General features: G+C 38.6%; 1 protein-coding gene across 1 annotated transcript; it reads right to left on the reverse strand.

Annotated features, from left to right (window-relative positions):
- Positions 1–10,048: 10,048 nt before the first annotated feature.
- On the reverse strand, positions 10,049–118,580 carry Adgre3 (adhesion G protein-coupled receptor E3). Its single transcript, XM_021149445.2, has 17 exons — positions 118,504–118,580; positions 107,998–108,088; positions 90,267–90,317; positions 89,326–89,448; positions 83,122–83,274; positions 76,700–76,740; positions 76,160–76,295; positions 73,594–73,695; positions 70,848–71,032; positions 68,929–69,096; positions 66,523–66,726; positions 55,998–56,233; positions 52,808–52,874; positions 51,317–51,408; positions 49,322–49,502; positions 20,237–20,332; positions 10,049–10,576 (listed from the first exon to the last, which is right to left on the reverse strand). Exons 2-17 carry the CDS (start codon positions 108,050–108,052, stop codon positions 10,397–10,399), a joined length of 2,070 nt encoding a protein of 689 aa, XP_021005104.1. The 5' UTR covers positions 108,053–108,088; positions 118,504–118,580; the 3' UTR covers positions 10,049–10,396.
- Positions 118,581–144,179: the final 25,599 nt, after the last annotated feature.

Raw genomic sequence — 144,179 nt, forward strand, 5'->3', positions numbered from 1 at the left:
TACTTTTTATAATTTAATGAAAATGACACAACATACCAAAATGTATGGGACACAATGAAAGCAGAACAAAGAGAAAAGCTCATAGCTCTGATTGCCTCTGTAAAGAAATTAGAGAGCATATCCAGGCTCTAGAATAAAAAGAAGCAAATACAACCAACAGTAGTAGATGGCAAGAAATAATCAAATTCAGGACTAAAAACAACCAAGTAGAAACAAGCCTTTCCATACAAAGAATAAACAAACCAGGAACTAGTTTATTGAAAAAAAAATCATCAAGATAGATAAACCCTTAGTTAGACTAACCAGAGGGCACAGAGACAGTATTCAAATTAGCAAAATCAGAAATGAAAAGAGAGGCATAACAACAGAAACTGAAGAAATTAAAAAAATCAGATCCTACTACAAAAGCCTATACACACCTAAACTGGAAAATCTGGATGAAATGAATATTTTTATAGACAGATACCAGGTATCAAAGTTAAATCAGGATGAGATAAACCATCTCAACAGTCCCATAACCCCTAAAGAAATAGAAGCAGTCATTAAAAATTCTCCCCCCCCCTCAAAAAAAAAAAAAGCCCAGGACCAGATGGGTTTAATGCACAGTTCTATTAGGCTTTCAATGAAGACATAATACCAATACTCTTCAAACAATTACACAAAACAGAAACTGAAGGAACACTACAGAATTCATTGTGTGAATCCACAATTACTCTGATACCTAAACCACATGAAGACTCAACAAAGAGAACTTCAGACCAATTTCCCTTATGAATATTGTTGTAAAAATATTCAAAAAATTCTCACAAACTGAATCCAAGAACAAATCAAAATGATCATTCACCATGATCACGTACGTTTCATCCCAGGGATTAGGGATGGTTCAATATACTGAAATCCATCAACATAATCCACTATATAAACAAACTCAAAGGAAAAAACCCCACATGATTATTTCATTGGATGCTGAAAAACCATTCGACAAAATACAACACTACTTAATGTTATAAGTCTTGGAAAGATAAGAAATTCAAGGCCCATAACTAAACATAATGAAAGCAATATACAGCAAACCAATAGACAACATCAAACTAAATGGAGAGAAACTTGAAGCAGTCCCACTAAAATCAGAGATAAGGCTGCCCACTCTATCCCTTTCTATTCAAAATAGTACTTGATGTTTTAACCAGACCAATTAGACAAAAAAGGAGGCCAAAGGGATACAAATTGGAAAAAAAGAAGTTAAGGTATTATTTGTGAACAATATGATAGTATACTTAAGTAATGCTAAAAATTTTACCAGAGAACTCCTTCAGCTGATAAACAACTTCAGCAAAGTGGCTGGATATAAAATTAACTCAAACAAATCAATAGCCTTCCTCTACTCAAAAGATAAATGGGCTGAGGAATTAGGGAAATGACACCCTTAACAATAGTCAAAGTAATATAAAATATCTTGGTGTGACTCTAACAAAGCAAGTAATAGGTCTGTATGACAAGAACTTCTACAGATTCAATGCAATCTCCATCAAAATTCCAACTCAATTCTTCACAAACATAGAAAGAGCAGTTCTCAAATTCATTTGGAATAACCAAAAACCCAGGATAACTAAAACTATTCTCAAAAATAAGAGAACTTCTGGGTTAATCACCTTCCCCGACCTCAAGCTCTACTACGTAGCAATAGTGATAAAAACCACATGGTATTGGTACAGATATGAACAAGTAGATCAATGCAATATAATTGAATACCCAGAATTAAACCCACACACCTATGGTAAACTTAACAAAGAAGCCAAAAATCATTCAGTGGAAAAAAGACAGCATATTCAACAAATGGTGCTGGCTTAAGTGGCTGCTGGCATGTAGAAGAATGGAAATTGATCCATTCTTATCTCCTTGTACAAATTTCAAATCCAAGTGGATCCAGGACCTCCACATAAAACCAGATACACTGAATCTAATAGATGAGAAAATGAGAAAAAGCCTCAAACACATTGCTATAGGAGAAAATTTCCTAAACAGAACACCAATGTCCCAGGCTCCAAGATCAAGTATAGACAAATGGGATCTCATAAAATTGAAAAAATTCTGTAAGGCAAAGGACACTGTCATCTGGATAAAACAGCAGCCCACACACTGGGAAGAGATCTTTACCAACCCTACATCTGATAGAGGTCTAATATCTAATATATACAAAGAACTCAAGAAGTTAGACTCCAGAGAACCAAATAACCCTATTTAATAATGGGGAACAGAGCTAAACAAAGAATTTTCAACTGGAGAGTACTGAATGTCTGAGAAGCACCGAAAGAAATGTTCAACATCCTTAGTCATCAGGGAAATGACACCAGTCAGAATGGCTAAGATCAAAAACTTAGGTGACAGCAGATACTGCTGAGGATGTGGAGAAAGAGGAAAACTCCTCATTTGTTGGTGGAATTGCAAACTGGCACAACCACTCTGGAAACCAATTTGGCAGTTCCTCAGAAAATTGGACATAGTACATCCTGAAGACCCAGCTGGAAACAACCCAGATCTCCTTCAACAGAGGAATAGATACAGAAAATGTGGTACATTTTCACAATGGAGTATCACTCAGTTATTAAAAAAAATGACTTAATGAAATTCACAGGCTAAATGATGGAACTAGAAAATATCCTGAGTGAGGTAACCCAGTCACAAAAGAGCACACATACTATGTACTTACTAACAAGTGGATATTAGGAAAAAAGGTTGGAATACCCAAGATACAACTCACAGACTATGTGAATCTCAAGTAGAAGGAAAGACCAAAGTATGAATGCTTCTGTCCTACTTAGAAGGGGGAACAAAATGATCATGGAAGATAGAGGGAGAGAAGGACTTGGGAGGGAGAGAGGAGGGGAAGGGAAAAAGGGGACAATACTAGGGGGAGGAGACAGGGGAGCTATACAGAGGGTCAGGAAATTGAATAGAGGTATGTAGCAGTGTGGGCAGGGTGTGGAACTGGGGGTAACCACTACAAAGTCCCAGATGCCAGGAAAGCAAGAGGCTCCCAGGACCGAACTCAGATAACATTAGCTGAAATACCCAACAAAGTTGAGAGAATCTGCAGAGATCATATTCAGAGGTTAGGCACAGCCCCTAGTTGAGGGATGGGGCCACCTACCCATCTCAAAAATAATGAATCAGAATTGCTCCTGTCTAAAGGAAATACAGGGATAAATAGTGGAGCAGAAACTGAAGGAAAGGCCATCCAGAGACTGCCCCACCTAGGGATCCATCCCATATACAGTCACCAACCCAGACACTATTGCAGATGCCAAGAAGTGCTTGTTGACAGGAGACTTATATAGCTGTCTCCTGAGAATCTTTGCCAGAGCACGACCAATACAGATGTGGATGCTTGTAGCCAACCATCGGACTGAGCATGGGGACTTCAATGGGGGAGTTAAGGGAAGGGCTGAAGGAGCTGAATGGGGTTGTGACCCTATAGGAAGAACAACAATATCAACCAATCAGACCCCCCAGAGCTCCCAAGGACCAAACCACTAACCATAGGGAGCACATGAAGAGACCCATGGCTCCACCTGCATATATAGCAGAGGGTTGCCTTATCTGACATCAATGGAAGGGGAGGCCTTTGGTCCTTTGAAGGATCTATTCTCCAGGATAGGGGAATGCTAGTGTTGAGGCAGGAGTGGATGGGTTCACAAAAGAACACACATATGGGGAGCATCCTTACACAAGCAGTTGTGAGGGGGGATGGTATAGGGGTTGGGGGAAGGGGTACTGGGAAGTGGGATAACATTTGAAATTTAAACAAGTGAAACAACCAATTAAAAAATTAAAAAAAAATTAGATCAATGGAATAGAATTGAAGACCCAGAAATGAACCTACACACCTATAGTCACTTGATCTTTGACAAAGGAGTTAAACTATCCAGTGGAAAAAAGACAACATTTTCAAAAAATGGCGCTGGTTCAAATGGCATTTAGCATGGAGAAGAATGCAAACTGATCCATTCTTATCTCCCTGTTCAAAGCTCAAGTCCAAGTGGATCAAGGACCTCCACATAAAACCAGATACACTGGAACTAATAGAAAAGAAAGTGGGAAAGAGCCTCGAGCACATGGGCATAGGGGAAAATTTCCTGAACAGAATACCAATGGCTTATGCTTTAACATCAAGAATTGACAAATGGGGCCTCATAAAATTGCAAAGTTACTGTAAGGCAAAGGACACTGTCAATAGGATAAAATGTCAACCAACAGATTTGGAAAAGATCTTTACCAACCCTACATTTGTTAGAGGGTTAATATCCAGTATATACAGAAGACTCAAGAAGTTAGACTCCTGAGAACCAAATAACCTTATTAAAAAGTGAGGTACAGAGCTAAACAAAGAATTCTCAACTGAGGAATACCGAATGCCTTAGAAGCACCTAGAGAAATGTTACACATCCTTAGTCATCAGGGAAATGAAATCAAAACAACCCTGAGATTCCACCTTACACCAGTCAGAATGGCTAAGATCAGAAATTCAGGTGACTGAGTTACTGATGCTGGTGAGGATGTGGAGAAAGAGGAACACTCCTCCATTGTTGGGATTGCAAGCTGGTGCAACCACTCTGGAAATCAGTTTGCTGGTTCCTCAGAAAATTGGACATAGTACTACCTGAGGAGCCAGCAATATACCACTCCTGGGCATATACCCAGAAGATGCTCCAACATGTAATAAGGACACATGCTCCACTATGTTCATAGCATCCTTATTTATAATACTTAGAAGCTGGAAAGAACCCCGATGTTCCTCAACAGAGGAATGGATACAGAAAATGTGGTACATTTACGCAATGGAATACTACTCAGCATTAAAAACTAAATTTGTGAAATTCTTTTTTTTATTATTTTCTTTATATACATTTCAAATGCTATCCTGAAAGTTCTCTATACCCCCCTCCCCCCGCTCCCCTACCCACCCACTGCCGCTTTTTGGCCCTGGCATTCCCCTGTACTGGGGCATGTTTGCAATACCAAGGGGCCTTTCTTCCCAGTGAAGGCCAACTAGACCATCTTGTGCTACATATGCAGCTAGAGACATGAGCTCTGGGGGTACTGGTTAGTTCATATTGTTGTTCCACCTATAGGGTTGCAGACTCCTTCAGCTCCTTGGGTGCTTCCTCTAGCCATTGGGGGCCCTGTGTTCCATCTTATAGATGACTGTGAGCATCCACTTCTGTATTTGCCAGGCACTGGCATAGCCTCATACAAGACAGCTATAATTTGTGAAATTTTTAGGGAAATGCATGGAACTAGAAAATATCATCCTGAGTGAGGTAACCTAATCACAAAAGAACTCACATGGTATGCACTCACTGGTAAGTGCATATTAGCCCAGAAGCTCAGAATACCCACGATACAATTCACAGACCACATGAAGCTCAAGAAGAAAGACCAAAGTGTGAATACTTTGATCCTTCTTAGAAGTGGTGGTGGTGGTGGTGGGGCAAAATTCCCATGGGAGGAGATACAGAGTCAAAGTGTGGGGCAGAGACTGAAGGAAAGGCCATCCATAGACCGCCCCACCTGGTGATCCATTACATATACAGTCACCAAACCTAGACACAATTGTGGATGCCAACAAATGCTTGCTGACAGGAGCCTTATACAGCTGTTTCCTGAGAGGCTCTGCCAATGTATGACAAATACAGATGTGGATTCTCTCATCCAACCATTGGACTGAGCACAGGGTCCCCAATGGAGGAGCTAGAGTAATGACCCAACGAGCTGAAAGGGTTTGCAGCACCATAAGAGGAACAACAATATGAACCAACCAGTAACCCTAGAGCTTCCAGGGACTAAACCATCAACCAAAGAGTACACATGGAGAGACCAATGGCTCCAGCCTTGTCGGCCATCAGTGGTAAGATAGACCCTTGGTCCTGTGAAAGCTCAATGTCCCATTGTAGGGGAATGCCAGGACCAGGAAGGGGGAGTGGGTGTGTTGGTGAGCAGGGGGAGAAAGGAGATAGGGGATTTTTGGAGGGGAAACCAGGAAAGGGAATAACATTTGAAATGTAAGTAAAGAAAATATCTAAGAAAAAAAGCATATTACTTGAAAAAAAGGACATGTTCAGAATATAAGGAATATAAATTTTGACCTGAAGGTTCTTGTTAAAACATCTTACATATTTTCCATGGATATGGTGTCCCTATGAAATGGCAACCTACTTATTTTGTTGTTTTAACACACATTTAAAAATTGAGTAGACATTTTCAGAAACAGTTTCCAGTGTGCCGATTCCCAAGTAGCTACAGGTGGATACTACATGGAGTTGTGAATTAGTATTTGAGTGGATCCTTTGACAGATTTGTCCCTGGAAGCCAACAGTTCTGTTGGCTTCTTTATCTGCTCTATAAGTCTCATTCAGTTTTAATTTAAAAAGTAAAATATTTTCATCTTAAAAGTTACAGCAGTAATCTAAAAAAAAAAAAAAAAAGGAAAGGAGAAAAAGTACTGTTATTGAAATATTATACTAATTTTTCATTTTTAAATTAATTATTTTAAGGGTTTTTCTGTATAGCCCTGGCTGTCCTGGAACTCACTCTGCAGACCAGGTTGGTCTCGAACTCAGAAATCTGCCTGCCTCTGCCTCCCGAGTGCTGGGATTAAAGGCGGCGCTACCACGCATGTCATCAGGTTTAATTCTGATAGGTGTGCCTTTATATGTTACTTGACCTTTTTTCTCTTTCTGCTTTTCATGTTCTTTCTTTGTTTAGTGCATTTGTTGTTCTGATTATTATGTGTCAGGAGGAATTTCTTTTCTGGTCCAGTCTATTTGGAGTTCTGTAGGCTTCTTGTATGTTCATGGGCATCTCTCTCATTAGGTTAGGGAATTTTTTTTCTATAATTTTGTTGAAGATATTTACTGGCCCTTAAAGTTGAAAGTCTTCATTCTTTTTTTTTTTTTTTAAAGATTTATTTATTTATTATATGTAAGTACACTGTAGCTGTCTTCAGACACTCCAGAAGAGGGCGCCAGATCTCGTTACGGATGGTTGTGAGCCACCATGTGGTTGCTGGGATTTGAACTCTGGACCTTCGGAAGAGCAGTCGGGTGCTCTTACCCATTGAGCCATCTCACCAGCCCGAAAGTCTTCATTCTTATCTATGCCTATTATTCTTAGGTTTGGTCTTCTCATTGTGTCCTAAATTTCCTGGATGTTTTGAGTTAGGATCTTTTTGGATTTTGCATTTCCTTTGATTGTTGTGTCCATGTTTTCTATGGAATCTTCTGCACCTGAGATTCTCTTTTCCATTTCATGTATTCTGTTGCTGATGCTCGAATCTATGATTCCTGATTTCTTTCCTAGGATTCCTATCTCCAGAGTTGTCTCCCTTTGTGATTTCTTTATTGTTTCTACTTCCATTTTTAGGTCCTGGATTGTTTTGTTCAGTTCTTTCACCTGTTTGGTAGTGTTTTCCTGTAACTCTTTAAGGTCTTCTAGCTGTTTACCTGTATTCTCCTATATTTCTTTAAGGGAGTTATTTATTTCCTTCTTAAAGTCCTCCATCATCATCAGGAGAAGTGACTTTAGATCTATATCTAAAGTCTGGTGTGATGGTGTATCCAGGACTTACTATGGTGGGAGAGTTTGGTTCTGATGACGCCAAGTAACCTTGGTTTCTGTTGTTTCTGTTCTGATTTTTGTCTTCTGCCATCTGATTATCTCAAGTGCTTGCTGCCCTCAATATATCTGATTGGAGCCTGTCCTTCCTATAATCCTGATTGATTCAGGACTCCTCAGAGTCCAGCTTTCTCTGAGAACCTGTGATTCTGGGATCCTGTGAACCTGAGATTCTGTTTGTTTCAGAGTTCTTGGCAGCCAACCTTCTTCTGAGACCCTGAGATCCCGGTGTGACCAAGCTCCTGGGATCCTGAAATCCTAAGATCCTGGGTGTGTTACAGTGCCTGGAAGTGGTATCTCCTCTGGGGACTGTGAGGCTGTCTGGTGTGTTCAAAACCAAGGTATACCAGCACCCATCAGAAGGAACCGGAGTCCTGTTGGTCAGACAGGATTCCTGTGTCCTTGATTCTGCTGTCACAGGCGATTGGTTTAGAACAGATGTCGTGTTCCATTCCCCAGTGATCCTAATATCCTGGGTGTGCTAGGGTGCCTGCGGTGTGGAGCTTTAGGTCCGGCATGGTGATTCCACCAGAGGTTCTTTTATCCTTGAGAAGAGTTTTTGCTATCCTAGGTTTTTTGTTATTCCAGATGAATCTGCTGATTGCCCTTTCTAATTCGTTGAAGAATTGATTTGGAATTTTGATGGGGATTGCATTGAATCTGTAGATTGCTTTTGGCAAGATAGCCATTTTTACAATGTTGATCCTTTGTGTAGAGAAAGGCCATTGACTTGTTTGAGTTAATTATATCCAGCTACTTCATTGAAGCTGTTTATCAGGCTTAGGAGTTCTCTGGTGGAATTTTTAGGGTCACTTATATATACTATCATATCATCTGCAAAAAGTGATATTTTGACTTCTTCCTTGCTGGCAGTGTGAGAGTCATCTTTATTTGAGTGTGGCTTTGGACAGATTTCCCATGATTCAGTGAATAGTCCTATTGACTTGCACATATGAGTAGCACGATTGATCTGTTTTTTAGAGTAGGACATGAGGAATTGAGGGTGATGTGGTAGGGAAACTGATAGAAGGAAGAAGTCAGCACTGTTCAATGTACATTATATACTTGTGTGAAATTTTTCCCAAATATAAAAAAAGAATCATTTTGTTCTAAGCCATGCCTGTCTGAGCATTCAGATGGATATTTCTTAGTTATCAATTGTGCCATGGTTCTTCCTGCTGATCCATCACTCCACAATATCTTTCCTAGGCTTTCAGATTCTTGCTCATCTTCTAAGATAGTTTGTAGTTTAAAAGTGTGTGAAGCACAGAATATAATAGTATGTATATTGGAACTAGAAGTTTTCAATATTTATAATAATTTCAATGATGTAATAATTTCTCTGCAACAATGTACTTCAAGCTTCTCCAAGTATCACTGCAGCCATAGAAACTTCTAGAAAGACCAGAGTCCCCAAAGATCAGGCTTAGACATTTCAGTAATAAGTACATATAGTTTCCTTTTATAATTTCACAGGTATGAGATAAAATTACCACCAATTTCAGTTCCCGTTCTGATTTCTTGAATGTAAATACAAGTTTATAGAATGTGTTTCATGATTTAATATTTTTCAAATTCAGGAATATTTAGTGAATTAAAGAATATACATTAACAGTAATATTCCTTTTCCCTTGGACTTTATTGCCAGTTATTAATTATACACAGTAGTATATTTCATCATGATATTTGATACATGCATATAAGAAATATTGATCATATCTAATCCTGGAAGACAAATAGTTCTTCTATGGAAGAAAAAGTAATAAACCAAGGTTCTAAGTTCTTGTTAAATAAAGTATTGCCAGGAAAAAATAACAGTCAAAGATGACACATACAGGGAAATATGTCATTATTCACTACAACAAAGCCAAACACCCTGAATATAAAATGGCATAATTAAACTGATCAACCCTTAGAAATTCAACAGACCCTATTCAGAACACGCAATAAACATGTGGATGATGTTCCCATAAAGGTGTATCAAGGTAGATACTTCCTAAGATGCATATAGGCTTTTATCTTAACAGTTTTGGGGCTGAACATTTTGTATTAGATAACCAATTAATGTGCTCTCCCCTGGGTAAGACAATTCCTTCAACTCAGCATTCCTCAGTTGCCTCTGATTCTTTGTATAAGGCTGAGGTCCTGTGGGCTTTCCCCTGTCCATGTTACCATATCTATTGTTGTCCCTGTCCTGAAAACATACTTAGAAGGAACATTATTTGGATGAAGTAGACTGTTTTCATGTATATAAGAATATATATTTATATTTATACATATATTTTACATATATATGTTTTGCATAAAATATATATGCATGTAAAAACAATAAAATAGACACCAGGGAAAAAGTATACAGGAGGATTGTGGGAAAGAAAAAAGGAAAAATGATGTAGCTATATTTTAACCTCAAAATTAAAGAAATAAAAATATTCCAGTGGTATACACTACACAGGAACTAAATACCAATAAAGGTTAACTGAAAAGAAAATAGTGATCTAGAACATTAAGACTAGAAACCCACTCAACTGAAGCTATATATAAACACAAGAAAGAGAAATAAAAATGATATAAAAAGAAAGCTAACTTTTGCAAGTAGAGATAAAATGAAATGACCATGGAATATGCAACAGTTGTTTTACCAGACCAGCAATTATGGCTTCATGTGCATGGCACAGTACAATGGAAAAGGTACTGTAAGAGGCTTGGGGAAGGAGCTGATTCAATCACTAATAGTTCTGCTCCAGTAAGCATGAGTATCTGAGTTCACATCCTCAGCACCCACGTGAGACCTGGGTGTGCTTAGATATACACCTGCTACTTCAGTACTTGGATGGATGGAGTCAGAAGGAGCATGGAGGTTTCCTGTTGGGCAGAAATTTTCCAGGTTCAGAGAAAGACCCTGTGTCAAGACAATGAAATGCAGAATGAGAGAGCAGAATATCCAACATTTAATTCTAGCATCCTCATGAATATGCTCATGGGCACATATATGACATATAATACCACAAATACACATAATAATAATAATAATAATGATAACAATAAATTTAAAACTAAATAATAATACAAAATACATACTCAATAATAACACAAATTATATATTGAAGCTCAAAATATGATTGATAAAGGTCAAACAAGTGCATTCAAAATCACAATTAATGCAAATAAATCCCTTGGCTACTTATAGACATGGGAATTACAAAACTTGTGAGATGTGCACCTGGATATCACAGTAGGGCTGGCCCTGAATATGGACACTGTGAGTGAGCCATCCTTATGGCAGACATGAGTGCGGTCAGGATAGCCAGATCTGGTTCTGCCTCTTGCGTGCCTGCTGTGTAATGCCTTCTTCAAGCCTTCACATACCACATACATACATGTATTTCTACAATCTCGGGAATAAACACGTGTATAGAAACACACACACAAAACATTAAGTAATCAATCAATCAATCTTATAAAATTATGGTCATAGCAGTGGTGGCACACACCAGCACTCAGGAGGCAGTGGCAGGTATATCACTTGGAGTTCTAGGCCAACATGTTCTACAGAGTAAGTTTCAGGACAGCCATCACTATACAGAGACACAGAAACACTGTATCTAAAAAACAAATAAACAAACAAATAACCCAACAACATACAACAATAACAACAGCAAAACAACAATGAAAACCAATGCATGGTCTTTAAGGCTATATACTCTTGGATTTGCTGATAATCTTTTTTAATGAAATATACATGAATGGCATAACACACATGAGTATGGTAGAAGTGAATATTTCAATTCATTTTCCAGAAGGGATTCAAGTTGTTAGGAGATGACATTAAAGACAAATTTAGCCTTGCCTAAATTTAAGCTATGGTTTCATTCTGAATAAGTCTATAATTTCTGGAATCACCTCCATCTTGCCACTTTTTGTTCTCTTTTCTTTAGCGTACATTTGGGTCTTTAAACCCAATATTTATGACTCTGTGATGTTTACATCATTTTATCAGGTACCTACCAAGGACACCTCTCTGGTCTTAGGCACAGCTTCATTTTTGTGCATTTTGGATAGAGTTATTCAACTCAGATGGTGATAAATGTATTCACTTTGTCTCAGACTTGATACCGGAGATGCAAAGAAACAGAATCTGTTTAGCCTTTGTTGAAAATTTTCTCATTTTGTTCAGGAAAGGCAATATTATTTACCACAGCATGATTGTGACAAATCCAGGAAAAATATAATTTATTGTGACACCTTTTTCAAGTTCTGTAGAAGATGGGAACATCTACTTCAGTGGGGACTTTGGGTCATCACTTCACAATACCAAGTCATTACTGATAGGAAGAACTTCATTACTGACTCATTCCAGGGGATTCTCAACATTATGGTGCAATTTCTGCTTTTAAAATTTTTGTAAAGAGAGTCATCCTTACAAAGTACCAAGAAGACATTTTTTCTTGCAAGATTTATTTTCATTGCTCAGTATCTAAGACTTCATGTAAATCACTAAAAATTATCCATAATCAGGTTCTTTTACATGGTTGCTCTGGTACTTTTTTTTCACAAGAGCCATGAATGGTGGCCGTTATCATGTATACAATCCTGTATATTCTATGGCCTACATCCTCCACAAGATATTTATTCAAGAAGACATACAATCAAGCAATTAAAATTGTAGACAACCCATAAAAGTCCTCCTGGAGGTTAATACGCTTTTATATGAATGGTTTATTGTGTCACCAAGATAATTTAACTAATATACTGTTTGTTTCATTTTAAGAAAATGTGAACTTTAATAATTTAGATTTTTTTCTTTTATCAATTATCATGCCCATTAAAACTTATACATCTCTTTTAGATGTATACCATAATGAAGAATATCTAACTGACAAGCTACAGTAAAGCAAATGAGTTAATTTGATGAGTGGAACCTCACACTATGTTTACCAAACTTAATAAATATCAAAATCTGTGGAGAGCCTCTACTTCTCTATAAATTAAAAGACAACTGGAAGAGCTATTTACAAGTCTCTTTAAACATTCCAATATTTTCTTCATAAGTTTACCATAGCTAAGAATTATCACATTATTCATCAACACACAATTTTAAATATATATACATATACATATATATACATATATATACATGTATATTATATGAATTTATTTTCTTATCAATTAACTGGATGGGGTTATAAAATTGCATTTAATATGATACAAAACTTTCATAAATTTCAGATATTTTAGTAATTATTAATATATGAATAATGTATCTGTATTGTATTTATACTTTTTGTGTCTCTCTAAATATGCATATACACTTATATGTGTATACACACACATATACACACACACATATATATATAGAAAGACAGAGAGAGAGAAAGAGAGAGAGAGACACACACACAGACACACAGACAGACAGACAGACAGACACACACACAGAGGGATGGACAGACTAATTTCTTTGGGCAGTGAAAGTTGTTCTGGAGTCAGGGAGATCTCTTGAAGAAAGAAGATATTTATGCTGTTTTGATTGCAACCTCTGAACAGAAAATGAAATTTCCAATGGTACAGGCAAGGACATACATTACTGACAATATATCCACCTCTGTTTATAATCTTTGCAATGAAGTAAAATGGTTGTACAAGAGAATTTCACAGACTATATTCTTAACACTTTATGTTCCACATTAACAGTCAAAACCAACAATTTAATTGCTTGAGATAGACAACTTTTGGTGCTTTCCATAGTAGCAAACAGTTTTTTTTGTTCATTTAATATAATTTTTTGTAACCACAAGAAAGTCTAAGTTTCAGTTCTGTCATAGAATTTAGCATATTTTATCTAGACAAATGTATCTCTGTCTAATATTTGTTGAGCTGTAAGAACGTTATGTTAAAACCAATATTCTAGTATATGGTCACATTCACAGAGTCTAGTGCTGTTCCCGAAATAGATAAAATATTAATAGACAGTATATTTGTGTTAAGAAATTCAGAAGTAGAAGAGATCCCTCAGTGACTAAGAGCACTGGTTGTACACCTAGAACACCTAGGTTTAGTTCTTAGCCCACATTGTTGAATCTGAATATTAGTAACTCTAGTCTCTGCGGATATGACAACATATTTTGGCCTGTGTGGACAGTAGACACATGTGATTCATAGGTAAACATTCATAAAACATATTCAAACACACAAGAAGTTAGATATTCATTGGTATCATATTTAACAATATGTATCATAAAATGTTCTCAACAGGAAAATTGTGTTTTCTGTTCTATATAATTCATAGATGAGTAAGGAAGAAAGTCCGTGGAGAAACACACTAGAGCTCAAAAATTGTGTTTACAAAGTCCTGGAGGATAAAGTAAGTAATGTAATTTTACATATATTTTGGGAAGGAAGCATGGACATTTAAATGCAATTGTACCAGAACATCAGATGAGCAAAGAATAAAGCAAATGGATTTTAGTACTGTTAGAAATTGTTGTCTTTGTGAAGGTATCACACCAAACCAAAAATAATCAAGCTAGGTGTAAACGGACACTTAAGACTCAGCAAAAGAAAAATCCACAAAGATGAAGTGTCAAATCTGAATATTGTGTGCCAAATACAAGAACAACATTTATAAAAGAAACTTTACTACAGTTCAAAACACATTAAAATGCACAAAATAATAATGGATGACTACAACACCCCACTTTCACCAATGGACAAATCATTAAAACAGTAACTAAAGAGAGACACAGTGAAACTAACAAAAATTTATGAACTAAAGACATTTAACTGACATCTACAGAACATTTTTACTCCAAAGCAATAGAATATATCTTCTTCCAGCACCTCATAGAACTTTCTCCAAAACTGACCTATAACTGGACACAAAATAAGCTTAAACAGATAAAAGACGACTGAAATTATCCCTTGCATTCTATCAGATCACAACAGACTATGTCTTGACTTCAATAAAACAAACAATCCAAAACAAACAAACAAACAAACAAACAAACAAACAAAAAACAGAAAGTCTACCTACCCATGGAAACAATAATTTCTACTCAATAATAACTTGGTCAGGAAAGAAATGGAGAAATGGTGGAATTTCTAGAGTTCAATGAAAATGAAGGCACAAAATATCCAAATTTATGGAACACAATGAAAATAGTGCTAGGAGAAAAATTCACAGCACTAAGTACCTTCATATGGAAATTGGAAACACTCTATACTAGCAACTTAAGAGCACACCCAAAAGTTCTAGAACAAAAAAGAAACAAGCATACAAAACAGGAGTAGGAAATGGCAGGAAATAGTCATATTCATGGCTGCAATCAACCAATTTGAAAAAAGAAAAGAGAGCAATAAAAAGAATCACCAATTGCAAACTTTATATGCCCCAGTACAGGGGATGCCAGGGCCAAGAAGCAGGAGTGGGTGGGTAGGGGAGCAGGGCAGGGGGAGGGTATAGGGAACTTTTGGGATAGCATTTGAAATGTATATAAAAAAATCTAATAAAAAATAAATTAAAAAAATTACCAAAACTAAGAGTGGGTTCTTTGACAAAAGCAAGCCTTTACCCAATTAACTACAAGGCACAGAGAAAGTACCAAAAATTAACAAAATCAAATGGCTGATATAACAACAGAAACTGAGGACATTCAAAAAATCATCTGATGTTACTAGAAAAACACTTGACATAACTGGGATATCTAGACAAAATGGTTGGGTTTATAGACAGATATCACTTACCAAAGATAAATGAAAATCAGGTAAACTATCTCAACAGTTCTATTTCTCTAAAGAAGTAGAAACAGTCACTAAAACCCTCCCTTCCAGAAAAAGCCCAAGGCTAGATGGTTTTTGTGAGGAATTATACCAGACTTTCAAAGAAAAGCTAATACCAATAGTCCTCAAAATATCCCATAAACTACAAACAGAAGGAATACTACCTAATTCATTCTAAGAAGCTACAGTTACTCTGATATCTACACCACAGAAAGACCCAACAAAAAAGATCACTTCAGACAAATTTCTCTTATGAACATTGATTTTAAAATACTTAATAAAATTCTAGCAAACAAAAATTGAAGAACACATCAAAAACATTCACCATTGTCAAGTAGGCATTAGTCTAAGGATGCAAGGATGGTTCAATATGCAAAAATCCATCTATGTGATACACTATATAAACAAACTCAAAGAAAAAATAAAAGCCCCTAATCATCTCATTAGATGCTGAAAATGCATTTGACAAAATCCAACACCCATTCATGTTAAAAGACATCAGGAACTTATAGCACATATCTAAACATAATAAGAGCAACAAACTAAAAACCAACAGCCAACATAAAATTAAATGAAAAGAAACTTGAAGCAATTCCACTAAAATAAGGAACAAGACCTACTCTCTCCTTATATATTTAATACAGTACTTGAATTTCTAGCTAGAGCAAGAAGGCAACTAAGTAAGATCAAGTGTACAAATTTGAAAGGAAGAAGTCACAGTATCAGTAGTCACAGATTATATGATAGTATCTACCAGAGAACTCCTACAGCTGATACACAACTTCAGAAAAGTGACTGGATATAAACTCAAACAAATCAGTAGGCTTCCTTTATACAAATGATAAATGGCCTCATCAAGAAATTAAAGAAATAACACCCTTCCCAATAGCCACAAATAATTTAAAATATTTTGGTGTAACTCCAATCAAGCAAGTGAAAATGTTATATGAGAAGAGCTTCAAGTCTCTGAAGAAAGATAAAAGAAGACCTCAGGAAATGGGAAGATATCAAGCTCATAAATCACTAGGATTAACAGTTAAAAAATGTCCATCTTAACAAAAACAACCTACAGATTTAGTGCAATTCTCATAAAAATGACAAAACTATATTCTACATACATGGTAAGAGCAACTCTCAGTTCCATGTGGGAAAACAAACAAAACAAAACAAAAAACAAACAAAACAGAAAAAAAAAACAATTCTGAACAATAAAAGGACTTCTGGGGAAATCACCATCCCTGACCCAGAGAGCAATTGTGAAAAAAATCATGGTACTGGTATAGAGACAGACAGATTGATCAATGGAATGGAATCCAATACATATAAATAAACCCACATGCCTACAGATATTTGATCTTTGACATTGAAGCCAAAACCACAGGTGGAAAAAATAAAAGCAAGTTGTTGAATAAATGGTGTGGGTATAACTGTTTGCATGTAGAATAATGCAAATAGAGCCATATTTATCACTCTGCCCAAAGCTCAAGTCCAAGAGGATCAAGGACCTCAACATAAAGCAAGATATACTGAATCTAGTAGATGAGAAGTTAGGAAATAGCCTTGAACACACAGACATGGGAGAAAATTCCTGAACAGAGACTGAGTACCAATGACTTAGTCTCTAAAGTCAACAATTGATAAATGGGGCCTCTTGAAACTTAAAAGCTTCTGCAGAGCAAAGAAAACTGTCAGCAGGAAGAATGGCAGATGATAGATTGGGAAAAGATCTTCACTAATGGTACAACTTACTGAAGGCTAATATTCAAAAATATAAAGAACTCAGAAAGTCAGACTCCAAATAAACAAGTAACACAATTAAAAATGTGACATAGAGCTAAACAGAGAATTTCATCAGAGGAATCTTCAATGTCCAAGAAAAAACACTTAAAGAAATATTTAACATCTTTAGTCATAAGAGAAATGCAATGCATAATGACTCTGAGATTCCATCTTACACCCTTGAGATTGGCTAAGATCACTAACTCAACTGAGAGCACATGCTGTTGAAGATATGGAGAAAGGGGGATACTTCTCCATATTTGGTGCAATTGCAAACTTATACAACCACTCTGGAAATCAGTCTGTCAGTTCCTCAGAAATCTGCAAATAGTTCTACTTGGAGATCCAGCAATACTGCCCTTTGACATATACACAAAACATGCTGCACCATAGCTAAAAGACACATGCTCATCTATGTTCGCAGCAGCTGTATTTGTAACAGCCAGAAATTGGAAGTAACCCAGATGTCCCTCAAATAAAGAGTGGATACAGAAAATGTTGTTCATTTATAGAATAGAATAGAATAGAATAGAATAGAATAGAATAGAATAGAATGGAATAGAATGGAATAGAATAGAATACTATTCAGCTATTAAAAACAAGGGCATCACAAGTTTTGCAGGTAAATGGATGGAACTAGAAAAATATAATTCTGAGTGTGGTAACTCAGTCTAAATAAGAAATGCATAGTTGAACTCACTGATAAGGCTTCAATCTCATTTAGAAGGGACAACAAAAATATCATGGGAGGCTGAGGTAGGGAGGGATTTGTGTGGAAGTATGGAGGAGGAGGAGAAAAAGGGAACAGGATTAGCTATTGGGGGACAGGAGAGAAGCCCAGAGGGCCAGGAGAATGTATGGAAATATGCAGTTTCTAGGTGGGAGAGATGGGGGACAGTCTAGAAAGTTACAGAGATCTGGGATGTGAGAGACTTCCAGGACTCAATAGGGATGACCTTGGGCAAAAATGCTCAACAGTAGGGAGATAGAACTCAAAGAGTCCACCATCAGTAGATAGACAGGGCCCCAAGTGGAAGTTGAAGATACCAACCAACAGTCAATGGTTCTGTCTGAAGTCTCAACTTACATTGCTCCTTGGCATATACCCAAAATATGTTCCACCATACAACAAGGACATGAGTTCCACTATGTTCATAGCAGCCTTATTCATAATACACAGAAACTGGAAGCCACCCAGAAGTCCCTCAACCAAAGAATGGCTACAGAAAATGTGGTTCATTTACACAATGGAATACTATTTAGCCTCTAAAAACAAGAGCATCATGAATTTTGTAGGCAAATGAGTAAAACTAGAAAATATCATTCTGAGTGAGGTAACCCAGACCCAAAAGGACATGCATGGTATGTATACATAGATAAGTGGATATTAGCCAAAAAGTACATAATACTTTTAGAACACCCCACAGACCTCATGGAGTTTAACAATAAGGAAGGCCCAAATAAAGATGCTTCAATCCCACTTAGAAGGAGGAGCAAATAATCATGGGAGGCAGTGGAAGGAAGGGACCTGGGTGCAAAAGGAAGGAGAGGGGCAGTAGAGGCAGGATCAGGTATTGGGATAAACAGAGTAGAAGCCAGGAGGACCAGGAGAATAAAGGGAGACATGTGGCAGTCAGGGTTGGGGAATGGGAGGAACCTCTAGAAAGTTCCAAAGACCTGGGATGTGAGAGTCTTGCAGGACTCAATGGGGGTAACCTTAAGAAAATGCCCAACCTTGGGGAGATGGAACCTGAAGAGAGCTCCTCTAGTATATAGACAGGGCCCACATCGGAGGGATGGGGTCAACAACCCACCTGGAATTTTTTTGACCCAGGATTGTTTCCGTCTAAAAAAAATTTCAAGGACAAAAATGCAGCAGAGATGGAAGGAAAGGCTATCTAATGACCTGACGAACTTAGGATTCATCACTTGGGTAGGCACAAAACCCTGACACTATTGCTGATTCTATGCTGTACTTTCAGACAAGAGGCTTGCATGGCTGTCCTCTGAGAAGCTCTACCCAGATGCATATACTCAGATGACATAATGCTGTGCATATAAGACCCTAACAAACCCATGAGAAAACTACCACCAGTAATAAACATATTTAGAAAATAATAGTACACCAACTTATAAAAAAATCAAGAGTCTATAGGAAAACTCCTGCAGCTTCAGGGACTGAGATGGTCACATGAGAGTATAATAGATAGGAAAGGCTGCAAAAATAGTAGGGCTGTGTCCTGATGGGAGTGAAGAGCATATCAGAGGATGGTCCATACCTTGTTAAGGAAAACAAAGACAAGTTATGTGTCTTTTCTCAAAGGAAATAGTTTGTAAAGTGCCAAGGTAAAAGGAAGCAAATATCTGAGTTCTCAACTCCACTGCAAAACTCAGTGGTGTCATTGATATTACTAGAGGCTGAGGTATCTCACATCCTGTGGTGTCTTACATAATTTTTCCATTGGTTATGTTAAATGAGTATGTCTTGAGTATTCTGAAGGAACTATATACCCAATCTTGACAATGAACACACAAAAAATGATAGATAGAAAGAGATTGGGAGATTAGAGAAATAGGGAGAGAAAGAGATATTCACTAGAGATATAAGTGGGATAGAGAGTGAAGTCTGTATCAAGAATGCAGTAAGAAGGGAGGAAGGAGAGAAAAAAATTAAGGAATGAAGAAAACTATTCTGCCAAATCTAGAAACCATGGCTGTGCACCATAGGCCAGATTTTTAATTTCTTTCTTTTTTTTTTTTTTTTTGGTTTTTCGAGACAGGGTTTTTCTGTATAGCTCTGGCTGTCCTGGACCTCACTTTGTAGACCAGGCTGGCCTCGAACTCAGAAATCCACCTGCCTCTGCCTCCCGAGTGCTGGAATTAAAGGCGTGCGCCACCACGCCCGGCTTTTTAATTTCTTCTATCAAGGATCAAAGAGGAAATTTATGTTTACACGTGGAAATGGATCAGGTCATATAAAGCCTTCCTGGAGAGAAGTTCAGCTTACCATTTTTGTGTGAGTAGTAGAATGAGACACTTCAGTGCTTTCACTTTCAACTTCTTTCCGCAGTCTATGAAACCACTTCTTATATTCCATCCGCACCTGGCAAAGAACAATTAGAAATATGGTCACACTTGAACTTGGTTCGAGAAAAGGAAATGTACCTAACATGAGATCCAATAGATATAAATGTAAACTGCTACTCTCTGTCAATCTCATTGCAATTCTGTATATAAATGTAAGTGAACTTGTTAATTTTATTTAAATTTAATTTCCTCAATTATAAAATATATCTACAATAAATACCATATAGGATGGATGATATTGTTGGTGGTGATAGTGGTACAGATGATGATAATGAAAATGTTGATAATTATTGCAATTGTATGATTGTGATATTGCTGAATGTGATAGTAGTGATGGTGATGAAGATAATAAAGGAAGTCCAGTCATGATGGTCATAATGATAATCATGGAAATAGTGATAATAATGAAAATAATGCTAAAAGTCATGGTATGGCTGGCAATTATGAATATAATTATTAAGCTATACGACTGGCAAAGTATGACAAGAGGTGCATCGTGATTGTGGTGACCACAGTGGCAATGTTGATGGTGGTGATGATGGTGAGAATGATGATAATAGTGAATACAAAGATGATTATGATAATTATTTTGATGGTGATAATACTATGATAATGGATGTGATATTGATGATCATGAACAGGATGAAGACTGAGTGATGATGATGGTGGTGGTGGTGGTAATGGTGGTAATGAAGATGAAAAGGCAGATGATGAGAGTGTGCTCTGGGACTAACAAATCTGGGAGAAATCCAGGTAGGTTGCCTGCCTGCCAACTTCCCCCCTCTCAGCATCTGCCATCCGTATACCCAGTCTTCCACCCTCCTACTTGCCATAACTCAGTTCCCAACTGTGTTGAGACTTCTTGTACTTCCAGAGACCAGCCTGGGGCAGAGATACCCCACTCTTTTAGAGAAATCAAAGACTGCAAGAAATCCATGTGGGCTGCCCTCCTTACAAACGTGAACTTTTTCACTATCTCAGAGACTGCCAACCCTATCCCAAGTCCCTTGCATTCCTAAGTACTGTGCCCCACGCTCCAACAGGTTCATTGACCCCTTACTCTACCAGAGAGCAAGAAGACTTCTAAGAGTTTAGAAAGAGTCCCTGTGATTAACCACTTGCATTGCCAACTCCTGGTCTCACTCTACTCAGCACACCATCCTCCCAATCACCATATCTTTGATCCCAACTGGGATGGAGACCTCCTGTGTCAGAGACTCTCTCCTGTATTAGAAACCCCACACACTGTAAGGTGCTCAGCCTTTGATGGATGCAAAGACACCATGTTCTATCAGAGATCAGAGATCAACTAGACTGTGAGAAGTACAAGTAGGTTGCCAGCCCATCAAATTCCACATTATTTGTTAATCTGCACACAAAAAACACAGAGGCTGGCCTTTTTAGTCACTATATTCCAATGCCAAACCAGGGTGAAGAATTTTTGCTCTATATGAGACCAGCCTGATGTGAAGACCTCTAGCTCAACTAGATCTCAGCTACTGGGAGAAGCTCAGGTAGGCTGTCCACCACAAAAGCATTTCCACTCTTACTATGCCCTGCACCCTCCTACTTGTGCCCCAGCTTCCAACATGGGCAGAGACTAACCACGCTACCAGGGAACAAAGTGACTGGGAGAAATCCAGGTAGATTGCCAGGCCATTAAAACACTACACTCTCTCAGTGGTTCCCCAACTTCCTCTAGTTTGCTACCATCTTCTTGGTGGATATCTCAGTCTCCAAATGGAACAGAGATTCCTAGCTCTAAAATAGACCTACCAATCTAGAACAATCAGAGCCCTCAATTGGGCAAGAGACTTCCCATTTTACCAGAGACCATAAAGACTGTGAAGAGATTAGGTAAGTCTGACCATTTGCCAACTTCTCGCTAACTCAGCATTTTTCTATCTTATCACCAGTCTTGCTTCTGTCCATGAGTCTTTCCTCAGGTTCCAACTAGGGCAGAGACTGTCTTCGATACCAGGGATGACACTTCATGTGAAAACCCAGACCACACAGAGCAAAAGATGAGAGAGGAAACAGAAACCAACCAACCAACCAACCAACCAAAACCAAAAAGACAGACAGAAAAAAATCATACAACCAGCAAAGGCAAATTTGGAAAGTGGTACTGAAACCTTTAATTATTCCAAATCCAGATCTAGATGCTAACATATGAACATAATAAAGAACTGTCAAAGCACAATAACAAAACTCAGATATTCTACCACAGCAAGCCCTGTATATTCCAATGCAACAAAAAAGAAGGAAAAGACCTTGAAAACAACTTTATGAAGATTATTGTGGCCCATAAGGAGGAATGAATAAATTCCATAAGGAAATTCAGGAAAACACAAATAATTGAAAGACATCAATAAATCCATCCAATCATCAAACAAACAAACAAACAAACAACAAAAACAGTTGTAAGAAATGAATAAAAATACTGAAGACCTGGAAATCAAAATAGGAGCAATCAGTTAAACACAAACTGGAGGAAAATTGGAAATAATAATAAAACTAGGTACATGAACAGAAACTACAGACACAATGTTTCACCAACAGAATACAAGAGATGGAAAACAGGATCTCAGATGTTGAAGATAAAATGGAAGAAATAGACACAACAATCAAAGAAAATGTTAAATTTAACATGTTTACGAAATACAGCATCTAGGAAATTATGAAATACTGAAAAGACCAAACTTCAGAATCATATAAAAGGAACAAGATTCTCAGCTTGCAGACCCAGAAAATATTTTTGCAAAACCAAAGAACAATAATTTCCTAACCAAAAGAAGAAAACACCTATAATAGTATAAGAAGCTTACAGAACACCAAAAAGATGGTAACAGTAAAGGAAGTACACATGTAATAATAATAACATTTAAAACATTAAATATTCAGAAAAAATGAACAGTATAAAGCTGCAAGGAAAAAGCAGCAAGTAACATATAAAGGCAGACCTGTTAGAATAAGACATTACTTCTTCTTTTTTTTTTTTTCTTTTTTTTTTTTTTATATTTTTATTACATATTTTCCTCAATTACATTTCCAATACTATCCCAAAAGTACCCCATAGCGCCCCCCACTTCCCTACCCACCCATTCCCATTCTTTTGGCCCTGGCATTCCCCTATATTGGGGCATATAAAGTTTGGAAGTCCAATGGGCCTCTCTTTCCATTGATGGCCGACTAGGCCATCTTTCGATACATATGCAGCTAGAGACAAGAGCTCCAGGGTTCTGGTTAGTACATCATGTTGTTCCAACAATAGGGTTGCAGATCCCTTTAGCTCCTTGGGTACTTTCTCTAGCTTCTCCATTGGGAGCCCTGTGATACATCCAATAGCTGACTGTGAACATCCACTCCTGTGTTTGCTAGGCCCCGGCATCGTCTCACAAGAGACAGCTATATTTGGGTCCTTTCAGCAAAATCTTGCTAGTGTATGCAATGGTGTCAGCGTTTAGAAGCTGATTATGGGACGGATCCCTGGATACAGCAGTCTCTAAATGGTCCATCCTTTCATCACAGCTACGAACTTTGTCTCTGTAACTCCTTCCCTGGGTGTTTTGTTCCCAATTCTAAGAAGGTGCACAGTGTCCACACTTTGGTCTTCATTCTTCTTGAGTTTCATGCGTTTATCAAATTGTATCTTATATCTTGGGTATCCTAAGTTTTGGGCTAATATCCACTTATCAATGAATGCATATTGTGTGAGTTCTTTTGTGATTGTGTTACTTCATTCAAGATGATGCCCTCCAGGTCCATCCATTTGGCTAGGAATTTCATAAATTCATTCTTTTTAATAGCTGAGTAGTACTCCATTGTGTAAATGTACCATAATTTCTGTATCCATTCCTCTGTTGAGGGACATCTGGGTTCTTTCCAGCTTCTGGCTATTATAAATAGGGCTGCTATGAACATAGTGGAGCATGTGTCCTTTTTACCGGTTGGGACATCTTCTGGATATATGCCCAGGAGAGGTATTGCTGGATCCTCCGGTAGTACTATGTCCAATTTTCTGAGGAACCGCCAGACTGATTTCCAGAGTGGTTGTACAAGCTTGCAATCCCACCAACAATGGAGGAGTGTTCCTCTTTCTCCACATCCTCGCCAGCATCTGCTGTCACCTGAATTTTTGATCTTAGCCATTCTGACTGGTGTGAGGTGGAATCTCAGGGTTGTTTTGATTTGCATTTCCCTGATGATTAAGGATGTTGAACATTTTTTCAGGTGTTTCTCTGCCATTCGGTATTCCTCAGGTGAGAATTCTTTGTTCAGTTCTGAGCCCCATTTTTTAATGGGGTTATTTGACTTTCTGGAGTCCACCTTCTTGAGTTCTTTTTATATATTGGATATTAGTCCCTTATCTGATTTAGGATAGGTGAAGATCCTTTCCCAATCTGTTGGTGGTTTTTTTGTCTTATTGATGGTGTCTTTAGCCTTGCAGAAGCTTTGTAGTTTCATGAGGTCCCACTTGTCAATTCTCGATCTTACAGCACAAGCCATTACTGTTCTATTCAGGAATTTTTCCCCTGTGCCCATATCTTCAAGGCTTTTCCCCACTTTCTCCTCTATAAGTTTCAGTGTCTCTGGTTTTATGTAAAGTTCCTTGATCCACTTAGACTTGACCTTAGTACAAGGAGATAGGAATGGATCGATTCGCATTCTTCTACATGTTAACAACCAGTTGTGCCAGCACCATTTGTTGAAAATGCTGTCTTTCTTCCACTGGATGTTTTTAGCTCCCTTGTCGAAGATCAAGTGACCATAGGTGTGTGGGTTCATTTCTGGGTCTTCAATTCTATTCCATTGGTCTATTTGTCTGTCACTATACCAGTACCATGCAGTTTTTATCACAATTGCTCTGTAGTAGAGCTTTAGGTCCGGCATGGTGATTCCACCAGAGGTTCTTTTATCCTTGAGAAGAGTTTTTGCTATCCTAGGTTTTTTGTTATTCCAGATGAATTTGCAGATTGCACTTTCTAATTCGTTGAAGAATTGATTTGGAATTTTGATGGGGATTGCATTGAATCTGTAGATTGCTTTTGGCAAGATAGCCATTTTTACAATGTTGATCCTGCCAATCCATGAGCATGGGAGATCTTTCCATCTTCTGAGATCTTCTATAATTTCTTTCTTCAGAGACTTGAAGTTTTTATTATACAGATCTTTCACTTCCTTAGTTAGAGTCACGCCAAGATATTTTATATTATTTGTGACTATTGAGAAGGGTGTTGTTTCCCTAATTTCTTTCTCAGCCTGTTTATTCTTTGTGTAGAGAAAGGCCATTGATTTGTTTGAGTTAATTTTATATCCAGCTACTTCACCGAAGCTGTTTATCAGGCTTAGGAGTTCTCTGGTGGAATTTTTAGGGTCACTTATATATACTATCATATCATCTGCAAAAAGTGATATTTTGACTTCCTCTTTTCCAATTTGTATCCCTTTGATCTCCTTTTGTTGTCGAATTGCTCTGGCTAGGACTTCAAGTACAATGTTGAATAGGTATGGAGAAAGTGGACAGCCTTGTCTAGTCCCTGATTTTAGAGGGATTGCTTCAAGCTTCTCACCATTTACTTTGATGTTGGCTACTGGTTTGCTGTAGATTGCTTTTATCATGTTTAGGTATGGGCCTTGAATTCCTGATCTTTCCAAGACTTTTATCATGAATGGGTGTTGGATCTTGTCAAATGCTTTTTCCGCATCTAAGGAGATTACCATGTGGTTTTTGTCTTTGAGTTTGTTTATATACTGGATTACGTTGATGGATTTCCGTATATTGAACCATCCCTGCATCCCTGGGATGAAACCTACTTGGTCAGGATGGATGATTGTTTTGATGTGTTCTTGGATTCGGTTAGCAAGAACTTTATTGAGGATTTTTGCATCAATATTCATAAGGGATATTGGTCTGAAGTTTTCTATCTTTGTTGGGTCTTTTTGTGGTTTAGGTATCAGAGTAATTGTGGCTTCATAGAATGAGTTGGGTAGAGTACCTTCTGTTTCTATTTTGTGGAAGAGTTTGTGAAGAACTGGGATTAGATCTTCTTTGAAGGTCTGATAGAACTCTGCACTAAACCCATCTGGTCCTGGGCTTTTTTTAGTTGGGAGACTATTAATGACTGCTTCTATTTCTTTGGGGGATATAGGGCTGTTTAGATCATTAACCTGATCTTGATTCAACTTTGGTACCTGGTACCTGTCTAGGAACTTCTCCATTTCATCCAGGTTCTCCAGTTTTGTTGAGTATAGCCTTTGGTAGAAGGATCTGATGGTGTTTTGGATGTCTTCAGGATCTGTTGTTATGTCTCCTTTTTCATTTCTGATTTTGTTAATTAGGATGCTTTCCCTGTGCCCTCTAGTGAGTGTGGCTAAGGGTTTATCTATCTTGTTGATTTTCTCAAAGAACCAGCTCCTTGATTGGTTGATTCTTTGAATAGTTTTTCTTGTTTCCACTTGGTTGATTTCACCCCTGAGTTTGATTATTTCCTGCTGTCTACTCCTCTTGGGTGAATTTGCTTCCTTTTGTTCTAGTGCTTTTAGGTGTGTTGTCAAGCTGCTAATGTGTGCTCTCTCTAGTTTCCTTTTGGAGGCACTCAGAGCTATGAGTTTTCCTCTTAGAAATGCTTTCATTGCGTCCCATAAGTTTGGGTATGTTGTGGCTTCATTTTCATTGAACTCTAAAAAGTCCTTAATTTCTTTCTTTATTCCTTCCTTGACCAAGGTATCATTGAGAAGAGTGTTGTTCAGTTTCCACGTGAAGGTTGGCTTTCTATTATTTATTTTGTTATTGAAGATCAGCTTTAGGCCATGGTGATCTGATAGGATGCATGGGACAATTTCAATATTTTTATATCTGTTGAGGCCTGCTTTGTGACCAATTATGTGGTCAATTTTGGAGAAGGTACCATGAGGTGCTGAGAAGAAGGTATATCCTTTTGTTTTAGGATAGAATGTTCTGTAGATATCTGCCAGATCCATTTGATTCATAATTTCTCTTAGTTTCACTGTGTCCCTGTTTAGTTTCTGTTTCCATGATCTGTCCATTGGTGAAAGTGGTGTGTTGAAGTCTCCCACTATTATTGTATGAGGTGCAATGTGTGCTTTGAGATTTACTAAAGTTTCTTTAATGAATGTGGCTGCCTTTGTATTTGGAGCATAGATATTCAGGATTGATAGTTCCTCTTGGAGGATTTTACCTTTGATGAGTATGAAGTGTCCCTCCCTGTCTTTTTTAATGACTTTGGGTTGGAAGTCAATCTTATCAGATATTAGAATGGCTACTCCAGCTTGTTTCTTCATGCCATTTGCTTGGAAAATTGTTTTCCAGCCTTTCATTCTGAGGTAGTGTCTATCCTTTTCTCTGAGATGAGTTTCCTGTAAGCAGCAAAATGTTGGGTCTTGTTTGTGTAGCCAGTTTGTTAGTCTATGTCTTTTTATCGGGGAGTTGAGTCCATTGATATTAAGAGATATTAAGGAAAAGTAATTGTTGTTTCCTGTTATTTTTGTTGTTAAAGTTGGCATTTTGTTCTTGTGGCTGTCTTCTTTTAGGTTTGTTGAGGGATTACCTTCTTGTTGTTTCTAGGGCGTGGTTCCTGTCCTTGTATTGGTTTTTTTCTGTTATTATCCTTTGAAGGGCTGGATTCGTGGAGAGATAATGTGTGAATTTGGTTTTGTCGTGGAATACTTTGGTTTCTCCATCTATGTTAATTGAGAGTTTGGCTGGGTATAGTAGCCTGGGCTGGAATTTGTGTTCTTTTAGTGTCTGTATAACATCCGTCCAGGATCTTCTGGCTTTCATAGTCTCTGGTGAAAAATCTGGTGTAATTCTGATAGGCTTGCCTTTATATGTTACTTGGCCTTTTTCTCTTACTGCTTTTAGTATTCTATCTTTATTTAGAGCATTTGTTGCTCTGATTATTATGTGTCGGGAGGTATTTCTTTTCTGGTCCAGTCTATTTGGAGTTCTGTAGGCTTCTTGTATGTTCATGGGCATCTCTTTCTTTAGATTTGGGAAGTTTTCTTCTATAATTTTGTTGAAGATGTTTGCTGGTCCTTTGAGTTGAAAATCTTCATTCTCATCCACTCCTATTATCCGTAGGTTTGGTCTTCTAATTGCGTCCTGTATTTCTTGGATGTTTTGAGTTAGGATCTTTTTGCATTTTACATTTTCCTTGATTGTTGTGCCGATGTTCTCTATGGAATCTTCTGCACCTGAGATTCTCTCTTCCATCTCTTGTATTCTGTTGCTGATGCTGGTATCTATGGTTCCAGATTTCTTTCCTAGGGTTTCTATCTCCAGTGTTGCCTCATTTTGGGTTTTCTTTATTGTGTCTACTTCCCTTTTTAGGTCTAGTATGGTTTTGTTCATTTCCATCATCTGTTTGGATGTGTTTTCCTGTTTTTCTGTAAGGACTTCTACCTGTTTGATTATGTTATCGTGTTTTTCTTTAAGGATTTGTAACTCTTTAGCAGTGTTCTCCTGCAATTCTTTAAGGGATTTTTGTGCTTTCTCTTTCTTGTCTTCTGCCTGTTTAGCAGTGTTCTCCTGCATTTCTTTAAGTGTGTTATTAAAGTCCTTCTTGAAGTTCTCTATCATCATCAGGAGATATGCTTTTAAATCCGTGTCTAGCTTTTCCGGTGTGTTGGGGTGCCCTGGACTGGGCGAAGTGGGGGTGCTGGGTTCTGATGATGGTGAGTGGTCTTGGTTTCTGTTAGTAAGATTATTACGTTTACCTTTCGCCATCTGGTAATCTCTGGGGTTAGTTGTTATCGTTGTCACTGTTTAAAGATTGGAGCAGAAGCTGTGTTCCACTCACCAGCAGTCTCTAAATCCTGCGGCGGGGGTCGTGGGTAGCTGACGGTACCCCGGTGCTGGTCCAGCCGGAAGAGGCCTGTGGTCCTACACAGGCCTTTTTTCTGCTTCCCTAACTAATGCAGTCTCTGGTCCCGCGTGCAATTGGATTGGAGCAGAAGCTGTGTTCCACTCTCCAGAAGTCTTAAGATCCTGTGGTGGGTGTTGTGGGTAGCTGGTGAGTGTCAGCCGACCCTGCGTCCCAGCTGCCCCGGTGCTTTTCTGACCGGAAGAGGGTTGTGGCCCTATGTAGGCCGGATTTCTCTCTCCCCAACCAGAGCAGTCTCAGGTCCCGCGTGATTGGACTGGAACAGAAGCTGTGTTCCACTCACCAGCAGTCCCAAAATCCTGCGGCAGGGGTCGTGGGTAGCTGGCGGGTGTCAGGCAACCCTGCGCTCCCGCTACCCCGGCGCTGATCCGGCCGGATGAGGCCTGTGGCCCTACTCAGGCCGGTTTCTGCTTCCCTAACTAATGCAGTCTCAGGTCCTGCGCAATTGGATTGGAGCAGAAGCTGTGTTCCACTCACCAGCAGTCCCAAAATCCTGCGGCGGGGGTCGTGGGTAGCTGGCGGGTGTCAGGCAACCCTGCGCTCCCGCTACCCCGGCGCTGATCCGGCCGGATCGACATTACTTCTTAATAGAAACAATAAAAGCCAGAGGGACCTGGACAAATGTCCCCCAAATTCAAAAGACCACTGATTAAAAACCAAAGTATTATATCCATCAATACTTTCAATGACCATAGATGGAGTGGTTGTGGTGCAGACTGGGAGGGGGATGAAGTCCAGACTAAAAAAAAGATCAAAGAAAAAAATAATAATGAATTTTCAAAAAGAAATATTCAGAAATTTAATTCAAACAAACAAAAATAATTTTTTCTCAAAATCTTCCAGAACTATTCCCAAAATGAACCACATATTCAATCACAAAGCATATATCAATAGATACAAGCAAAGTGAACTAGCATCATGTATCTTGTAACAACCTACACTATGGAACAGTGAAACAACAGAATGCCTACAAATTCATGGAAATTGAACAACTCTCTTCTGATGGACCACTGGGTTAAGAGAAATAAATAAATTAAAGACTTTCTGCAATTCGATGAAAAAGAGTGACAACACACTCAAATTTATGGGACACAATAAAAGCAACACTAAGGAAAAAGTTCATAGCACTGTGCATACACAAAAATGGGGAGATCGTTTTAACAAGTTAACAACACAAAAGAAAGTTCTAAACAAACAAACAAACACACAACCATGTGGAATAGATAGCAAGAAATATGGAAAAAGAGATAATGTCATCTCTAATAACAAAAATAACAGGAAGTAACAATTGCTAATATCTCTTAATATCAAGTGACTCAATTCCTCAGTAAAAAGACATAGACTAACATCAACAGGACCCAACATTTTGCTGCATACAGGAAACATACCTCAGTGTCAAAGACAAACACTACCTCAGAGTAAAGGGTTAGAAAACAGTTTTCCAAACAAAGGGTACCAAGAAAAAAAGCTGGAGTAGTCATTCTAATATTGAATAAAAAAAGAAGTCAAGCCGGGCACGGAGGCGCACACCTTTAATCCCAGCACTCAGGAGGCAGAGGCAAGGGGATTTCTAAGTTCGAGGACAGCCTGGTCTACAAACTAAGTTCCAGGACGGCCAGGACTACGCAGAGAAACCCTGTCTCAAAAAACAAACAAACAAACAAACAAACAAACAAACAAACAAATGAGAAGTCAATAAAATAAAAACAAAGAGAACAATACAAAGAATCAAGGAAAATCAAGAGTTAATTCTTTGAGAAAATCAACAAGACAAACTCTTCACCAAACTAATTAGAAGATAGGGAAAGAATATCATATTAGCAAAATTAAAAACAAAAATGGAACTTCCAGTTTATGTCTGTCCCCGGAGCTGATCCTGTGCAACAATGATCCTGTGCTATAGCTCTCCATACCCAAATACCGCTAGGAGAGAGCTGGGCTCTCAGGAGTGCTGACAAGCCTGTGAGCATAGGAGGGACAGGCAACAGTCAGAGAAAGCAAGACCAGCTAACACCAGAGATAACCAAGTGGCAAGAGGCAAGGGCAAGAACATAAGCAACAGAAATCAAGGCTACTTGGCATCATCAGAACTCAGTTCTCCCAACAGAGTGAGCCCTAGACGGCACAACATACCAGAAAAGCAAGACTCTGATTTAAAATCACTTCTCATGATGATGATAGAGGACTTTAAGAAGGACATAAATAACCCCCCTAAAGAAATACAGGAGAATACAGGTAAATAGGTAGAAACTCTTAAAAAGGAAACACAAAATACCTTAAAGAATTACAAGAAAATACAACCAAACAGGTGAAGAAATTGAACAAAACAATCTAGGATCTAAAAATGAAATAGAAACAACAAAAAAATTACAAAAGGAGACAACCCTGGAGATAGAAAACCTAGGAAAGAGATCAAGAGTCATAGATGCAAGCATCACCAATAGAATACAAGAGATAGAAGAGAGAATCTCAGCTCAGAAGATACCATAGAAAACATTGACACAACAGAAAAAAGAAAAGGCATAATGCAAAAAATCTCCTAACCCAAAACATCCAGAAAGTCCAGGACACAGTGAGAAGACCAAACCAAAGGATAATAGGAATAGAATAGAGAGAAAAATTCGCCACTAAAAGGGCTCATAAAGATGTTCAACAAAATTAAAGAAGAAAACTTCCATAACCTAAGGAAAGAGATGCTCACAAACATACAAGAAGCCTACAGAACTCCAAATAGATTGGAGAAGAAAAGAAATTCCTCCCATCACATAATAGTCAAAACACCAAATGCACTAGACAAAGAAAGAATATTAAAAGCAGAAAGATAAAAAAGGTCAAGTAAAATATAAAGGCAGACCTATCAGAATTACACAAGATTTCTTACCAGAGACTATGAAAGCTAGAAGATCCTGGGCAGATGTCATACAGACCCTAAGAGAACACAAATGCCAGCCCAGACTACTATACCCAGCAAAACTCTCAATTACCATAAATGGAGAAACCAAGATATTCCAAGACAAAACCAAATTTACACCATATCTTTCCACAAATCCAGCCCTACAAAGGATAATAGATGAAAATTCCAACACAAGGAGGGAAACTACACCCTAGAAAAAGCAAAAAAGTAATATTCTTTCAACAAACCTTAAAGAAGATAGGCATGAAAACATAATGCCACCTCTAACAACAAAAATAACAAGAAGTAACAATCACTAATATCTCTTAATATCAAAGGACTCAATTCCTCAATAAAAAGACAAAGACTAACAGACTGGCTACATAAACAGGACCCGACATTTGCTTTTCCATACAGGAAACCCACCATAGGGACAAAGAGATACTACCTCACAGTAAAAGGCTGGCAAACAATTTTCCAAGCAAATGGTCGGAAGGAACAAGCTGGAGTAGACATTATAATATTGAATGAAATCAACTTCCAACACAAAGTTATCAAAAAAGACAAGAGGAGCACTTCATACTCATCAAAGGTAAAAATCTTCCAAGATGAACTCTCAATTCTGAATATCTATGCTCCAAATGCAAGGATATCCATATTCATTATAGAAACGATAGTGAAGCTCAAAGCACACATTGCACCTCATACAATAATAGTGGGAGACTTCAACACCCCACTCTCATCAATGGACAGATCCTGGAAACAGAAACTAAACAGAGACATATTGAAACTAACAGAAGTTATGAAACAAATGGATTTAACAGATATCTACAAAACATTTTATCCTAAAACAAAAGGATATACCTTCTTCTCAGCATCTCATGGTACCTTCTCCAAAATTGACCTTATAATTGGTCACAAAACAGGCCTCAACAGATACAAAAATATTGAAATTGTCCCATGCATCCTATCAGATGAACACAGTCTAAGGCTGATCTTCAATAACAACAAAAATAATAGAAAGACAACATTCACGTGGAAGCTGAACAACACTCTCCTCAATGATACCTTGGTCAAGGAAGAAATAAAGAAAGAAATTAAAGACTTTTTAGAGTTGAATAAAAATGAAGCCACAACATACCGAAACTTATGGGACACAATAAAAGAAGTCCAAAGAGGAAAACTCATAGCTCTGAATACCTCCAAAAAGAAACTAGAGAGAGCATACACTAGCAGCTTGACAGCACACCTAAAAGCTCTAGAACAAAAGGAAGCAAATTCAGCCAAGAGTAGTGGATGGCAAGAAATAATAAGAGTCAGGGCTGAAATCAACCAAATAGAAACAAAAAGAACCATACAAAGAATCAACCAAACCAGGAGCTGGTTTTTTGAGAAAATTAACAAGATAGATAAACTCTTAGCCAGACTAACTAGAGGGTACAGGGACAATATCCTAATTAACAAAATCAGAAATCAAAAGGGAGACATAACAACAGATCCTGAGGAAATCCAAAACATCATCAGATCCTACTACAAAAGGCTATACTCAACAAAACTGGAAAACTGGGATGAAATGGACACTTTTCTAGACAGATACCAGGTACCAAGGTTAAATCAGGATCAGATTAATGATCTAAACAGTCCCATCATCACCCCTAAAGAAATAGAAGCAGTCATTAATAGTCTCCCAACCAAAAAAATAAGCCCAGGATCAGATAGGTTTAGTGCAGAATTCTATCAGACCTTCAAAGCAGACCTAATTCCAATTCTCCTCAAACTATTCCACAAAATAGAAACAGAAAATACTCTACCCAATGAAGGCACAATTAGTCTGATACTTAAACCACAAAAAGACCCAACAAAGATAGAGAACTTCAGACCAATTTCCCTTATGAATATCAATGTCAAAATACTCAATAAAATTCTCACAAACCAAATCCAAGAACATATCAAAATTATCATCCATCATGATCAAGCAGGCTTCATCCCAGGGATGCAGGGATCATTTAATATACGGAAATCCATCAACATAATCTACTATATAAACAAACTCAAAGACAAAATACCACATGATCATCTCATTAGATGCTGAGAAAGCATTTGACAAAATCCAACACCCATTCTTGATAAAAGTCTTGGAAAGATCAGGAATTTAAGGCCCATATCTAAACATAATAAAAGCAATATACAGCAAACCAGTAGCCAACATCAAACTAAATGGAGAGAAACTTGAAGCATTCCTTCTAATATCAGGGACTAGACAAGGATGCCCACTCTCTTCCTACCTATTCAATATAGTACTTGAAGTCCTAGCCTTAGCAATTCCACAACAAAAGGAGATCAAGGGGGTACAAATTGGAAAGGAAGAAGTCAAAATATCACTATTTGCAGATGATATGATAGTATATATAAGTGATCCTAAAAATTCCACCAGAGAACTCCTAAACCTGATGAACAGCTTTAGTGCAGTAGCTGGATATAAAATTAACTCAAACAAATCAGTAGCATTTCTCTACACAAAGGATAAACAGGCTGAGAAAGAAATTAGGAAAACAACACTCTTCACAATAGTCACAAACAATATAAAATACCTGGGTGTGACTCTAACTAAGGAAGTGAAAGCTCTTTATGATAAGAAATTCAAGTCTCTGAAGAAAGAAATCAAAGAAGATCTCAGAAGATAGAAAGATCTCCCATGCTCATGGATTGGCAGGGTTAATATAGTCAAAATGGCTATCTTGCTGAAAGGAATCTACAGATGCAATGCAATCCTCATCAAAATTCCAACTCAATTCTTCAGAGTTAAAAAAAACAATTTTAATAAACAAACAAACAAACCCCACAAACAAACAAACAAACAAACAAAAAAAGAAAGGGCAATTTGCCAATTCATCTGGAATAACAAAAAAACCTAGGATAGCAAAAACTCTTCTCAATGATAAAATAACCTCTGGTGGAATCACCATGCCTAACCTCAAGCTGTACTGCAGAGCAATTGTGATAAAAACTGCATGGTACTGGTACAGTGACAGACAGGTAGATCAATGGAATACAATTGAAAACCCAGAAATGAACCCATACACCTATTGTCACTTGATCTTTGGCAAAGGAGCTAAATCCATTCCGGTGGAAAAAAGACAGCATTTTCAATAAATGGTGCTGGCTCAACTGGCAGTTATCATGTAGAAGAATGTGAATTGATCCATTTTTATCTCCTTGTACAAAGCTCAAGTCTAAGTGATCAAGGAACGACACATAAAACCAGAGACACTAAAATTTATAGAGGAGAAAGTGGGTAAGAGCCTCGAAAATATGGGCACAGGAGAAAAATTCCTGAATAGAACATCAGTCGCTTGTGCTGTAAGATCAAGAATCGACAAATGGGCCCTCATAAAATTGCAAAGCTTTTGTAAGGCAAAAGACACTGTCAATAAGACAAAAAGGTCACCAACAGATTGGGAAAGGATCTTTACCAATTCTAAATCTGATAGGGGGCTAATATCTAATATAAACAAAGAACTCAAGAAGCTGGAGTCTAGAAAAATCAAATAACTCTATTAAAAATGGGGTACACAGGTGGAGCTAGAGAAAGTACCCAAGGAACTGAAGGTGTCTGTAACTCTATAGGAGGAACAGCATTATGAACTAATCAGTATCCCCAGAGCTCATGTCTCCAGTTGCATATGTAGCAGAAGATGGCCTAGTCAGCCATCACTGGGAGGAGAGGCCATTGGTCTTGCAAAGATTATATGCCCCAGTACAGGAGAATGTCAGGGCCAGTAAGCAGGAATGGGTCAGTTGGGGAGCAGGGTTGGAGGTAAGGTATAGGGGACTTTTGGGATAGCATTTGAAATGTAGATGAAGAAAATATCTAATAAAAATTGTTTAAAAAATGGGGTTCAGAGCTAAACAAAGAATTCTCAACTGAGGAATACTGAATGGCTGAGAAGCACCTGAGTTCAACATCCTTAATCATCAAGGAAATGCAAATCAAAATAACCATGAGATTCTACCTCACACCATTCAGAATGGTTAAGATAAAAAATTCAGGTGACAGGAGATGGTGGCGAGGATGTGGAGAAAGAGGAACACTCTTCCATTGTTGGTGGGATTGAAAGCTTGTACAACCACTCTGGAAATCAGTTTACTGGTTCCTCAGAAAACTGGACATAGTACTACCAGAAGATCCAGCAATCCCTCTCCTGGGTATATACCCAGAAGATGTTCCAACTTGTAGTAAGAACACATGCTCTACTATGTTCATAGCAGTCTTATTTATAATAGCCAGAACCTAGAAAGAACCCATATGTCCCTCAACAGAGGAATGGATACAGAAAAATGTGGTACATTTACACAATGGAGTACTACTCAGCTATTAAAAACAATGAATTTATGAAATTCTTAGGCAAATGGGTGGATCTGGAGGCTATCATCCTGAGTGAGGTAACACAATCACAAAAGAACATACATGGTATATACTCACTGATAAGTGGATATTAGCCCAAAAGCTCCAAATAACCACAATACAATTCACAGACCACATGAATCTCAAGAAGAAGGAAGACCAAAGGTTGTCCATTTTCTCCCTATCTATTCATTATGATAATCATCAAAATTCTAGCTAGATCAATTGTACAACAAAAGGATATCAAGGTAATAAAAATTGGAAAATAAGAAGTCAAAGTATCACCTTTTGCAGATGATATGATAGTATATATAAGTGATCCCCAAATTTCTAACAGAGAACTCCTACAGCACATAAACAACTGTAGTAAAGTGGCAGGATATAAACTTAGCAAAAGCAAATCAGTAGCCTTCCTTTATTTAAAAGACAAACAGGCTGAGAAAGAAATTACATTCCCCTTCACAATAGCCACAATTATTGTATCTTGGTGCCACTACTACTGTAGTGGCTATTCCTGGTTGTCAACTTTACTATACCTGGAATGAACTACAATCCAGATTTGGAAGGCTCACCAGTAATGAGCCTTTCTGAAGGCTGAGAGATACAAGTTTCTGACCTGGATCTTGGCATAGAGATCTTGAGGCATAGTGGCTATGAATTCCAGAAGATTAAGGAGATACTGAGGCATAGTGGCTATGAATTCCAGAACATTAAGACAGGAAGATCTCTGAGTTCAAGGTCATCTGGGATTAAAGTCATGGTGGCACACACCTTTAATCTGGGCTACACCTGCTGAAGACCTACATAAGGACATTGGAAGAAGGAAGTTTTACTCTCTCTCTTCTTTACCTGCTTATCGTGTGGGACTGAGTAACTGTTAGCTCCTTGGACTTCCATTCACAGCTGTTGCTGACCATTGTTGGGAGTTGGACTACATACAGACTGTAAGTCATCAATAAATTCACTTAGTATATTGAGACTACCCATAAGTTCTGTGATTCTAGAGAACCCTGACTAATACAATTACCAAGCAAGCAAAAGATCTGTATGACAAGAACTTCAAATCCTTGTAAAAAACAATTGAAGACCTCAGAAGATGGCAAGATCTCCCATGTTCATGGATTGATAGGATTCACATAGTAAAAATGGCCATCTCACCAGAAACAATCTACAGATACAATGCAAACCCCATTAAAATTCCAATATAGTTCTTCATAGACATAGAAAGAGCAATTCTTAACTTTATATAGACAAAACAAAACAAAATAAAACAAAACAGGACATCCAAAACAATTCTCAACAATAAAAGAACTTCCAGGGGAATCACCATCCCTGAACTCATGCTTTACTACAAAGCAATAGGTGATAAAACTGCATGGTATTGGTACATAGACAGACATGTTGATCAATGAAATAAAATCAAAGACCCAGAAGTAAATTCGCATAGTTATGGACACTTGATCTTTGACAAAGAAGGCAAAATCATACAGTGGATAAAAGAAAGCATCTTCAATAATGGTGCTGTTTTTACTGGTGTTCTGTAGGTAGGAGAATTAAAATTGATTCATGTTTATTACCTTGCACAAAGATTATGTACACATATATCAAGGACTTCAACATATAACCAGATACACTAAATCTAATAATAGAGAAAGTGAGAAAGAGCCTCAATCTCATTGACACAGGGGGAAATTTCCTGAACTGAACACCAATGGCTCAGGCTAATAAGATCAACAATTGATAAATGGAACTTCATGAAATTGAACAGCTCTTGTAAGACAAAAAGATACCATCAATAAGACAAATTAGTAACCTACAGATTGAGAAATAATCTTCACTAGCCCTACATCAGACAGGGGGCTAATATCTAAAATATATAAAGAACTCAAAAAGTTGTCATCCAAAAATCAAATGACCAAATAAAAATTAAAAAATGGGATGCAGAGCTAAACAGAATTCACAAAAGAAGAATTTCAAATGGTCAAGAAGCACTTAAAGAAATGTTCAAAGTCATTAGTTATCAGGAAATGCAAATAAAAATGACCCTGAGATTTCACCTCACACCAGTCAGAATGGTTAAGATAAAAAACTCAAGAGACAAGCTACCCACAACACCCGCCACAGGATCTTAAGACTTCTGGAGAGTGGAACACAGCTTCTGCTCCAATCCAATTGCGCGCGGGACCTGAGACTGCATTAGTTAGGGAAGCAGAAACCGGCCTGAGTAGGGCCACAGGCCTCATCCGGCCGGATCAGCGCCGGGGTAGCTGGAGCGCAGGGTTGCCTGACACCCGCCAGCTACCCACGACCCCCGCCGCAGGATTTTGGGACTGCTGGTGAGTGGAACACAGCTTCTGCTCCAGTCCAATCACGCGGGACCTGAGACTGCTCTGGTTGGGGAGAGAGAAATCCGGCCTACATAGGGCCACAAGCCTCTTCCGGTCAGAAAAGCACCGGGGCAGCTGGGGCGCAGGGTCGGCTGACACTCGCCAGCTACCCACAACACCCACCACAAGATCTTAAGACTTCTGGTGAGTGGAACACAGCTTCTGCTCCAATCCAATTGCACGCGGGACCAGAGACTGCATTAGTTAGGGAAGCAGAAAACCGGCCTGAGTAGGACCACAGGCCTCTTCCGGCTGGACCAGCACCGGGGTACCGTCAGCTACCCACGACCCCCGCCGCAGGATTTAGAGACTGCTGGTGAGTGGAACACAGCTTCTGCTCCAATCTTTAAACAGTGACAACGATAACAACTAACCCCAGAGATTACCAGATGGCGAAAGGTAAACGTAATAATCTTACTAACAGAAACCAAGACCACTCACCATCATCAGAACCCAGCACCCCCACTTCGCCCAGTCCAGGGCACCCCAACACACCGGAAAAGCTAGATACGGATCTAAAAGCATATCTCCTGATGATGGTAGAGGACTTCAAGAAGGACTTTAATAACACACTTAAAGAAATACAGGAGAACACTGCTAAACAGGCAGAAGACACTAAAGAGGAAGCACAAAAATCCCTTAAAGAATTGCAGGAGAACACTGCTAAAGAGTTACAAATCCTTAAAGAAAAACACGATAACATAATCAAACAGGTAGAAGTCCTTACAGAAAAACAGGAAAACACATCCAAACAGATGATGGAAATGAACAAAACCATACTAGACCTAAAAAGGGAAGTAGACACAATAAAGAAAACCCAAAATGAGGCAACACTGGAGATAGAAACCCTAGGAAAGAAATCTGGAACCATAGATACCAGCATCAGCAACAGAATACAAGAGATGGAAGAGAGAATCTCAGGTGCAGAAGATTCCATAGAGAACATCGGCACAACAATCAAGGAAAATGTAAAATGCAAAAAGATCCTAACTCAAAACATCCAAGAAATACAGGACACAATGAGAAGACCAAACCTACGGATAATAGGAGTGGATGAGAATGAAGATTTTCAACTCAAAGGACCAGCAAACATCTTCAACAAAATTATAGAAGAAAACGTCCCAAATCTAAAGAAAGAGATGCCCATGAACATACAAGAAGCCTACAGAACTCCAAATAGACTGGACCAGAAAAGAAATACCTCCCGACACATAATAATCAGAACAACAAATGCTCTAAATAAAGATAGAATACTAAAAGCAGTAAGAGAAAAAGGCCAAGTAACATATAAAGGCAAGCCTATCAGAATTACACCAGATTGTTCACCAGAGACTATGAAAGCCAGAAGATCCTGGACGGATGTTATACAGACACTAAAAGAACACAAATTCCAGCCCAGGCTACTATACCCAGCCAAACTCTCAATTAACATAGATGGAGAAACCAAAGTATTCCACGACAAAACCAAATTCACACATTATCTCTCCACGAATCCAGCCCTTCAAAGGATAATAACAGAAAAAAACCAATACAAGGACAGGAACCACGCCCTAGAAACAACAAGAAGGTAATCCCTCAACAAACCTAAAAGAAGACAGCCACAAGAACAAAATGCCAACTTTAACAACAAAAATAACAGGAAACAACAATTACTTTTCCTTAATATCTCTTAATATCAATGGACTCAACTCCCCGATAAAAAGACATAGACTAACAAACTGGCTACACAAACAAGACCCAACATTTTGCTGCTTACAGGAAACTCATCTCAGAGAAAAGGATAGACACTACCTCAGAATGAAAGGCTGGAAAACAATTTTCCAAGCAAATGGTATGAAGAAACAAGCTGGAGTAGCCATTCTAATATCTGATAAGATTGACTTCCAACCCAAAGTCATTAAAAAAGACAGGGAGGGACACTTCATACTCATCAAAGGTAAAATCCTCCAAGAGGAACTATCAATCCTGAATATCTATGCTCCAAATACAAAGGCAGCCACATTCATTAAAGAAACTTTAGTAAATCTCAAAGCACACATTGCACCTCATACAATAATAGTGGGAGACTTCAACACACCACTTTCACCAATGGACAGATCGTGGAAACAGAAACTAAACAGGGACACAGAGAAACTAAGAGAAATTATGAATCAAATGGATCTGGCAGATATCTACAGAACATTCTATCCTAAAACAAAAGGATATACCTTCTTCTCAGCACCTCATGGTACCTTCTCCAAAATTGACCACATAATTGGTCACAAAACAGGCCTCAACAGATACAAAAATATTGAAATTGTCCCATGCATCCTATCAGATCACCATGGACTAAGGCTGATCTTCAATAACAAAATAAATAATAGAAAGCCAACCTTCACGTGGAAACTGAACAACACTCTTCTCAATGATACCTTGGTCAAGGAAGGAATAAAGAAAGAAATTAAGGACTTTTTAGAGTTCAATGAAAATGAAGCCACAACATACCCAAACTTATGGGACGCAATGAAAGCATTTCTAAGAGGAAAACTCATAGCTCTGAGTGCCTCCAAAAGGAAACTAGAGAGAGCACACATTAGCAGCTTGACAACACACCTAAAAGCACTAGAACAAAAGGAAGCAAATTCACCCAAGAGGAGTAGACGGCAGGAAATAATCAAACTCAGGGGTGAAATCAACCAAGTGGAAACAAGAAAAACTATTCAAAGAATCAACCAATCAAGGAGCTGGTTCTTTGAGAAAATCAACAAGATAGATAAACCCTTAGCCACACTCACTAGAGGGCACAGGGAAAGCATCCTAATTAACAAAATCAGAAATGAAAAAGGAGACATAACAACAGATCCTGAAGACATCCAAAACACCATCAGATCCTTCTACCAAAGGCTATACTCAACAAAACTGGAGAACCTGGATGAAATGGACAAGTTCCTAGACAGGTACCAGGTACCAAAGTTGAATCAAGATCAGGTTAATGATCTAAACAGCCCTATATCCCCCAAAGAAATAGAAGCAGTCATTAATAGTCTCCCAACTAAAAAAAGCCCAGGACCAGATGGGTTTAGTGCAGAGTTCTATCAGACCTTCAAAGAAGATCTAATCCCAGTTCTTCACAAACTATTCCACAAAATAGAAACAGAAGGTACTCTACCCAACTCATTCTATGAAGCCACAATTACTCTGATACCTAAACCACAAAAAGACCCAACAAAGATAGAAAACTTCAGACCAATATCCCTTATGAATATTGATGCAAAAATCCTCAATAAAGTTCTTGCTAACCGAATCCAAGAACACATCAAAACAATCATCCATCCTGACCAAGTAGGTTTCATCCCAGGGATGCAGGGATGGTTCAATATTCGGAAATCCATCAACGTAATCCAGTATATAAACAAACTCAAAGACAAAAACCACATGGTCATCTCGTTAGATGCGGAAAAAGCATTTGACAAGATCCAACACCCATTCATGATAAAAGTCTTGGAAAGATCAGGAATTCAAGGCCCATACCTAACCATGATAAAAGCAATCTACAGCAAACCAGTAGCCAACATCAAAGTAAATGGTGAGAAGCTTGAAGCAATCCCTCTAAAATCAGGGACTTGACAAGGCTGTCCACTTTCTCCATACCTATTCAACATTGTACTTGAAGTCCTAGCCAGAGCAATTCGACAACAAAAGGAGATCAAAGGGATACAAATTGGAAAAGATGAAGTCAAAATATCACTCTTTGCAGATGATATGATAGTATATATAAGTGACCCTAAAAATTCCACCAGAGAACTCCTAAGCCTGATAAACAGTTTCAGTGAAGTAGCTGGATATAAAATTAACTCAAACAAATCAATGGCCTTTCTCTACACAAAGAATAAACAGGCTGAGAAAGAAATTAGGGAAACAACACCCTTCTCAATAGTCACAAATAATATAAAATATCTTGGCGTGACTCTAACTAAGGAAGTGAAAGATCTGTATAATAAAAACTTCAAGTCTCTGAAGAAAGAAATTATAGAAGATCTCAGAAGATGGAAAGATCTCCCATGCTCATGGATTGGCAGGATCAACATTGTAAAAATGGCTATCTTGCCAAAAGCAATCTACAGATTCAATGCAATCCCCATCAAAATTCCAAATCAATTCTTCAACGAATTAGAAAGTGCAATCTGCAAATTCATCTGGAATAACAAAAAACCTAGGATAGCAAAAACTCTTCTCAAGGATAAAAGAACCTCTGGTGGAATCACCATGCCGGACCTAAAGCTCTACTACAGAGCAATTGTGATAAAAACTGCATGGTACTGGTATAGTGACAGACAAATAGACCAATGGAATAGAATTGAAGACCCAGAAATGAATCCACACACCTATGGTCACTTGATCTTCGACAAGGGAGCTAAAACCATCCAGTGGAAGAAAGACAGCATTTTCAACAAATGGTGCTGGCACAACTGGTTGTTAACATGTAGAAGAATGCGAATCGATCCATTCCTATCTCCTTGTACTAAGGTCAAGTCTAAGTGGATCAAGGAACTTCACATAAAACCAGAGACACTGAAACTTATAGAGGAGAAAGTGGGGAAAAGCCTTGAAGATATGGGCACAGGGGAAAAATTCCTGAATAGAACAGTAATGGCTTGTGCTGTAAGATCGAGAATTGACAAGTGGGACCTCATGAAACTACAAAGCTTCTGCAAGGCTAAAGACACCATCAATAAGACAAAAAAAAAAAAAACACCAACAGATTGGGAAAGGATCTTCACCTATCCTAAATCAGATAAGGGACTAATATCCAATATATAAAAAGAACTCAAGAAGGTGGACTCCAGAAAGTCAAATAACCCCATTAAAAAATGGGGCTCAGAACTGAACAAAGAATTCTCACCTGAGGAATACTGAATGGCAGAGAAACACCTGAAAAAATGTTCAACATCCTTAATCATCAGGGAAATGCAAATCAAAACAACCCTGAGATTCCACCTCACACCAGTCAGAATGGCTAAGATCAAAAATTCAGGTGACAGCAGATGCTGGCGAGGATGTGGAGAAAGAGGAACACTCCTCCATTGTTGGTGGGATTGCAAGCTTGTACAACCACTCTGGAAATCAGTCTGGCGGTTCCTCAGAAAATTGGACATAGTACTACCGGAGGATCCAGCAATACCTCTCCTGGGCATATATCCAGAAGATGTCCCAACCGGTAAAAAGGACACATGCTCCACTATGTTCATAGCAGCCCTATTTATAATAGCCAGAAGCTGGAAAGAACCCAGATGTCCCTCAACAGAGGAATGGATACAGAAATTATGGTACATTTACACAATGGAGTACTACTCAGCTATTAAAAAGAATGAATTTATGAAATTCCTAGCCAAATGGATGGACCTGGAGGGCATCATCTTGAGTGAAATAACACAATCACAAAAGAACTCACACAATATGTATTCACTGATAAGTGGATATTAGCCCAAAACTTAGGATACCCAAGATATAAGATACAATTTGATAAACGCATGAAACTCAAGAAGAATGAAGACCAAAGTGTGGACACTGTGCACCTTCTTAGAATTGGGAACAAAACACCCAGGGAAGGAGTTACAGAGACAAAGTTCGTAGCTGTGATGAAAGGATGGACCATTTAGAGACTGCCGTATCCAGGGATCCATCCCATAAGCAGCTTCTAAACGCTGACACCATTGCATACACTAGCAAGATTTTGCTGAAAGGACCCAAGCTGTCTCTTGTGAGGCGATGCCGGGGCCTAGCAAACACAGGAGTGGATGTTCACAGTCAGCTATTGGATGTATCACAGGGCTCCCAATGGAGAAGCTAGAGAAAGTACCCAAGAAGCTAAAGGGATCTGCAACCCTATTGTTGGAACAACATGATGTACTAACCAGAACCCCGGAGCTCTTGTCTCTAGCTGCATATGTATCGAAAGATGGCCTAGTCGGCCATCAATGGAAAGAGAGGCCCATTGGACTTGCAAACTTTATATGCCCCAATATAGGGGAATGCCAGGGCCAAAAGAATGGGAATGGGTGGGTAGGGAAGTGGGGGGCGCTATGGGGGACTTTTGGGATAGCATTGGAAATGTAATTGAGGAAAATATGTAATAGAAATATTAAAAATAAAAAAAAAACTCAAGAGACAGCACATGCTGATTACCCAACTATACCACTCTTGGGCATATACCCAAAAGATGTCCCATCATACCACAAGGACATGTGCTCCACCATGTTCATTGCAGAATTATTTGTAAAAAACCAGACACTGGAAACAACCAGATGTCCCTCAGCTGAAGAATGGATACAGAATATGTGGATCATTTACACAATGGAATATATTAAGCTATATAAAAACAAAGACATCATGAATTTTTCAGGCAAATGAATGAAACTAGAAACTATCATACTGAGTGAGGTAACTCACACCCAAAAGTATATACATGCTATGTACTCACTGATAAGTGTATGTTAGCAAAAATGTACAGAATACCTAGGATACAACCCAAAGACCATATGAAGTTTAACAAGCAGAGGGCCCAAGTGAACATGATTCAGTCCCACTTAGAAGGGGGAAATAAAATAATCATGGGAGGCAGAGGGGTGGAGGGAGCTGGGCAAGAGAAGAGAGAAGGAGGGGAAAATGGAAACAGGATCAGGTATATAGGTGGAGGACAGGAGAGAAGTTCACAGGACCAATAGAATGAATGAAAATAAGCAGCCTCTGGACATGGGAGCTGGAGGGACCTTCTAGAATGTACCAGAGACCTTGAAGGTGAGAGACTTTGAGTACTCAATGGGGTGACCTTAGCCATTATGTCCAATATTGGGGAGAAGGAACTTGAAGAGTCCACCTCCTGTAGACAGATATGACCTCAAGCTGAGGGACAGGATTACTAACCCACAGTCAATTTTTCTGACCCTGTATTGCTCCTGTCTAAAAGAACTACAGGGACAAAAATGGAGAAGAGACAGAGGAAAGGTTACCCAGTAACTGCCCCAACCTGAAATCCATCTCATGGAGGAAAGGGCAACCAAGGCCTGACACTATTACTTATGCTGATATGATTACTGATAGGAACCTGTAATGGCTGTTCTCTGAGAGGGCCCACCAGCAGCGGACTGAGACAGAAGCAGATACTTAAACCCAACCATTGGAGTGAAGTAAGGGACCTCTATGGTTGAATTATGGGAAGGATTGAAGAATCTGAAAGGGAGAGAGACCCTATAGGAAGACTAGCAGTCTCAACTAACACAGACCCTAGGAAACTCCCAGATACTGACTCACAAACCAGGAACATACATGGTCTGGTCTAAGGCCCTTTGCACAAATATAGCAGAAGTCTGCCTGGCCATGCGTCAGTGGGAGAAGATGCACTTAATCCTCTAGAGCTTTTGGGCACTAGGGAAGGGGGAGGCCTCGTATCAGGGAGTAACTTCTCAGAGGCAAAAGGGAGGGGGAATGCGATAAGAACTTTGGGAGGGGGGACTGAGGGTGACAATGACTGGAATGTAAATAATAATAATAATAATAATGATAACAATAACAATGGCACCATATAATTTCCCAGCAAATGGATAGAACTATTAAAAAATCATTCTGAGTAAAGTAACGTGGACCCAGAATATACATGGTATGCATCCACTTATAAGTGGATATTAACTATATAGTAAACTCCACAGACCAGAAAGGCTAAATAACAATGAAGGTTTAGGGGGGGATGTATGAATCTCTCTTGGAATGGTAAACAACAGATATTGTGGGTGGACTCAGGGTGGGTGGAGATGTGAAGAGGAGGGATCATGTGTGATGAGAATGGAGGGTAAGAGTGCTGGGAGAGACAATTATAATAGGGGAATAGGTAATTTAGGGGCAGTGTAAAAACCTAGGGCAATGGAATCACTGTGAATCACTGTGGCTAAGATTTCTGGTTACAGATGATACAGATCCTGAACCAGCCATAGCCTATAACCATGCAAGACTTCCAGTGAAAGGATTGGGACACCCCCTCTGCCTCCCCCCAAATCTTGGTCTACAATTTGTCTGACTCCATTCTGGAGCTGGCTAACCAATCACTGGACCAGATTGAGATCTATGACATCCTTGACACTACCTGGAGTATCAGAATCCAAAGCCAGTACCTCCCAGAACCTTAGACCAGAAACAAACATGATTGGCAAAATAGAAAGTCCACAAAATAATTTATAATGATATTCTGCTATACTTGTAGATATGAGTCTGACATAATCACCATCAGAGAGTCTACATCCAGCAAGTGATGAAAATAGATACAAAGATATACAACTAGTGTCTGGGAATCCTGAGGAAGAATGAGTAGAAAGATGGTAGGTACTTGTGTTAGTCAGGGTTCTCTAGAGTCACAGAACTTATGGATAGTCTCTATATAGTAAAGGAATTTATTGATGACTTACAATCTGCAGTCCAATTCCCAACAATGGTTCAGTAGTAGCTGTGAATGGAAGTCCAAGGATTTAGCAGTTACTCAGTCCCACACGGCAAGCAGGCAAAGGAGCAAGAGCGAGACTCCCTTCTTCCAATGACCTTATATGGTCTCCAGCAGAAGGTGTAGCCCAGATTAAAGGTGTGTTCCACCACACCTTCAATTCCAGATGACCTGGAACTCAGAGATCTCCCTGTCTTAATCTTCTGGAATCTATAGCCACTATGCCTCAAGATCTCCATACCAAGATCCAGGTCAGAAACTTCTATCTCCCAGCCTCCAGATAAGTGTCACTGGTGAGCCTTCCAATTCTGGATTGTAGTTCATTCCAAATATAGTCAAGTTGACAATCAGGAATAGCCACTACAGTACCAGAAGGGTCAACAACACCACAAGAAAACCCAAAGAATCAACAAGCCTGAACTCAGGGACTCAATGAGACCAAACAGATGAACAGGGATCCTGCAGTTTTCTAGCCTAGACCCTTTCCGTATTTGCTATTATTTCTTTGGCTTGTGGTTTTTATGGGACTCCTAACAGATGAGCAGGGGCTGTTTCTGGTCTTTTTGTCTACTTTTGGGACCTTTGTCCTCCTACTGGATTAATTGGTACAGTTTTAATATATAGAAATGTGCCTAGTATTATTGTGATGTGATATGCCATGTTTGATTAATATCCCTGGGAGACTTGACTTTTACTGAAGGAAAAAAGAAGAGGAGAGAATGGAGAGGAGGAGAGGTAGGGGTAGGGACTGGAGAAAAGGATGGAGGGAAACTGTTGTTGGGATAAAATATATGAGAGTAATAAAGGTAAAACTTACATTTTTACTCCTCAACATGATTTAACAAAATCACACATACTGCATTTAATTTAAGTTGAAGTAATTTACTTGAGAAAGATTAAAGATTACCATGAATACTAGTCCCATTAAGATTACTGTGAGTCATTTATTACCAAGAGCAGTGTATTCCCTTGGAGGAAAATCTCTTGGAAGCCAACCAAAACAGGATAGTTTTTTTTTTTTTTTTTTTTTTTAAAGTTAAAAGGCTGCAATCATATCATACTAGTTGTAGGGTGAGGGAGCTTACCCAACACACTCTTCCCAAGCAGGGAAAGAAGAACACTTATATGTAAATATCACACAAAACTTATATCCTCAGAATTAAATGAACTGGAATTAATGAACTGTGATGATAATGTCCCCATTGTGTTAGCACCTTAGCTGTTGTTATTTTTACAGTCAATAGTAAACAAACAAACAAACAAACAAGCCACTAAAGGAGGTTACAAATAGATAATAAATTATAATTACAACAACACTAACAAAAGTAATGTGTGTGCTACTGATTTTCATTGTACTTTGTTATAGATTATGAGCCCTTCAAAGCCCTGCAAAATACTGCAATATTCCCAGAGGATAAAGTAGACTCAGAAAGAATATGCATAATCTTTGTAGTCACAAAACAAACTACTAAATGGAAGATTTGAAAGTGAGGGAGATTGTGCTGAATATCATTTTTCTCTCTTTAAAATATACATCACTATAGGAAATTATTCATCCCCTCCATGGTGAACTCAAATTTGATAAAAATGCCAACCAAAATCACTGTCAAGTAAAGTCTTTTTCATTTAATAAATATTAAGTCAATCAAATGTTAATTATATAATATTAACAAAAAACAAATCTTAGGTTTTTATGTCACCATGATTTAAAAATTGGTAATAAAGAATCCTTTGTTAATGAAGAATGATCCACCTCATCTTGACATGCCTCTAAGATGTATGCTTAGATGCTGACTAGATATGAAACCCATTGTATGCTTTATCTAGGCAAAACTTAAAACTATCATAAATAAATGAAAATTTCAAAATTGAAACATGAAAAAAGAATATGGTATCTTGTTCTAGACACATTTGGAGCTAGGTTTGTGAGATACAACATAGCCTTACCTGGCGATTAAGCAGACAATGTACCATAAATATCAAAACACCCTGCAAGACATTGATGATGGTGAACAGATAGGCAACGATCAGTCTCACTGTCTTCCCAACTTCAATGAAAATAAATAAGCCAATGCCCCAAGAGCATCCCAACACAAATAACTGGACAATGGCTTTAAATGTCATAACCCTGTAAGAAAACAATGACAACAAAGTCAACTACTGTCCGTCAGGCTTTCACTGCAAGTTAATTTAGATCGCTGGAAACTGTATGTTTTTCATATGTTATGTTATTACTTTTAAAATATACCTGTCTTACATACAAGATGTGCTGAAGTACTTGTGGTATAGAACTTGTGGATGTGGCCAACTTATGATTGGTTCAACTGAGTCCTACACCACAAAATGAATATTTCCTGGTTTGCCAAGAAGCATAGGTAGGACAGCTCAGAGACCCAGGATAGAACCAAACAAGACTGGCAAAAAAGTAAATAAAATATTTCCTAATGATTATCTACTGTTGTCATAGATCAGTATCTAGCCCAATTAGCATCAGTTGGGCATAATCTAGAAATTGAAGGAAGGAGATGCAGAGACTCACAGCCAAATACTAGGTGGAGTCAGTGGAGCCTCACCGAAGATATGGAGGAAGCCCTATTGGAGGAAGAAGGGTAGAGGACACAATGCAAATACAGCCAAATGAGTCAGTGTAACAGAACTCAGAGGGGCTCACAGAGACTGAAACAATAAACAAATACCCTGTATGATTCTCCACATATTGTTTTTGGCTATATAACTTGGTGGGCTACCAACAATGGAAATGGAAGGTATCTGACTCTTTTTCCTGATCCTAAGACCCTTTTGCTCCTACTGGGTTTCTGTGTCCAGCCTTGATATGAGGATTTGTGCCAAGATTATTGGGAGATTTTCATTTTTAAAGGAAACAGAGAAGTGGGTCTGGGGGCGAAGTGAGATGTGGGTAGGGACTGAGAGGAGTGTGGGGAAGGGATACTTTGGACAGGATATAATGCATAAAAGAAGAATCAGAGAAAAATTATAACAGTACACACTTAAATTTTGTATGTATGTACTAAAACTTGAAGTCTTACTATGTTGAAACTATAAATGTCTTTACAGGCTTTCGATTTGGACTGCATAGATGCTCCATTATGATATGGCTCTGAGGTTGTGAGGATCAGGAGTAGAATGTAATGGCATAAAAGTGAAGAGGTTGAGTATCAAGTTAATAAGGATGGAGCAGTGATGCATTCGATGTCTACTTGGCAGAACCCAGAATCAATTAAATGGCCTGCTTCTGAGCAAATCTGTGAGGGAATATTGGGATTAAGGTTAACCTCTGCGAATATCTTTGAAGGACTGTTATGCTCATATTAGTTGAGGAGGGATGTTCTGCCCAGTGTCACAATATCATACCCCAGAGCTGGAATGCTACACTACATAAAAGGTTGAAAGGAATCTTCTTTCCAATTGTGGATGCTGTATAGCAAAGTATTTCCATCTCTACTTGCATTGACCTTCCCTCAATTTGCTCTTTACAAAGTTCAAGACCAGGGAGATGACAAAGACCCTTTCTTCATTAATATGTATTTGTCAGTGTATATTGCCACAGTAACAGGAAAATAAATTAAGACAAAGCTCTTGGTATATATTTCACAGAAACAATATTATACCAATAATTAAATAAAATATGCATAGAACATACTTAAAAGACTGCATTGGCTTAACAGTAGTGTGGACTTTTCTCCCTTCTTCTATTCCATGTTCCTGGTTATGCCCAGGGGTTTAGTATGGAGAATTTTGATTTGTACCTTTGTATGATATTATGTATTTGTCTGTTGGTCTGGACAGAAGCTAGGGATGCAATCCTGCTAACCAAGAGCTCTATCTATGAACTTCAGTAAGACTCATTATCATATTTTCCAGTAAGTATTTCTCCTCTAGAAAATGTTGCAATGAGAACAGTGGATTCCGTTACATTCTTACTTTGTGTCTTGAAGTGTAGAAACTTCTTTATTGAGAGAAGAAAGTTTGCTTCTCAAAATCCATATTATTAGAAAGTAGAACACCAGGTTTATCTGTGAAAATGGCACGAGGAAACGAATTGGAGATTACTTCAGGATCTTTTTGCATACACTACAAACTTGTGTTGGATCTGAGTATAATTTGGCAAAAATTCAGACTTCCTATAGTTTCTATGCACACTCCCTGAAGTATTGTGTACAGCCCACAATACAATTAAAGCTGCCCTTATTTTTGATAATTTTCAGTAGTTTTTATTCCAAATAGAACATTCTGAAAATAGAAGGCTATTATTCATTCATGACAGTGGTGGTTTGAAAAGGTTTGGCTCCTATAGATTCATGTGTTTGAATGCTTGGCTGTAGTGAGTGGCACTCATAGGAAGTGTGGCCTTACTGGAGGAGTCATGGCCTTGTTGAAGGTAGTGTGCCAGTGCATAGGTGGGACTTAAATTCTCTTATGTGCAGGCTCCACACAATTCAAAATATAGTTTTCTCCTGGCTGCCTGTTAATGACAGTCTCCTCCTGGCTTCCTTCAGATCAAGATGTAGACATCTGGTTTTCTCTAGCACCAGTCTCCCTGCAGACTGCCATGATAATAATGGACAATATCTTTGAAAATATACAGTAGCTCCATTTAAATGTTTGACATTATAATATTTGCCTTGGTCAAATATTGGTTTTTATAGCAGTAAATCTTAAGACATTGACCTAGGCAAAAGCCATTGATTAAAATTTTAAAAATCTAGGAACACATCTTGTACAGTAGATGGTTGCACATTCAATATTTTCTGAAATATATATCATATATATGTGTATATATATATATATATATATGTATATATATGAATGTAGGAGCTGATGGATGAGAAGAGATGCTGGAAAATTTTGTCTTCTTCTATGTATGGCAAGCTTATTTTGCTCATTATCTCACAGCCACTATAATTATCCACACAAAACCCTCTCAAGATTAAACAACATAAAATCCCAGCTTGGGTGAGGAAGGAAAGCTTGAGGTGTCAACTCTAGTGAGGAATGACTGGCTTTAATAGTTAGTAGAAGACAAAGACTCACTATCTTTTTGCTTATGGCTGCTGATAGGGTATCCATGATTGCATTGCTGGACACAAACTGATGCACATATGGCATATCCTAGTTTAACTCATTTGATAATCTTAAAAAGGAAGAGGATGCAGCATTGCATAGAGAGTTGGAGAGAATAAATAAAGAGTAAATAGGACCATAGTCCATTATATATATATGTAAATATCTCAAAAAAATTGGAAGATAAGCATATGAGGGGCATATGTATGATGATGATATACTCAGGAAAAAAGGCTTTCTGACTTAGATCTCTCTACACTTCTTCATTTCATTTCCACTTTAACAGATAGAACGTGCATACTATTCTATGCCAACTGAATGTAGGCATATATACAAGTAACAGTCACCTACCAAGATAATGGCTGCCGCTGGCCCCAAGAAGCTCCAGATGAATCCCCGATGAAGGCTGAGCCAGCAGCTGTGTTCAGAAGATGGGATTTATCAGTATCTGTCACTATTGAAGAAAGAATTGTACACTAGGCCCTAGAGTATGACCTGACGCAGTGTGGAACCAGTAACTCCAAGCTGAATTTCAGAAGAATTTCTTGTCTGACACGCTGGATGCATTGCAGAACAGCTTTCCCAAGTAAGAAGTAGGAAGTGATCAAAACTGGGAAAGGTAAATTAGCTTGTGAAGCAATGAGACACTTTAAACTCAGTAGCTGCCATTTCTCCAAATAAAGTTGGTAATTTCCCTAATTTCCACAAGAAAACTTTTTGTGATGTTTTGAATCTTTCAACAATTTAGAACAAATTTTTGTAAAATGTAAATCTTAGGAAGATTGTTTCTATGTAAACATTGACACTCTCCATTTGTTTTAAACTTCTATTGGTCACTTGTGAATTTTCTCACCTAGAAACTGTAGATGATATGGTTGTAAATTTTTGGAGCAAAAGTCAAGCTAAGTAGATGTAGCTGTTATAAGGACATGGGTAGGCATAAGACAGTCAAATCAATAGTTAACTGCAAGCTACATCAAATAACGAAAATTAAACATTTTATGTAAAATTATTCTATTTCTTGAAGATTGTCATGGAAAATGTCAATAACTGGGTCTGGGCAGAGCACTATGAATCTGATAACCATAATGTGCAACAGATAATATTTAGGACACAAGAAAAATCCACTCATAAGTTGTCTCCTTGGATTGACAACTGCCAAGTACTTATATTTTGCATATAAGTTTTACTGGGACTCAGTTACACTCTTTCAGGTTAAGGTTTGGTCTTTTCTATGTATTGTGAGGATAAATACTGTCCCCCCAAGGCCAGGTTGCTCCCAGAGAAGAAAAAGTCTGCAAGTAGACCCGACTGATGCTATGCAACCTTGTTCCCCGCTCTTCAAGTTATCCCTGATTGGTGAATAATGATCCCTACAACTGGGCAGAGTTATGATAAGCAGAGTTTGTGATTCTTGGGCTTAGTGCTGGAGGAGGAAGACTAGTGGGGATAGAAGATGGAGAGTGGCACAGTCAGCTATTGGATGGATCACAGGGCTCCCAATGGAGGAGCTAGAGAAAGTACCCAAGGAGCTAAAGGGATCTGCAACCCTATAGGTGGAACAACATTATGAACTAACCAGTACCCCGTAGCTCATGACTATAGCTGCATATGTATCAAAAGATGGCCTAGTCGGCCATCACTGGAAAGAGAGGCCCATTGGACTTGCAAACTTTATATGCCCCAGTACAGGGGAACGCCAGGGCCAAAAAGTGGGAGTGGGTGGGTAGGGGAGTGGGGGGCAGGGTATGGGGGACTTTTGGGATAGCATTGGAAATGTAAATGAGGAAAATGCCTAATAAAAATATTTTAACAAAGCCCTAAATTTACAATCCCCCAAACCTCAGAAAATTGCATTTTCAGCTCTGAATGGGCTGTATATGAGAATGGTTAAAAAAATAAACTATTACAATAGCAAACAACAACAAAAAAAGAAGATGGAGAGTGGATAAGTCACCATATGGTAGGTGAGTTATGAAAACTTTGCCATGAAGGACAGTAATCGGTGCTAAGAGCAGTCCAGATGAAACATACAAATTTACACCTCAGGGCTATTGAGAGGTAAATAGACTCAAATAGCTTAGAAGGTAGATGTCTGCCTAGCTCAAGTACATTTAATGCTTATTTTAAATATAAAATTTGTGTTTCATTTATCTGGGAGCTGAATAAATAAAGTTGGTGTAGAGACCCTGATTTGAGATTAACTTTTACAACTCCTTACTTTCCATATTATCAATGACTGATGTAACCACTGGAGTATGATTTAGAGTGATTGATAAAGAGACTATTTGGTCTGAAAACCTAAGATAATTAATATTTGGTCCTTTATTGAAACAGTTTGCTTGTTCCCAATTCTGTCTAGTGTTCATGCTCTGCCATCCTACTGGATGAGTGTAAGACTCAAAGTGCACACTAAGCGTATCTCTGAGTGCAAGATTGTTAATGTGGATGGCATTCTATTATAGGTATGACAAAGTTTGTAACTCAACATTATCAAAATCATTACCAATTCAAGTAACTGCTGAGAGGAGAGATTTGGACATTTTTTAAAAAAGAGGACAGAAATTGATTAGTCTTCATAATGTAACCTGGAATACTTTTACTTGGCTTCCTTTCAGCTCTCACCTTTCAAAAAATACGTGAATTACAATTATTCCCACATGTCTATCAATGGAATAAAGAACTTCCATCTCCACAGAGTCACGTTGAGAGCCACATGAGCGACAGACCACCCTTTGGTAGTTGGTATTTTTCTCCTCATTGTTATTGTCATTCAAGGAAATTATCTTAATTTCTACCTACTGTTTGAGGCTCCTAAAGAACACAACACTTCTGATTTTAATGGGGGAACTGTGGGATTGCTTTAACTATTCCTTATTTTCCTGAAGTTGTTTTCAAAGTGTATATATATTTGTAGACATGTCTGGGAAAGAACTTCTTATTTTACCAAAATTCTCAATGCAATAAAACACCAGAGAGAGCTACTAAGAGTTTCAGTTAGATTATGGTTTTAAGAATTAGAAAATATGGGGACCAGCTGTGAGAGAGTACATCTTGGATGCACACAGGCTTGGTTCTGCCATTACTACTGCACAAACTCAGTGTAGAGCTGAAAGCATGCAGGAGGTGGAACCAGGAGGATAGGAAGCTCAAGGACACTGTGGACTACATAGTGAGTTCCACTCCATCCTGGGATGCATGAGCCCATGTCTCAAAGAAACAAAGCATCAGTAACTAAAAATTGTGTCTATTGTTTCAAACAATATTTTTGTTTCACAAACACACACATATGTTTGAATATTCCATTATATATATATTTAATATATATATTAAATGGAATCTATGAATGGATAACTTTTCATGTTTTATCTATAATAACATCCCCTAAAGCACCACCAACAAAGGAAGACACTGAGAACCAATATTCTTGGTTTTCATACAAACACAAAACTTATAAATTTAGTTTTCCAATGAAAATTATGATGCTGAAGTTACATTTATACATTTTCTTCTCACACACATACACAGACACTTTTCTTACTGGTTGTGTGTTCCATAATTCTTGTGGCCAGCTATTGCAGATACAGCAACAATAAAAGCAGGAAGCCCATATCCTACAGGATACATGAACCTCTTCTTGAATCTGCCTGAGTTGCTGTAGTTGGCCACTTTGAGATTGCTCACAGTGAGAAAAAGATGTAGCCCTTCCAGAAACATCCACATGAAGGAAGCCAAGTAGAGGTAGTGCAACACCCCCGCTATGATGGAGCACAGCACCTGGGAGGGAAAATAAAAAGATAAAAGGAAGATATCAGCTGTGCCTGCATCCAAGTCTCAGTACCTGTTCTTTTACTGGACGTTGGTGTGGTAGCACAACAGGATTCTGTGACATTTTGCTTGGAAACAGTATATCTTGAGGGAGTACTATATGATCATTAAAATTTACACATGGGTAGTAAGTTACATCAGAAAATTCCAGGGAGTTAATGCTACCAGCGCATGCCTCAAATCAGTAATGCAGAAGGTTTCCTAGATCATTTCCCCAGAACTTTAAACATAACTTTAAGACAAATGTTCTGTGCTGCCTCCTGGAGGTCTTCAGTGGAATCTGCAGGCAATCTTTTGTGCTGGGCACTTGAAAATAACCATTGATTGGCTCTCTTTCCATCTTGATATTATTTTTTTCCTAATTGAATAAGTCTTAGATAAAAGGCAAAAAAAAGCACCCCAAAATAAAACAATGTTTATCAAATCTTTGTTGCAGTATCTGTGTTTAGAGAAAATGATAATGAGCCCCCAGAGAAAAATATTCACTGTTTGTTAGTGCTACATAGATATAATAAATGTCCTCTCAAGATGAGATTTCATCACTTTCAGTAAATGTAAACCAGATTTACATATCACAAATAATATGATACTAGAAATAAATATTAGGAAATTAAGTTTTAAAATGTGTACTCATTTTTGATCCATAATTATCTAAAATACTTTTTAGCTATCACTGTAATATTTAATATCATCTTTGTTGTTATTATTATCATCACTCTGTGTGTTCATGTGAAGAAGACAAACAATAACTTTCTATGATTTCATTCATTAAATTCAAGTCACTAAACTTCTGTGACAACTGAATTTACTCATTTCAGAGTACAAGGATTTATTGGACTAATTTGTTTTACAGAATAATTTTCATTTTATGTTTATGAGTGGCTTCCCTGTATTTACTATATACATGGGCAATATTTATGCCTCCGTATGTATGTATCTGAGGTCTCTAATGCAAAAGGAAGTTACTGGATCTTTTTGAAATAGAGTTTCAGACAGCTGTGAGCTGCAATGAGAGTCCTAGCAACCATATCCAAGTCTTCTGCAGGAGCATCAAGTGGTCTTAAATGTCTCCAGCTACTTTCCTGACTTATTAGATGATGATGAAGATGGTAGAAGAAACTGTGATGACCATGAGAAGGGGTTGAATTGTATGATACAAAAGCTGGATGGAAAAAACAATCAAAATTCTAGGGATGTGAAGCATATCACAGTGTCTGGTATGAAATACACACAAAATGAGATAAAGGTAGATTAGATACTGTTTAAATGATACACAACTACTTGAGTCAAAAAGATTTCTCACAGCTAATGATATCTACCTGTCATCATGAAAAACTTAATTTGAACACTAGACCCCACATGATATAAAGAGAGAAAACAAGATGTCCTCTGATTTTTACAAGTGGACCATGTATAAATATACACATACAGTAAATGCATACATGTAAACAATTTTATAAATATATAAGACACGAGGACAGTAATATAAATTACTAGAACAGGATGGGGATAGTAGAGAGAAAGTGTTCAGGAAAGTCATGATTTTTTCCTCCACTTTGAATGGTCCAAAATCAAAGGAAACTCTTAAAATTGTCAGAAATTTTGAATAAAAATAAAGATATTTACCATTCTTAGTCTTAACTGTACCACAAAATCTTGTCTGAGATAATTACACCAGTATGTAGTTAAAGGAATTGTTGTCAGCACCATTTGTATTATTTTTAAGGACAACTGGTAAATGACAGAAATAACCACTCATTCTTTCAGATGATAAATGGGTAACCAGCATGTGGTAAATCATACAATGGACTGTTATGGCCATATAATAAAAACAAGCTTCCAAAAATGCCATTATCTTAATGGATATTAAAACATCACAAACACATGCATGCATAAAGAAGGCAGACTGTTGTGTAACAATTCATTCTGAAATTAAAAAGCCATACTAGATGTAGGCTCATGAAGCTCATAAAGAAAATAACCGACAATCCCCAGGATAGACCTGAAACTGACAATGTGAACAGGTTATCTCCTCAATATTATACACACAGTAAAACTAACTAAAAAGACCTCCACCTGAACCCGTGGCAGATCAGCATTCATTTTCCCCAATCCCTGCAGCCTCTCTGTTTCCCAGGAGGTCTGCTCTAAACATAGGCAAGACTCCTGCCTCAATACTCATGCCAAGTGGGACCCCCATAGGGCCCAGCAGACTTGGGATCTACCTGAACACCACTGCTCTTTTGGTCTGTACCTCCACCTGTAGCTGTGGCAGAACGGCATGCCTGCTCTCTAACCCCACAGCCCTAGCTGTCACCCAGGAGGACTGTTCTAACCAAAGAAAGGGGAGGCCTGCTCAAATCCAGGTCCTAGAGCTCCATCTGCATTTGAGGAGGCCTGCTTCAATCAGAATGGCTAAGAACAAGCATTCAAGTGGCAGCACATGCTGACAAGAATGTGGAAAAAAAAAACCCAAACTCTCCTCCATAGCTGATAGGATTGCAAACGCATACAAACACTCTGTAAATCTATGGGCAATTCCTTAGAAATTTAGAAATAGTTCTACCTGAAGTCCCAGCTACACTGCTCCTTGGCATATACCCAAAATATGCTCCACCATAACAGAAAGATACATGCTCCACTATGTTTATAGTGGCCTTATTAATAATAGCCAGAAACTGAAAGCAACCCAGAATTCTCTCAAAAAATGGGTACAGAAAATGTGGTTCATTTACACAATGGAATACTATTCAGCCATTAAAAATTAGACCATCATGAATTTCTCAGGCAAATGAGTGGAACTAGAAAATATCATTATTGAGTGAGGTAAATTAGATCCAAAAGGATAATGCATGCTATCTACTCACAGATAAGTGCAAATATACAGAATATCTATTATACACCTCCAGATACCACAGGAAGTTTTACAAGAAGGAAGGCCCAAGTAGGGATGCTTCAATTCTACTTAGAAGGGGGAACAAAATAATGGCAGAAGGCAGAGAAATGGAGGGATCTTGGTAGAAAGGGGAGGGGAGGAGAAAATGAAGGTAGCATCAGGTATAGGGATGGACAGAAGAGAAGCCCAGAGGGCCAAGAGAATGAATGGAAATATGTAGCTGCGAAGGTTGGGGGTTTGGGAAGAACCTCTAGAAAGTCCCAGAGACATGAGATGTGAGATTTTCCCAGGAATCAATGGGGGTGACATTAGCCAGTATTCACAACCGTGGGGAGATGGAACCTGAAGAGTTCACCTCCAGTAGATAGACAGGATCCACAGTGAAGGGATGGGGTCAACCACCCACCTCAAAATTTTTAACTCAGAATTTTTCATGTTAAAAAAAATTGCAGGAACAAAAATGGAGCAGAGACTGAAGGAAAGGCTTTCCAGTGACCTACCCAACTTGGGATCCATCACATGGGTGTCAAGTCCTGACACTATTACTGGTGCTATATTGTGCATGCAGACAGGAGCTTAACTTGTGGTCTTAGTTAGGGTTTTATTGCTGTGATCAGACACCACAACCAAGGCAACTCTTGTAAGGACAACACTTAATTGGGGCTAGCATAGAGGTTCAGAGGTACAGTCCATTATTACCAAAGTGACACCATCCAGGCAGGAGGAGCTGAGAGTTCTACATCTTCATCTGCTAGCAGAAGACTGACTCCTGGACAGCTAGGACAAGGGTATTAAATCCACACATGTTAGGTCACACCTACTCCAACAAGTCCACACCTCCCAACAGTGCCACTCCCTGGGCCAAGCATCTACAAACCATCAAATTCCACTCCCTGGCCCCCAGAAACTTGTTCAAACACATGAGTCTATGGAGGCCATATCTAGCCATAGCATTATTTATAAAGTACATTTAGTCCAATTTCTAAAGTCCTGATAGTCTATAGCAGTATCAACAATGTTAAAAGTCCAAAGTTTAAAGTCTCTTCTGAGATTCATCCAATCACTTAACTGTAATCCCTGAACCAAGACAGGAAACCAGCTGGGGAAACTTCAAACTCTGCATCTCCATGTCTGATATCAAAGCAAGTTTCAGATCTCCAACTCCTTTATCATCTTTGTTGATGGCAACAAACTTCATTCTCCCAGGCTGGTTCCACTCCCTGTTAGCAACATTCCTTGGAAGATATCCTATGGCTCTGGCATCTCAAAAAATCTTGGGGTCTCCAAGGTGATTTCAATGTTATAGCTTCTTGTTTTAATGTCTGGGAACCACACATGATTATCTAGGCTCCAAAGGGCTGACATCACTTCTCCAGCTCTGCTTTCTGTAGAACCCTGAGCTTAGGTTGATCTACTCCACTGTCGCTGCTGATTTTGGAGATCATCCCATGGTACTGGCATCTCCAATATGCTGGGGTCTTCCACTGAAACTAGGCTTCACCAATAGTCTCTTATAGACTCTATTCATTGTGTCAAGCCACAACTCCTTTGCATGACTCCTTGAGTCCTGGGCCATCAACTGCATCTAGGGCTGCACCTTTACTAATGGTCTTGCAAGACCACTCACAGTGCCAAGCCTCAGCTGCTCTTCATGAACCCTTCATGCCTTTAAACCAATACCACCTGGGTGACTCTTACACTTTACCAATACAGCTGCAGCATGGGATACAGCCTTGGCTATCTCTGGAATGTAACTTCTTGTGCTTTCAGCACTTTCCAGAAGATTTTACCTCAGCAATGCTGGTCTCTTCTTAATTACAGAAAATTTCTTAGCTCCAGCTAATCACCATCAATTGTCCCAGTAGTTCCTTCTAGTCTGGACTCTAAAGCCAGAGTCACCTAGCCAAACCTGCTGAGTTATTCTGCTTTCTGTTGTTGGAACATGATCCCCATAGATTATCTTACCAGCTTTCCCCCTCACTGCGTAAGGTTGGCTGTCCTGAAACTTGCTCTGTAGATTGACCTTGAACTCAGAGCTCTGCTTGGCTTTGTCTCTTTAAAGGTGTGTAGCACCATGCCTGAACCTAAATTTAAATGGGTAGGGTCTTGCCCCAAGTTCACCACTCTCTTAATTCAAGTTAATATTCTTGAACACAATTCAGCTATATTTCACTTCCTGATACCCCTTTAATACTTGAGCCATACAGTTTATAATTTTCCTATCTAAGCTTGCTACACTTGTTCAAAACACACCGGAGAACAATGTCTCTGCTGGGCTTTTTTGAGATTTCCTTTGTCAATGCAATTAATATAAATATCTTTATCTTAGACTCAGGTAGACTCTTCAGATGAGGGCAAAAAGCAGCCACATTCTTCACCAAAAGACTACAAAAAACATTCTATATGCCACATACTGAAAATTTTCACCTCTGAAATATCTTGGGCCAGGTCTTCACCATTCAAATCACTCTCAGTAACAAGATTTTCCATATTCCTACTAGGATAGCCATTAAGCCTCACTTAAAGCATTCCACTGCTTTCCAAATCCAAAGTCCCCAAATCCACATTTTTCCAAACAAAAGTATGGTCAGGTCTTTCACAGAAATGCCCCACTCCTGGTATTAACTTCTGTCTTAGTTAGGATTTTACTGCTGTGATCAGACACCATGACCAAGGCAACTCTTGTAAGGACATTTAATTAGGGCTGGCTTCATGTTCAGAGGTTCATTCCATTATCAAGGTGGGAGAGTGACAGTATCCAGGCATGAGGAGCTGAGAGCTCTACACCTTCATCTGAAGGCTGCTAGGACAAGGGTATTAAAGCCCATAACCACAAGGTCACACCTACTCCAATAAGTCCACACCTCCCAACAGCACCACTCCCTAGGCCAACCATATATAATAGTTTATATTATACACATGGTTATACTATGAGAAGCCCTACCAGCAGCTGACTGAGACAGTTGCAGCTACTTACAGTCAACCATTGGACTGAGGTCAGTGACAACTTTGGTAGAATTTGGGGAAAGATTAAGAAAGCTGAAGGGGATTGTAACTTCATTGGAAAACAAAAATTGTCAACTGTCCCTGACAACTGGGAGCTCCTGGAGATTAACCCATGAACCAAAGAGCATACATGGACTTGTGTGAGGCTTCTGGTACATATGTAGCAGAAGATTGTCTTGTCTGCCCTCTGTGGGACAGGATGTGCCTAATCCTGTAGAGACTTGATGACCCAGGGAAGAGAGATAATGGTGTGTATGTGTGGGGAGCACAAGGGAAAGCTGCCTCTCAGAGGTGTAGAAGAGGGTAGAGGGGGTGAAGAACTTTGTGAAAGAGGCTGGTAGGGGGCAATGTTTGGAATGAAATAAATAAAATAATTAATTAAAAACTGCCTCAGAAAGATTATCTGATTAGCCAGGAAGCTAAGATGGACACTCAGTCCACGTCAATTATTTGGAGAACACTCCCTGGTCTGTCTACCTGCTTGCAAGTCGTAGGGACTTTTGGGCTTATTTCTCGATTGAGTCATCACCAATGCTCGAGTAAACTTCTTGGCAATGAAGCTGCCTTTCTGTCATTTTTACCCACATTGCTGTAAGTAACCACAGTAAAATTATTGGTCTGGACAATCTAGAAAGACAGAAAACAGATTCGTGATTGTGTAGGTGGTACATGAATCTTTTTGCACAATCTGTGCATTTGACTGACCTGTATTATGCTACGGGGTATTTTTATCTTTGGAGTATACATGTTTCCTATGTAGATGTGTGAGGCACATGTATGTGTGTGTATTGTTTGCATGTATGTATGTGCATGCATCTGTGTATTTGTATGTTGTATGTTAGTGAGATGTGTATGATATATATATGTATATATATATACATATATATATATATATATATATATATACATATATATATATATATACGGTGTGAGGTGTTTGATGTGCTAGTGTGTGGCACATACTTGTATATGGTGTGTGTGGTGCATGCCCATTTGTGCACAGAGTTATTCCGTTATGTGGTGTGTGCACATGTGTAAACATCTATGCACTTATGTGTGTGAAGCCAGATGAAGGTATGCTGCTGAGACTCTCCACCTTGTTCCTCTGAGAAAAAATCTCCCACAGAACCTGGTTCTTCTTATTTCAGTTATGTTTGTTGGTGAGTAAGCTGCATAAAACTTGTTGACTTCATCTTCTATGTGACTTTTTTTGAAGATACTGGGATCTGAACTTAAGTTGTTTGTGCAAAAACAGCAGATGAAGGCAGTGGTGGCGCACACCTTTAATCCCAGCACTTGGGAGGCAGAGGCAGGTGGATTTCTGAGTTCAAGGCCAGCCTGGTCTACAAAGTGAGTTCCAGGACAGCCAGAGCTATACAGAGAAACCCTGTCTCAAAAAAGCCAAACAAAACAAACAAACAAACAAACAAACAAAAAACAGCAGATGACCTTCATCCCTAAGCCATATTCCTATCCCAAACATACCCTTTCCATTATTGTGCCAAATTCTTACTAGAGCCGTTAATGAGACACTTGCATATTAGAGAGGAAGCATAAAGCTATTAGGCTGTGAGCACTCAGCATTTCTTTAGTTGCATAGGGTCATCATACAGCCCAGTAGTCACTGATTATAACAATTTGTTATGCATTCAGAAACAATTAATGGTAGGTTTCAATTATTCATGCCACACATGAATATAATCTTTAGAGGGAATGCATATTATTTTTTTAAAATATTTTTATTAGGTATTTTCCTCATTTACATTTCCAATGCTATCCCAAAAGTCCCCCATACCCTCCCCCCCACTCTCCTACCCACCCACTCCCACTTTTTGGCCCTGGAGTTCCCCTGTACTGGGGCATATAAAGTTGGGAATGCATATTCTAATTTGCTTTATATACCACCTTTCAATATATGACACAGAGTTCCATAGCAAAGAACAGATATATCTTAATGGATAGGTATTTAAAGCTCAAAGTGACACTTCTGGGAAAATTTCTTTCTATTTTTTTTTATCACTTTGTAACATAAGATAGTGAGAGCAAATACTTGTCTTTCTATACAGAAACTACTCATAATTGCAATAAAGAACAATTTATTGATCAGTGCTGAGCCCAGAAGAGCAATCATTTATAGGAGGCCCCATGACTTTTCTGTACGTTTATTTATTTATTATAACCTAGAGTGTTATTGTTGCCAGAACTAGCCTCTGACTCATAATCCTTCATAGTTTCCTATGTAACCAACTAGAGTAAGAAGTCCTTGCAGTATTTTTTAAATGATTACATAGGAACTGAACATGGTCTTATGTTATGTTATGGCATTCAATATGTCTAACACAAAATAGGATGACCAAGGCCAGTTATTGACATATTACCACACATTTACCAGTTTTTTTTGCTGGTACTAGAAATATTAAAATGGATTTTTTTTTACTGGTAATTTGATGTATTCACTTAGTTATTGCCAGTGTTGTTCTATGATACAAGGATCCAACCTTATCATTTTTATATTTTTCATTAAGTCATAATCAACTGGGTTTGGTGGTGTACACTCAAACACTAAACCCATAACATAATTATAATAATATGTTTTTGTGATCTGAAAAAACACTCTGCGCATAATCAATATAGAAATTTGTCCAGGAATAAGACTCAACAATTACTTATTTTTCCACATTGTTAAAGTGAGAATTCACTTCAACAAGTTCAAAAATCAATTAGAATGAAGAGTCAGTCACTTCAAGCTATCCTACTGCTGATTCTGGAGTCTTGTAGGTAGTACAAGAACTTCCAAACAAGACAGGGCATCAAGTGAGGGATGGGGTTGCCACCCCATAGTCACATCTCTGACCCATAATTGTTCCTGTCTGAAAGAATTACAAGGATGGAAATGGAGAAGAGACTGAGGAAAAGAAGGTCCAGTGACAGGCGTAAAGTGGGATCCAGCTCAAGGGAAGGTCCCAAGGCCTGACACTATTACTGAGGCTATGGAACACTCACAAAAAGGGACCTATTATGACTGCCCTCCAAAAGACCCACCAAGCAGCTGAAAGAGTCAGATGCAGATATCTGCATCCAACCAATGGACAGAAGCAGCTGACCCGTGTTGAATTAGGGAAGGCAGATATAAGCTGAGGAGAAGGGTGATCCTGTAGGAGGACCAGCAGTCTCAATTAATCTGAACCCCTGAGATCTCTCAAACACTGGACCACCAAACAGGCAACATACACCAGCTGATATGAGGCCCCCAACATACATACAGCAGAGGATTGCCCAGTCTGTGTTCAATCAGAGATGATGCACCTAACCCTTCAAGAGACTGGAGGCCCCAAGGAGTTTAGAGGTCAGGTGGGATGGGGGGGTGGAGGCATCCATGTGAATACTGGGGGGTGTGAGATGTGGAGCAGTTGGAGGATGGATGGGGGTGTGCGGGGAATGGAATATGGAATGTAAAAAATAAGCTAATTACAAAAATGAACTTCCAAACATAGGGCCATATTACTCAGCATGTCTTACAGTTTGCTGTGCTAAAGTGTTAGTTCTTTAAGAAAGAGAATATGAAAGGAAATTCTATGCACTCTTGGTTTTATCCATATAAGTGTCCACTCCAAGAGTTTGTTGTATTTAAAAATTTTTCCTTTGGGCTTAAATGAGGACTTTGAAGCTGTGTGTTGACAGTAACAAGTGCACCATTAGCATGTAGGAAAAGAACTAACATACTTTAAACCTATTTGTTTACATCTATCCTGAGATGATATGCAGTTTACCTGTGAATAGGGGAATGACCCAGTAAGTAGGAGCATTTGCTTTGAAAACATGAGGATATGTGTTCAAATGCCCAGAAAAATAAATGAAAATTGAACATGTTTTCATGTGGCTACAAGCCCAGCACTACGGGGCAAGGGAGGGATGTATATCAACAAAGCTGTCTGGTCAGCCATCCTAGTGAAAGTGGAAAGTATCTGATTCAGTAAGAGACCATGTCCCAAGGTACTAGTGAGGGCACAATAGAGAAACAGCCTGACACTTGCTTTGACTGCTGTATTCATACACATTACTGTTCACATGTGTACATTCATGTCCATGAACTAAACTCAGACAACCACCAACACAAACGACACTGTAGAGTGACATTACTGCTAGTAATACTCCTGGTTCCAAAATGACCAACTAAACATAGAAATTCCTTCTACTCCATATAGTAAGAAAGCTGAAAATTTCACCCTGCATTTTTCTTCCAACATCTCTACTGATGATTCTCTCTTCATACTTGCTAAGGACGTGATAGCTATGAATGATTAGGGCAACGAAGTAATTTTATGAAGTCACTAACCTTAGGCTTAGTTCTGTTGATGCCTGTGAGGAAGAGGAGGTCAGCCAGGAAAAGGCAGATGGAGAGCTGCAGGTGGAGTGTCGTGCTGGTATTCTGAATGGGTCGACACAGGAGAAAAGTGATGGCCGCCAGAAATAGGCACAAGAGAGAAAGACTCAGTCCCACGTAGGTGATCACAGAGAGTACAGAAAGCACACCGTCCTCCTACAGACCACAAAGGGATACTTCAGAATCTATATACGGCAGTTACTGTAATATCAACCTTAGGAAACCTGAGAGACTGGAGATCTTGTTCTTAGTCATGTCATAAAGTTTGAGATTAGTGCTTAGCCCATGAGAGTCAGGGAATAAATATTAACTAAATGAAACAGGAATGCAGAAGTATATAGCATGATGGCCCTCGGATAGTCATCTGATAAACATGGAGTAAAGTGCAATAGGGGTATGCAAATCTAAGTTATAGACTAAAAGCTACATTAGACAAGGCTACTCAAATGTCTAAAATTTATGACTTTAGAGAATTGGAACTTTGCACAATGGCAATAATATAATTATAATTGTATTTAGCCCCATAAATACCATCTACTGCCTATCTGTGAATAACCCAGCATTCTTGGGAATATTATATAAATTCTTTTGAATCACACACCAGACCTCTAACTTCTATTATTCCAAAACCAGAAAATAGCAACAGCATCTGAGGCTATGCCTGGTTTCCATGCTTCCCTGGGATTCATCTATCTGATGTCCCACTATCACATTTGAATTAATTGAATATATTATTTTCTTTTTTCTCTTACTATAAAATTATGCTATTTAGAAAAATCTGTACTTATCTTCCTGGGCCATTGTCACTTACATTTCACCCAAGAATAAAGTATTTTTTTTTAAATTCTTATGAAATGAGAGCTTTGATAATTTTGTTACTTCACTTTGACTTCTTTTAACTTTAGTTACCTGAAGCTTTGTTGACATCTAAAGATTCTGTAGAATGATGCTAAGTCTTTGATAATGGCCAGGCGTTTCAGTTTGATTCAATCAAGGCAGTTTGGATATAACTATCTTTGCAAGTTAAACGATGCTTCCAATTCCAGATCCCACTGTCCCCTGAAACTTGAAGGTCTGCCAACTCCATTTCCCAACATTTGAAGTCTTTCCTTGATTGATCATGTTAACTCCAGGAATATTTATGGAACAGTGGAAGTTTCTGCAACTTTCCTTAACCCACCTACCAATATATATATTTAAGATGACTTCATTTAAAATTTTGTTTTTCTGTTACTATAAAATCTTCATGAAATAAAATTATTGAAGAAAGGTCATGTGTTCTGCCTAGCCTTAACCACCCTTCAATTATAATGACTATGGAGTGTGTATTCTGCAGTCATTCCAAGAATATTCCAAGGGTCCTATAAGCACCATGTACCCAATGGCTTGATTTAAAATTTAGTGAATATGTTACTGTAAAATCTTCATGAAATAAAATTACTGAAGAAAGGTCATGCATTATATCCAGGCTTAAGTAAGCTTCAGCTATAATAATATGAACTGTATTTTCTGAACTCATTCTAAGAATCTTCTAGGGGCAGTATAAGACCTATATATCCAAACTTGTAATATTATACATATTGCCATTCATACTGTTCCCATTTCATCTCTACAGCCAACTACTGGTATTTCTTGAGAATTTGGCAGTTTTATCAGGGGACTGAAGCTATCTATAAACCTTTCTGGAGGCTCAGATGTGAAATGTTCTCATCAGTTGTGTATTTCAACATTGATCTCCAGTTGGTATACTCCTGGGAGGTTATAGAACCTCTTGTGGGTACAGTTTTTCCAGAGGGTATGTTCCACCCTGGGAAGGCTTTGAGGTTTTATAACTGTGTCCCCCCTTTTTTATTCTCTACTTCCTGTGTGTAGAAAAATTTTATCTCTCAGTTTCTAGCATCTGCTTATGCTATCACTCTTTCTGCGTCATGGAAGATGGTGCACCTTTGGAACCAGATGGCCAAATGAACCTTTTTCCTTATATTGCTTTCAGTCAGTATTTTATGAGAGAAACAGTAAAATAACTAATAAAAAATTGACAAAATCATTTCCGTTGTCCTTCATGGAGTGTTGGCATCTTAAGCAAAGCATATAACTTCAGTGGTCAGATTTCTAACCAGTAAGTTCAGTTAAATCAACCTTGGTGATAAATAATTCTACAGAATATGAGTGAGATAACAGAGGAGGAACCAAACTTCACTCATTATCTTATGGATTTTCTAAGAATAATCTCTAATAAAACCTACAGCCTTACATCTAAGACTGAATATATATATATATATATATATATATATATATATATATATATATATATAAACAAACCACACTTTGATGCTTGAGACTTATGAGACTTGATACCTCATGGGGTAGAGCCATGAGCACAGCAAAGCTGGACAGGTGGAAACACTTGCAAATGGTGTAGGAATTATTGGTGTTCACGTGAGAGCATCCTTTAGTAGACCAGCTACCCCCTTCCTCTGATCCTTCCCAATGGACACAGAGATGTTCTGCTCTTGAGTCAATGGGCTGTAAAGAAAAGAAAATAAAAGAACATGTTTTTGTGTCAATATGCCAATCTTTAATTAAGATATGTGACATTAGCTAGCACATGATTTAACAACTGTCTTTCCATCTCATCTCATCTCACCTCTTGCCCTTCCTGATCTCTCTGCCCTTCCTGCAACCATAGGAACTTCTCTACCTAGGTTAATTTGACACACACTTGATTGAGAAAGCATATGAGGGGACATTTCACATCTTTCATCTCACATAGATTTTTGTTTCATCATTTATTCTCGATTTCTATGTATACTCCATTGCACTGGGCATTGACTCAGCATTGGCCTACTGCTTTCTTTCACAGAAGAAACCAAAGACAGGTGGTGACGATAAAGCACTGCTTGAAGAAAGAAGTCTGATCCTTTTGTCTTCTCCAGGAGCATCTTGGAAAAGGCCAGTTCCTTTTTTCTACCTCTGACTCTCAGTATGTTCAACAGTTCTCATGACATTATTGCCTACTTAAGTTTCTGCATAATAATTACTTTTCTTTATGGATGTGTACATGTGACTTAATACTTCATTTCCATCTTTCTTGTAGTGTCATTCTGTATATATTTAAGTTGTGGGATATACCCAAAGAACTATACAGAATATATGGATCACTAGATTCAACCTACTAAGTATAGCCATTACTTTCCACTTTGGTTTTAGTGGTGATCTTGGAGATCTAATACCTTTGAAATATAAGTATACAACAAGAACATTTAATGAAAAAGAGACCAGGAATTTGAGGTAGAAGAAAGGTAGGGTACATAAGGGGGAATTGGAAAGAGGAAAGAGAAGGAGGAAAATGAAATAGTTATATTATAATTGAAAAGAGGGATAGAGTGGGTACATATTACAGTAATATCCTCTGGCTTGAAACATTCAATTTTTGATATTCAGGAATAAACAATTCAGAAGTCTCAAGAAATTTCTAATTCACAAAAATTCCTGCCTCCTGAAAGTTATGAAAGCTGTGAGAATGCCTGAGAAAGGGAGGGTCACTTATCTCTACAAGTACCTGCAAAACACATGGAGATTGTCAGGATTTTAGGGCTTCTAAGACCTCATGCATACTGGGGTGCTCTTTCTTATGAGAATCTTTTTGATATCTCTGCAACTGTGTGCAGCCTCTCCTCCTTAACCTAACAATGTCATTGCTTCATTAACTGGAATTTGGTGGCATGATTGCTTTGCTTTGCTGTGGGTTCTCATCTCCCCAGGAAAAGTTTTATACAACAGAAGGACCAAAATACATTAATATAATGGGGTGGAGATGAGCTAAACACATTGTGTAAATATATGAAAAATGTCATCACTTACCCCATTATAATATATAATTAATTTATGCTACTAAATGTAATAATCTCAAGATGTGCTAGGTTACATTAAGGCTCCAAAATGTTATTTTATAACATAAAGTTTGTTTCTAATGATTCTGCATTCTTCTACAATCCCTGTTAGGTTCTACTGTAGAGAAACTGAATTCTACTGTTTTGCTTTCCAGTGTTAGTGAGCTCATAAAGGCTTTATTTGACTTAACCTTAAGATTGAGCCACTAAAACACAAGGTTTTTATTACTGCTTTTATTTTTGTAATTATATTAGAATTACATCATTTGCTCTGTGTTGACTACATACATCTCTGGCCACTATATGCTCATGATGCAGAAATGTCCATGCAATTAAAACACTCAAGCACACACATTTTAAACGATGCTTTGAGAAGAAACTCACCTGAATATTTTGTAAAGTCAGGAGTACAGGTTCAGAGAGGACAGGTTTGACCTCTGAGCGAATGGCTCCACTAACGATGTGAGAGTTCAGTGTCACTTTCTGAAACCCTTCTTTGTTACTAAAAAAGGAACCATTTAGAAGATTCCCAAGAGACTTATATGCAATGAAAGCCACTGCAGTTTCACCTGATAAAATAAAATAAATTTCATTGAAGATTAAACAATGGATAATACAAATGACTTACATGTGACCATGAAGTAAATATATGTCTACTAAATTTACCCATATGCATCCCTTAAATTGTATATATACACACTATAAACATTGATAAGCATGGAATTTCACACATGCATCACAGCCACACTATGTGTGTATATATGTATATGTATGCATACATTTGTGTATGTATGTATGTATGTATGTATGTATACATGTACACATACATATATATGTATATGTATATGCACATGCACACGCACACACACACACACACACACAATGTGCTGGGAAAATTTGTTAACTTGACACAAACTACTGTGTGTATGTGTGTGTGTTATAAACCGTGATTACCTGTGCTCTAAAGAACAAGTGGACTAAGGAAAATATGCAATGCCACCTCCAGTTCCCTCAAGGTTATGTAATTATTTAATTTATTCTCATTCCATTTGCAGTCTTTTCTGGTTATATACACATTATACACATTCCTTTGGTCTTAAATATCCCTTCTACCCTCATCTTTTTTATTTCATCTTTATCCCAACTTACTTGTTCCTCCCATTTTCCCCTCATTTCTTCCTATCTTCATGAAATTGGAAGTTAAATATACAACTTTCAATTACTCCTGTTTATTTATTACTCCAGATTTTATTCACCTTCTGGTCCAATCTCCAGCTGTTCCACATCCCACACCTCCTCCCTGACCCCTTGTCTCCACAAGTATGTTCCACCTTCCATCCCCCACCCCACCAGACCTCCAAACTCCCTGGCACCTCCAGTCTCTTGAGGGTTAGGTGGATCTTCTCTGACTAAACCGAGACCCAGCAGTTCTCTGCTGTATGTGTATTGGGGGCCTCATATCAGTTGGTGTATGCTGCCTGGTTTCTGTTCCAATATCTGAGAGATCCCGGGGGGGGGGGTCCAGATTAATTGAGACTGCTGGTCCTCCTACAGAGTTGCCTTTCTCCTCAGCTTCTTCCTGCTTTCCCCTAATTCAACCCCAGGGTTCAGCAGCTTCTGTCCATTGGTTGGGTGTGTAGATTTTATTATATTGTCCAAATCTTACTTTTCAATCCCATGTAAAATTAAGGAATAGTACAGCTTATTTAAAAAATTGATAGTGAATTGATTTATAACCCCCAGAATAAAATTGATTAGCACTGTATATACTATCTAGATTCTATTGGTGCTTACCTGATTATGGCAAAATAAAACAGTTTCTAAATCCATTTGTCTAGTCGAAGACTAAGTTCAATACTCGTGAAGAGCTTCCAGTAGAAAATTAAAGATGGGGTCTATCTATTGGATCATGTTGGGATGTTCAAATGAGAATAGCATTCTATCACTGAGACAGATAATCCTATATTTGATACAGCCCTTAAAGATTATGAGTCACAATACAGGTAAATCTTTCTAAAACCATTTATCTATTCAAATGGTAACTCCAATAGCAGTGTAGATTTACACTGCAAAAATGAAAGGAGTCTATCTAGTGCAGGATGTTGGGCAGTTCAAATCAGAACAGCACTGCATCACTGATACAAATGAGACGCATATTTCCCACCCCTTTTAGAATATGAATCATAATGAAGGGAAATTAGAATGGTTGGTGAATGTTTTCCAAAATATAAGCCATAAAAGTAGTCATATCAAAGTAGAGAGCAGTGCTTTAGATAGGTTTTGAACAACCTCATGTTTTAGACTAACGTCAGCCAATACTTCTGTGATCATTTAGTCCACTTTAAAAAATAAACTAATTTTTAGTACATTCTCTTTTTTTTTTTTTTTTTTTTTGCTTTTACACAGAACAATTCTGAATGATAGTGCAGGAGTAATCAGAAATTTACAGAGTCAAAAATCACTCTTTTAAGACTGGACCAGATCTTTCTACTTGAAGTTGTTTCTATTAATTTTTCTTTCCTATTTCTTTTTCCCTGACATCCCCACTTCTTTTTTTCAGGCATTTACTGAAGATTATGTCAAATGCAGCCTACTCTCTGCTTTAGAATCAGAAGTTCAATTGAGGCATTCATATCTATTGTTCAGTGCAACACCTATTCCTGTACACACACACACACACACACACACACACACACACACACACACGCGCGGTCATGCAGAAAAAAATTAAACAGGTATGACAACAAATACAAGTTTTTCAAGATAGAAGGAAATCGAGTAAATGCTTTTCTAAAAGTGTTTTTAGAACGAATCTCAAAAGGAATGACGGTCAAGGAAATGCTTGCTTGGCACCATTCAATATTAGTATGACAGAGGATCACACTGAAATGTGACAAGCCTGTCTTTGTTCAGAAAATATAGCAGTACACATCTTTTATTACTTTAGAATACATAGCAAAATATGCTGCCCTTCTGACAGTTGCTCAACTTCGTCTCCATGAATGCCTGATCAGTACACAAGGATGATCTTTTTCACCTAATCTCAAAGTTCTAATCCCTTGGAAATATGCGCACATGTCCCTTGCCCTATTCACTGTGACAGGAGAAAATGCTGATCATAGCACGCCACCTCCACTGTTGTGTTCTTTGAAACCACTCCTGCAGTCAACCTTCATTGTATTGTTGCCAGCTTCTAGAAGAGTCATCGTCTTGCACCTCTTAGTTTCATACGCTGAAAGCAATGAAAAAAAAATGAGTTTTACCTCACATATGAATAACAACAACAATGATGACCATGATGACAATGACAACGATGATGGGGATATTAATCTTGCTTGAGAATTTTCTATTTGAGAACGTGATTTTATAAACGTTTTTTGATCTGAGAAAGTTGAAATCACTTAGAGGGTGACTTGTCCATTTGTCATTAAATCTCTGACTATGAAAGGCCTCATGATGAGGCCCATATACTGAAGATTATTTCATCAGTTTTCTGGCGATTGAGAGGTGTGTGATGGGATCTTGACAGGTAATCAGTTGTCTTATGTGACGGGAGAATAGGAGCTTTTTTATTTTTTATTTATTTTTAAATTTTTTATTACGTATTTTCCTCATTTACATTTCCATGTTATCCCAAAAGTCCCCCATACCCTCCCCCCTACTCCCCTACCCACCCATTCCCACTTCTTGGCCCTGGCGTTCCCCTGTACTGGGGAATATAAAGTTTGCATGTCCCATGGGCCTCTCTTTCCAGTGATGGCCGACTAGGCTATCTTTTGATACATATGCAGCTAGAGACAAGAGCTCTGGGGTACTGGTTAGTTCATAATGTTGCTGCACCTACAGGGTTGCAGATCTCTTTAGCTCCTTGGGTACTTTCTCTAGCTCCTCCATTGAGCATCCACTTCTGTGTTTGCTAGGCCCTGGCCTAGTCTCACAGAGACAGCTATATCTGGGTCCTTTCAGCAAAATCTTGCTAGTGTATGCAATGATGTCAGCATTTGGAGGCTGATTATGGGGTGGATCCCCGGATATGGCAGTCTCTAGATGGTCCATCCTTTCGTCTCAACTCCAAACTTTGTCTCTGTAACTCCTTCCATGGGTGTTTTGTTCCCAATTCTAAGAAGGGGCAAAGTGTCCACATGTTGAACTTCGTTCTTCTTGAGTTTCATGTGTTTCACAAATTGTATCTTATATCTTGGGTATTCTAAGTTTCTGGGCTAATATTCACTTATCAGTGAGTACATATCTTGTGAGTTCTTTTGTGATTGGGTTACCTCACTCAGGATGATGCCCTCCAAGTCCATCCATTTGCCTAGGAATTTCATTAATTCATTGTTTTTAATTGCTGAGTAGTACTCCATTGTGTAAATGTACCACATTTTCTGTATCCATTCCTCTGTTGAGATGCATCTGGGTTCTTTCCAGTTTCTAGCTATTATAAATAAGGCTGCTATGAACATAGTGGAGCATGTGTCCTTCTTACCGGTTGGAACATCTTCTGGATATACCAGGAGAGGTATTGCTGGATCCTCCGGTAGTACTATGTCCAATTTTCTGAGAAACTGCTAGACTGATTTCCAGAGTGGTTGTACAAACTTGCAATCCCACCAACAATGGAGGAGTGTTCCTCTTTCTCCACATCCTTGCCAGCATCTGCTGTCACCTGAATTTTTGACCTTAGCCATTCTGACTGGTGTGAGATGGAATCTCAGGGCTGTTTTGATTTGCATTTCCCTGATGATTAAGAATGCTGAACATTTTTTCAGGTGCTTCTCAGCCATTCGGTATTCCTCAGGTGAGAATTGTTTGTTTAGCTCTGAGCCTCATTTTTTAATGGGGTTATTTGATTTTCTGGAGTCCACCTTCTTGAGTTCTTTATATATATTGGATATTAGTCCCCTATCTGATTTAGGATAGGTAAAGATCCTTTCCCAATCTGTTGGTGGCCTTTTTGTCTTATTGACGGTGTCTTTTGCCTTACAGAAGCTTTGCAATTTTATGAGGTCCCATTTGTCAATTCTCGATCTTACAGCACAAGCCATTGCTGTTTTATTCAGGAATTTTCCCCCTGTGCCCATATCTTCGAGGCTTTTCCCCATAAAGGGCTACATCAACATTAACATATGCAAGAAAATGGATTAACAAAGAGTATTAGATATTCTTCTTGTGGACCTCTGCCAAAAAGTTCTGCACTGTATACACTTGGCACAAGTAAGGATATATAAAGACCCTAACAAGTATCATGGATGTCATTCATGACCTATGGCTTTCTGGGTATTTTTTGAAGCCTGTAACACTATCAGTTTATTTATATATAACTGAACTCACAGACTAATGTTATTGTATCTAAGATTCTTGAAATTAGGTGGTGGAGTGGGCTGTAAGAGGTACACCACTGTTGGTTTGCCTCTGAAAGAAAGCCCATGATACATGATTTATCTGCTGTATATTAAACCTTCTGATAGAGCCACCATCTTTTGTCTCACTTCACATAGAACATATCAACAAACCCAAGTGGAAAAGTTTAACCCAATGCTCTACCAGGTCAAGTAAATCTTTCATATTTGAAGGTAATATGCTCACCTATTCTGGCATAGAGATGAAAAAAACAGCTTTATTCTTTATAGTCTATGAATGCTCCATGTCCCATTTTCCTTTATGGCACTGTAATAAGTCAACTTTCAATTTCTTACCTATATCCAATAAAGGATTTTCATCCTTTTTTGGTATAGCTGAGTTTTCATTCAAGATGTGAAGTTCCACTTTGCGAAGTAACATGGTAGCTCCTTTTGCAACCTCCTCTTTGGATTTAAATTCACTCAGTACTCCCTATCAAACAAATATTTGCAATTATATAGATTATTATTAGAACTCAAGGAAGAATGAATCTGCGGAAGTTTTGTTGGCTTGTTCCAAAAGCCAACAATGTTAGTCACTATGCTATGGAATGAGTGATGCATTTTGACATTTAGTGACAGTCTTTGATGACAGCTGAAGATACCCTAGGCATCCACCCTAAATTTCCCCAGTTTTTGTGGCATAGTATTGTAGCTAATTCTCATGGCAACAAAACTTGCCATTCACACATTTACACAGAGCAGAAGAGGAAATAGACTGGGGATAAGAAATACTCTCGCATAATAACCAGAGTGAGCTGGTGTAGTGCTTAAGTAGAGAACGACCCATCAAAGACCGTCTAGATGATTCCCAATCAAAGACATTGTTCCACTCACCAAAGTATATGGTTTTGATCCCGTATTCTTGCTCTTGTTCACTGGAAAAAGTCAGATTTACATCATATATGGGGAGACCACATCTGGTTTATATTTGTTTTCCAATCACCTTCAAGTTTGATCATTTTCTGATTGCTTTACAGCCCATCCATTTTATTATTTTATTTTTGATGCTGCTTGCTTGAATTGTTTTGTTATTTTTTTTAAGAGAAAAAAAGAGCATACAATTGCATGGGTAAGAAGAAGAAAGGATCTAAGAGAAGTTAGGAGAGAGAAAAATGTTAATAATGTGTTCTCAAAATAAGTTCTCAACAATGTGTTTTCAAAATAAATTCCCCCAAATAAGTGTAAAAACATTTTAAAATGATGAATATGTACTCTAAACTGGAATTTTAAGTTATTTCTTTTTTATGATACATATATATATATAGTCTTTGTTAATATATCCTGCTACTTTTGCTTATACAATTTTCTCTCCCTACCTCTCACTAAACCCTTTTTAATTTTCAAGGACTCCTACTCTCTTGATATTTGTTATATGTGTTCTAAGTCATGCTTTTAATATATTAAGATTTAGATGGTAAGTGGTACTGTTGATCTGCAGCTATCTCCTCGGAACTGAAATATTCCCTGCTGGAGAAGGTCCATTGAAACTTAGTAAGTAAACAAACTCAAAAGGCTCAAGATTCTCCTTAAACTTACAAGATTTCTATGCATCCTTCCCTTGGTTATGTAAGCAGTAACCATTGCTGTATAGGAAAGCTGTAGTTAGATTCACTGAGCTGCCTAAAAAATGTTTAAGGAGCTCTATGTCTACAGAATGTTGAAACATATGCTGTGTGGGCTTTTTGATATATTTGTCTTGAAGAACCCATGCTGTTATTAGTGACCTCTCAAAGATACTGTTGTAAGTAACTCCACTAAACTCACTGGCTTAGTTAGTTAGACATGAGTAGAATTGTCTTTTTAATCAACAGTGTTGTATCTACAGTAGCTAGGAAACTTATTCGTATGATCCAGTAACTGTCAAATGATACTAACTTAATCAAAAAATGATTTGAAAAGGAACAGTTGTGTGGCTCCTGTGATAGACATTTGGGGTACACAACAGTGGCTAGTATTTCTTTTTTAATTATATATTTTCTTTATTTACATTTCAAATGTTATCCCCTTTCCTGGTGTCCCCTCTGAAACCCCTCTACCCCCTCCTTCTTCTCTCTGATCACCAACCCACTCACTCTCACTTCCTGGTCCTGCCATTCCTCTACACTGGACCAAGGGCTTCTCCTCCATTTGATGACCAACAGGGTCATCCTCTGCTACATATGTGGCTGGAGCCATGGGTCCCTCCAATGTGTATTCTTTGGTTGGTGGTTTAGTCCCTGGGAGCTCTGAGGGTACTGGTTGGTTCATATTATTGTTCCTCTTATGGGGCTGCAGCCCCTTTAGCCCCTCGGGTCTCTTCTCTAGCTCCTCAATTGGGGACCCTGTGCTCAGTCCAATGGTTGGCTGAGACCATCCACCTCAGTATTTGTCAGGCACTGGCATAGCCTCTCAGGAGACAGCTATATCAGACTCCTTCCTGCAAGCATTTGTTGGCATCCACAGTAGTGTCTGGGTTTGGTGACTGTATATGGGATGGATCTCCAGATGGGGAAGTCTCTGGATGGCCTTTCCTTCAGTCTCTGCTCCATACTTTACCTCTGTATTTCCTCCCATGGGTATTATGTTCCCCCTTCTAAGAAGAACAGAAGTATCCTCACTTTGGTCTTCCTTCTTCTTGAACCTTAAATGGTCTGTGAATCTAACTTGGGTATTCTGAGCTTCTGGGCTAATATCCACTTATCAGTGAGTGCATAACATGTGTGTTCTTTTGTGATTGAGTTACCTCACTCAAGATGATATTTTCTAGATCCATCCAATTTGTGGCTGCTATTTCTGAGGATGGATTTCTGCAAAGACAATCCCAACATGATACCTTTCCTCATATAGTATGGCATGATATGCTTTCTTGCTTTTCTTGTGGTATTATTCTCTTTTTGATAGAAGGTAGAATAATACCAAAGTATAAGTTGCTGCAGAGTGGAGTTTCCATAGCTAGAACCACAGTGTGGCCATCTTCTATTTGGTATATCTGAGCAGTTCCCACTTGATTGGAGTCATTCAATCCAGTGAAGAAATGCCCACCAATGTGCTGATGGGGTAAAATACATTATAATACCTAAAATTAGCACATATTAGAGGAGACCTTGAACAGTCTGAGTCATCACTTTTGTAGCCTTTGTTGTATGCAGTGAGATATGTGATTGAGTTCAGGTGACTTCCCAGAAAGAACATGGCCAGATAGATATGGAATAACACTGAGAAAGAGCTTGCAAGTGGCCGTTTCTTAGATGTAAAACCTTGGAACTCAGAAAAAATAAGGTGATGACTGGAAGATAGTTAGCTAAAATGAAATTAGACTGCATTAGCTCTGATTTCCAATAGAAAAACAAAGGAGAAATCCACAATTCGTATGCAGTCAGCACTTTTATGAACAGCTGCATATGAGAAACTAGAAACAATGATAATCAGAGATCATTCTGCATCTGACATGAATTGAGTAAAACTTTTAAACAAACATATTTCAAACCTTCTTTTTATAATCATGCTAATTAGGTGATAAGACAGACTAATGGACATGATCAGTCTGAATGCTATAAAAACTAAGAAGTTATTAGTATTATTTACTATTAGTCCTTGTGGCAAAGTCCTTGTAGCAAAGTCCTTGTGGGGCCAACATAATCTCAACATTCTGAAGAAAATTTCTGATGGGATGTCACATAAAATATATTGGTAAGATCTATCAGCATGTAAGTTTTCATTAACATATTGATTGAAAGATACTAAAAGGGCAGGCATTGTTGAGGAAACTGGGCATTAAAGAGGTAGCATTTAATATCCTTTTAATTGCATCTTTTAAGACATTACTCACAAATTTCAGAAAGATGTTGATTGATCATGTGGCTTGGGTCTGACATGGCCCTTTAATGGCTTTGCTGAGCTGCACGATAACTTGAATCATTTATGAAGTAAAGAAGTTTTAGGTGATGTGAGCGATATGCTGTGACTTACAAATTATCTTTTAAGATGTTAAAGTAATCAATAGTAGAACTAAAAAGGCAAAGCAATCAAACAGAAGTGTAAGGATACTGGGTGGCAAATGTAGCAAGTTTGATGTCAAGGTAGAGTTTCTAGAGAGGAAATTACAGAAAGCCAACTGTTAAGCTAATAAGCTTCTAGATGCTCTAAAAGGCCAAGTAGCAGTTCAGGAAAAGAAAGGTTAAGTTTCATTTGAAGAAGGAATCTTTCCCTATGTGCTTTTTATATAATTCACAGGTAGTAGAAAAATGTTTACTCAGCCTGGGGCCATTTGATAAGACAGGTGTACCTAGTATAGAGTCAAGAACCATAGTTTTGGGTGAGAGCATTTGGAACTTAGAACCCTTTGCCAGTACAAAGCACAGCTTTAAGGGAGCTGAGCATCACAAGGCTGATGAGTGGAGATGCACAGCAATGTAGCAGATAAGTGATAGCAAGCAGAGGCACATAAAAGATATTTGTAGGCAATGGATGACAACAAAGAATAATGTTTCCTTGCATGGTGCCATACTGACATTGCCATTTTGATGAAATAACTTATAGAATGTATGAAATCACTCATAGTATGATGGGCCTTAATAATGGTTCCTTTTTCATAAACAACTAGAATTTAATTGGAAAGAAATTGGTAGGCATCTGTGACCCAGTGTAAAACATTTAAAATGTTTCATTATGTAACATTAGTACTCTTGAGTATCTTACAAACTTGTAAAACAACCCCCCCAAAGACTTATTGTGAGTAGAAAATAACATTGATCGAAAATCCTTGTGCCAGAGATGGGAAAGCTCCCTAGAAATTATTTGCTATAGAAACACCTAATCCTCAGAAATCATAAATTCTATTCCCAGTACTCTGAGTTGGATGGCAGAATGTGAAGACAAAGCCATATTGCTAATGACACCAAAGTTGGGCATGGAGAAATCAAGTTGAGACAGACTAGAATATCCTCCTTTGTAGATTTGAAAATGGTGAGATATAAAGTGTTGTCTGTGGCAGCAAAGTTGTCATCCATTTTTTTCTTGATTATAATCTTGCATGCTATGTTACTACATGACATGGCTGTTATGTGTATAACTGACTACTGGAAATTAAGGTTGATTTCATAAGGTGGAGCTCACATCTGGTATTGCATGCCAATGACTGAAGTCAAAGGTCCCATGGAGTCCACTGACTTTATACTGTTAATTTACTGCATTGGCCAGTCAAGTTGCTCCCAAAATGTTAGTAATTGAGGAAAATTTCCTTATTAAAAGTGGAAATATAATGCAAAGACTCATAATTGTGCTATCTCCACAGAGTAAATTCTTCTTGCTGTGGCAGTCATCTGACACTCACAATACTATCAATATTATCCAACAGTAGGCTGAGACAACATTGTGGAAGAATGGGAAGAATGAGGGTTTATAGCTATTTTCTCATAACTGAAATGTTCCTTTCTGGATGAGGGTTTTCTAAGACTCAGGGGTAAGCAACAGCAGTCTCAAAAATTTCATGAAACTTAAAAGATTCACAAGACTCCTCTCATAGGCTCCATCAGCAGTAATAACTTCTAGAGAGAGAAAAGTCTCTGGTCATTCCAGTGCCTAAAATTCATTAAATAGCTCCAGTGATGTATGTTTTTTGAGTTGCCATTCATGTTGGATTGGATGTTTTAGTGCTATGACTGCCTATGTATGATGCCTGTCCCCTTATTCATTTACTAAGCTACATGGGTAATGTCATTTCTCTCATCTGCCACTGATGCTGTATCTTAGGCAAATAGATGTTTGTTCATTTCCACAGGAAGAATCACACCATAGAATTCAACAATTCAATCAAAATTCTATTTCAGTACATGCTTACAACTAAGAGGTATATAAAGACACATACTTGCTAACAAAAAACCAATCATACTAGATTACAGTATTCTAGCCTGGAAAGAATGCCTTTATGAAAATAAACCAAGCCTTGTTGTAGCATGCTTAAATATCAATATTGGGGTTGTGGTGGAGGACACTCATAAATTCCATGAATACCTATTAATACTGTCCATAAAACAAAGACATTAAAACCCTAACAAACATCAAACTATCCTGTCAGCAGCTGTGAGTGAGTATGTAGAAGGTCTTGCCTCAATACAAGGTACAGTGGAACTATAAATTTGATAATGATCTTGGTTGAATACAAAAATCTCAGATGCTGATAGCTCAGCTAACCCAATTCTAGACGCTAATCAGAGAATTGTGCAAAAATATGCTTTTCCTTGCTTTATTCTAGTGAATTCTTAGATAATGTGTTATTTAGCAATGCTTACTCAGCATAGTAAATTCTGTTTTTATTCCTATTTATATATGACACATTTTAGTATACTCAGGCCAAAATTCAATTCTTGCTGTGAAGATAACCAGCCCTAAGATGGGGTCATAGATATCAATTCCTAACCCTAACTAAGAAGGTGTAGAGAAATGATACATGCCAGAAAATGGAAGATATTTTTTTCCATTGGAGTGACAATGAATGTAACAACTATTCTCTAGTGCAGGAACCCTGTCTATGTATGTTTGGACAACACAATAGAATGACATAATTTCATTTGTGAGAGATTTTTGTTTCAGTTTTTATTGTGATACTATTTGTCTTGTTGGATTTTGATCTGTTTTATTAGTTTTGGAGAAAGAGAGAGATGGGGGAAGGGAAATTGAAGTTAAGTAGGTAGAAAAGAGATGAGCTGGAAGGAGTGAGTAGAAGGAAAATATCAAAATTTATTACATGAAAAAAAGTTTTTTTTTTTTTTTTTTTAAATTGTACACTCAAACCAATTGGTAAATGGAAGCACTTTTCCTTGATGCAGCATCATTTAATGTGTGGTATTCTACATGACTCAAGCAATAAAATGTATTCTGGATCTTAAGAAGCTGATCTGTCATTACTGTAGAACTAAGACAGATGTGATGAAAGCCTTGAGAATATTAGCATGACATGATTGGGCTTATTCTGAAGACAGCTGGCATAGGAACCGAATATGGCATCGGTGCAAGATAAAAGTTCTATAAACTTCTATAAAGGGATCAAGGGTAGAGAATTTCATTGGACACACACAGATTTGGAAGATTTAGAAGTTTGGAAGCAGTTATTTGGCCCTAGAGATTAAATGTGATTGCATTATAACAGAACAGGAACAAGTGAATGGGGTATGAAAATACAAAAATAACTCTAGGATTCTGGCTAGCAGTGTTGTAGCTGTCACAAGCTCTACTAACCCACCTCCTTTTGCGTAATTAAAAAAAATGGATAGACTTACCATAACAATCAGGGTGATCAATATTAATAATGCCAGCTACCCAGTTGAATAAAGGATATTTTACTACACAGCTGCATATGTAAGTCCCAATTTTATTTCTGCAGTATGACACATCCTTGCATACTGATTCTTTCAGTAGACACTCATTAATATCTGCAAATCAAGAGAAATTTTGTTTTTGTTTTCATAGAGTGGTATGTCTTTCTTTTAACTATAAAGCCTCTACTGCCAGACTTATTTGTAAATTTACCTATCAATATTCTTTGTTCTTTGTTAGGCTAAACTAATATGATAAAGATCATATTTTCCTTTAATATATAAAGTCTCCAAGCACTTTAGTATGTATCTAGAGCTACTTAAGGAAGAAATAGTTAATTTTGACTTTTAATGTATGGTTAGGAAGCAATCCTTGATAACAGGAAGATTTGTTCACATGAGTATGAGGTATTTGTTCATATTCCATAAGCAAGCAGCCTGCAGAAAAAGATGAATACTGGCATTAAGCTGTTTTTATTCTTTGTTGCCTTTTTATTTAGTCTGGAATTAAAGTCTGTGGAGTTATGTCATTTCCATTCAAAGATCCTCAAAGATCCTCACAGACATGTTCACAGGTGTTACTCCAAATTCATTCAAGTTGATAGTGAAGAATAATTATCACAAATATCAATAAAAACACTGCATGTGTGTTGTAAAATAATATCTTGAAGGATTATGAGGTAGGCAGCAGTCTAATAGACACTGAAATATCCTATAAAATACTCAGAATAATGATGATGATGATGAATGAAGAAAAAGATTGAATAGTGGAATAGAAAAAAAGCTGAGAAATGTATTTTTAGGTAAATTCTGTTTTTGGTATGGTAGCAATAATTTATGGGGGATTTCAGAGAGGAAACCAGGAAGGGGTATAACATTTGAAATGTAAATAAATAAAATGACCACTTTTAAAAATAACCCCCACCCCCCAAAATAAAGGAAACAGTAGTTGTTTGAATAATAAATATTCTCTGTGAGCTTAGATATTCAAATATTATCTCTTTGTTTATGGTAATAAGAATGCTATTGGAGGGCGGACATAGCTAGGAGCAACTTTTGAGTGTTTCTAACCTTGTTATACCACCTTCTTCATGCTTCTAATGCCTGTGTATAGGTGAGATATGATATATCATCTCTGACTGCCTCATACAATGGTATTCCATAATTATGAACTTTGTCCCTGGAACCACAAGCTCAAACATATTCTTCTTTGACTTGCTTTAGGTTATGTCATTTATACCAACATCAAATGTATAACTAATACAGAATTTGTGGGGCCAAAGAGATGGATCAGTGTTTAAGAGCAGTATCTGCTCTTGTAGAAGACCTAGTGTACTGGCTAGTTTTGTGTCAACTTGACACAGCTGGAGTTATCACAGAGAAAGGAGCTTCAGTTGAGGAAATGCCTCCATGAGATCCAACTGTAAGGCATTTTCTCAATTAGTGATCAAGGGGAAAGGCCCCTTGTGGGTGGGACCATCTCTGGGCTGGTAGTCTTGGTTCTATAAGAGAGCAGTCTGAGCAAGCCAGGGGAAGCAAGCCAGTAAGGAACATCCCTCCATGGTCTCTGCATCAGCTCCTGCTTCCTGACCTGCTTGAGTTCCAGTCCTGACTTCCTTGGTGATGAACAGCAGTATGGAAGTGTAAGCCGAATAAACCCTTTCCTCCCCAACTTGTTTCTTGGTCATGATGTTTGTGCAGGAATAGAAACCCTGACTAAGACACCTAGGTACAATTTGTAGAATCCACATGGCAGCTCACCACCAGTTTTAGTACCAGTTCCAGTGGATCTGATGACTTCTAGCCTCCATGCTCACTGCATTAATATGTGATATAGATATGCATGCAGGCAAACACATATGTACCTAGCATAAAATAGGAAATGAAGCTGGTACTAAGAAGTGGAGCCATTAATATAGTCAACCCAACTATGAGGTCTCTTTGAAGAATGTAGAAAAATTTGGAAATCTGTACCAGAAACCAGGTTAATCCTATAATCAGAGACTTATTAACGGTTATTGTAGAATCTCAAAATACCATATTTTTCAGGTAATAATGATGGCATTGGAAGGTTGGGTTACAAGGGGTCCCAGAGGATACTTTCTCTATTAACACCTGGGCTAGATGCCACTTGATTTATGCTTTTGTGAAGACTATGACTGTTTTCTGTCCTTTTCCTGATAATTGACACACAGCTAAACTTAAAATAATTGACTAACACTCAGGATCACAGGGGATTCAGGAAGTCCTGCCCAGCTAGGCACATATTCCTTCTAGTTCTCAACTGCATCAAGGAGTGGATCCTGTGGTCTGCAAACCCCTTAACATGCCTGTACCCAGAGACAGCTTGACCTCAAGAGTTCTGACACAGCCAGGATCACAGATGAGGTCCCAACCCCTGTCACAATACTTGGCCTAACTGGAACCCTCCCTGAGGTCCAGAGAAAGGAACTTCTCCATGCACCCAGCCAGAGACACACTTTCCTTCCAGGTTGCATCTTTACTCAGAAGCATGTCCTGTGCTCCAGTCCCTTCATGCTGTCCACACAGAGAGACAGCTTGACTCCAAGAAGTTCTGACACAGCCAGGTTCTGCAGACAGACCAGGGTGTGCAGACACTCTCCCCTATCCAGAGACAGCTGGAACCCAAGAGGCCAAAATAACCAGTCTTACAGGAGGGGCAGGCTTCAATCAGAGATAGCAAGGACAGTTAACACTAGAGATAATCAGAAGGCAAGAGGCAAGCAGAAACTACTGCTACTTGGCAACATCAGAACCTACTTCTCACACCACAGCAAGCCCTGGATACCCCGATATACCTGAAAAGCAAGATCCTAATATAAACTCCCATCTCATGTAGATGATAGAGGACCTTAACAAGGACATAAATAACTCCCTTAAAGACATATAGGAGAACACAGGTAAACAAGTAGAAGCCCTTAAAAAGGAAACACGTAAATATCTTAAAAATACAGGAAAACACAATGAAATAGGTGAAGGATTGAATAACACCATTCAGTATCTAAAAACAGAAATAGAAACAATAAAGAAATCACCAAGGGAGACAACCACGGAGATGGAAAACCTAGGAAAGAGAGCAGCATTCTCAGATTCAAGCAATACCAACAGAATACAAGAGATAGAAGAGAGGCTCGCAGACATACATGATACCATACAAGACATTAACAAAACAGTCAAAGAAAGAAAGAAAAAAAAACAACCAAAAAGATCCTGACTTAAAACATTGAAGAAATTTAGCACACAATGAAAAAAAAAAAAAAACAAACCTAAGAATAAGAGGTATAGAAGACAGCTAAGATTCACAACTAAAAGGGCCAGTAAACATCTTCAACAAAACTATAGAAGAAATGATCCCTAATCTAAAGAAGGAGATGCTGATAAAAGTACAAGAAGCCTACAGAGCATCAAATATATTGGACCAAAAAGTTCTTCCCATCATTTAATAATCCAAATACCAAATGCACAACTAAAAGAATATTAAAAGCAGTAAGGGAAAGGTCAAGTAACACATGGAGGCAGAACTATCATAATTACACCAGATTCTCAACAGACACTCTAAAAGCCTGAAGATCTTGGGCAGTTGTCATACAGACCCTAAGAGAAAAAAAAATGCCAGCCCAGGCTAATATACCCAGCAAAATTCTCAGTTGTCATAGATGGAGTAACTAAGATATTTCACAACAAAACCAAATTTAAATAATATATTTCTACTAATCCAGCCCTACAGAGGATAATAGAACGAAAACTCCAACACAAGGATGAAAACTACACCCAAGAAAAAACAAATACTTAATCTTCTCACAACAACCCCCCCCCAAAAGTTAGCCACACAAACATGATTACACCTCTAACAACAAAAATAACAGGATGCAACAATCATTGGTTCTTAATATCACTTAACATAAATGGAATCAGTTCCCCAATAAAAAAGACTTAGACTAACAGAGTGGATATGTAAACAGGACACAGCATTTTGCTGCATGCAAGAAATACACCTCAGTGACAAATAGAGTTAGTACCTCAAAGTAAAAGGCTGGAAAAAATTTCCAAGCAAATGGTCCCAAGAAACAAGCTGGAGTAGCCATTCTAATGTCCAATAAAAGTTCAACAAAAAGCTATCAAAAACAATGGAGATGGACACTTCATACACATCAAAGGAAAAATCCAGAAAGATGTACTCTCAATTCTGTACATCTATGCCCCAAATGTAAAGGCACCCATATTTGTAAAAGAAATATTACTAAAGCTCAAATCACACACTGAAGCTCACACAATAATAGTGGGAGACTTCAACACCCCATTCTCTTGAATGGACAGATCATTTAAACAATAACTCAACAGTGACACAATAAAACTAACAGAAGTTATGAACCAAATGGATTTAACAGATATCTGTAGAACATTTCACCCTAAAACAAAAGAATATACTTCTTCTCAGTACCTCATGGTACCTATGGGAACACCCTCATAGGAGCAGGAGAGGGAGGGTGGGATAGGGGGTTTCCAGGAAGGAGGGAAACCAGGAAAGGGGATACCATTTGAAATGTAAATAAAGAAAATATCCAAACAACAACAACAAAAACAAAAACAAAAAAAAATTCATTCCCTTCCCTTTATCTCACTGTACATATGCCTCTGGTCCAAATAACTGTTTCAGAACACAAGAAACTGAAAATCTCAGCAGGTTCTCTTGGGTTCCTGATATTTACCCTAATAATAGGATCAATCCTCTCAACATCCATTTTTCTATGTGAAAGACCAGAGATGAAGTTTAAGAGAAGGTACTGTATGGTGATTGCATTTTTGGTTTGAATATAGATGCCATTTGGAATAAATTTGTGATTATCAGTTTTAAACATGACAGAACATCGGATGGCCTAGAAAGGGAGTTTCAATAAGAAATATTCTGGATTGATCAGTTGGCTTGGAAGCATGCTTGTGAGGAATTCCTTTTAATGAATTAATTGATTTGTAATGTCTTCCCACCCTGAATGTGAAAAGACAATTTCTTGATTTGGATCCAAGACTGAGGGAGGACAGAAACGCCTCATATCTCACATACATTCATACGTTCTGTCTCTATTCAGGATTCCAGATGTAAATATATACTTAAAATGTCAGCCACCATGATTTCCTACAGTAATAGAATGTAATCCTGTATCGTGAGCCACAAAAATCATTTGCTCTCCTAAGTTGCTTGTTTCAGGGTATTTTGTCACAAAATACACGAAACTAATAAAGGGGCCTACAAATCAAAGATTCCTTGAGCTAAAGAACCACAAACTCCCTGTCTCCCCAAAGAATATAACACAAATGCATTTGGTCAACACCTTTACCTTGTAACCTTGTCAGTGATTCTTATATAGATCTTTGAGATCTACATGACATATCAATGTTTGATTAGGCGGTGTAAGGATTCTCTGTAATGATTGAACTAAACCTTTTTGTTATTTAGTTTTTTTTTTTCTTTCTCTACTTGGCACAAGGAAGGGACATTTTAAAATCAGGACCTTAATTGAAGAAAAAAATGCTGTCATAAGACTGTTTTATTGTTGTGAAGAGACACTGCAATAAATAACATCTATAAAAGAAGGCATTTAGTTGGGGGTTTATTATGGCATGAAGAAGGACAACATATTTTTATGAACTGTGATGGGGCAGTATTTGAGATATTATATATTACCTGATTTACAGGCAGAAAGTAAAGAAGTATCTAATTGAGAGTGGCATGGATTTTTAAAATGTCAAGGTCCACCTATGGTTATAAGTCTTTCAACAAGTCCAGACCTTCTAATCCTTCCTAAACAATTACACCAACTTATAGCCAAGCAGTTAAATATATGACCCTATGTAGCTCATTCTCCTTCAAATCACTATTTTGAAATAACCATGAAGAGATAGCAAGTAAGTGAAACTTCTCCATGGTCTCTGGTTCATTCTCTTTCTCCAGTTTCTTGTTGTTGTTTTGGTTTTTGGTGTTTGTTTTTTTGTTTGTTTTGTTTTGTTTTTACCATGAGTCCATTCCCTATATTTCCTCTGTAATAGAATTTTACCTTGAAGTGTAGGATGAAAGGGACCATTTCCTCCCCAGATTACTCATGGTATTAATCACAACAACAGAAAACATATGAAGATAGACTACTTTACCTTGACATTTCTCATGGGGCTCAATAATTCTTCTATTCTCAGAGCCCATCCAGAATCCTTCTTTACAGACACAGTGGGTGCTGTTGAAGCAGCTGGCATTTTCATTGCACTCAGGACAGGAAGCTGCAAGAAACACAAAATTCACTGATGCATTTTTTCATGCCCTTTGAATCATATCATTTTATAACTACTCCAATGTTGAATATAGATGTTCAGAAGGACTTTCTGTATACATTTTACCATAAATATCTATTTTTAAAAATGGTCAAATTTCAATTGGGAGACCTTATGAGACCTCCTTTTCTGGGAGATTTTTTTTCTGGCCAAACCATCATTAATTACTAGAGGACAAGTTAGTAGTGCCTATTCATAAAGAATGGCTCATTAAGTCAATGACTGACAGAATCTCTCTCTCTCTCTCTCTCTCTCTCTCTCTCTCTCTCTCTCTCTCTCTCTCTCTCTATGTGTATGTATACATACACTCAGCTTCAAGAGCTGCAGAGATGCATTATTTATAAATGTATGTATGTTTTTATGTAAGTTTGAGGTGTAAGTATGATGACCTGAGTTTGAAGTATGCATCACCATATCATCAATGATACAGGCAGGAGGAAAGTCCAGAGGAAGCATCTGCCATTCCTGTGACTTGGACCCAATTCCTTTTTGGGGAAATCAAAAACCATGTGTGAATTTTGTCTTCTTTATTCTTCATGGTGATATCTTAAGCACCAAATGGGATCACATGTGTAATTTCTCAGCTAAGTTATGTAAATAATAATGGTGAGGATGAAGATACTAAAAATAGGGCAATGTTACTTAAGGTATTAAAAATATAAAATTCATAAATAATTTCATACTTAACAGTGAACATTTCCCTTACAGGGAGCAGTATTTCATACCCCACTATCTTTTCCCCTGGCTTTAACCATGAAGAGACTCACCTGAAATATTCATCATTTGTAATATTGACCAGATAAGCAGCATGCCAGGAACTGAAAGAGAAAGAGAAGGAAATATTCTGGTTGGGGTCTTTAGAGGTCTAGCTCTGCTAAGGAGTTGTATAGGCTTTGTCCACCCTATAAATACAACTTTTATAGCTATAAATATTAGTGTGCTACCACTTTCATTTTGTCTTGTGTGGAGCGTGAAGATACTGAAGAGTGAAACATACATAATATTGTACCTGTGAGCCTACCAGTAAACGCCACTGTACCTCCCGGGTTTTCACACAGAAGCCACACTCACAATCTCTGTTCTATTTTCAACGGCCCCCTTTACCAGCTCTGACCCCTAAACCCACCATGGGTATTATTATAAATGCAAGCACTATATGAAGAAAAGCACAATGCACAGAGAATGCAAATATTGGGTGACTTTTTTGATTGTTTCTGTTTTTATTATTCCCAGAAAGAAGTAAACTCATGGATTTATTGTCATCTCAACACAAATCTGACATTGCTTGGAAAAGGGAATCTTTACTGAAGACTTTCTCTATCATATTGGCCTGTATGCCAACACTGTGGGACGTTTGCTTGATTAGTGATGAATGTGAGAGGGCCTGGGCACTTTGAGCAGTGTCACCTCTGGGTAGTTAGTCCAGGGCTATATAAGAAAGCAGGCAGAGAAAGCCATGGAAAGCAAGCTAATAAACATCACTCTTCATGGACTCTGATGTATTTCATGCTTTAAGTTATTCTTCCAAATTCTTTTTATCATGGGATATATTATAAAATGCCAAAACCTTTTTCCTCTCCAAGTTGCTTTTGGTCATGATATTTATTTCTTATTGTATCCACAGACAGCAAAGTTGGACAAGACTCTTAATAACAATTCAAAGAAATGATTTTACATAGTCTACTGTGGTGAACCAATGAGTTTAATTGAGATATTACATTTTCTATGTCTGCTCAAAACACTGGGCCATATATAAAAACTACGAGCCATAAAAAAAGGATTAGACTACAAAGAAAGAGAACTTCTGTCCAATTTCTCTTATGAATATTGATTCAAAAATAATCAATAAAATTCTCACAAACTGAATCCAAGAACACATCAAAACAATCATTCACCATGATCAAGTAGGCTTCATCCCAGGGATACATGGATGATCCAATATACAGAAATCCATCAATGTAATCCACTATATAAACAAACTCAAAGAATAAAAAATCTATATGATCATCTCATTAGATGCTGAGAAAGCATTTGACAAAATTTAACACCCCTTCATGTAAATGTCTTGGAAAGATCAGGAATTCAAGGCCCATACCTAAATATAGTAAAAGCAATATACAGCAAACCAGTAGCCAACATCAAACTTAATGGAGAGAAACTTGAAGCAATTCCACTAAAATAAGGACTAGACAAATCTGCCCACTCTCTCACTACCTATTCAATATAGTACTTGAAATCCTAGCCAGAGCAATTAGACAACAAACAGAGGTCAAAGGGATATAAATTTGAAAGGAAGAAGTCAAAATATCACTATTTGCAGGTGATATGATAGTATACTTAAGTGACCCCAAAAATTCCACCAGAGAACTCCTAAAGCTCTTAGACAACTTCAGCTAAGTGGCTGGATAGAAAATAAACTTAAATCAGTAGCCTTACTCTACTCAAAGAATGAAAAGGCTGAGAAAGATATTAGGGAAGTAACACACTTCACAGTAGTCACAAATAACATAAAATACCTTGGTGTGACACTAACCAAGCAAGTGAAAGATCTGTTTTTGTTTTGTTTTGTTTTGTTTTGTTTTGTTTTGTTTTGTTTTGTTTTGTTTTGCTTTGGTTTGGTTTGGTTTAGTTTGGTTTTTCGAGACAGGGTTTCTCTATATAGCTCTGGCTGTCCTGGAACTCACTCTGTAAACCAGGCTGGCCTCGGACTCAGAAATCCGCCTATCTCTGCCTCCCAAGTGCTGGGGTTAAAGGTGTGCATCACCACTGCCTGGCCAAGTGAAAGATCTGTATGACAAGAACTTCAAGTCCATGAAGAAAGAAATTGAAGATCTCAGAAGATGGAAAAATCTCCCATGCTCATGAATTGGCAGGATCAATATAGTAAAAATGGCCATCTTGCCAAAAGCAATCTACAGATTCAATGCAATTCCTCTCAAAATTCCCATACAATTCTTCATAGAGTTAGAAAGAGTAATTTGCAAATTCATTTGGAATAACAAAAACCCAGAATAGCAAAAACTATTCTCAACAATAAAAAAGCTTCTGGGAAAATCACCATCTCTGACTTCAAGCTGTAATACAGAGCAATAGTGATAAAAACTGCATGGTATTGGTACACTGACAGGCAGGTAGATCAATGGAATGGAATTAAAAATCCACAACTGAGCCCATACACCTATGGTCATTTGATCCTTTTTTTTTAAGTTGAATTTTTTATTAGGTATTTTCATTTACATTTCCAGTGCTATACCAAAAGTCCTCCATACCCTCCATCCCCACTCCCCTCCCCACCCACTCCCACTTCTTGGCCCTGGCGTTCCCCTGTACTGAGGCATATAAAGTTTGCACAACCAATGGGCCTCTATTTTCACTGATGGCCGACTAGGCCATCTTCTGATACATATGCAGCTAGAGACACGAGCTCCAGGGGGTACTGGTTAGTTCATATTGTTGTTCCACCTATAGGGTTGCAGATCCCTTTAGCTCCTTGGGTACTTTCTCTAGCTCCTCCATTGGGGACCCTGTGATCCATCCAATAGCTGACTGTGAGCATCCACTTCTGTGTTTGCTAGGCCCTGGCATAGTCTCACAAGAGACAGCTATAACAGGGTCCTTTCAGCAAAATCTTGCTAGTGTATGCAATGGTGTCAGCGTTTGGAGGCTGATTATGGGATGGATCCCCTGATATGGCAGTCTCTAGATGGTCCATCCTTTCATCTCAGCTCCAAACTTTGTCTCTGTAACTCCTTCCATGGGTGTTTTGTTCCCAATTCTAAGAAGGGGCAAAGTATCCACACTTTGGTCTTCATTCTTCTTGAGTTTCATGTGTTTCACAAATTGTATCTTATATCTTGGGTATTCTAAGTATCTGGGCTAATATCCACTTATCAGTGAGTACATATCATGTGAGTTCTTTTGTAATTGGGTTACCTTACTCAGGATGAGTAGCTAAAACCATAAAGTGGAAAAAAGACAGCATTTTCAACAAATGGTGCTGGTTTAACCGGTGGTCAACATGTAGAAGAATGCACATCAATCCATTCTTATTTATTTTAGATTTTGGAGTTTCTATATATTTAATAGTCATATTATATTGAAATTGGAAGATATGATTCAAAACATGCTGAGAACTATCTATGTATTGTCTTTAACTGTTAATTATTTTTTTAGGCATCCAGTTTGTTAAGAAGCTATATCCATGAAGTTGCATCATTGATCCATTTTTATTTCCTTGTACAAACTCAAGTCCAATTGGATCAAGGAACTCCACATAAAACCAGATACACTGAATCTAATAGAAGAGAAAGTGGGGCAAAGCCTCAAACACATGGGCACAGGGGAAAATTTCCTGAACAGAACACTAATGGCTTATGTTCTAAGATCAACCATTGAGAAATGGGACCTCATAAAATTTCAAAACTTCTGTAAGGCAAAGGACACTGTCAATAGGACAAAATGGCAACCAACAGATTGAGGAAAGATCTTTATGAATCCTACATCTGATAGAGGGCTAATATTCAATGTATAGAAAGAATTCAAGAAGTAAGATTCCAGAGAATCAAATACCCCTATTAAAAATGGGGGAGAGAGCTAAACAAAGAATTCTCAATTGAGGAAACTCAAATGGTCAAGAAGCACCTAAAGAAATGTTCAACATCCTTAGTCATTAGGGAAATGCAAATCAAACACCCCTGAGATTCTACATCACACCAGTCAGAATGACTAAGATAAAAAACTCAGGTTACAGCAGATGCTGACAAGGATGTGGAGAAAGTAGAACACTTATCCATTGTTGGTGGATGGCAAGCTGGTATAACTACTCTCAAAATCAGTATGGTGGTTCCTCAGAAAATTGGAAATAGTATTACCTGAGGACCTAGCTATAGCACTACTGGGCATATACCCAAAAGATGTTCTAACGTATAACAAGGACACATGCTCCACTATGTACCTAGCAGTCTCATTTTTAATAGTCTTAAGATGGAAAGAACCCAGATGTCCTTCAATAGAGAAATGGATACAGAAAATGTGATACATTTATACAGTGGACTACTACTCAGCTATTAGAAACAATGATTTTATGAAATCCTTAGGCAAATGGATGGACCAAGAAAGTATCATCCTGAATAAAGTAACCTGGTCACAAAAGAGCACACATGGTATGCATTCATTGATAAGTGGATATTAGCCCTAAAGCTCAGAATATCCAAGATATAATTTACAAACCATATGAAGCTCAAGAAGGAAGACCAAAATGTGTATACTTCAGTTCTTCTTAGAAAGGGGAACAAAATCCTCATGGGAAGTAGAGGGTTAGAGAACTTGGGAATAAGAAAGGAGGGGGAGATGCAAAAAAGGGGGGCAGGATCAGGTATGAGAGAAGACAGGGACGATATACAGAGGCTCAGGAATTTAAACAAAATCGTGTGGAAATGTGGGATGGGGAACTGGGGATAGGCACCAGTAAGTCTCAGATGTCGGGAAAGCAAAAGGCTCCCAGGATACAACAGGGATAAGATTAGCTAAAATGCCCAACAAAGGGGAGGGAGAACCTGAAAAATGGTTGAATCTCATTCTGAGGGGAGAAGCCTGATGTCTGAAATTGTTGGAGACAAGAAATTGGGTGAGAGAGTATGTGGAGAAGGAAAACAGGGGCAGTGATTAGGTATGGGAAGAGGGGGAGATGAAGCTGGGAAAAAGAGAAAAGAAATTGTTGGGGGGGGTCATCTTTGGGACAATCTGGAGAGTTGGTTCAGGAGAACTCCTCAGAGGTTATAGGTTAATCCTAGCTGAGACAATTGGCCAAGCCCTATAGCCAGACATGGCTTCTAGGATACAAAGGGGGATGCAAACCTACCCACAAAATCATAATTTTCCCTTACTACAGTATGTACCAGGATCAAGATGGAGCATCGATTGAATAATAGATAAACTAATCACTGGCTAAAATTGAGACCCATCCATTGGAACAGAGCCAATCCCTGAAACAATGATACTCTGCAATGCTTGCAGACAGAACCTTAGCATAACTGTCTTTGAGAGCCTTCATCTAACAGATGAGGAAAACAGATGCAAAGACCACAGCCATAAAATGAGAAAGAGCTTGAGGAATCTTGTTGAAGAGTGTAGGGAAGGATTGAAGGAATCAGAGGTTTCAAGGAAACCACAAGAAGACCTACAGAGAAAACTAACCTGTGCCAATGAACAACCAACCAAAGAGCATGCCTCAGATGGACCTAGAAACCCCACATGTACATAATAGACATGTAACTTAGTCTTCCTGTGAATTCCTTTAAAGCTAGATGCTTTCTCCCTAGTGGAGTTGCTTTGTCTGGCCTCAGTGGAAGAGGGTGCACTTATTCCTGCTGCAACTTAATGTGCCAGGGCAAGTTGGTATACATTGGAGAGCCTACTGTTCTATTACAATAAAGGGAAGAGGAAAATAGAGAGGTGAATGTGAGAGTAGATAGAAATTAGAGGAGAGGAGTTAGGTAGCTGTGATTAAGATGTAAATTGAATAAATTAATTAATGAAAAATATTCATAATAACATCTCTGATCTCTTCTGTCACTTTGTATAAAACAAAACATTGTAAGTGCATCAATGAGAGAACAAAGGGTCCAAAGTGAGTATACAAGGAAGATACAAAGTAAATACATTAAAAAAAAACAAACAAACAAACCTATGGTGTGCAATTTATCATGTTTTTTTCCATCTCAGTTTTTTATGCCAGGCCCAAGAACTGTTTGCATAGTTTATTAGTTCAACACTGAAGTTTCTTTCGTTATTGTTGTTTTTTATTTTATTCAGAAAGTTGTATGGCAGTTGCCTTCTAGTCACAAGCCTTGAGGGACTAATTGAAGGTCAACCCCGACAAGCCAGAAAATAAACCTCTTGGTGTCTCACTTGGGGGCGTTTCAAAGTAAGTACCACTGACTGAGGGTCAAGGTTTTACATTTGGGAGCTCGTACCAGGATTCAAGGAGATACCCCTAGCAACCATCAACTAGACTGCTCAGAGGGGACAAAGTCGGAGCTCAGAAATGGCAACAGGCGCCTACTCATAAGTTTTTGTCTCTCTGTCCCTTCTACAGTGGATCTGTTACTGATGGACCCTCCACTCCCTTACCCCCTACCATGGTCCGGGTTCCCACTGCCCCTCCTCAAGGATCTCCCTTGAGCCCTCGTCCAGCGTCCCTTTACCCTCCCCTTCCTCTGGTCCCATCAAAGGGGGAGGGTGGGGAGGGACCCTTGGAATCAGGACCAGCCATGGGGACATGGAGCAAAAGGGCCACTTCACCCGATACGACAGTGGCCCTCCCCTTTTCAAGACTATGGGCCCATAGATGAGAGAAATCAGGCTATGCTGATTGGCCGTTCTCATCTGCTGACCTATACAATTGGAAGCCTCAGCTTTCTCAGATAATACCAAGGGTTGGATTAATCTGAGACTGTCCTGCTTACCCATCAGCCCCTGGGATAACATACAACAGCTTATGAGGGTCCTCTTCACCACTGAGGAGAGAGAAAACATCCTCACTGAGGCCCAAAAGAATGTGCCCTTGGACACAGGGTTTGGCTTGGAAAACCCAGCAGTCATTGACGTAGGATTCCCTTTAACCTGACCTGATAGGGACTTTAATTCAGCCAAAGGTAAGGAGCACCTTAAGGTCTACCACCAGGCTCTGTTGGCAGGTCTCAAGGCAGTTGCCTAGTGGCCCAAAAATTTGACCAAGGTATATGAGGTTAGACAGGGTTAGATGAGTCGCCTGCAGCCTTTCTAGAGCAGCTCATGGAGGCATTCCACTAATGCACACCCTATGACCCCAGCAGCGAGGAGCACAAAGCTACTATGACTATGTATTTTATAGACCAGGCTAGTAGAGATATTGGGGAAAAAGCTTCAGAGGCTAGAGGCTGTTGTGGATAGCCCTGGGCTAATTATATTTGATGTCAATTCTACTCTCCTGTGAGTGGCTTTGAACAAGGAATGAGTCAGCACTCAGGTGATTCCCTGTAAACCTGCTTCCCACCTTAATTTGTAAAATAAAGGAGAGCTGATGATTGGGCAGGTAAAAGAGAAAGTGAAGCAGAAGGAGAGGGAGAGAAGGAGAAAGTGGAAGAGGGAGAGGACGTAGAGGAGGAGGAAGGAGGAGAAAAGCGGAGCAGAACCACATGGCCTGGAGAAATTGTAAGTTCTAAGGGGTCTCATAGATGTGGAAGATGGTAGTGTAGTGGTAAATCTGCCCAATCTAGGTGCACAGCATGTAATCATATTAACTTTGTTGTGTTTTCATTGCTGGGGGCATATTTGGGAGGAAATTTACCACAACAGAGATAGTAGAGATTACAGGAAAGAGCTTAACTTCAGAGGCTAGAGGGTATACAGGATATGTTGTTGGGGGATTTAGTGTTGGTCGCTGAGAAAGTCTACCATAACAGGGAGACAGAGGAGGAGAAAGATCAGAGAAAGAGAAAGGAAGAAGATGAAAGGGAGATGAACAAAAGAAAGGAATTTACAGAGAAACTTTGATACAGTAGTTAGTGAAAACAGAGAAGAGAGATTCCAACCAAAGAGAGACAGTAAACACCTTGAAAATGACCAGTGCATATACTTCAAGGAGAGGGGCCACTGGGCCTGAGAGTGCCCCAACAAACAGAAGCTGGGGTCAGGAAATTCCAGGCCTTGAGAAAAGTGCCCCCAAATAGTGACGGTGTTAGCTCTGGAGAAGACAGTGACTAGGGAGGATGGGGTTTGAACCCCCTCCCCAAGCCCAGGTTACCTTGAAAGTGAAAGGGGAAACCCACCCAATTCTTGGTGGATACTGGGGCCCAACACTCGGCTCTCCTCTAAAACTCTGGGCCAGTGTCCAGCAAAAAAATTGTGAGTCCAATAGTTCTAACGGAAGATCCAGCAATACCACTCCTGGGCATATACCCAGAAGATGCTCCAACCTGTAATAAGGACATATGCTCCACTATGTTCATAGCAGCCTCATTTATAATAACAAGAAGCTGGAAAGAACCCAGATGTCCCTTAATAGAGGAATGGATACAGAAAATATGGTACATTTACACAATGGAGTACTACTCAGCTATTAAAAACAATGAATTCATGAAATTCTTAGACAAATGGATGGATCTGGAGGATATCATCCTAAGTGAGGTAACCCAATCACAAAAGAACACACATGATATGCACTCACTGATAAGTGGATATTAGGACAGAAGCTCAGAATACCCAAGACACAATTTGGAAAACACATGAAACTCAAGAAAGAAGACCAAAGTGTGGGCACTTGGATCCTTCTTAGAAGGGGGAACAAAATACCTATGGAAGAAGTTACAGAGACAAAGTTCAGAGCAGAGACTGAAGGCATGACCATCCATAAACTGCTCCACCTGGGGAGCCATCCCATAAACAACCACCAAAACCCAGACACTATTGCAGATGCCAACAAGAGCTTGCTGACAGGAACCTGATATAGCTGTCTCCCGAGAGGCTCTTCCAGTGCCTGACTAATACAGAAGTGGATGCTCACAGTCATCCATTGGACAGAGCACAGAGTCCCCAGTGAAGAAGCTAGAGAAAGTATCCAAGGGTTTGAAGGGGTTTGCAGCCCCCTAGGAGGAACAATAATATATGAACTAACCAGTATCCCCAGAGCTCCCAGGGACTAAACCACCAATCAAAGAAAACATACAGAGAGACTTATGGCTCTAGCTGCATATGTATCTGAGGATGGCCTAGTGGGTCATCAATGGGAGGAGAGACCCTTGGTCCTGTGAAGGATCTATGCCCCAGTATAGGGGAATGCCTGGGCCAATAAGTGTGAGTGGGTGGGTTGGGAAGCAGGGTGAGGGGGGAGGATAGGGGATTTCCAGAGGGGAATCTAGGAAAGGGGATAACATTTGAAATGTAAATAAAGAAAATATCTAATAAAAAAATTGTGGGTCCAAGGGGCCACTGGGACTAAACATTGTTCATGGACTACCCAAAGAGTTGTGGACCTGGGTGTGGGCCAGGTATCCCACTCGTTCATGGTTATTCCTGACTGCCCCTGTTCCTTGTTCAGGAGTGATTTGCTCTTTAAGATGGGGGCTCAGTTCCACTTCCTTCCCAAGGGCCCTCAATTGAGGGGGACTGCTGGAGAACCTGTCCAGGTCCTTACTATTAGGCTGGAGGATGAATACAATTTGTTTGAGATCAAGACCCAAAGGACAGGATATTGCATGGTGGCTGGAAAAGTTCCCTCTTGCTTGGGCTGAAACTGTTGGGCTAGGACATGCATGTCTGCAGGCCCATGTGTATGTGGAACTTAAGACTCAGGCTAATCCCGCCTTGTTGCACCAGTACCCGGTATCTCTGGAGGGACGAGAAGGTATTTTTTTTTCATGTTACATTAATTTTATTTTATTTATTTTTTATTTTTTATTTTTTTATTTTTTATTTTTTAATATTTTTATTACATATTTTCCTCAGTTACATTTCCAATGCTATCCCAAAAGTCCCCCATAGTGCCCCCCACTTCCCTACTCACCCATTCCCATTCTTTTGGCCCTGGCATTCCCCTATATTGGGGCATATAAAGTTTGCAAGTCCAATGGGCCTCTCTTTCCAATGATGGCCGACTAGGCCATCTTTCGATACATATGCAGCTAGAGACAAGAGCTCCGGGGTTCTGGTTAGTACATCATGTTGTTCCGACAATAGGGTTGCAGATCCCTTTAGCTCCTTGGGTACTTTCTCTAGCTTCTCCATTGGGAGCCCGGTGATACATCCAATAGCTGACTGTGAATATCCACTCCTGTGTTTGCTAGGCCCCGGCATCGTCTCACAAGAGACAGCTATATTTGGGTCCTTTCAGCAAAATCTTGCTAGTGTATGCAATGGTGTCAGCGTTTAGAAGCTGCTTATGGGAAGGATCCCTGGATACGGCAGTCTCTAAATGGTCCATCCTTTCATCACAGCTACGAACTTTGTCTCTGTAACTCCTTCCATGGGTGTTTTGTTCCCAATTCTAAGAAGGGGCACAGTGTCCACACTTTGGTCTTCATTCTTCTTGAGTTTCATGCGTTTAGTAAATTGTATCTTATATCTTGGGTATCCTAAGTTTTGGGCTAATATCCACTTATCAGTGAATACATATTGTGTGAGTTCTTTTGTGATTGTGTTAGTTCACTCAGGATGATGCCCTCCAGGTCCATCCATTTGGCTAGGAATTTCATAAATTCATTCTTTTTAATAGCTGAGTAGTACTCCATTGTGTAAATGTACCATAATTTCTGTATCCATTCCTCTGTTGAGGGACATCTGGGTTCTTTCCAGCTTCTGGCTATTATAAATAGGGCTGCTATGAACATAGTGGAGCATGTGTCCTTTTTACCGGTTGGGACATCTTCTGGATATATGCCCAGGAGAGGTATTGCTGGATCCTCCGGTAGTACTATGTCCAATTTTCTGAGGAACTGCCAGACTGATTTCCAGAGTGGTTGTACAAGCTTGCAATCCCACCAACAATGGAGGAGTGTTCCTCTTTCTCCATATCCTCGCCAGCATCTGCTGTCACCTGAATTTTTGATCTTAGCCATTCTGACTGGTGTGAGGTGGAATCTCAGGGTTGTTTTGATTTGCATTTCCCTGATGATTAAGGATGTTGAACATTTTTTCAGGTGCTTCTCTGCCATTCGGTATTCCTCAAGTGAGAATTCTTTGTTCAGTTCTGAGCCCCATTTTTTAATGGGGTTATTTGACTTTCTGGAGTCCACCTTCTTGAGTTCTTTATATATATTGGATATTAGTCCCTTATCTGATTTAGGATAGGTGAAGATCCTTTCCCAATCTGTTGGTGGTTTTTTTGTCTTATTGATGGTGTCTTTAGCCTTGCAGAAGCTTTGCAGTTTCATGAGGTCCCACTTGTCAATTCTCGATCTTACAGCACAAGCCATTACTGTTCTATTCAAGAATTTTTCCCCTGTGCCCATATCTTCAAGGCTTTTCCCCACTTTCTCCTCTATAAGTTTCAGTGTCTCTGGTTTTATGTGAAGTTCCTTGGTCCACTTAGACTCGACCTTAGTACAAGGAGATAGGAATGGATCGATTCGCATTCTTCTACATGTTAACAACCAGTTATGCCAGCACCATTTGTTGAAAATGCTGTCTTTCTTCCACTGGATGTTTTTAGCTCCCTTGTCGAAGATCAAGTGACCTTAGGTGTGTGGGTTCATTTCTGGGTCTTCAATTCTATTCCATTGGTCTATTTGTCTGTCACTATACCAGTACCGTGCAGTTTTTTATCACAATTGCTCTGTAGTAAAGCTTTAGGTCCGGCATGGTGATTCCACCAGAGGTTCTTTTATCCTTGAGAAGAGTTTTTGCTATCCTAGGTTTTTTGTTATTCCAGATGAATTTTCAGATTGCACTTTCTAATTCGTTGAAGAATTGATTTGGAATTTTGATGGGGATTGCATTGAGTCTGTAGATTGCTTTTGGCAAGATAACCATTTTTACAATGTTGATCCTGCCAATCCATGAGCATGGGAGATCTTTCCATCTTCTGAGATCTTCTATAATTTTTTTCTTCAGAGACTTGAAGTTTTTATTATACAGACCTTTCACTTCCTTAGTTAGAGTCATGCCAAGATATTTTATATTATTTGTGACTATTGAGAAGGGTGTTGTTTCCCTAATTTCTTTCTCAGCCTGTTTATTCTTTGTGTAGAGAAAGGCCATTGATTTGTTTGAGTTAATTTTATATCCAGTTACTTCACCGAAGCTGTTTAATAGGCTTAGGAGTTCTCTGGTGGAATTTTTAGGGTCACTTATATATACTATCATATCATCTGCAAAAAGTGATATTTTGACTTCATCTTTTCCAATTTGTATCCCTTTGATCTCCTTTTGTTGTCGAATTGCTCTGGCTAGGACTTCAAGTACAATGTTGAATAGGTATGGAGAAAGTGGACAGCCTTGTCTAGTCCCTGATTTTAGAGGGATTGCTTCAAGCTTCTCACCATTTACTTTGATGTTGGCTACTGGTTTGCTGTAGATTGCTTTTATCATGTTTAGGTATGGGCCTTGAATTCCTGATCTTTCCAAGACTTTTATCATGAATGGGTGTTGGATCTACTCAAATACTTTTTCCGCATCTAACGAGATGACCATGTGGTTTTTGTCTTTGAGTTTGTTTATATACTGGATTACGTTGATGGATTTCCATATATTGAACCATCCCTGCATCCCTGGGATGAAACCTACTTGGTCAGGATGGATGATTGTTTTGATGTGTTCTTGGATTCGGTTAGCAAGAACTTTATTGAGGATTTTTGCATCAATATTCATAAGGGATATTGGTCTGAAGTTTTCTATCTTTGTTGGGTCTTTTTGTGGTTTAGGTATCAGAGTAATTGTGGCTTCATAGAATGAGTTGGGTAGAGTACCTTCTGTTTCTATTTTGTGGAATAGTTTGTGAAGAACTGGGATTAGATCTTCTTTGAAGGTCTGATAGAACTCTGCACTAAACCCATCTGGTCCTGGGCTTTTTTTAGTTGGGAGACTATTAATGACTGCTTCAATTTCTTTGGGGGATATAGGGCTGTTTAGATCATTAACCTGATCTTGATTCAACTTTGGTACCTGGTATCTGTCTAGGAACTTCTCCATTTCATCCAGGTTCTCCAGTTTTGTTGAGTATAGCCTTTGGTAGAAGGATCTGATGGTGTTTTGGATGTCTTCAGGATCTGTTGTTATGTCTCCTTTTTCATTTCTGATTTTGTTAATTAGGATGCTTTCCCTGTGCCCTCTAGTGAGTCTGGCTAAGGGTTTATCTATCTTGTTGATTTTCTCAAAGAACCAGCTCCTTGATTGGTTGATTCTTTGAATAGTTCTTCTTGTTTCCACTTGGTTGATTTCGCCCCTGAGTTTGATTATTTCCTGCCGTCTACTCCTCTTGGGTGAATTTGCTTCCTTTTGTTCTAGTGCTTTTAGGTGTGTTGTCAAGCTGCTAATGTGTGCTGTCTCTAGTTTCCTTTTGGAGGCACTCAGAGCTATGAGTTTTCCTCTTAGAAATGCTTTCATTGCGTCCCATAAGTTTGGGTATGTTGTGGCTTCATTTTCATTGAACTCTAAAAAGTCCTTAATTTCTTTCTTTATTCCTTCCTTGACCAAGGTATCATTGAGAAGAGTGTTGTTCAGTTTCCACGTGAAGGTTGGCTTTCTATTATTTATTTTGTTATTGAAGATAAGCCTTAGTCCATGGTGATCTGATAGGATGCATGGGACAATTTCAATATTTTTGAATCTGTTGAGGCCTGTTTTGTGACCAATTATGTGGTCAATTTTGGAGAAGGTACCATGAGGTTCTGAAAAGAAGGTATATCCTTTTGTTTTAGGATAGAATGTTCTGTAGATATCTGCCAGATCCATTTGATTCATAATTTCTGTTAGTTTCACTGTGTCCCTGTTTAGTTTCTGTTTCCATGATCTGTCCATTGGTGAAAGTGGTGTGTTGAAGTCTCCCACTATTATTGTATGAGGTGCAATGTGTGCTTTGAGATTTACTAAAGTTTCTTTAATGAATGTGGCTGCCTTTGTATTTGGAGCATAGATATTCAGGATTGATAGTTCCTCTTGGAGGATTTTACCTTTGATGAGTATGAAGTGTCCCTCCCTGTCTTTTTTAATGACTTTGGGTTGGAAGTCAATCTTATCAGATATTAGAATGGCTACTCCAGCTTGTTTCTTCCTACCATTTGCTTGGAAAATTGTTTTCCAGCCTTTCATTCTGAGGTAGTGTCTATCTTTTTCTCTGAGATGAGTTTCCTGTAAGCAGCAAAATGTTGGGTCTTGTTTGTGTAGCCAGTTTGTTAGTCTATGTCTTTTTATCGGGGAGTTGAGTCCATTGATATTAAGAGATATTAAGGAAAAGTAATTGTTGTTTCCTGTTATTTTTGTTGTTAAAGTTGGCATTCTGTTCTGTGGCTGTCTTCTTTTAGGTTTGTTGAGGGATTACCTTCTTGTTTCTAGGGCGTGGTTCCTGTCCTTGTATTGGTTTTTTTCTGTTATTATCCTTTGAAGGGCTGGATTCGTGGAGAGATAATGTGTGAATTTGGTTTTGTCGTGGAATACTTTGGTTTCTCCATCTATGTTAATTGAGAGTTTGGCTGGGTATAGTAGCCTGGGCTGGAGTTTGTGTTCTTTTAGTGTCTGTATAACATCCGCCCAGGATCTTCTGGCTTTCATAGTCTCTGGTGAGAAATCTGGTGTAATTCTGATAGGCTTGCCTTTATATGTTACTTGGCCTTTTTCTCTTACTGCTTTTAGTATTCTGTCTTTATTTTGAGCATTTGTTGTTCTGATTATTATGTGTCGGGAGGTATTTCTTTTCTGGTCCAGTCTATTTGGAGTTCTGTAGGCTTCTTGTATGTTCATGGGCATCTCTTTCTTTAGATTTGGGAAGTTTTCTTCTATAATTTTGTTGAAGATGTTTGCTGGTCCTTTGAGTTGAAAATCTTCATTCTCATCCGCTCCTATCATCCGTAGGTTTGGTCTTCTCATTGTGTCCTGTATTTCTTGGATGTTTTGAGTTAGGATCTTTTTGCATTTTCCATTTTCCTTGATTGTTGTGCCGATGTTCTCTATGGAATCTTCTGCACCTGAGATTCTCTCTTCCATCTCTTGTATTCTGTTGCTGATGCTGGTATCTATGGTTCCAGATTTCTTTCCTAGGGTTTCTATCTCCAGTGTTGCCTCATTTTGGGTTTTCTTTATTGTGCCTACTTCCCTTTTTAGGTCTAGTATGGTTTTGTTCAATTCCATCATCTGTTTGGATGTGTTTTCCTGTTTTTCTGTAAGGACTTCTACCCGTTTGATTATGTTATCCTGTTTTTCTTTAAGGATTTGTAACTGTTTAGCAGTGTTCTCCTGCAATTCTTTAAGGGATTTTTGTGCTTCCTCTTTACTGTCTTCTACCTGTTTACCAGTGTTCCTTTGTATTTCTTTAAGTGTGTTATTAAAGTCCTTCTTGAAGTCCTCTACCATCATCAGGAGATATGCTTTTAGATCCGTGTCTAGCTTTTCCAGTGTGTTGGGGTGCCCTGGACTGGGCGAAGTGGGAGTGCTGGGTTCTGATGATGGTGAGTGGTCTTGGTTTCTGTTAGTAAGATTATTACGTTTACCTTTCGCCATCTGGTAATCTCTGGGGTTAGTTGTTGTCGTTGTTACTGTTTAAAGATTGGAAGTCTTAAGATCCTGTGGCGGGTGTTGTGGGTAGCTGGCGAGTGTCAGCCGACCCTGCGCCCTAGCTACCCCAGCGCTTTTCTGACCAGAGAGGCTTGTGGCCCTACTGAGGCCGGATTTCTGCCTCCCTAACCAAAGCAGTCTCAGGTCCCGCGTGATTGGACTGGAGCAGAAGCTGTGTTCCACTCACCAGCAGTCTCAAAATCCTGTGGCGGGGGTCGTGGGTAGCTGGCGGGTGTCAGCCGACCCTGCGCTCTAGCTACCCCAGTGCTGGTCCGGCCGGAAGAGGGCTGTGGTCCTCGAGAAGGTATTAAACCTCACATTGACAGGCTTCTACAACTAGGGGTCCTGTGCAAGTACTGCTCTGTTTGAAACACATCCCCTTTGCCTGTAAAGAAGCCTGGTACTCAGGAATATCACCACATGCAAGATCTGAGAGATGGGAACAGCTTCTTGGTTGATGGCCAAGAGAAGGCTAGAGCTTTGGTGGTACAGCAGGTACACCTTTGAGATTGCACAGGACCATTTATCAACAACAGTGACTGCTAACATTGGAAGGCAAGATCATCAATAACAAACCAGAGATAGTTGCCCTACTACAGACCCTTTTGAAACCAGCAAAAGTGAATATTATCCATTGCCCTGGGCACCAGAAGGGTGAGGACCCCATGGCTAGTGGGAACCGCCTGGCAGACTGGGTGTCAAAGGAAGTAGAGATGAAAGAAATAAAGACTCTTGACAAATCACCACTCAGGTGAGCCCAGATTGGAACTTGAGAAATGGCTGGCCACCACCTGGGTACCCTAATCATGAGCTTAAGCTGATTAAAGGGTGTCCTACTAACTATTTGGACAAAAGTGGACATTGGATGACACTGAAGGGAAACACCATCCTACCAGAACATCAGGTCCTTGAACTGCTTACACAATTGCACAGATATATCCACCTTGGCAGTAGAAAACTAGAACAGGTGACCAAAGGATCAGGTGTAGTAATTTTAAATTTAGGAAAACTAGCAGACATGATAGCTAGAAATTGTGGTGCTACAACAATGTCATCAATATCAGAACTTCAGGGCCACCATAGATCTGGGCATTAAGAGGATGGAAACATCGATCTTCTACCTACAGGAGTCTCTGGTCTCTGTTGGAAGTAGTCCTACAGAATACAAGAGTGTTAGATTTACTGTTCCTGAAACAAGGAGGATTGTGTGCTGCCCTCAATGAAGAATGTTGCTTTTACATAGACCATTCTAGGGTAGTTAAGGATTCCATGGCCAAGGTGAGAGAAGGCCTAGCCAAGCTGAAGAGAGAAATAGAACAGAGTCAGTGCTGGTTTGAGTCTTGATTTAACTCCTCCCCTTTGTTAACCACCCTCATATCTAACTTGTTAGGACCCCTAATTGTTCTTCTGCTATTGTTGACATTCAGACCCTGCATATTGAACAAGCTTATAGCCTTCATAAAAAAGAGAATAGGAATAGTACAACTGATGGTCCTGCACCAACAATATGAGACCCTGAGGACAGGAACTTGTATAAGAAAAAGGGGGAAATGAGGGACCCTAAGGTTTTTTCCAGTCTTACACCTTCCTTACAGCTTCCCCCTCCAGCCTGGGGTCAAGGCTAGGCCAAGTTCTATTCTCCACCCAGAGAAACTTTCTCGAGTAAAAAATTCTCAGAATAACTGCAGAATGTACTGACTGATAGTCACCTGACCCTCTGGAAAATCCTAAGTAGAGTTCAAATGTGTATCATAAACTCCATGCTTGCTGGCCAGTAGATTTAAAGCTCAATATTCTTAGTCAGTAAGTTTAACCTTGCCAGATGTAACTTGTGCTCCTAAAAAATATTCAAACTGCTTGAAATTGCCATTCGGGGTCACCTTCTAGTCACTCACCTTGAGAGACTAATTGAAGGTCAACTCCAATGTGCTGGAAAATAAACCTCTTGCTTTTGCATAAAGAAGTGTTTTACGGCTTTTTATTTTCAAATAAATCTATGAACTCATGTGACAACTAACTTTGTAAGATGTGAGCTTTTGATGAAATTTTGTTTTGCTTTTGTGGACTATAAGTTTCTATTTTGTCTGGTACCCGCAGGTACTGCACAAAGAATCTCAATCCAAGAAAGGATCTACCGTAAAGTACTGTAAAGTGATAGCACAGTTAAGTGACGCTGTTTCTGTAGAATCTCACAACCTTGAAGAAATGCCACAATAGCAAAGGCATTGGAAGATGAGAGAGTCCTTTTCAACTTACCTGAGGCATGTAGGAGGCACCTGCTTCCCATATCTCTAGTTGCTCCCATCAACATTCTGGGAATTTCTTCAACAGGGCTGGGTGAGACTTCCTGAAAGGAATGAACCAAAAAAAATCTATTGCTGATCAGTAAAATGAAAATACAGATAAATAATGCACAAAATCCATTGACATCTGTCTCTTTCCATCAATAACTACATATGACGTATCTCAAAGAAAATACTTAACAAAGGTGACCAGAGTAACTTCGACTGGAGCATGCATGCTTACTCTTCAATAGACAAACAGGAATTGATCTTCAATGGAGCTTAATTCTGCTGACAGTTTAAATGCAGCTCACACATAGGCAACCCCACAGCAAGACTGTCACTATTGCCTTTCAAATTTCTAGTAACAATCACATTCATTTTGTGATGGACATCTCAATCATATATAAAAGTGCTTTGTTAAATAATGTGAAACAAAGAGCACTTCTTGATTCACAGGAGCATTGTTTTCTATGATTTCACTTAGCTATTTTTTTGTAGGTACCTGGGAATATGAAATATATTATAATGAATTCTAGTCACTATATCATGGCAAAACCTCCTTGTTTAATGTTTGAAATGTTTGAAAGTTAAATTCTTTAAAGGCAATTTCATTTCTGTAATTGTTCTGCCTCAGGATTCACAGTCAACATTCCGGTTTTGCCCTGAATTTTACAATTTCTTTTCTCCAAAATGTTTACAGTCTGAAACTGAGAACTTGGCACTCTGGGAAAGGCTACTTTCTGTGCAAGCACAAGGATCTGAGTTGAAATTATTAACACCTATGTAAAAATGTGGGGACAGCTATACCTATGTGTAACTCCAACACTGAAAATTTTATTAAAAATTCAACTTTCTCATGCTAGACTAAATGGCAAGTTACAGTTTGACTGGGGATCCTGTCATAAAAGAATAAAGTGGTGAGTGAGAAGACACCTAACACCTTCTCTGACTTCTGCTCCTGCATGCATGAATATAAATCATTCTGCATTCAAAAGCGAGAAAGAGAGAGAGAGAGAGAGAGAGAGAGAGAGAGAGAGAGAGAGAGGGGAAGAAGAAGGGGAAGGGGAAGGGGGAGGGGGAGGGGGAAGAAGAAAATGTAAATAAGAAAGAAACCCAGATCTCATAAGATCCGCAAACACACAACTCTTCTCTGTAATTAGGGAGCTGTTTCAAGTTCATGGCTTCTGGGTGAAGGAGAGGCACGTTTCCTTAGAAATGTGGCCACTGCTAGATTGTCTGTGTTTTACTGGATGACTTGATATCCGTGGACATTTAAATATAATTTTGGGTTATAACAGAAGTCGATATAAAGTTGGAGAGGTCCACAAAAGGTAGGTCCTGGAATGGGTTTTTGGAAGGTGAATGTGACCAAAATATATTGCTTGTACAAGTTGTAAATTCCAAAAGAATAAATACAAAAATTAAAAAGTATACCTTTGGTTCCGGTCGGCACCAGCCCCGTCACCTTGGGAGCAAACTTGGTGGACAGTCCCAAGGTCCCCAGAGGACTCTCCACACCGCAGACACTCTAGCATACCCAGGATCTTTGGACCACTGGTGAGTGGAACACAGCATCTGTTCCAAAACAACTGGGAGGGGCTTGTGCCAGCAGGAACAGAGACACAGGAAACCTGCCCGACCAGCTGCTGGGATTTGTTTCAGTCAGGGCCAGCCCCGCACCACCTTAGTGGACCGTCCAATGGTCCCCAGAGGATTCTCCACGCCACAGGCACCCTAGTACACCCAGGATTTTAGGATCACTGAGGAGAGTCAGCCTCAAGAGAGAGCTCTGACCCTGGAACTCAGGTGAGAATGCCATTTTGCATCCCGGGTCTCTCAGAGACCAGTCCTCGAAGGAGAGCACGCAGGCCTCAGAAGCAACAGAGCTTCTTGGACGGGGTCCCTTCCAGTCTTCATCCTCAGCCAGGAGGCAGAGCCTAGACCAGACCAGACCTCTGGGCACCCTGCTGCCAGAGAAGAGTCAGCTTCCAGAGAGGGTTCTGACCACTGGGACTCAGGAGAGAGTTGGACTCCCAGGAGTGCTGACAAAGGCTAACAGAATCACAGGAGGAACAAGCTCCAGCCAGAGACAGCTAGAACATCTACAATCAGAGATTACCAGATGGCTAAAGGCAAACATAAGAATCTGACTTACAGATACCAAGACCACTCCGCATCACCAGAACCCAGTATTCCGCCCATAGCGAGTCCAGAATACCCCAACACCCTAAAAAAGCAATATTCAGATTTAAAATTATATCTTATGATGCTGGTAGAGGATTTTAAGAAGGGCATTAATAACTCACTTGAAGAAATTCAGAAGACTGCTAAAAGGTAGAAGTCCTTAAAGAGGAAATACAAAAATCCGTTAAAGAATTACAGGAAAACACAATAATAATGGGAGACTTCAACACCCCACTCTCATCAATGGACAGATCCTGGAAACAGAAACTAAACAGAGACACATTGAAACTAACAAAAGTTATGAAACAAATGGCTTTAACTGATATCTAGAGAACATTTTACGCTAAAACAAAAGGATATAACTTCTTCTCAGCACCTCATGGTACCTTCTCCAAAATTAACCATATAATTGGTCCCAAAACAGGCCTTAACAGATACAAAAATATTGAAATTATCCAATGCATCCTACCAGCTCACCACGGACTAAAGATGATCTTCAATACCAACATAAATAAAAGAAAGCCAACATTCATGTGGAAGCTGAAAAACACTCTACTCACCGATAACTTGGTCAAGGAAGAAATAAAGAAAGAAATTAAAGACTTTTTAGAGTTTAATGAAAATGAAGCCACAACATACCCAAACTTATGGGACACAATGAAAGCATTCCTAAGAGAAAAACTCATAGCTTTGAGTGCCATCAAAAAGAAACGAGAGAGAGCATACACTAGCAGCTTGACAGCACAACTGAAAGCTCTACAACAAAAGGAAGCAAATTCACCCAAGAGGAGTAGATGACAGGAAATAATCAAACTTAGGGCTGAAATCAACCAAGTGGAAACGAAAAGAACTATACAATGAATCAACCAAACCAGGAGCTGGTTCTTTGAGAAAATCAACAAGATAGATAAGCCCCTAGTCAGACTAACTAAGGCCACAGGGACAGTATCTTCATTAACAAAATCAGAAATGAAAAAGGAGACATAACAACAGAACCTGAGGAAATCCAAAACATCATCAGATCCTTCTACAAAAGGCTATACTCAACAAAACTGGAAAACCTGGATGAAATGGACACTTTTCTAGACAGATACCAGGTACCAAGGTTAAATCAGGATCAGATTAATGATCTAAACAGTTCCATTTTCCCTAAAGAAATAGAAGCAGTCATTAATAGTCTCCCAACCGAAAAAAAAAAGCCCAGAACCAGATGGGTTTAGTGCAGAGCTCTATCAGACCTTCAAAGAAAACCCAATTCCAATTCTCAAACAATTCCACAAAATAGACACAAAAAGTACTCTACCCAATTCATTCTATGAAGCCACAATTCCTCTTATACCTAAACCACATAAAGACCCAACAAAGAAAGAGAACTTCAGACCAATTTCCCTTATGAATATCGATGCCAAAATACTCAATAAAATTCTCACAAACCAAATCCAAGAACACATCAAAATGATCATCCATCATGATCAATTAGGCTTTATTTATCCCAGGGATGCAGGGATGGTTTAATATATGGAAATCCATCAACATAATTCACTATATAAACAAACTCAAAGACAAAAACCACATGATCATCTGGTTAGGAAAGCATTTGACAAAATCCAATACCCATTCATGATAATAGTATTAGAAAGAACAGGAATTCAAAGCCCATCCAAACACAATAAAAGCAATATACAGCAAACCAGTAGCCAACATCAAACTACATGGAGAGAAACTTGAAGCAATCCCACTAAAATCAGGGACCAAACAAGGCTGCCCACTTTCTCCCTACCTATTCAATATAGTACTTGAAATCCTAGCCAGAACAATTAGACAACAAAAGGATATCAAAGGAATACAAATTGGAAAGAAAGAAGTCAAAATATCACTATTTGCAGATGATAGGATAGTAAACTTAAGTGACCTTAAAAATTTCACCAGAGAACTCCTAAACCTGATAAACAGCTTCAGTGAAGTATCTGGATAATATAAAATTAACTCAAACAAATCAGTGGCCTTCCTCTACACAAAATATAAACAGGCTGAGAATGAAATTAGGGAAACAACACCCTTCACAATAGTTACACATAATATAAAATACCTTGGTGTGACTCTAACTAAGGAAGTGAAAGATCTGTATGATAAGAACTTCAAGTCTCTGAAGAAAAAAATCGAAGAGGATCTCAGAAGATGCAAAGATCTCCCATGCTCGTGGATCGGCAGGATTAATATAGTAAAAATGGCTATCTTGCCAAAAGCAATCTACAGATTCAATGCAAACCCCATCAAAATTCCAACTCAATTCTTCCCCGAGTTAGAAAGGGAAATTTGCAAATTCATCTCGAATAACAAAAAACCTAGGATAGCCAAAACTATTCTCAACAATAAAAGAACCTCTGGTGGAATCTCCATGCCTGATTTCAAGCTGTACTACAGAGCAATTGTGATAAAAACTGCATGGTACTGGTCCAGTGACAGACAGGTAGATCAATGGAATAAAATTGAAGACCCAGAAATGAACCCACACACTTATGGTCACTTGATCTTTGACAAGGGAGCTAAAACCATCCAGTGGAAAAAAGATAGCATTTTCAACAAATGGTGCTGGCACAACTGGAGGGTATTATGTAGAAGAATGTGAATTGATCCATTCTTATCTCCTTGTACAAAGCTCATGTCTAAGTGGATAAAGGAACTCCTCATAAAACCAGAAGCACTGAAACTTATAGAGGAGGAAGTGGGGAAAAGCCTCAAAGAAATTGGCACAGGGGAAAAATTCCTGAACAAAACAGCAATGGCTTGTGCTGTAAGATCTAGAATCGACAAATAGGACCTCATAAAATTGCAAAGCTTCTGTAAGGCAATAGACACTGTCAATAAGACAAAAAGGCCACCAACAGATTGGGAAAGGATCTTTACCAATCCTAAATCAGATAGGGGACTAATATCCAATATATACAAAGAACTTAAAAAGCTAGAATCCAGAAAATCAAATAACCTCATAAAAAATGGGGTAGAGAGTAAAACAAAGAATTTTCACCTGAGGAATATGGAATGGCTGAGAAGCACCTGAAAAAATGTTCAACATCCTTAATCATCAGGGAAATGCAAATCAAAACAACCCTGAGATTCCACCTTCCACCAGTCAGAATGGCTAAGATCAGAAGTTTACGTGAGAGCAGACACTGGTGAGGATGTAGAGAGAGAGGAACACTCCTTAATTGCTGGTGGGATTGCAAGCTGGTATAAACACTCTGGAAATCAGTCTAGGAGTTGCTCAGAAAATTGGACATAGTACTACTGGAAGATCAAGCAATACCTCTCCTGGGCATATACCCAGAAGATGTTCCAACTTGTAATATGGACACATGCTCCACTATGTTCATAGCAGCCTTATTTATAATAACCAGAAGCTGGAAAGAACCCAGATGTCCCTCAACAGAGGAATGGATACAGAAAATGTGGTACATTTATACAATGGAGTACTACTCAGCTATTAAAAACATGATTTTAAGAAATTCTTAGGTAAATGGATGAATCTGGAGGATATCATCTTGAGTGAGGTAACCCAATCACAAAAGAACACACATGTTATGCACTCACTGATAAGTGGATATTAGCCCAGAAACTTAGAATACCCAAGATACAATTTGAAAAAAATTAAAATCAAGAAGAAGGAAGACCAAAGTGTGGATATTTAGTTCCTCCTTAGAATGGGGAACAAAATACCCAGAAGAGGAGTTACAGAGACAAAGTTTGGAGCCGAGACGGAAGGAAGGACCATCCAGAGACTGCCCCACCCGGGGATCCATCCCATAAACAACCACCAAACCTAGACACTATTGCATATGCCAGCAAGATTTTGCTGACAGGACCCTGATATATCTGTTTCTTATGAGGCTATGCCAGTGCCTGGCAAATACAGAAGTGGATGCTCACAGTCATTTATTGGTTGGAACACAGGACCCCCAATTGAGGAGCTAGAGAAAGTATCCAAGGAGCTGAAGTGGTCTGCAATCCTATAGGAGGAACAACAATATGAACTAACCAGTGCCCCCAGAACTCGTGTCTCTAGCTGCTTGTGTAGCAACTAGTAGTCCATCACTGGGAGGAGAGGCCCTTCGTCTTGTGAAGAGTATATGCCCCAGTACAGGGGAATGCCAGGTCATGTAGTGGGAGTGGGTGGCTTGGCGAGCAGGGCAGTGGGAGGGTATAGGGGACTTTCAGGATAGTATTTGAAATGTAAATGAAGAAAATATGTAATAAAAATTGTTTTTGAAAAAAAAAGTATACCTTCTCTAAAAATGAGCTAGAAATTCTTATATTCAGTTTGCATTCATAGAATAATTCACTAAGATTCTTCATATGGTGATTTACTTGAGAATGCTAAAGAATTTGTTAATATAAAGAATGTACTATATGTCTGTGGTTAAAATTGAACCTTGTGCTTTTTGTGATTCATACATATTTAGGGTAACATTGCCACAACTTGCTATGAATAGCTGGGCAGTAGGTTTTTGAAGCAATCAGTAATAAAGATTAAATCAAATAGTACAGGAATTTATCACATTTCAAGGTAGCTTGGCCCTGGATCAGAGAGAGACATTATATTACTGTCTCTATATTCATGCATTTTTGAATTTTTACAGAAATTTTAGAAAGAGTATGGTAGGCTAGAGGTGAGATGAAAAATTCGCGATGATAAGTCCATATTAACCACCTTAGGACCAAGGGGCAGAAAGTCGCATGGGTGGGGGACTGGGGGGGAGTGTATTGGGGACTTTTTGGATAGCATTGGAAATGTAATTGAGGAAATTACCTAATTAAAAAAAAAGAAAGTCGCATGCTAATAGGTACATGCAGTAGGGACCATGATCAGAAAATGTGATAAACTTTTAGATGGATTAAAAAATGTTATGAGTCGTTTGGCAGAAACGAAGCTGAGAGGAATCACATTTCAGATAAGAGCTCTACTAAAATTAAAATATGTAAGATAAATTATGTATCAATATACACAATGCACAGCATGGCCTAGATACTAGAGGTAATTAGGCTTCTCAATTCTTAATTGCATAGGGAATTCGTTTTCTTATATGATTTGGGGGTTGCAGGCTAGGGAGTGAAGAGAAGTCACACACTGCAAGACCTGGTCAAAGTACCAGAAGTAATTAGGCACTAGATAAAAGTTAATTTCTAATTCAATATCATTTTAGGTCTTGGTGTTAGCATGTGGCTAGATTCAGAGCTTCAAGTGTTGGATAGTAAGGAGACACCAAGCATCATAGCAGGCTTGCTTAGCAAATGTCCATAAAGCACTACTGAGGGGTGTGAGCTGATTTCTATGAAAAAAGTACAGCTGAAGATCAGTAACATAACTGAAACATTTTCATTTGCATTTAAAATATACTTAAGTAATGACATTTACCACATGCACATACACAATTGCATCTGTGTACATGCATGTGTGTGCATGCATGCTTGCATTGTATGTGTACACAGAGTCAGTTATTCATAGACAATCATGCAAATCTCTCAAATATAGGACAATGCATATTCCTGAGACTGAGAGAGGGACTTACGTTTCACTCTGACACAGGATCAGTCATTAGTCACTATAAAACCTATGAATTACTGTTAAATGATAGCAGAACGGTTAGTACTCTGAGGATTTGGTTTGTTCTTCTTAGTTAGATAATGCTCAGTGTGGCCTGGGAGGAAACACTATAGATATTTGACAGAGCCTTACTCCATCTTAAAGATCCCCCTTTGTTGGCTAATACTTACGTTGTTCTCCTTTCTTAGATACATCACAATGACGCTAGTGATGCTACATTAGTTCATGGAACCCATACCACCAGGGACAAAGATATGTTCCTGTTTTGACTGCTTAAGAGCTTGAACTACTTTTGGCAAGTGTTACATTTGGAGACTATCAACCTTTCTTTGCTTTCCATTTTGTGTGAGTATGGTTATTAAGAAAAGTGGAAGAAAACATCAAATAAACAGAGAACAGAAATATACTAGAGACTAGTTCAGACAGAAAGAGAAAGTGACAATAGGCACTAAATGGCAGAGACCCCCATGGGGAAAAAATCTTCTTTTGGGTATAACTTCTGCCGGCCATTTCCACCACAAACATCTTTATATAATAGGAAATAACAAGCTGAAACTTTTGCCTTGACATTTGCCTGGAATGCTTCACCTCCTAGTCGAATTTAAGACACTTTCTGTGCTCTCAAGATCACGTTACTGCTATTCTTGGGCTCCTTTTTCTTCTCATTGTCCTCTTTTCACAGGATTCTTCCATGGACAAGGGGTCTTAGAAAACACTCTAAGCAAACATTATTGCATCTAAAGTCAGAAGGGTGTGGCAAGGCCACCTACATATTGAGGTTCTTATTGACCACGGGGTAATTTAATAATGAAGTATTTATTATAGTCAATGTCACATAAGCCTTTATGAGCAACAGAAAACCGTCGAGTATTTGGTCATAGCTACAGTGGGAAAATCCCCTGTAGTCACCCAGAATACCTGTGATTGATATAAGCACAATTTTGCATTTGCATCAAAGTCTGTCTAAGTATTGGCACAGATAAACACACATTTTCTTCTGACCATGAAACTAAGTCCCTGAAATCACTTTCTGAACCTGCCTGGTGACATCTTCTGGATAATCTTCAGGTATTGGAAAACTATATGCAATAAAAGGCTTATCCTAACAGGACATTTCCTGCATATACACAAGTTTTTTGTGTACATGTATGTGTACTTATGTGCATCAATGTGCATATGGGTAAACATGTGTATGAGAATGTTGGCAAATTGATTTAGTTTTCAGTTGTGGCATGGCACAGACTATAGGAATTGAGGTACATCACAAACCTTCTTGCCTACTTTTGTTGTTTTTCATTGTTAGAGTTTCAACCAGTAGCAATGAACAGAAGAGAATGCAGAAGCAATAGCTGAGGAAATGAAAGGGAGAAGAGTATCACAGGCAGGAAGCAGAGGCAACCCAGATGATGAAAGCCATGAAGAGATCAAGATTAGTCGTTGCAGTTCATAGCCACTAGATCTGCTTCAGAGACTTGTCAAACCCTGAGACTATGATTTGGAGGGCTGCAACCATAACTCCTGTTAAGCTTCTCAGAAAGTCTTCATAAGATCAAAGATCCAGCAGCTCATGTATGGCTCGGAGGTTCTATCTGCTTCTCTTTGTTTTTATAGTTCATTAAGGTTGAAAGCTGAGAGCTTGCTATTAGTTTTGTTAACTGTTGAAACCTCTATTGGTTGTTAAAGTTCACAACAGTAATCCAATATGATTGTTTAGTGTTATACTCCCCTGTGTTCTCAATCCCTGGATCAAGACAGTAATTACTCTTTTGACCCGTTACTACAATTCTTTTCATCTCCCAGTCCAACCTATAGGATTAAAATGTTCCAAGGCTCTAGATTACCAGCACTACGAGAGTTTCTTTTTTGTCTATTTGTGACTTGTATATAGGTAGAGCAAATGATTCCACGACAGATGTTTGGCAACACATGTGAGTCTATTTTCATAAAATATTTCTGGAAATCATCTTCAAAACTTACAGTATCGAATGCTTTTTAAAATTTGTGGCTGGGAATCTGAAATAACTGAAACTCCAATGGCACCAGTCATTTTGCATTTTAAACAAAATATAAGTTCTTTACGTGAAAAATCCATTTTAAATGAAAAGAAATGGAACAGCTTTAATGTAATCTAAGTGAGTCACTGTAGTAAGGGTTTGCATTATTGCCATCATTACTATAAAATTGAGAAAAGAATTGTGGAAAGAAAAATGACAGTGGGTGTCAGTAACCTAATATAAACTGTCCTGTGCATATTACCATCAACAATAGTGTACTTTGTAAATCTGCGAAACAATAAAATGCAAAAACATTACTCGGGACCTATATGGCGATATATCTCACTAGTGTATAAGTGAAAATACAGAATGAGAATATTCCCAATTTTCATAACTTAATATCATAACTAAAACAATACTCCACAATTATATTAAAGTAACAGGAAAATTTTGAATTAATATGATAATAAAAATAAAAATAGATTATAGTACACAAATTCATCACCCAAGCACTATACAAAATGAACTTGCAAGGGACTAATGCCTGCACAGACTCCTTCAAGGGATAAAGTAGATGATAAGGAGTGTGTGTCTCTTTGCAGAATTTCCAGTCAACAAAGTTTTTACTGACACAAAAAAATCATGAGTGGTTTCCCCCTATTTTCTATGGCCAGTTGTTAATATAAAAGCTACTTACTTCAGAGATGATGAATTTTTGCTTCTCACTCAGTCTGGAACATTCTCAGCAGCAATGAAGGAGGAAGTGCACCGCTGCTTATCTTGTTCTCTCTTTCTCAAGGAATTCTGTGGTCACACGAGAGAACTGAACTTTTGGCAGAGGAGTTTGCCTAACTCTAATTAGTTCTCCTTTTCCTAGGGTAAAGCAGATCATGCAGGGCCTAGGACATATTATATTGAAGAGCCTCAGAAAACTTTTTAAATCGTGGTGGTCTACAAATAGCATGGTGTAAACGCCTAAGTTTACAAGTCCAAATTTCTGTATGGTCTCCCACTTTTTTTAAACCTTCCGACTTATGGTCAGTGAGTGAAGTTCAACTAAGCCTCAACTCTAATTCCCAATTAATTCTTCCAGTAAATGTAACCAATACATTACCTAGGAATATACAGGAGAAACACTACTGCAGAAGCTGTTGATTTCTATGTTTAAGTATTCATGATTAAAATGAAAAGTTTTCCAATGAAATTTAAAGAGAGTATGACGAAAATTAACATGTTTTTGTCTCAATGCATTCCCTATGGGACACTTAGCAATTGACTACTTTTTGAAAATTCTCACATATTTCTACTTATTCCGGAACAATAAAAAAGCCTCAGACAAGGCAATCTTACGGACCTACTCTACCAGGAAATTTTTTTAATTGTCTTTAGAATGGTGTCTTGACATCTTGTTTTGTTTATGTTAGAAAAATCTTGTTAAATTCCACTAGACTCCAGGAAAAAGCACTTTTTTTCTGGCAAAACAAAATCTACATCTTGTAATGTGACTCTAGTTACAGTCATAAATCAAAAATAATTAGCATTATCTGCCTTCAAATTGACTTATTTCCTGTTCTCAATTTGGGTTTTTTTTTTGCTTTTTTTATTGAGTATTTATTTCTTTTACATTTCCAATGCTATCCCAAAAGTCCTCCACACGCTCCCCCACCCACTCCCCACCCACCCACTCCCACTTCTTGGCCCTGGCATTCCCTGTACTGAGGCATATATAGTTTGCACTACCAATGGGCCTCTCTTTCCAGTGATGGCCGACTACGCCATCTTCTGATTCATAGGCAGCTAGAGACACGAGCTCAGGGGTGGGGTATTGGTTAGTTCTTATTGTTGTTTCACCTATATGATTGCAGATCCCTTCAGCTCCTTGGGTACTTTCTCTAGCTCCTCCATTGGGGGCCCTGTGTTCCATCCAATAGCTGACTGTGAGCATCGACTTCTGTGTTTGCCAGGCCCCGGCATAGTCTCACAAGAGACAGCCATATCTGGGTCTTTCATCAAAATCTTGCTAGTGTATGCAATAGTGTCAGCGTTTGGAGGCTGATTATGGGATGGATCCCCGGATATGGCAGTCTCTAGATGGTCCATCCTTTTGTCTTAGCTCCAAACTTTGTCTCTGTAACTCCTTCCATGGGTGTTTTGTTCTCAATTCTAAGAAGGGGCACAGTGTCCACACTTTGGTCTTCATTCTTCTTGAGTTTCATGCGTTTAGCAAATTGTATCTTATATCTTGGGTATTCTAAGTTTCTGGGCTAATATCCACTTAACAGTGAGTACATATTGTGTGAGTTCTTTTGTGATTGGGTTACCTCACTCAGGATGATGCCCTCCAGGTCCATCCATTTGCCTAGGAATTTCATAAATTCATTCTTTTTAATAGCTGAGTAGTACTCCATTGTGTAAATGTACTTACCATATTTTCTGTATCCATTCCTCTGTTGAGGGGTATCTTGGTTCTTTCCAGCTTCTGGCTATTATAAACAAGGCTGATATGAACATAGTGGAGCATGTGTCCTTTTTATCGGTTGGAACATCTTCTGGATATATGCCCAGGAGAGGTATTTTGGGATCCTCCGGTAGTACTATGTCCAATTTTCTGAGGAACCGCCAAACTGATTTCCAGAGTGGTTGTACAAGCTTGCAATCCCACCAACAATGGAGGAGTGTTCCTCTTTCTCCACATCCTCGCCAGCATCTGCTGTCACCTGAATTTTTCATCTTAGCCATTCTGACTGGTGTGAAGTAGAATCTCAGGGTTGTTTTGATTTGCATTTCCCTGATGATTAAGGATGCTGAACATTTTTTCAGGTGCTTCTCAGCCATTAGGTATTCCTCAGGTGAGAATTCTTTGTTTAGCTCTGAGCCCCATTTTTTAATGGGGTTATTTGATTTTATGGAGTCCACCTTCTTGAGTTCTTTTTATATCTTGGGGTACTAATATCCAATATATATAAAGAACTCAATTTGTTTTAATAAGTGAAAATGTCAATATAATGACTTCTTCAAACAATTGCCATGGGACAGTTTTAGAGCTTGATCCTCCAGTAGTACAAAGATACTCCACATACTAATCCAAACGTGGATGCATTTACTCCGGTTATAGTCAATGTTATTGAAATAAAAGCTTCTGGGGGCTGGTGAGATGGCTCAGTGGGTAAGAGCACCCGACTGCTCTTCCGAAGGTCCAGAGTTCAAATCCCAGCAACCACATGGTGGCTCACAACCATCCGTAACGAGATCTGGTGCCCTCTTCTGGAGTGTCTGAAGACAGCTACAGTGTACTTACATGTAATAAAAAAAAAAAAAAAAAAAGCTTCTGAATAAAGCAAAGAAAAGTTCATAATCAGTGCACCTTTCCCGCTAGGGGAGAGCTTGCCTCCAGTGAGTACTCTAATCCCTGGGACTCAGGGGAGATCACCATTTTCTCTCCTGTGACTGTCTAAGGTGGGACCAGTCAGGAGCACACAGGCCTCAGAAGCAGCAGAGCAGCTGGGACAGGGTCCTACTTGCATTCATCTGCACCCAGGAGGTGGGGCTGTTCCACAGTCCTCTGTGCACTGGTCTTGCCAGGAGAGAGCTGGTCTTCCAGGAGTGCTGACACAGGTTTTCAGACTCACAGGAGGAACAAGCTCCAGCCAGAGATAGCAAGACCATTTAACACCAGAAATTACCAGATGGTGAAAGGCAAATGCAGGAATCCTACTAACAGAAACCAAGACTACTTGGCATCATCAGAACCCAGTTCTCCCACCACAGCAAGTCCTGGATACCCCAACACACCAGAAAAGCAAGATTCGGATTTAAAATTATATCTCATGATGCTGGTAGAGGATTTTAAGAAAGACATAAATAACTCCTCTAAATGAATACAGGAGAACACAGGTAAACAGGTAGAAGCCCTTAAAGAAACACAAAAGACCCTTAAAGAATTACAAGAGAACACAGGTAGAAGCCTTTAAAGAAGAAACAAAAAAAATCCCTTAAAGAATTACAGGAAAACACAACCAAACAGGTGAAGGAATTGAACAAAACCAACCAGGATCTAAAAATGGAGGTAGAAACAATAAAGAAATAACAAAAGGAGACAACTCTGGAATAGAATACCTAGGAAAGAATTCAGGAGTCATAGATGCATCACCAACAGAATACAAGAGAAAGAAGAGAGAATCTCAGGTGCAGAAGATGATACCATAGAAAACATTGACACAACAGTCAAAGAAAATGCTCGATCAAGGAAGAAATAAAGAAAGAAATTAAAGACTTTTTAGAATTTAATGAAAATGAAGCCACAACATAACTAAACTTACAGGACACAATCAAAGCAGTCCTCAGAGGAAAACTCATAGCCCTGAGTGCCTCCAAGAAGAAACAGGAGGGAGCATACAATAGCAGCTTGACAGCACAACTGAAAGCTCTACAACAAAAAGAATCAAATTTATCCAAGAGGAGTAGATGGCAGAAAATAATCAAACTCAGGGCAGAAATCAACAAAGTGGAAACAAAAAGAACTATAAAGAGAATCAACCAAACCAGGATCTGGTTCTTTGAGAAAATCAATAAGATAGATAAACCCTTAGGCAGACTAACTAGAGGGCATAGGGACAATATTCTAATTAACAAAATCAGAAATGAAAAGGGGGACATAACAACAGAAACTAAGGAAATCCAAATATATCAGATCCTACTACAAAAAGCTATACTCAACAAAACTGGAAAACCTAGATGAAATGAACACTTTTCTAGACAGATGCCAGGTACCAAAGTTAAATCAGAATCAGATTAATGATTTAAACAGTCCCATTTCCCCTAAAGAAATAGAGGCAGTCATTAATAGTCTCCCAACCAAAAAAAAAAAAAAAAAAAAAAAAAAGCCCAGGACCAGATGGATTTAGTGCAGAGTTCTATCAGACCTTCAAAGAAGACCTAATACTAATATTTCTCAAATTAATCCACAAAATAGAAACAGAAAGTACTCTACCCAATTCGTCCTAGGAAGCCACAATTATTCTAATACCTAAACTACACAAAGACCCAAAGAAAGAGAACTTCAGACCAATTTGTCTTACAAATATTGATGCAAAAATACTCAATAAAACCTTTGCAAACCGAATCCAAGAACACATCAAAATGATCATCTATCATGATCAAGTAGGCTTCATTCCAGGGATGCAGGGATGGTTCAATATACAGAAATTCATCAACGTAATCCACTATATAAACAAACTAAAAGGAAAAAAAAACAAACAAAACCCACGCATGATCTTTTCATTATATTTCTGAGAAAAGTATCTGACAAAATCTAACACTCATTCATGACAAAAGTCTTGGAAAGATCAGGAGTTCAAGGCTCACACTTAAACATAGTAAAGGCAATATTCAGCAAACCAGTAGCCAACATCAAACTAAATGGAGAGAAACTGGAAGCAATCCCACTAAAATCAGGGACCAGAAAAGGCTCTCTCCCTACCTATTCAGTATAGTACTCGAAGTCCTAGCCAGAGCAATTAGACAACAAAAGGAGATCAACGGAATACAAATTGGAAAGGAAGAAGTCAAAATATCACTATTTGCAGATGATAGGATAGTATATATAAGTGACCTTAAAAATTCCACCAGAGAACTCCTAAAGGTGATAAACAGCTTCAGTGAAGTAGCTGGATATAAAATTAACTCAAACAAATCAGTGGCCTTTCTCTACACAAAATATAAACAGGCTGAGAATGAAATTAGGGAAACAACACCCTTCACAATAGTCACAAATAATATAAAATACCATGATGTGACTCTAACTAAGGAAGTGAAAAATCTGTATGATAAGAACTTCAAGTCTCTGAAGAAAGAAATCGAAGAAGATCGCAGAAGATGAAAAGATCTCCCATGCTCATGGATTGGCAGTATTAATATGGTAAAAATGGCTATCTTGCTGAAAGCAATCTATAGATTCAATGCAATCCCCATCAAAATTCCAACTCAATTATTCACCAAATTAGAAGGGGCAATTTGCAAATTCATCTGGAACAACAAAAAACCTAGGATAGTGTACTGGATGGTTTTGTGTCAACTTGACATGAGGTGGAGTTATCACAGAGAAAGGAGCTTCAGTTGAGGAAATGCCTCCATGAGACCCAGCTGTAAGGCATTTTCTCACTTAGTGATCAGAGGGGAGGGCCCCTTGTGGGTGGTACCATCTCTGGGCTGGTAGTCTTGGGTTCTTTAAGAAGGCAAGCTGAGCCAGGCGGTGGTGGCACACGCCTTTAATCCCAGCACTTGGGAGGCAGAGGCAGGCAGATTTCTGAGTTCGAGGCCAGCCTGGTCTACAGAGTGAGTTCCAGGACAGCCAGGACTATACAGAGAAACCCTGTCTTGAAAAAACAAAAAACAAAACAAAAAAAGAAAAAAAAGAAAGAAAGATAGCTGAGCAAGCCAGTAAGATGGCCTCTGCATCAGCTGTTGCTTCCTGACCTGCTTTGGTTTCAGTCCTGACTTCCTTTGGTGATGAACAGCAGTATGGAAGTATAAGCTGAATAAACCCTTTCCTCCCCAACTTGCTTCTTGGTCATGATGTTTTGTCCAGGAATAGAGACCCTGACTAAGACAGATAGAAAAAACAATTCTCAACAATAAAAGAACTTCTGGTGGAATCACCATCCCCTACCTCAAGCTGTACTAAGGAGCAATAATAACTAATAAGTAATAATAAGTAATAACTACATGGTACTGGTACAGTGACAGGCAGGTAGATCAATGGAATAGAACTGAAGACCCAGAAATAAACTCACACACCTATGGTCACTTGATCTTTGATAAAAGAGTTAAAACCATCCAGTGGGAAAAAGACAATATTTTCAACAAATGGTGCTGGCTCAACTGGTGGTTAGCATGTAGAAGAATGTGAATCAATTCATTCTTATCTCCTTGTACCAAGTTCAAGTCCAAGTGGATCAAGGCCACATAAAACCAAATACACTAAAACTTATAGTTGAGAAAGTGAGGAAGAGCCTTGAACACATGGGCACAGGGGAAAAATTCATGAATAGAACACCAATGGCTAGTGCTGTAAGATCAAGAATCGGCAGAGGATCAGGGGTGAGGAGGACACAACATCTGTCCCCAACACCGGGAGTAACTGGGACCTTCAGGAGCCAGGCACTCAGGAATTCCTCCCAACCAATGGCATGGGTTCCATCCGGTCTGTCTGGGCTGGAGCCCTGAGCAGACCTTGGGTGCAAACTCGGAAGCCAGCCCCACAATACCCCAGAGGCAGCTCCACTCCCAGGTGCTCTAACATGCCAGGATCAGAGGATCCCAGGAGCTTGGCCACACCAGGATCTCAAGGTCCCAAAGGCAGCTTGACTCCAGGAGCTCAGACACACCTAGAATCTCAGTATTGCAGGATCCCAGAATCACAGGATCATAGAGACAGCTTGACATCAAGGAGTTTTGACACAACCAGGATCACAGGAAGGACACGCTCCAGTCAGACATAGCCAGGGCAAGTAGCACTAGAGATAACCAGATGGTGGGCAGCAAGCATAAGAACATAAGAAACAGAAACCAAGGGTACTTGGCATCATCAGAACCCAACTCTCCTATCATAGCAAGTCCTAGATACCCGAATACACCGGAAAAGCATGATTCAGATCTAAAATCACTTCTCATGATGATGATAGAGGACATTAAGAGGGACATAAATAACTCCCTTAAAGAAATACAGGAGAATACAAGTAAACAGCTAGAAGCCCTTAAAGGGGAAACACAAAAATCCCTTAAAGAGTTACAGGAAAACACAATCAAACAGGCAAAGAAAAGAAACAAAACCACCCAGGATCTAAAGATGGAAATAGAAACAATAACGAAATCAAAAAGGGAGATAACCCTGGTGTTAGAATACTTAGGGATAAGATCAGGAGTCATAGATGCAAGCATCACCAACAAAATACAAGAGAGAGAAGAGAGAATCTCAGGTGCAGAAGATACCATAGAAAACCTGGACACATCAGTCAAAGAAAACCCCAAAAGCAGAAGCTCCTAACCCAAAACATCCAGGAAATCCAGGACACAATGAGAAGACCAAACCTAAGGATAATAGGTATAGAAGAAAGTGAAGATTCCCAACTTAAAGGGCCAGTAAATATCTTCAACAAAATTATAGACGAAAACTTACCTAACCTAAAGAAAGAGATGCCCATGAACATACAAGAAGCCTACAGCTGGGCAGTGGTGGCGCACGCCTTTAATCTCAGCACTTGGGAGGCAGAGGCAGGCGGATTTCTGAGTTCGAGGCCAGCTTCGTCTACAGAGTGAGTTCCAGGACCATCAGGACTACACAGAGAAACCCTGTCTCGGAAAAAAGAAAAAAAAGAAAAAAAAAGAAAAAAAAGAAAAAAAAAAAAAGGCCTACAGAACTCCAAATAAACTCGACTGGAAAAAAAAAATTCCTCTTCTCACATTAAAACACCAAATGCACTAAACAAAGAAAGAATTTTAAAAGCAATAAGGGAAAAAGGTCAAGTAACATATAAAAGTAGACCTATCAGAATTACACCAGATTTCTCATCAGAGACTATAAAAGCTAGAAGTTCCTGGGCAGACATCATACAGACCCTAAGAGAACACAAATGCCAGCCCAGGCTACTATATCCAGCAAAACTCTCAATCACCATAGACAGAGAAATCAAGGTATTCCATGACAAAAATAAATTTACAAAATATCTTTCCACAAATCCAGTCTTACAAAGGATAACAGATGGAATAACACAAGGAATGAAACTACACCCTAGAAGAAGCAAGGAAGCAATCTTTCAACAAACCCACACAAACATAATTCCACCTCTAACAGGAGTAACAATCATTTTTCCTTAATATCTCTTAATATAGAAATTAATATTGCCAACATATCCTAATCAATTGAAATTCAAAAATATGAGGAATTATAAATTTGTTGTCTGCCATCCCATGGTCTCTCTAATTTGATAATTGGAGAAATAGGTCCAATATTGTACAATCCATATACACTTTCTGCTTGTTTGTACATGACAGGGTCTTGCTGTGTGCCACATAATGGTCTTGAAATCATTTTTCTCCTATCTCAGCCTCTCTATCAGTAGGATTGTTTGATGTTTACTATACTATGGTTTTCAGAACAGCTTACGTATTTCCAAATTATTTATATAGTCAAAAGAAATGTAGATAATTAATTTGGGAGGTGGCTTGTAATAGAACAGAGTGAGACTGAAGGCTTTGCTTGATATTCATAATTATTGTATCAATTTTGAAAAAGAGGACTTTATAAGTTACTCTTATTCTGAGATGAATGCTTTTCAAAATCATCACAGTCAATGAACCAGAATCTTACCCTCACCTAATGTCTATGCTACCCTCCAAGCAGAACCATTGTTCATTGAAACAGTTGATGAATGACTTCATGGATAGACCATCTTAATACACACACCGTTTCTTAAATGAATGTAACCTGTTCCCTGTGGGCTGAGAATGACGACAATTACTCAAGTCAAATAGCTTTGACCATAGCAGGAAATCTATATCCAAAAATCATGCCTACAATTCATTCCTTGGTGCAACAGAACTGCCAACTCTTAGCTTATCTACTATGGAAGTAAAATTCTTTTGTGATTGAGGGGCATTCAAGTACAACCTTATTACAATGAACTCCAATGTCCCAAAACTGTTCTTAATTTGTGTTTTTACCACAGTAAGCCAAGATTTTAAGCTCTACTAAAAACAAACAAACAGACTTTATCTATTTATGTTCATTAAAAAAAACTAATAGTGATATATTATTTTAAAATAGCATACAGTTAATATATTTTGAATTTTTAAAAATTTATATTGAGAAAAACGTATGTATTTTCAGTATTGCTGTAAACAAACATCTACATAAGGCTGTTCAATTGATTGTTGTCTTATATCAAACAACTTTTATAATATTCATTTTTATTGTTACAATATTTTATAAATTTTAAAGAATATGATAAAAACAAGAGGTATTGCAGGTTTTGAAAGGGGGGAACTCTCCTGGAGGAGTTGGGGTACAAAAGGGAAAGAAGAATGTGATATAAGTCTATTTACTCAAAATATGTTTTTAAATGTTAACAAATTCAGATAAATTGAAATGATGTATCATTTCTCATCATAATGCAATAAAACTTGAATCAAAGGTAAAAAAAGATCAAGAATCAACAAATGGGACCTCATAAAATCACAAAGCTTCTGTAAGGCAAAGGACACTGTCAATAAGACAAAAAGGCCACCAACTGATCGGGAAAAGATCTTTACCAATTCTGAATCCAATAGAGGGCTAATATCCAATATGTACAAAGAACTCAAGAAATTAGACTCCAGAGAACCAAATAACCCTATTTAAAAAAAGAGTTGTATGCCGGGCATGGTGGCACATGCCTTTAATCCCAGAACTCAGGAGGTAGAGGCAGGCAAATTTCTGAGTTCGAGGTCAGCCTGGTCTGCAAAGTGAGTTCCAGAACATCCAGAGCTATACAGAGAAACCCTGTCTCGAAAAGAACAAAAAACAAAAAACAAAACAACAGCAACAAAAAAGAGTTGCAGAACTAAACAAAGAATTCTCAACTGAGGAATACCGAATGGCTGAGAAGCACCTAAAAAGATGTTCAACATTCTTAGTCATCAGGGAAATGCAAATCAAAATAACCCTGAAATTCCACCTCACACCAGTCAGAATGGCTAAGATCAAAAACTCAGGTGACAGCAGACGCTGGTGAGAATGTAGAGAAAGAGGAACACTCCTCCATCGTTGGTGGGATTGCAAGCTGGTACAACCACTCTGGAAATCAGTCTGGCAGTTGCTCAGGAAATTGGACATAGTACTACTGGAAGATCAAGCAATACCTCTCCTGGGCATATACCCAGAAGATGTTCCAACATGTAATAAGGACAAATGCTCCATTATGTTCATAGCAGCCTATTTATAATAGTCAGAAGCTGGAAAGAACCCAGATGTCCCTCAACAGAGGTATGGATACAGATAATGTGATTCATTTACACAATGGAGTACTATGCAGCTATTAAGAACAACGAATTCATGAAATTCTTAGGCAAATGCATGGACCTAGAAAATATCATCCTGAGTGAGGTAAATGAATCACAAAAGAACACACATGATATGCACTCACTGATAAGTAAATATTAACCCAGAAGCTTGGAATACCCAAGACACAATTTGCAAAACACATGAAACTCAAGAAGGAAGACCAAAGTGTGGCTATTTTGATCCTTCTTAAAAGGGCCAACAAAATATCCATGGAAGGAGTTACAGAGACAAAGTTCGGAGCAGAGACTAAAGGAATGACCATCCAGAGATGGCCCCACCTGGGGATCTATCCCATAAACAGCCACCAAACCCATACACTAGGCAGATGCCAACAAGAGCTTGCTGACAGAAGACTGGTGTAGCTGTCTCCTGAGAGGTTCTGCCAGGGCCTGGCAAATACAGAAATGGATGCTCACAGTCATCCATTGGACAGATCTCAGGGTCCCCAATGAATGAGCTAGAGAAAGTACCCAAGGAGCTGAAGGGGTTAGCAGCCCCCTAGGAAGAACAACAATATGAACTAACCAGTACCCCTGGAGCTCTCAGGGACTAAACCACCAACCAAATAAAGCACATGGTTGGTCTCATGATTCCAGCTGCATATGTAGCACAGGATGGCCTAGTCGGTCATCAAAGGGAGGAGAGGCCCTTGGTCCTGTGAAGGTTCTAAGCCCCAGTGTAGGGGAATTCCCAGGCCAGGAAGCAGGAGTGTGTTTGTTGGTGAGCAGGGGGAAGGGGGAGGGGAGAGGGAAGAGGGGGTAGGTGGGTTTTGGAAGAGAAATCAGGAAGGGGGATAACATTTGAAATGTAAATAAAGAAAATATCTAATAAAAAAAGAAAATTTCAAAATCAAGAGAAAAATTTAAAATTCTAAGCATGTGTATTTCTAAGCAGCACTTAGTGCATTTCATTCCATACATGTCCACACAAAGGAATACATATATTCCTTTGGGTATTCTGCCTTTGGGTATTCTTATTCAGAGACAGACATGAAACATGGGCAGGTTGTTGGATTTTGCACATTAAACAGCAGCTTATAGGGTGCACAAAGCAGTGTCCATGTGGTGGTCTTATGAAAGAGAATGAAAGCTTCTTAGCAAATTCCTTCAAGTTGGTTGCCAAGCTATTGACCATCAGAGAGGTATAAGGAGAGTTCCTGTTAATTATAATCATTTTGATGACCAAATATTTGCCTATAAATACATTAAAATGATCACTCCAGACCAGGCAAGCTGCTCTCATTATAACAAATGTCTAGGAAACAAACAATATTATGATTTAAGTGAAATATTATAGTTTCATATATATTCATTGTACAAAATTATGGCAATTGCATGTATGTGCTTCTATTTTTCTTATATTTATGAACCCTTACTCTTTTTCTCACTTCCATTCTTGCACTTTTTGTCTTGTTTTGATTTTTTATTAATCGTTTTATTTGTTTACATTTCAAACAATATGTCCCTTCCTGGTTACCCATCTACCAACTATAACTAGAGGGAGGGAGGGACCTGGAACAGAGAGGTGGGAGGAGGGAAAAAAGGGACAGGAACAGGTATTGGAAGGGACAGGAGAGAAGTACAGAGAATCATGAAACTAAATAGAAATATGTAGCAGAGGGGGATGGGGAGCTGGGGGTAGCCACTAGAAAGTCCCAGACTCCAGGGAAGTGAGAGGCTTCGAGGAGCCAATGGTGATGACTTTAGCTAAAATTGGAAGATACAACTTATAGAGACTATCTCAAGTATGTAGGCACAACCCACAGTAGAGTGACAGGGACACTCATGCGTCTTAAAAATTTTAACCCAGAAATGCTCCTTTTCAAAGGAAAGACAGGGACAGAAAAACTAATAGAGACTGAAGGAAAGCCCACCCAGACACCATCCCACCTAGGGCTCCATCCCGTCTGCATACACCAAACCCCCACACTCTTGCTGATGTCATTCATGCCTTTTTTTATTGTCCCTTTTCTCAAATATTCCCTCTTCTCTTTTAATGGCATATGTACACAAATGGTACAAAATGACAGGTACTAGCTAGCTAGATAAATAGATAGATAGATAGATAGATAGATAGATAGATGATAGATAGATAAATATATAGATACATAGATAGATGATAGTAGGCGATAGATATTAGGTCAATAAATAGAGTGCCTTCCAATTAGTGAGGAAATATGTGATATGATTTAACATAGTGTGATGATATTTCCTGTCAGTGACATCATTATATTTGTCTTCACAACTGATTAAAGCCTACTGGGTAGTGCAATCCTTCTATACTTTATCCATTAATCTGCCGGCATGTATAGAAACTGATTTTGTTGTCTATTTTGAGTAGCGACAAGAATTTTTTTTGAAATATCTCAGTCTAGTTAATCTTCTTGGCATATATGCTGTCAAGTATTTTTCTTATTTGACCTTCCTTTCTATTTTTTTTTTTTGGTTTTTCGAGACAGGGTTTCTCTGTATAGCCCAGCTGTCCTGGAACTCACTTTGTAGACCAGGCTGGCCTCGAACTCAGAAATCCGCCTGCCTCTGCCTCCCGAGTGCTGGGATTAAAGGCGTGCGCCACCATGCCCGGCTGACCTTCCTTTCTAAACAAGACTGATTGAAACATTCCTTTGTCTACATGACAACCAATAATCCCAGAGGCAGTAATTTGAAGACGTGTACTCCAGACAATTTTTTTCTGCATTGGATGATAACAGAAATGGTCACTCAGTTGTGTCTATCTTTTAGAATTTGAATGCATGGACAAAGTTACAATTCATGAAGAAATAAATAACAAGCCCACCTGCAATCAGATACAATATTCCATAGATGATCTTTCTCTACGATCAATAGGGTTTCTAATTTGGTAGAGAAACAAGTTGTTTCAAGAACAAACATCTACCCACGGCATATAAGTTCGAAACACAAGCTGTAGTATATTTAAATCAAAGTCTATGCTGAGGAACTGATAAGTTTTTTTTTTTTTTTCACATACAAGGCACAAGTGGAGCTTATGTGCAGGAATGTGGATGACACCGGATTAGCTCTAGTATAAAATCTTTATTTCCATTAAAGCTGATGTCATCATAGCTGCATGGATGGAGCTTTTCAATTAACTTTGTCCAGCCTATCTATCTATATACTGTAGTATCTCCATAGGCCTCAAGGCCATAGCACTATGGGCATAACTGCATATAAAAACTGAGGGAAGAGTGAATATCAGGTGAGGGTCCAGTGACTCTCCCCAACACTCTTTCTATGAGGGGATATTGACAGTTCACAAATTTGTTCATGATGAACACTTGCAAGCAGACACAGATGATCTGATGAAAACTGCCACAGTTTTGCTTGGAGGAAATCTTAGCTTGTCATTCTTATATTACCATCACAGAATCCCACATCTATACCTTACTTACCTTCACTATTATGTCTGTCAATACAAAAGCCACACTATACTTAAAAGACAGCAGCTTTTGAGCCAGTAGAAATGCAAACATGGTCCATGGAAGGGCTCAGCATAGTCTACTTCTGAGGAGGCATTTGCTGTTGACAGCTGCTGCAGGAGGCTCATGTTTTGGAGGGTTGTTACAACTGGCTGGATGCACATTCTCCTTGGATAGTCTCCTGCTCACACCCATACGAAAAGCACGAATTGGAGGCCTTATTAAGTGGGTGGAATCTGAAAGAATATTGGCGGGAATAAGTAGAAGGGAGTGAATATGAAAATACTATATTACATACACTCTAAAATTCTTAAAGAATAATTTTAAAAACGAATTCTAAAATAAAATGAATGTCTACCTCCCAAAAATGCACAGCAGAAAAATGAACAAATTCTACTCTCTTACATTAAAATCTTATCAACTCTCACAGAAGAGGAAACTACATTTCAAGAGAAGGAGGAAACACCATCCCCACCACCGAGTGGCTGCAAAGCAGAACACACAAACACCACTTCCTCCTTTATAGGCTCTGTTTAAAAGAAATTTCTCCTCAGCAAAACATCGCAGCTCAGAAAAGGCTGTTCAGTATATGTATTTTTGTTTGTTTGTTTGTGTCAATTGAGATCCTTTGCTTCTATACTGCAAGAAATAAGGTAATACAATATAGTCTGTTGTCTGTGTTCTGCAATGGTAAGTTACACTAAAGGCAAATAATCATTTTCAGTGCTTTGTAGAAATTTGCTTTATTGCTCAGGTCACAGAATTCGAGGCAAGATTTTTGATAAGACTCTGAATTGTCATAGTTTCAAGCAAGGGACTTTTCACACGTGAACATGTACTTAAACACAGTTGCATGCTTCTGATCATTCTTGCTAATGTCTTTGTGCCATGCATTTGGGCTCTGTATTGTCCTCCATTTTTTTTTTACATTATTTACATTATTAATACAGTGCTTAATGTAGTTGAAACTGGCATTAAAGATCCATCTGCAATGATTAAACTTGTCCATTTTCTGGGATTTAGAATTACTGTGGAAATGAAATTCTGTCCTTGTCTGTGGAGAAAATGACTAGACTGAGTAAATGGAGGTGGAAATGCCCACGCTAAATGTGGATAGACCATTCTATGGCCCACAGTTCAGACCTGAATAAGAAGGAGACAGAAAGTGGAGCAGGTAAGTTCATAGCTCTGCTTCCCAACTGCAGATCTGAAATGTTCAAGGGTCTCATGCACCTTCTGTCATGGTGTTCCCTCCACAAAGCACTGAACACCTGAACAGTAAACTAGAAGGAAACTCCTATCTTAAGTTACCTTTACTCATCATTCTTTACATCGCAACATGCAAACCCACAAAGCATTCTTCCACCATAAATCTTTATAGGAAGAAATGAGAGCTTGGAGTGAATGTGTATTGTTGCTATGGGCATGGTTTTGCTAAGGTCTTCAAGGATCCAGACCCATGGATGAAAGCCAAAGCATCTGGACTGCTCAGGCCTGGGTGAAAAAGGCTTCCTCAACTCCAAGTGTAGGTTTAGTTAGTGTGCAAGGCAATTCCAACACAGGTATCTCATCTTGAGTCTTGATAAGCTGAATACTACTCCCCATCTAGATACTGCATAGACCAAGATTATCTAAATGTGTTTTCTTGATACAGCTTTGTACATAAACTCTGTCTCCTTCTTTATGTATGCACAATAACCACATAAATGCAGTAATCTTAACATATTGTTCAACTATATAGAATAAAATCAATTAGATACTTTTGAGAACCAAGATTGACTTGCCACAGCAATTGTTGTGCCTGTACATCCATGTAATTTCTTCATTCCCTTTCTGCCCCAAGGTATACCCATCTCTGAGATTATGCAAAAATGTGGAAGTTTAATCCTACAGAATTACTAATATTTAAATGTTTTCTAAGGATTTTCAGGGGTCTGGAATTTACAAGTAATGTGTATATGTCTGTAATGATCTATAGAAACTATTATCAAAGTCACTACCATTGATCTAGATTTAATTACCTTCTATGACATGACTGCATTATGTAATGTATGTATACATATGCTTTTTAAATATATCACCAGTGTTTCTCTATTAATAAAATTTCAAAGGCATGTGATGGATGCATGTTATAAATTTCAAAATCAGATGGCCAAAGCTTAGCAAGAGTTAAGGTGATATGTTACTTTTCTTTTCTTTCTTTCTTTTTAAATTTTTTTGAAGAATTTTTAAAGTTTATCTCTCTCCTTTTTTAAAGATTTATTTATTTTATTTTATATGAGTACACTGTAGCTGTCTTCAGACACACCAGAAGAGAGCATCAGATCCCACTACAGATCTTTGTGAGCCACCATGTGGTTGTTGGGAATTGAACTCAGGAACTTTGGAAGAGCAGTCAGTGCTCTTAACTGCTGAGCCATCTCTCCAGCCCTCATATGTTACTTTTCATATCAGAAATAATAATATTAATCCTTCATTTGCTGACCTTAACAGAAAAGTATTCTTGCATGGACAAAAGTGTTCAAGTAGTTACTTGTCATGGAAATCTGCAGAAGTAGCCGGTTATAAAACAATAGGAAATTCAGACAACAACTAAAAACAAAATAAAAGGTAACCATTTCATCCCTGATTGTTCACTCAAGAAAACTATTAATACATAACTAAAATTACATACAGCAATAGTCATTGCAACATGGCTCATAATGTCACAATGTATAAACACAGTAAATAGTCATATATGGGTTCATCCAGCCACAGAATACTGTAACATTATTGAAGCATAAGGGATGTTGTGTGCTCCAGTGTGAATGAAGGTTGAAGAAAGTTCAGTGAGGGAGTGGGTGGGTAGGAGAGCAGGGTGGGGAGGGGAAGGTATGGGGGGACTTTCGGGATAGCATTTGAAATGTAAATGAAGAAAATACCTAATAAAAATTCGAAAAAAAAAAGTTCAGTGGAGAAAATAAACAGCAGAGAATGGGGGTGGGGGAGTGTGGAGTTCAGTCAGCAAAGTAATTGCCTTGCAAGTAAGACTCTCTGCTAAGTTCTTAGGCCTCATGGGGAAAAACAACAAACAAAGACACAAACCAAAAGCCAGAATGTTTATACATGTGGATACAGAAAATGTGGTACATTTGCACAATGAAATACTACTCAGCTATTAAAAACAATGACTTCATGAAATTTGCAGGCAAATGGATGGAACTTGAAAATATCATCCTGAGTGAGGTAACTCAGTCACAAAAGAACACACACGGTATGTACTCACTAATAAGTGAATATTAGTCCAAAAGTTTGGAATACCCAAGATTCAATTCACAGGCCATATGAAGTCTAAGAAGGAAGACCAAAATGTGTATGCTTTAGTTCTTTTTAGAAGGATGAAGAAAATAGTCACAGGAGGAAATATGGAGACAAAATGTGGAGCAGAGACTGAAGGAAAGGCCATTCAGAGACTGCCCCACCTGGGGAATCCATCCCATATACAGTCATCAAATCAGGACTCCATTGTGGATACCAACAACTGCTTCCTTTTTAGGAGCCTGATATGGCTGTCTCTTGAGAGGTTCTGCCAGAGTCTGACAAATACTGATGCTCACAGACAACCACTGGACTGAGCACAGGGGTCCCCGATGAAGGAGTTGGTGAAGGGACTGAAAGAGCTGAGGGGGTTTATAGTCCCATGGAGGGAGCAACAGTGTCAACAGGCCAGACCCCCAGAGCTCCTGGGGACTGGAACACCAACCAAAGAATACACATGGAGGGACCCCTAGCACTGGTTCCATACGTGGCAGAGGATGGCCTTGTTGGACATCAATGGGAGGACAGACCCTTGGGCTTGAGGTTGTCCAATTCCCCAATGTAAGGGAATGCCAGGGCCGGAAGACAGGAGTGGGTGGGTGGGTGAGGGGAGGACCCTCATAGAGAATGGGGGTCATGGGATAGGGGGTTTCTGAAAGAGATACCTGGAAAGGGGATAACATTTGAAATGTAAATAAAGAAAATATCCAATAAAAATTAAAAATAAAATAAAGAAAAAAGAATTCCAATTTAGAGAAGACAGTTATAACTGTATGCTTAGAGTTTCATAGTCAGCTTAGCTACCTGGATAAACTTATGACCAATAAGAGTCATTTTACAATTAGTACTATAACCATTGAGGTCTCAATATGGATATCTAATAAACAGGTATGCCTCCAGTATATAACTAATACAGACACAGAGGGCTGTAAGTACTCTGTTTTTCGGTTTATATGAACTATCTAAATCAATAAATGTGTAGAATAAGAACAGCATATGATAGTCTCTACAGGCTTGAAAGGCCAGAAAGAAGGTATGACTGTTTATCAGTTCTGGAGTTTCCTTAGATGTTGTGAAAATGGATGGAAATAAACATTATGAACTAATCATATTAAATTATTTAAATTCTTATCTTTGTATGTCTTGTATCATAATAACAAATAATGAATGATAAATGGTTTCAACATGTGGGCTTAAGCTATAACCAGATGGCCTATTTTCATTTTGAAAATGTCATATGTGTCATTGTTATAAATTTGTGGTGAAACACTTCTTGTGTTTATAGAATGACCTTTAGTTCTTCATCCATGCTGATCATGCAGAAAATGATGGCAGGAGAAGAAATCACCCTGTGAACCAAGCCAAAGGTCAGGTTTTATTTATAAGAATGTATCACAAAACCTATCCTTTCTTTTTTCATTATTTTATGTGAAATCAAAACCTCACGACAAGCTGCAGATTTACATGTGTGGCTAGGCAGTTGATGTAACTTGGTGATCCTACAGACTCTGGTATACATTCTCATCACTAAAAGGAGGAAGCAGAAGAAGAGAAAGAGGAACCATTACAGCTTTTAGTGACACAATACTTACCCTCCCTATGAAACTAAATTAGAATCCCTTTTTGTCCACATTATCATCAACACTTAAAATTTTTATAAAATTCCAATTCTAATTCTAACTAGACAGATAAAGGTTTTTTTTTGTTTTACAGTTTTTGCTTTAATTTCTATGATAAATTGCCTTGAACTTATTTTCATGTATTTTAGGTAAATTTGTGTTGGTTCTATTAAGAAAAGTTTACTCATATAATTCATTTATACTAACATAACTGATTCTACTGATGCTAAGGTTTCTGAGGTTTGATTGTGAATTTTGGGTATTAAGTAGTTGTATGAATGCCACACAAGGATTTTCTCAGACTCTAAGAATAATAAGTGGTACATTGTTAGGAAGTGTAACAAAAACTCAAGGAGAGAGAATAAAGAAGGGAGTGGAGGGGGAGGGGGAAGAAGAAGGAAGAAGAAGAAGAAGAAGAAGAAGAAGAAGAAGAAGAAGAAGAAGAAGAAGAAGAAGAAGAGAAGAGATGGATGGATGGGTGCATGCATGCATGGATGGATGCATGAGTGGTTTAATATTTGTAACTTGAAATGAATAAAGACATGAAGATATCACAGTGAAATTTTGCACTTAACACTTTTTTTTTTTTCGAGACAGGGTTTCTCTGTGTAGTCCTGGCTGTTCTGGAACTCACTCTGTAGACCAGGCTGGCCTCGAACTCAGAAATCTGCCTGCCTCTGCCTCCCAAGTGCTGGGATTAAAGACGTGGGCCACCACCGCCCAGCTCACTTAACACATTTTAACAATTAAAACAATGATAAAAGTAGAACTAATACACTGATCCCTCTCCTATCTCTTGAATGCTCTGAAGCTGTGTTGCCTTTTTCAAAGCAAACTTGAATCCAAACTTAAAGAAAGACCATTGCTACATTCATTTCATAATGTTTATCTATGTAAATACATCTTAATTAGGTTCTACTGCTGTGAAAAGACACCATGACCAAGGCAGCTCTTAAAAAGGACAACATTTCATTGAGGCTGGCTTAAAAGTTCAGAAGTTCAGTCCGATATCATCAAGGCAAGAGCATGGGAGCATTCAGGCAGGCATGATTTGGGAGAAGCTGAGAGGTCTACATCTTGTTCCAAAGGCAGAGTAGAAGACTTATTCCAACATGGTTAAGAGGAGGGTCACATTGTCTATGCCAACAGTGACACTCTTTCTCCAGCAAGGCCACACCATGTAATATTGCCACTCTCTGGGCCAAGCATATTCAAACTACCACAGAGGATATAATATCTCAAACTTAAAGAGTATAATATATGTATTTTATATATACCTCTATAAGTATGGAGTGATAAAAAAGAAGCAAGAAGAGAAGAGAAAAGGTTGAAAAACAGGATGGAGGGAAGAAAGGGAGGAAGGAAAGAAGGCAGGAAGGCAATAGGGAAGGAATAGAAGGGGGAATGTGTGATGTTATAGAGATATTAATGCCCAAGAAAGACAATTTAGTGGATTAAAAGGGATAAAAAACTATTCAACTATTCAGATATTCAGCAATATGTTTATTTTATTTCCTATCTATACTGCCCACTGGAATGAAACCTTTGCTTTAAGAATAACAGCACATACCGTGCTAGTTTGAAGAAGAAATTTTCTTATGATTTCATGCCTTTGAATATTTTTCCTTAGTTGCTGGCACTGTTTCTGTTATTATGGAAACTTCAGGAAGTGGAGGCCTTGCTATAGAAAATATATCACCTGAGTTGGCATTGTGACTTTGTGCTTTGTTGCTTGGCCTCACTTCTTGTCTTCCTTATTTTCCCAGTGTGTGTATGAACTGTGAATGGCTAGCTCTTGGTACCATCTCTACTTTGCTACAGTGGACTCTCCCCCTCTGCAACTGTAAGCTAAAATTAAACTTTTCTTGCTGTAATTTTCTCAGAGAGGGTGTTCTCCCACCCACCTAGCCCCACCCACTTCCACCCAACCTCACCTCATCCCAGCCCCAGCATCCACCTTCCTGGGGGCATCAAGTCTCTATAGGTTTAGTACCATCCTCTCATTGAGGACAGACAAGACAGTTTTCTGATACATATGTGCCAGGGGCCATAACCAGCCCATGCAATTCAATGATTGCTTGGTGGTTTAATCTCTTGGGAGCTCTCAGGGGTATGGCAATATTAAAGGGTTATTGGCAATATTAAAGGGTTATTGACAATATTGGTCTTCCTATGGGGTTGCCATCCCTTTGTGTTGTTTCAATCCTTCCCCCAACTCTTACATAGGGGTCCCTGACTTCATTCCAATGATTGTCTGTAAGTTTCTGCATCTGTCTCAGTCAGCTCTGATAGGGCCCAGCAGAAGATAGCCAGCCTTACTAGGGTGCTCTCTGCAATCACAACATACCCTCAGTAGTACTGTCAGGGTTTGATGCTCACCCATGGAATAAATCCCAAGTTCATCCTTCCTTCAATGACCTTTCTTTCAATCTCTGCTCCATTTTTGTCCCTGTATTTCTTTTAGGTAGTAACAATTCTGGGTCAAAATTTTTGAAGATGGTGACTCCATTCCTCCACTTGGGGCACTGTCTCTCTATTGGAGGTGATCTCTTCAGATTCCATCTCCCCACTGTTGGGCATTTCAGCTATGATCATCCCCACTAAGTCCTAGGAGTCCCTCAAATCCCAGGTCTCTGGTACTTTTTAGAGGTTCTCCCCACTTTCCAACCCCAACAACTACATCTGCTGTCACCTGAGTTTTTGATCTTAGCCATTCTGACTGGTGTGAGGTGGAATTTCAGGGTTATTTTGATTTGCATTTCCCTGATGACTAAGGATGTTGAACATCTTCTTAGGTGCTTCTCAGCCATTTGGTATTCCTCAGTTGAGAATTCTTGTTTAGTTCTGCAACTCTTTTTTTGTTGTTGTTTGTTTTTTGTTTTTTGTTCGTTTTGAGACAGGGTTTCTCTGTATAGCCCTGGCTGTCCTGGAACTCACTCTGTAGACCAGGCTGGCCTCGAACTCAGAAATCTGCCTGCCTCTGCCTCCCAAGTGCTGGGATTAAAGGTGTGCCCCACAACTCCTGGCTTTCAATATTCTTAATATACACATTTCGATAGCTTAAAAGTATTTAATTGTGTAAATAAACCACATTGCCTTTATCCATTCTTTGCTTGAGGAACATCTGGATTGTTTACAGTTTTTGACTATTAAGAATAAGGCTTCCTGGCATTTCCATATACTGGGTCATAGAACTTTCACAGGACCAAGGGCCACTCCTTCCATTGATGACCTACTAGGCCATCCTCTGTTACATATACAGCTAGAGGCACAAGTTTCCCATGTGTTTTCTTTGATTGATGGTATGGTTCCAAGCAGCTGGAATGCCAGGACCACAAATGGGAGTGGGTGGGTTGGGGAGCAGGGAGTGGGGAGAGGAGATAGGCGATAGGGGATTTTTCGGAGGAGAAACTAGGAAATGGAAAACATTTGAAATGTAAATAAAGATACTATCTAATAAAAAAACAAAAAAAAAAGAAAAAACCAAATAAAACAAAAATGATGTAAAAACAACCAACCAACCAACCAACCAAACAGAATAAGGCTTCAATGATCATAGTGGAGCATGTTTTGATGAACACATTGAAATGATTGCTATAGACAAGCAAATAAATACATCTATCACCTTACATGGTTTCTATGGTTTCTCTTTGATGTATACAGAGTAAAAAGTCCTAAGATTATTTTTTCTTTTTTTTTTTTTTTTTTTTTTTTTTTTTTTTTTTTTTGGTTTTTCGAGACAGGGTTTCTCTGTGTAGCCCTGGCTGTCCTGGAACTCACTTTGTAGACCAGGCTGGCCTCGAACTCAGAAATCCGCCTGCCTCTGCCTCCCAAGTGCTGGGATTAAAGGCGTGCGCCACCACGCCCGGCTTATTTTTTCATGTATTTCCAGTAAAAAGGTTATTAATCATGCTATCAACATTTGACAACTTAGCTATAATACTTCCCAAGACTGATTTTTTCCTCAATGACTGACTTTAAATATGAATGTTTATTCTTTTGGAGAATAAGTACAGTTTATTAATTAAAAATAATAAATTCTGAAATTATAATATTTTTAAATTATTAAAATCTTTTCAAATTAATTTGAATTTAAAAATTGTAAATATTGATCAGATTATAAGGATAATTTTAAATGTCATCTGCCTTGACCATATTCACCAACAATATATTTCTTTCTATTCATTCACTCTATGTATGTATGTATGTATGTATGTATGTATGTATGTATGTGTGTATGTAGGTACGTATAACATCACATGGCTTTATAAATCTCTTATGTACAAAATAAGAAGTTCATATTTTCTCTAAGTCTGACATGTTTCACCAAATATGATTATGACCTGTTGTGCTCATTTTCTTAAAAATGTTATAATTGTTTTTTGTGTCTGAAGTATAACTAGTACATTTTTAAGGCATTTTTATTAGATATTTTCTTCCTGACCCTGGCGTTCTCTGTACTAGGGTCTTGCGCATGTCCGACTTGACCAGCAAGAATGACGCTGCAACAGGATCCTTCTGCACACGTATATTGGGAGAGCTTGATTGTAGAGGCGAATAGATCCCAAGCCCAGAACTGGTGCTGCTTATATAGGCCTAGGAGAGGCGTGTCTCACACCCGGATTGGTTGTGCTTGGTTGATGCTTACCACCTCATTTGCATGCCTACATCTGATTGGTTAATTTCTCTCTCATCTGATTGGTTAACTTCTCTCTCATCTGATTGGTTAATTTTGGTTAATTCTCAAAACCTCATCTTGGCAGAAAAACTTTACTGCCTATGTATGCGTGGTGGCCAGCAGAAGCCAGCGCCACCCTGCAATGGCACATGTGGCTTCCCACACTGGGGCATATGATCTTTGTAAGATCAAGGGCTTCTCCTCCCATTGATGGCCAACCAGGCCATCCTGTGCTACATATGCAACTAGAGACACATCTCTGGGGGTTACTGGTTAGTTCATAATGTTGTTCCACCTATAGGGTTGCAGACCCCTTTAGATCCTTGGGTACTTTCTCTAGCTCCTCCCTTGGGGACCCTGTGTTCCATCCAATAGATGACTGTGAGCATCCACTTCTGTATTTGCCAGGCATTGGCATAGCCTCACAAGAGAGAGCTATGTCAGGGTCCTGTCTAACTAGTACATTTTATATCTGTATTTTATGCTGTATCCACCTATGGATGTATACCCAGATAGAATCTATAGCTCAGCTACTATGGATATTTCTGCAAAAAAAATTAACATGAATATTTACATATTTTCATGGTATGTTGAGCTAAAGTCTTTTTAATTGTTCTCATGAGTCAGATAGCAGAGTCATGATAATTATAGCTCTAGCCTCTGGAGTTACTGAGGTACAGCCTCCACGTGAGGAGGGTCCTGAGAAAGGTGGGAATGGGAACTGCACTGATTCAGTAATGACTCAGAGTCAGTAGCAGATGAAAGCTGCTAGTTAAGGTACTCTCTCTGTCCCCTGACCATTCTCAGTATTCTTTATTCTTAAGGCGAACTATTCTTCAGCTTAATTGTCCTTCAGCTTAATAGTCGGAGAGAGCCTGAACACAGTCGTTTATTTACTAAAGCTACATAATCAAGGCTTTGATCATTGTTAATAACTATGAAAAATTCCTAAATTTACATAAATTCTATGAGTCTTCAATCAATAGTCCCAGCCTCCATTTCCTTAGAGCAGAACTAAACTCTAAGGAATAGCACATTTCCTTATAGGTTTACATGGCCTGTTCTTCATAGGTAGCTGTGAAGTAACTATTTTCATGTAAAAACAGAAAGATAACAGACTACTACAATTAAAATATTTCCTTACTAAGTTTTGAATTTATGTAAGTAAAACAGTTAGCCCTCTCTATTATATTTTCAGGCATTATTATCTCCAATTCTTCAAACAGCTAGAAAAACACATTGCTACCTTTCTATATGCTTCTATATCATCTTTTAATTCTTTAATCTTCATTTCCCCATCCTAGCAATTCCATAGCCTCATGTACTTTCCTTCTAATACTATTTATTCCTAAATCACATATAATTTCCTACTTTTCTATCCATACCATTTCTTCCTAGGACTACTTTAACTCTCTATCCTTGATGTCCTCAAGTTTACCCTGACTGACTAATTAATGCAGCAGTCATTGGACCAGAGGGTACATGTATCATCTCCTGATCCCACATTCAAGGCAAACTCTGGAAATGAACTATTTATACAAAGGACTATGTAGGCTTTTATGACCCTTATGGTTATGCTGTCTAGATCCTTTTCCATGGCCCTAAAGGCCAAGAAGAAGGCCTGTTCCTCATCCTCCACAGCGTCGTAACCGTCTTCCTTCTTCATTTCTGAAAACCACATCTGTTTCAATTATTATGGCATGGTTAGCGTTGAGCTCTGTGTGCGTGTGTGTGTGTGTGTGTGTGTGTGTGTGTGTGTGTTGTTTTGTTCCCCAGAAAGAAAGATTGAAAGTAGAGTAGTAAAGATAGCAGATCAGCTTCAGGGCAAAAGAAACCATCAGCAGTATGGGGATAACAGGGATCAACAGCCTGGCAGTGCTCCAGGAGCAGGAACTGTGTCACACCTCCCCTTATGCAGTTATGCCAGACCTGGCACTGAGGAATCTATAAACCGATGTCACTAATAACTCAACTAATTTAAATGTCTCCCAGCAGTGTATATTTATATGTTTCCCTTACCAACTTCTTCATTATCATGTGTAGGTTATTTTGCTAATGATAACTATTCTGAGTGCACTGATATGCCATTCTAATATAATATTATTATGCTTTGGTTGTTTTGTGGATTATTTTTAATTTAAACTTGACATAATGAAGAATAGCTGGGTCATGAACTCCCAATGAGAGCTTATATATGTGTGTTGGCCTGTGGACATATCTGTGAGAAACCATTTTTGTTAAGTTA

This window comes from Mus caroli, unplaced genomic scaffold (genome assembly GCF_978045245.1).
Source record: "Mus caroli unplaced genomic scaffold, Mus_caroli_1 scaffold_18, whole genome shotgun sequence".
NCBI lineage: Eukaryota > Metazoa > Chordata > Mammalia > Rodentia > Muridae > Mus > Mus caroli.

Excerpts from the sequence above, each read along its gene's own strand:
- Adgre3 (XM_021149445.2), bottom strand. The coding sequence starts at position 108,052 with ATGTTGATGGGAGCAACTAGAGATATGGGAAGCAGGTGCCTCCTACAT. Across the intron at positions 71,033-73,593 it reads CAAAGAACACAACAGTGGAG|GTGAAACTGCAGTGGCTTTC; the intron begins GTGGCGTGCTAT and ends TTATTTTATCAG. Across the intron at positions 49,503-51,316 it reads TCTACACTTCAAGACACAAA|GGTTATGACATTTAAAGCCA; the intron begins GTAAGAATGTAA and ends GTTTTCTTACAG.